The 144,179-nt window shown below is 39.6% G+C and overlaps 1 protein-coding gene, 1 long non-coding RNA gene and 1 pseudogene across 4 annotated transcripts; 2 read left to right on the top strand and 1 right to left on the bottom strand.

The window, feature by feature from the left end:
* Window positions 1-13,328: 13,328 nt before the first annotated feature.
* On the bottom strand, window positions 13,329-18,384 carry LOC148186862 (uncharacterized). Its single transcript, XR_015779216.1, has 3 exons — window positions 18,145-18,384; window positions 17,858-17,992; window positions 13,329-14,644 (listed from the first exon to the last, which is right to left on the bottom strand). It is a non-coding gene; the product is annotated as an uncharacterized LOC148186862 (long non-coding RNA).
* Window positions 18,385-34,812: 16,428 nt separating this feature from the next.
* On the top strand, window positions 34,813-47,304 carry LOC121955842 (uncharacterized; annotated as a pseudogene). The gene is made up of 26 exons (XR_015779175.1): window positions 34,813-35,008; window positions 35,236-35,275; window positions 35,404-35,437; window positions 35,550-35,607; window positions 35,877-36,065; window positions 36,747-36,850; window positions 36,968-37,144; window positions 37,621-37,724; window positions 37,845-38,022; window positions 38,499-38,602; window positions 38,719-38,896; window positions 39,371-39,474; window positions 39,592-39,769; window positions 40,254-40,357; window positions 40,478-40,655; window positions 41,132-41,235; window positions 41,353-41,530; window positions 42,005-42,108; window positions 42,226-42,403; window positions 42,880-42,983; window positions 43,102-43,277; window positions 43,751-43,854; window positions 43,975-44,152; window positions 44,629-44,732; window positions 44,850-45,025; window positions 46,352-47,304. The product of XR_015779175.1 is annotated as an uncharacterized LOC121955842 (transcript).
* A 21,147-nt stretch (window positions 47,305-68,451) lies between these two features.
* LOC121955375 (glutamate receptor ionotropic, kainate 2-like) lies at window positions 68,452-143,607 on the top strand. Of its 2 annotated transcripts, none has more exons than XM_042503307.2 (16): window positions 68,452-69,040; window positions 91,845-92,012; window positions 93,831-94,094; window positions 96,554-96,735; window positions 100,884-100,937; window positions 102,386-102,559; window positions 121,864-122,007; window positions 122,807-122,914; window positions 123,062-123,175; window positions 123,300-123,506; window positions 125,286-125,509; window positions 129,973-130,091; window positions 131,455-131,672; window positions 133,168-133,393; window positions 136,720-136,970; window positions 140,186-143,607. In XM_042503307.2, exons 1-16 carry the CDS (start codon window positions 68,917-68,919, stop codon window positions 140,348-140,350), a joined length of 2,742 nt encoding a protein of 913 aa, XP_042359241.1. In that variant the 5' UTR covers window positions 68,452-68,916; the 3' UTR covers window positions 140,351-143,607. The 2 variants fall into 2 exon arrangements, with proteins under 2 accessions (XP_042359241.1, XP_042359242.1); XM_042503308.2 differs by having other exon boundaries at window positions 68,453-69,040; window positions 93,831-94,088.
* The last annotated feature ends 572 nt before the right edge of the window (window positions 143,608-144,179 follow it).

Below are 144,179 nucleotides of genomic sequence, written 5' to 3'. Positions count from 1 at the left end.
AGGCTTTGGGACATCTCATTCGCATTGGGAACGGTCTGGAAGATGCTTTACTAGATGGATTTATATGTTGCCTGCGCTGCTTTGCAGTGATTGAATGTCTGTGTGCATGTGTTGAGCTGACTCTGTGTGGATCTGTCAGGGGACTCATAAGGCAGGTTTGAATTAGGCATGAGATAGGAGGAGGGCGTTTGTGTGTCTGTGTGTGTGTGTGTGTGTGACTGAAAGTTCTTTATGGTGAAAGAGCGTGTAAATAGTGACCGGAGACAGATGTGGTCTCATCCCTGAAAGGCTGAGGATAAAAAATTATCGGGACAAGACCTCGGGATCAGGGCAAAGCGGGACATTTCTCAGGATAACATACTTCCAGCTAGTAGAGAGGAAGTAAAACATGTAAACGGTGCAAACACATAGAGTCCTCTGTCTCTGTATCATGGCAATACTGGCTGATAATATCCAGTTGCACAAAGTGAAATCAAATCTGGGAAAAGTTAACGCAGTCTTTTTCATCTGCGCAGCTCACAGCTTTACTTAAGAGGTTAGCTTGAGCTCTAAACACCATAAAGCCTATAAAACATGAGCTGGAGAGTTGTGAGAGACATAAAAGCAGTTCCTTTTAATGTTATATTGATTTACAAAATGCAAGTTAAAACACCTCCCAGTCATGGGTCATTACTTTCAACCCCTAACGAATTGCACTGGGTGCTGAACTGGAGCCAGTGCACATGAGTCACTGGGCGTTTTTAGATTCACATGCACAGGTTTTGGGTGTCCTGATGTCTAGACAGTAGCAGCCAGAGAGTGGAAACTTGAACTGAAGAAAGATGTTGTACATTAGAAAAGCAACAGTATCTTGTTAAGAGCTTGTGAAGAAGTACTGTCAATCAGGCAGCACATTGGAACTAAATCGATTATAATCTTAAAGTGATATTTCTTTTTTGTTTAAACATTATGTAGTTGGGTTTTTTTTAAGTTATGACTGTGGGAAGAGATTTTGATTATATGGCTTGTAGCCCCTGAAGTGTGTATTCACTGATGTCATCCAAACATTTTTACATGCTCATATTGATTAGCACAATTAGAACAATTAGGCAAAATTACTGTCTTCGTTTTGACCTCACACCACAGTGTTGTGACAACAGGGACAACGGCAGGGGGAAATTACAGCAATTAATTTGTTTCACTCGGTTCATGTTTTGATGGTGTTAATGGCAGAGAGACAAGCAAAATGTTGCTGCTGAGATATGCTGAACAGGGATTTTTTGTTTAGTTTTGTTTACTGACATCAATGCAATATATTCTTAAAGATAAAACATATACGGACTTTGTCAGGAATAGAATGATGAAGTTATTTCCAATCTTGTCCCGGGTGTTTGCACAGTCCAGCAACCTTTATCAAGCCAGAGTCTGGCATTTAGTGTATGACTTTATTATTATTTTATAAAGAACAACAATGAAAATTGAATCACACGAACAAACAAATTGTTTTTGAGAAAGCAGACCAGATTAAGAGTATGAGACACCAAAAAAGTCCAATATCATTAAAAAAAAAGTTGTGAAATAAGTTGAAGCTGAAATGATTGCTGCAGAACAATATAGATTATTTAAACAAATAACGATGACTATTACTATTTAACTGTTATTACTTGCAATTAGATTGCAATATGCTCTTCTCCATTTTCCTTAAACAATTATACACAACAGCGATAACTAAGAATAGGCTACATAATATATACAGTTTATACACATATGCATACATATACGTTCTGCATACACATGTATGCATATACACACAATAAAATATAAAAGTAAAAGAAAAGCCCCATCCCTACCCTTCTGCCAGAATGCCGATTTTAGGTCACAGAAGTAAAATAATGAGTTACAGGTGCCCAAACATTGTAAAAAAACATATGTAAGCTTGTCCATAAAAGTGTATTTTTTATTATTTCTAAGTGGAGCGTGTTTTTGAAATCACAACATCTTTGCAGAGGGGACTTCTTCTTCCACTGCATGACGATCCTCAGACCTTCCAGGGAATAATAACGATGGGCTTGCTTCTAGCTGAATTTTATTTGTGTTAGTATTTTTAGTATTTTTAGTTTGAAAATCTTGATCCAGAAGGTTATTTGCTCTGACATTGAAACACCAGAGTCATGTCTGATATGAAAAATAGTTTTTCCTATACATGTTTGTAATAACATTTTTAAATGCAGAAATTGTAAAACACTTTTTTGAAAGATTTCACAGAAAGTGACCCTTTAAATTGGTCGTACCAACGAGGACAGTGAATTCATGCATGGTGGGTTTTTTTTTCAATTTAGCTGTCTGATTCCAATAGTTTTAAACCTAATTTATGCAAATTTCACAACTTTAAGGGTAATGAAGATGAATGGATAGAGGATTCAGCCTTTCTCTACCAGACTTTTATTCTTTGCAAAACATAGAGAGCTTTAAGACCTGCTGTTAGACATTTTGGGAAATAAAGTGTACTGAAAATATAACTGAAAAGTTAATTTAAAAACTAAATCAAATAAGACTAATCCAGATGATAAACATATTGGGGCTGGGGTGTTGGGATGCTGCTTGGAAGGATTATGAATATAAAAATATTGGTTTCAGCCTTCGAGGTAGTAAGAGTAATTGTAGTAGTAATGATATTTGCGAAACACCATTAAGGGCACAATTCTTATCCTAAATCATTTGAAAAACAAACTTACCCCTCACTGAGTTTTAAACCTCACATCAGGCAGACTAAACATGGAGCCCATACCCAAGCATGCAAGATGCAGCAGCAAATATGGCTCCCATTTACATACATTTAATTCACCTACTGGTAAATGCTTCCACATGAGACTTCAACCGTGTAGGAAAGTTATGTTCTGCATCATCAGCTATTATTATTTCTTTAGAGGCTCACAAGCATACACACACATGCTGTTTTTCAGACTTTTTACAACCAACAACAGCAGTAGAAACAGCAGCAAGTCTTTTTTTTCCAAATCTCATGCAAATGTTTGCAGTAACACCCCTTCACGCTTTGTTTTGCTGCCGTAACACAGCATTTACATTTCATGAGCTTTTCCGTCCCTCAGCATTGACCTGTCACCGGGTTGATTTACTGGACCAGTCATTTCCATGCAGGCCAGTGGCTCAAACGCTCTCCCTGCTGCAGATGAATATTTACATGGCAGTTAACAGGTGGCGAGTAGTTTAATGGTGGTAATTGCTTCATGGCACGTGTAGCAGGAGAGGAGGTGTAAGACTCGTGTTGCTTGGGGCTGTCCCACTTCTGTGATGATGCATCCCAGGGGATATATCTGCATGTGTTTATGTGTGTGTGTGTGTGTGTGTGTGTGTGTGTGTTTATGTGTGTCCGCATGTGCGCGCACCATGTGTTATACATTCAAAGGTGACATATAAGCTTATATACCAAGAAAGAAAACAGCACTGTGTACCATGATATGATTAAATAGTGTATTTTACCTTACATTCATCATATCTAAATATGTTAGAGAATTTCTCTTTACCAGTAATGTTGGTTAATTTTAACACAATTTTATAGGTGTATGTATAATGACTATTTTCTATTACTGTGCTGATGTTAAAAAGAAAATAATCCCTGGTGCTTTCAGAAGCACTCAAGACCCTTAAAAAAATTGTGCTCTTTTTTGTGTTTATGGCTTTTTTTCTTTTTTAGTGTGTATTTAATTGTAGCTTTTTTGTTGTTGCTGTTTTTACCTTTATTTTTAACTAATTAATTAATTAATTTTTCACTGTTCTATCTCTTATAATTACCTGTCTTCTCTCTGCTTTGTTTTTACATCTTTTTGAACATGTTTATGCTTCAAAAACACTTCACTTTATCACCTATCTCTTTAAGCTCCCCCCTCCTGAAAAAGCCTGGTCTGCTTTGATTTGCCAGCTGGGTCCTCCATATCTCTGTGTCTCTATACTATCATTGCAGCAAGGAAATACTGTAACTGTAGTAGAGAATCGCAGCACTTTCTACAATGAAAAGTCACCAATAAAAGCAGAAATATGGGAGAAATTTACAGCACCTGCAACTGAGTTTATATGTTTCCCTGACATTAGCATGTAGCTACATTTAGCAGTGTTGACTATGTAATATAAACACTTGAAGTGGCATGCCTGGAGCACACGACCAGATAAAGGAATCCAACAATTAAACACTGTATATAAGACTCCATATACCGAAATGCATAATATGTCCTCTGTAATTTTACCTCAATTTAGTCTTGCTCCTTATTGTTTGGCTTTCTGTTGTTAAATTGACTTTGAGATTTTCTCCTGCTTTGTCAAAGCAGTTTTTTCTAAACTCTGTTTTCAAAGGTGCGAGGCTTTAACTAAAAGAAGGATTTTTTTTAAATCATCATCATATACACGAAGAAAATCTAATCACCTGGCTCATATATAAGGAACTATTTCTACATATTCTGGTTTATTTAAGTGTGCAAATTTGAAAACAAGCAAAAGATCAACACATATCGTCTGTTTCCCACATTTAAGAAGATAGAGATATACCTTTTCTAGATCTGTTATTTCACACCAGCTTCATTTTTTTCTCTTCAGTGAAGGGAGATTAGGTTTTATTGTCTGTCTGACAGCCATGCAAATGTTAAAGCACTGGAATGTTCCACAAACTGGAGCAGATGGACACGACAAGCCCCGACCTTTCACTCTCAAGGAACATGACATCACCACATATGGTTGCGGTGATTGATCTGTCGTTAGGGAGTGGTGGCTGGCCGAGTGCACAGAATGGGGAAGGGATATGCATAGAGCAGATTCAAAGTGCCGGCGTAATGTTTTCCATGGCAAAACTCATACAATCACAAGGACGAATGTGTCGCTATCCAAGGCCAGAGTGTTTTTTAATTGGTGAATCTTAGAAAAAGCGAAACCTAGATGGCTGACTTATTTAGGCCAAGTTGCATTTTTTTTCCTTATATATTAGTCTCATTCTCATTCTACTCAAATGAAATGCATCCATATTTTACATGTACTTTTCTTTTTCAAATGTTACCTTCCTTAGAGAAAACATTGTACTCACCACCGTTATGTCCCTTTGCATAACACTTTTCAGGAGCAAAATAAATCAGAGCAAACATGCATTTCATATATGTATATGAAACTTTAAGGACAGAGCATACCGCTAAAATGAATTGGTATTATAAAAAGAAGAAGAAGGAAAAAAAAAGATCTTCCTCCAATCCAGAATTTAAAATAGAGCAGAGACTGTCAATCTGCTGTGTGTTTATATAGATTACCTACAGATGTATTGATAATGATGACAGATGGAAATACTGCGGTTAGCACCATTCAGCAGCAGAAACATGAGTATTATTCACCGGTTGGTGGAAAGTCCAGCATGCAGCTAAGGTGATTTATCTGAAAGCCAAACATTGCAACTCTGTTACCAGAAGCTAAAAAAGATGCAAATAAAACAAAGAAAAAGAGAGAGAGATGATGTTGGAGAGAAACGCAGTAGGATGGATATGTAGCTCCAGACACAGAACAGAAGCTGGGAGCTTGTCTTGTCCTGCTGTGCATCTGGCAGATTGCTATGGAGCCTGTCATTGCAGCCAGCAGGGTGTCCAGCCACTACATGGCATTCAGCAGGGGAGCTGAATAAATCACTGGAACACACACAGTCCAGCTTACAATTCGCCTGACAAAGCCAAGACTGCCCTCTAGTCACACCTGTACTTTGTACAGCTATAAAAACCAACATTATCCTGACAGCTAAAGTAGCACAGTTTATTTAATTGATTTTACACAAAGGTGTGCAAACTGTGAGACCCCCAGAAACAAATTTAAAAAACCTGAACTGTCAGCCTAGAAAGAAGAATCAGTAGATTGTCAATTGGAAAAAAAGAACACTTTAGCATCCCTTCACACACTTTTATACAGAAACTGCTAAATGCATGTTCATGTTTGCCACTACCATGTTGCTCAACAGGGATGAACCGGAGGTGTAATTTGGGGTACTAAAGGAAAAGTCCAGCATGGTCCCTCTGAATCCCCCCTCACACTTTTCAATACATTTTCTATAAATGACTTGTAAAAATAAGCAAATTCTGGATTGAACATGGCCTTCAGCTTTGTATTTAACTATCGACTCATGTATGAAAGTTTTCTGTTTGCTGTCATTTCAACTAAAGGTTTGAAAATATTTTGTATTTCGTCACCTAACATAACAAAGATTTATTAATCCAACATTTGATCTTCACCTCAATGAACCTTTGTTTTTTCTGTATTTATCACATGATCCAATTTTTTAAGAAAATCCACGATTAAAAGGCAGTGGCAGATCTTCCAGTTGACATAGTCAGCCACCTTGGGCCCCTCTGCGAGGTTTTCTTTTCTTTTCTTTTTTTTCTAACATTCAAAAAGATTTAAAAAAGGAAAATGATCCAAAGAGCTAATGCTCAATTGACCATCTGTAGCAGGAATACCACCTCTGGCAATGCTGTTCACTTAAATGCATGGTTCTTTATTTGTGTTGATATCTCATTAGCCCCTGCTGTAGTTTGTAATAAACACAATAAATATAACAGATAATATTAAAATAAAAAAAGGGGTGGTGGGCAGGGGAAGCTCACTTTGGGTGCCAAATGTGTTGGTCTGACACTGCTAAAAGTACTATGACTGTAGTATTGTCGAGATAAATTACCTTAGATATCAGGGTAAGATTCTTTTCAACATTTTAAGCTTTTGACACTGCATCATAAACATTCAAACCATCTCTCTGTGTAATAGTTAAATAATAGCTGCAAACATAATATTTATGTCCTTTGGCACAGCATTTTTACATCCAGAACAACTGACCTGTGAAACAGCGTTGTTCCAGCTCATAAAGAATAAACTGTCCTTTAGATCGAGTTTCACAAACGTCCTTCAGGGTGAGCTGACATTAACGCCACTACAATGCATGTAACAATATGTATAAGAAAATTAGAGATAATTAAAGCATTACTAAATTTTCTGCTGATTTTTTAATTTAATGTGTTAATAGCTATTACACCCAGCATTGTGCAACTCATCATAATGGTGGCGAGCAATAAATCCAAATCTTTAAAGCATTTCTTTAGACTTCATACTGTCCTTACCAGACAGTTTCTTCTGCTTTCATGCAAGTAAACCTTTTAAAATCAGTCATTCATATATTTATAAGTACAAGTTAAATATCAGATGGAATTGATCAGTTGATTTATGTAAATGTCAACTATTTTACCCTTTCGTTTTGAGATATGACAAATATGGCATGGCTGTGGATGTATTCTGAACGTGCTGCAGACTTAGATTCTGTATGACAGATCGTATCACAGTAAGTTATCAACTACAAAACTAACTCAACATCCCACTGAGATAACAAATGCTACGTGTACAAAAACAGTAAACCAGCTGGAGGGAAAAGGAACTGTGTGGTCCCAAGTTCACATGCTCCATTTCATAGACGGGCTTAGAGGGCACAGAGATGTCAGTGTCACCTCGTTTTATCCTGGAATGCAACGAGGAAAAGCATGAAAGCCCTGCAATTGGGCCAGAAAATAATAGACTGTGCTCCTGGAAAGAGTGGCTCATTGGTTTGGATTGAGGAATGGCATGTATTTACATGAGACACCCACACAGGCCTCCATAATCAATCTTCCAATCTCTCAGGGTGCAGACTCAGCCAAGAATCAGTGTGCGGGATGGAAGTCATGGTAAACAGCATGAGTCTGTGCCAGCAGTCTATTTAAAACCTTTATTTATCCACAGAACTGCAAATCTTTTCCTGCAGTGTCATACTAAACATTAAAGTTATGCACACGCTGGCATTTAGGGATTTATGTTTGCCATCTTACCCACAGTCAGATGACAAAATTTCCATCCGTCCACAAAGATAAAATTCACAGGTTCTTGGTGTGTTTAGCCCTTTTGAAAGTAGAAAAGCATACAAAACTATCTTATTTGTATGTTTTATCTGGTTTCAATGATATGTCCAACAGGGTTTACTTTACAGTTAAAGGGACAGTTCAACCCCCAAGTCAAAAATATTGATTATTCCTCTGTTTTGGTGTGAGTATTGGAGACATCGGCCTTAGCTCGTATATCATGGAACTAAATGGCACTCGGCTCGTGGTGCTCAAAGTACCAAAAAATACTTTTGAAATATTCAACAGTAATGTCTCTTTCCAGAAATCCTGATCTGGCTACTCAAGATAATCCACAGACCTTGTTGTGAGCAGTTTCATTTTGGAACTATTGTGTTAAATAATGTTAATAACATCGGAGACTATTTCTTGGCACACTAACACCTTTATGCTAAGCCAGAAGACCAGCTGCTGGCTATAGCTTCATATTTGTGTTATCATCTCTGCTGAGCGTAAACCTGAAGGGGATCAAGCTTTTGGTCGCGTATATGCGCGTATGTGTATCTGTCTGTCTGCAGCTAACTCAACTACTGGACCAATCAGCCTAACATTTTGTGTTCACATTTATGACTTTTTATTCAAGGACCATTTTTAGTTGCAGTGATTCACAGTTATTGAAAAACCTTTTTTTATTGACTGTTTATACCATCATTTACTCCTGACTCCCAATTCCTCATAACCGGCTGGTAAGAGGTGCAAGTTTTCCCGACCCTCCCTCTACACTTTTCTAGTCTTAGCAAGTAAGGTGGCTCACAACGTATTGACCTATAACAATATCCACCTCCCAAAGAAATAAACACTGTAGCTACTGAACATAAATTATGACGACATGCATATTTATCAGCTGCTTGATTTTGATTTTATAACTCAGCATGTAGCAGCAAATATGATTAAGTTGAGTAGGCGTTGAGTGATTGCTTCAATGGACAAAACAATTTCAACACAGATGAAAAAGACAAATAAAAATACTTGTGACTAGAAATGAAGCTTCTTGTCCATACTCTACTTTTCTTTATCTTTCACAAGAAGTGTAATGACATGTTCTGTCATCTCATGAAACCTGTATAATTTGTCCATTATGGAAATACTAGCGGACTCCGGAGGATGTGCCCACAGATTCAGTGACATCTTGAAATAATCCAAAGGCATATTGAGAGATATAACTGTGAGGAAAAAAAACAGCCTGCCTCATCTCTCATCTCCAGCTCTCTAAAAGGCCAATGTAAATATCTCTATAAATAACACCACCAGTGAAAAAATAACACCGCTGTGGAGGCACAATGTCAAACAACAGCTAACTACAATGCATTTCTTCAATATTCTCCAAGCTAGACCACATTTCACTCTGAAGCACACATCTAATGAGAGAGGCTGATGTTAACTGTGGAGGACAACACAATAACAAAGTCATCACAGAGTGAAGACCTGGAAAAAAAGACAAGGATTAAAGGATGGAGGATACGTATGAGAAGTAGAGATGCAAGTGGTCATTTAAAATGACCAGTCATGAACACCGTTAGGGTGAATGATTCCTCTGGTGCAATTACTCTCAGTGTGACTCACCAGAGCTTGGCTTTGCCGGTGCAATAATGGGCGACATGAGGAAAACATGAGTGTTCATGTGTGAAAAGTGAATGTTTTCCTTCCACATAACGGAGACAGATGGGTGAGAAAGTGGAACAGGTCGATGGTGTTGCTAATAATTGTTAATTGCTTGGTTTTCTAAAAGCAGTTTCATTTTCCAACCCATACACCAGAATGAATGTTCGCATTGGACATTTCTGCAAACCATGGATATATTGCATTCGTGTATTTGATATGTAGTGGATATGTTGAATTTTTATGTTTCAGTGTGTTTCAGTTTCTCCTGCTGATGAGAAACTCTTTACATTAGTTTAACTATGTCATATGTATAAAATGTGCAAATATAACATATCCGTGATTGCAGGGACATACAATGCCACCATTGTATTGTTGTGACTGTGCTGCATTTTCTCTACAATTTTTGGTGTCTCTGTCTTCACCGCTTCCTCTTTCTGTCTGTCTTTCCCCCGTTTTCCTCATGCCTTCTTCCTCCTTCCCCTTAACTTCAATCTAATCTCAAATCCCCTAATCTCAAAGCCAAAGCAATAGATCTGCTAGTTGATACGGGGAGCTGCATGCCAAACAGTCCCACCCAGATTTATGACTTGGCACAATCAGTAGCGCTGGCAGACTACTACCTGTTGCCCAATACATCTGCTGTCCAAATCCTTCCTTTCCCTTTCACAGTTGGCCAAACAGCATTGGCAAATACATGTACAGTTTGTTTTGGCCTGTAGGTGGCAGATAGTTGACAGTATGTGAGCCCCAGTGAATTTAAATAACCTGCATGGATATGTGGAAGTGTGACTGAAAGATTTGTTGTTCTGGTATGCTAATTTAGTATTTCATCCCAGTAAAAACTCATAATCAGTGTAGTGGAAAAGAAACTGGTTACTGGTTCTGTTGTCAGAATGTGTACATTAAGAAGCAAAACACTCTTCAGTTTACACCCGAATAAGAGTGAGGTTCTTAAAATTTTATTATTGCTTATATTAGAGCTATGTTTGCAGGACAGGCAAAAATAATGCAGTGATTACTGTATTATTTTTGTGAAGAAAATTGCTGGCCCTCATCATTTCAGTCGCAACTCGATGTCTCTGTGCTTTCCAAACCTGTAACAAATAAATAGGTTTAGACACAAAAACAACTTGGTTAGGTTAAGGAAAAAAACGTGCATTGTATTAAATGGCTGTGAAGCTGAGGGGACTTCAATCAATCACCTGACTTTCATCTTTGCTCCCTTCTTACTATCTATGGCTATGACATGTGGTATTTGAGGGCATTTTCTATAGGGACTGATGGTGTGGTTCCTCTTTGGAGGACATTATCTGAATCATGGCTAGTTATCAAAATTAAATACTTTTTTGGTACTTAAAATATGCAGTGCCGATTGTTTTCACAATATCAGTTCCTTTGAATTAAAAAATGTAATGCTGGGTCAGACTCTCAGCCTTTTAACTGCGTCTTTGTGTTTTCAGACAAAAATAAATACTCATGCATTTTAGAAGTTTGGCATATTCATGACATAAAAAAAGAGGTTTATTAACATTCATATCCCATATCTCAAAGTAAGGTATTCCGCACACTTTCAGTCGAATGTATTATCTTTTGAATGTTTAACTCTCTGATGTGCTGAAGCAACAAAAACTGTTATAGCTATAAAAAACACTGTTATAGCTATAAAAAACACATAACTAGTTATCAAAGTTATCAAATACATTTAGTGCAGTAAAAAGTACAATGTTTGCTTCCAAAATATAATGAAGTAGAAGTGTAAAGTTGCAACCATGAAAAAACTCAAGTACAATAAATCATACTTAAGTACAGAAAATTACTTTCCACCACTGAAAAAAAAATAATGAAATCCTCATTGGAATTCAACAATTCACATTCAGTGGTGTAAATTAGACAATTGTAAAATCTTTGTAAAAATTGTAAAAATCTTTATATTTATATAGTCACAGAGCAAAATAAAATACAACAGAACCTTACTCTACATTTTCATCTGACTTTCTGTAACTGTGTTTACATTGCACATAAGCAACAGCTTGTTTTTAGTTTGAGCTTAAGAATATAATAGTTAAATTGTACTTTTTCTCTGTGCCTTGGCAGTTTTATGAGCTTTACAGCTATGCCTTATTTCACATGGTTTACACAAGGAAGTGATTATTGCTCACTGGCTGACACAGAAAAGTCCAGCTCATGAATATAAATAAATGCAACCCACTCACTAAACTTTTCCAGCCATTAAAAACATATCTTCCTCTGTGTTTTCTGTATTTCTGTTTATGAGTAATTTTAATATTTTGTGATAAGTGAGTGCAATTTAATTATTCTCAAAGACATTCATGTTTTAATTTTAAGGAGAATAAACACCATACACTTTCTAAACACTCACTTAATGTTGCTGTGATACTTTGCTATTCCACTGGCCACTAAAGCTAAATGACTGAATCCAGTTTTGCCTCCATCCTTAAGTTTGTTAAATGTCATATCCATTACATTTTTAAGTTTACTCAAATGAAAAAAAAAAACAAACCACAACACTTTCTCAATTTGTGAAAGACTCATTTGTGTACTTCATTTTTACCGCCCCTCCTGTTCTGGTTCCAGATGGACCTCAGCCAGCCGAGAAAGGTGTTCGCTACAAACCCAGCTGTGTAAATTGTTAATTTTGAATCAGTAAACACAAACCTGAGTTGTCCGCTGAGGCAAATATGATAATTGTTTGCGGATTATGGAGATCTGGCTGGCAACTCGGCAGAGGCTGTGAGTAAACGGGAAGAAAGCTCAGCTCAAACAAATGCACTTACTCAGCCAATGGAGCAGTATAAAGCTTATGGCACACACAGGCGTGATCCACGGGGGAATATCCAGCATGTGGGCCGGAGAGCGTCTGCTGGGAGGGTTGGTTCAATCATTAAGACACCCGTGAACATCTAAAAATAACTGGATTCTGTGCAGACCCTTACAGCTAAAAACAATTTTAAAGCATGTGGTAAAACATAATCCATGTCAGGCAGTTTTTCCTCAGATACTGACAGGACTAATCAAAGACAGACTGAGAAAATTGCAGTTGGAGTTGTGTGGAAAAATGTCGTGGTGTGTGAAGATTTGTAGTTGCTTTTATTTAGGAGAAAGTTGTAAACAATATAGATATTCTGTGGGAAATGATTATTCAAGTGCAACAATATGTACTTGACAGTGAAGTTTAGCACACACAGTATAGAGCAGTTAGCTGTCTGACGTTTGACTATCTTTACCATTGTTTATGTCCACATTGATGTGGTTGTAGTGCTAAAACAGAAATAAATTGGAGCTCCAAATGTGCATTTGACATTCAAAGATAATTCAAAGTAAAAGAAATAATTCAACATTTTTGGAAATACTTGAGAGCTAGATCAATACCAGTCTCATGTGTATACAGTAAATTTTAAGGCCCAGACACACCAAACTGACATCAAAAAAGTAGTGGCGCTGAAGGTCAACTGTTGTATCACCTCATGTCGCCTGTGTCTCAGAAAGTTGCATCTGAACACACTGCAAAGACTACAGCCAAAAGCCATAACTCTGCATACCAGCAGGTGGCGTTTGTCTGTATTTGTCATTTAAAAAGGGAAACCAGAAGACGCTAGTTAGCCAGTTAATACCTTAACAACACAACCCAATCCTGAAAGAACAAAAGATATTTATTGTGTGCTACCAAACAATAACACAATTGCAATCTGTTTTTGGTAAAGTGCTCAAAAGCTAAAAACAATATGTTAACAAGTTTGTTTCTGATCTTACGTCCTCTTTAGTTTAGCCTTATGTTCGGTCTTCTCACTTTTTTTTCTCTTCTCTTGCACTGATCTGAACTGCCTGTCAGAGAAATTCCTCTGTTGGCTCTGCAACTAATTCAACATGTCAAATCCACCAAAATACAGGTGACAAACTTCAATTAGTGCCAACAGTGTGTGACATGAAGTGTCACAGTTCAAACAAATTCTACCTGTCAATGCTGGTGGACCTCTAAAGCTTACTAATTCACATATAGTATCTTGTTTGTTTAATTAGCTAAAAAACACAACAACAAAAAAAAACCCTGAACATTAAAAAGGTGTTGTTTTTGAAGGATTTATTTATCTTAGAGCCGCGATGTGGCATTTTTGCAAAAGTTTTTGAATGGATTCAACAAAATAGAAATAATCAGTTAGTAAAACCTTGTTCCCAACATCCCAAAAACTCACTAACACCTACGAATGTCTGGCTTTTGTTTTAATGGGAAAGGTTACAATCAGCCTTCACTCTCAGGGAAAATGACTTTGCAGTTGTCACAGGTATTTATCAGCTCCAAGTCCGATCAGCTTTGGTCGGCAGTGATGAAAATATGACAACCGGGTGACGGCACTACTTTTAGTCCCTTTGGCAGCTTGATGCAATGACATGCTGCCACAAAATACCATCCATCTCTGTTGAGGCAGCTCTCATATGAATTTTTTCCAGCCCATTTGTAACGTCAAACATCACACACCAGAGAAATGAACAGACATGCATACTGGTCTACCGCAGAGATGTTTGCGTGACTCTGGTCTACTGGTAGTGGGAAATCCGTCTATTACCTATTTGGGTTTTTCCATTCACCATACAAACATGAGAATGGTATTGATCTTAAAATCTTATTTTCAGCAAGAAAGCTAACATGCGTATTTCCCAAAATGTAGAACTGGTGCATAAAATGTTTTTGTAAAATTGCCTTTATTTAATGTATGTCAGCACTGAGAGATGGGAGACGGAGAGAGAAAGAAAGAGCCAATGACGTGCAGTTGCCAAGTGGAATTTGCAAGGTCACAGTTACATTGTGCATCCAATAGGACACCCTTACTGTGCTGTGGGAGAAGAAACTCTGTGGTGAATGAACTTTGAGAAACATTAGAAGAATTGTTTTCTGTACACGCTTACAATAGACTGTCTGACTTTGCACAACCCAAAGCCCCAGCTGGATCGCAAGTTAACACTTTGTAAATATAATGTCAGTTAAGTTTTGGCTTCTCATCCACAATCCTGAAGGATCCAACCATGTTTGGCATCATGCAGCTGGTTAGTAGAGACTGGAGCAGGGATGGTTACTTCCCAGTGACATCAGCCTGCACAAAACAAGAATCCAATTTCATTAAAAAGCACCACAGGGAAAAGAGAACCAACACAGAAAGCAACAGTCTGTGATTGGCTTAAACTTCGTCAGTTTAAGCATGACTGACATCTTCCAATACAGCATGTACTGACCTTTAAAGTGGCTGCCATGAATAGCTGCTCTTTAAAGAATAATTGTCTATCTGATCCTTTTCTTTTCAAGAATGGTGATAATTCTGTTCAGTGGTGAGACAATCTAATCTCTCCACCACTGGGGCCACAGATCCCAGCAAACCTTTGGATCAAAGCCTACCAGGGACTCCTCAACATGGTGTCCCTTGATCGCCTTTTCTATCACAAAAACAAAATGCCCCCAAAGAGTGTGTGAACTGCCCACTCTGGGAGAAATGTTAAAGAGACTTTAATGCATTGAACGGCGTAAGTAGAGTTGCTCGACACTTGTCTTTGACACACAGCCGCTGTCGCTGTCTCCCCTCTGTGTGTGTGAGGCAATGGTCTTCAAGGATGGGTGGTCCGTCTAGGGCTGAAATCGGACGTGTGCGTAGGGGTGTGTGAGCTCCCTTTGTGTCAGGGGAGAGGGGTCTTTGTTCTCTTAACCAGGGAGGTGGGACCAACAGATTAAGCCTTTAGAAGTGCAACCGACCACCATGAGGGCATGCCACAAGGGAGAATGTGTTTGCATTTTGGTGTATATGTGTGTGTGTGTGTGTGTGTGTGTGTGTGTGTGTGTACATCTGTGCGTGTTTATATGTCTGTGTGCATGTATTGTATGTGTTTGTATGCATGTGCAGTGTGTGTTGTAGAATATGTGCACAAGTAGTAAAAGAAAAAAAAAGGAAAATAAAAAGAATCCAACAGAGAGAAAGAGAGAAAAAGTCAGCGTGGACATTTGTACCAATTTGCATGTGAATTAGCATGAGTTAGTGAGAATCTGATGCAGGTCAGCGGGTCAATAGTTCTTATCCATCTGTCCTTCTGATGGCATGCCTCCCAGGTCAGTTTGATTCCTCTGTGAGGGAGCTAATCTCACCCCAGTGCTCAGTGAGCCTCTACAGCGTCCTCTGATCTGCTCCTTCAAACCCCTCTGCTACACACTAACACACACACACACACACACACACACACACACACACACACAACAAAATGGTCCTGAGCTGAATGGAGGAGGGAGTCACACACACAAACAGATGGAAAGTTAAGATACTAGTTGTATGTAGTATTCAAATTATTTACCTTAAAAGCTCCAAAATAAAATATGTTCATTTCTCTTAAATTAGGTGCAAACAATAGTTCTTATGTGTTTGCAATCATGTGACTACACTGATGCATGAAATTCAGATAGAGGGCCTGAAGTGAGATATCCGTATGCTGTGTGAACTGGACAGAGAGAGACATGATTATAAAGTGTTGGATGAACCTGCAGGCAGCAGGTATTGTCAGAAAAATGAAACTCATGTTGGCTGTGATCCATGTAAAACAAAACATTTTTTTCCCACAACTTGAATTTTTTGTCTGGTGTGGACACAATCATCGTTACATATTACCTTGTCCTCCAGATATCTTAACATTGGGCTTCTAAAGTTACACAGCGAGCCCATGAAAGTGCACAAGAGTCTAGTGCATTAGAAATATTATTTGCGTGGTTGGGCCCATGACTAAAACGTCTGCGGCCTTGTTTTTGGCAGGGTGGGTGAGTACAATTGTCTTTTATATTTCAACTCTGTTGCATGGATGCACCGTTGTCAGGCTAATGTTAGCTAACTTTAGCTACATTTTTTCTGGTGAAGCATCTTTAAAAATCTAGGTCGTGGCTAAAAAGTGTAAGAAGTTGTCACAGCATGTTGTAATTGCATCCAACTTGAGGCATATTCAACACAACTCCTAAACATTAATGTTTTTGTTGTTTTTAATTAGTTGACTCCAGTTCTACAGACTGAAGACGGAGGTTTTTGATCCTAATCTGCAGCTGTTTTCTTTTACTTCCCCTAAATCCTACCATTTTGGGGACTTTAAGTGCTCTTTTTTTCACAATTTGATTGATTGGAACAACAGACTATAAAATAATGGATGTAAATACCGTGATGCCCCACACTGTTTTGTGTACTCCTGTTTTGGTGCCTTGAGTTTGGCATTTTGGCTGTCACCATTTTAGTTTTTTGGAGCCACAAGTGACCATGTTTGTGTGAGAAGATGGCGCTTTGGGGGAGCGAAGGGTGGATCTGACATAAAAGCAGAGGGCACAATTGGCAGACAACATGTGACTCAAAAATCACCCCTGTACAGTTAAAAAAAAGTGTTGCAAATAGCTATAGAGACCAAAACATTTTTTGTGCCACGCTGTAAACATGTTTATTTCTGCTGTAAAGTTGGGCATTTTAACATGGGGTCTATGGGAATTTAATGACTTTTGGAGTCAGCCTCAAGTGACCATTAGAGGAACTGCAGTTTTTGGCACTTTGGCATTGGCTTCCTTTTTCAGTCGTGAAGGGTGCTGCTTGATTGGAACAACTGGAATCATCCTAAATTATAGACATTTGTGCAATGTTGGTTGTCTTTGCCTCCAGTTACCTGCCCTCCATTTAAACAGTCTACCAGTATGACATCATATGTGAAGAGGCTATGAGTAGATGTTAATATTTCTATAATAATATTTTTGTTCAAGCATCATGTGGGCAAACGCCACCTGATAAGGACCCTTAAAATACTGTTATAAAGCTGTCAGTGACAGTCAAGCATCCCTAACTGTTGTCTGAATTTCCTCTCACTCCCGCTGTCCTGTGTGGTGCATTTTGTCTTTATAGACACCAAGCAGGTTACAACATATGCAAGGAATTATTTTTAAATACTGTTTGACCCATGTCTGCAGAGAGCAAAGCTTTGGGGAATAGGACAAGTACACCATCTGTGGTGTAGTCCTTCATCAGTCCTCTATCTCATGAAACAGCCTGACCTCCTCCTCCTCCTCCTCCTCCTCCTCCTCTCTAGCTCTTGTTCCCCCTCTCTCTCGTTCTTCAGATTTCTCCCTTCCCTGTGTTCCTCCGTCTGTCATGGCGGCTGTCTGAACAAACAAACACACGAGGGTCCACGGCGAGCCAGACGGCGTGATGTGGGATTGTTTGCTTTGGTTGCTCCCGTGCGGGAGAAAGTTTTCTTAAGAGGCACACAGAGGTCTGGAGCTCAACTGAGACCACAAAACAAATATTTACCCTCCTGCCTCCAGCGCCGGGGCCCTTTCCTCTCTTCCTTGGACAAGGAACAAGAGAATGGATCCACTTTCGGTTCCGAAGAGAGGAAGAGATGCGGTCCACAGTTACAGGGAGGCCTGACTCTCAGTTTATGGGCTGCAATGGGTTTTTGAGATGATCAATTGATGCAGTTAATCCTGAACTCAATGTGAAACAATTGTACAGCAAATCTTGTGGTTACGCGTTTTCTCGACTCTAAAATACAGAACAACAGGGCTGTAATATATATTTTTTTTACAGTCTCTAACCTCTTTCACCCAGTGATCCCCCCCGACAACCTTGCCAGTCCTGCCATGCTCTCACTCTCCTGTTTAGAGTCTCTACTCCTTTCATGCCTTCCTGGTATGATCAAACAGAAATCTACAGATATCACTGTCCCTCCAATTCAGCCATTAGGCTCAGCCTCCATCTGAATTTAAAGTGTTTCTCCCAGCGCTCCCCTGCCTATAAATATGCACATGTTTGACTGCGGGGTCAGCAAGGACGACAGGAACTGGGCAGAAATGCCTACTTCCTGGAGGAGATGGGCGCAGCAGGGGGGCTCTACCAATCATGCGTCAGCACAGAGACATTCTCGGATGCACGCCGTCACACATCAGAGATGAACAATAAAGCGGGTAGGTGAGCGAGAGGGCGCTCACAGGAAGTGGATGATTTCACTTGTTGAGGTGTGAGGCCTGCGATGGACAGATATGCAGGTGTTAATATCCTGCAGAAGGGAAGTAGTTGTACGCTTTACTGACCTCCACTGAGCAGGGGGGTTGTCCCCAGCGTGGGCGCAGAATTCTTAATGCCTAGTTCTTCTTCAGACTACGCTGAGCGGCTGGAGACAATACTGGAGCAGTATTATCTATTTTTTAGTGGAACTATGAAAATATATTTTTTAGCTTCATATATATTAACAGATATACATAGCATATAACAAAAGCTATGGAAACACTGCTTTGTTTATGCTTAAGACAAAGTACACGAGGCTCAGAAAACAGCAAGATCACCTGTAGAACTATAGCGCCCTCTTGTGCTACATAATGGTTAATCACTTGGACAGGATATTTTAAGCAGCTTTGGCACACCAAGGAGAGAAATTACTTTTAGGGAGAAGTTATATTTTCATTTCACCATTTTAACATGATTCATCATTTGCATCTCTTTGTAAACCAAGAATTTATGAACAATGTTTGTGTTTGTCTTGCCTCTGATGTACAGTAAGGTGTATCCCTCCGTCTATCCAACATCCACACTTCATTGATCCTTGCATCTGAAACCTTCTTCACAACCATCATCCTTTATGATATTATTTTTCTGTTCTCATTGATACTTTTCTTTTTTTTTTTACCTTGGCTGCTCTCACAAAATTAAGACTTTATATTCATTTCTGATTAAGAATGACTCAGTACCACCAGTTCCCCGTCTATGCTCTCCTCAAAGCCACCAGATCTCATTGAGAAAAAAAGTCATTTTAACTTACTGTATATGGGAACTGTTTGTCTCCCGCTGCTTCAATCAGTCTTTAGACAACAGTTATTGTAAAAAAGGCAAAGTCTCTGTGGCCTCTCTCACAGTGCCTAATCATGCTGTGTGCATGCTCACTATGTATGCCCACTCTGGACATGCCCCCCAGCACAACAGTGAGAGCAGCAGAGGACTGTTAACTTCAACTTCACAGAGCAGAGGGATATTGGACATTTTGTTGACTTTTCATGGTTTGCATCCATAGAAAATCATAAGTTCAATGTGCTTTTAAGATATGTTACACAGTTAAGTGTTTGCTCTCTAATTATGTTACAATTGCGTATTTTTTCCTAATTAGTCTGTTGTTACAGAACCACACACATACACACAAACACATACACATGCACACACACGGACAAATTGGGCTTCTTCTGATAAAGTCTGAAAATCAAGAACTGGACTCTGCCTTTTTTCATCCTACTCATCTGACCACTGATAGTGTCCTGACCTGACACCCTGAGACAATTGCTACCACACAGCCAGATACATACTTTCACAGTTATTTTGTTATTGTGTGACTGTGGTGAATCCAAACTCACCCTTTTTAAACACCAAAGTCACACAATAATACAAACTAACTAACTGATTGTTGAATGTTAAATCACTGCTTTTCTCAATGGAGAAGATCGCTTTCTGAATTAAGTCATAAAAGTACTCTCAATATGGCACTTAAACTGATATTGTTTTTTTAAGGTGGCTTAAATTGGTTCTGTTGTTGACCCCACCACAGCAGTACATTACTTAGCATCTATGTTGGTCTCCAGTCTGCTTCTCCAAACTGGGGCCGTGCCAGCTGACATCTACTGTTTGTAAAATACTGTCTTTGGATAAGTACCCCATCCTGACTTAAAAAATTTCAACTATCCCTTCAAACAACTAAGCTAATAATAACATCTTTATATAGATGCATTTAGCGTAACCTAGCCATCTGTTAAACATCAAGCTCAAACTGTAAAAACAAAAACTTGACTCTCCCAAAGAATAAAATACATAATACACGACTCAACTATGAAATACTGCTACTTCTTTTCATCATTTTTTTTTTTCACATAGAGCTTTTAGCAGCGTTTTTGATGGTTTAAAACTGGGGTGGGGAACCTCCGGCCTCCGGGCCGTGTACTGAACACGAGAACATTTGATCCGGTCCACCACGCAATTCTAAAAATACATATAAAAACTCAGGAGAAAAATGTCGACAGCATTAGTTTTCTCAGATAACTGACTGCTATGCATGTCCGAGTCAGGTTCAGGGTCAGTGAATACAACACGTGAGGTTACGTGAGGTTACGTGCGGTTACGTGCCATCGCGCGATAACATCGGGATTGATTGACAAGAAAAGGAAGGTGGATGCAGGATGCCGCGTTTTCCAGGAGAAATTTAGAAATTTTTATTTATTTGTCGAAGCAAAAGGCAAGACACTTTAACTAGTTTGTGGCGCCGGCAGTGATGAAAAAGACCAAACTTGAGCGTCATTACAGCTGGAAACAAAGTGGACGAGTTTACAGGACAAATACTTTTGGATAAAATGAACGGTCTTCGTCGGAGTTGGGGTGTCCAACAATCAGCTTTCTGAAGACCGCAGACTGACAGAGACAGTGTCAGGAGGACAAGTTTTGTGGTGAGTGAATTAATAGCTAAAAAGCTGAAACCTCGTGCAATGGAGTTTAATTTACCTGTAATAACCGTGAAACCGTGATAACTGGTTTTTCATAAATCTATAATCGTTGCATCATATGTGTTCATAAATTTAGTGTGGCCCTCAGAGGACTACATAAAAAAATGAAATGGCCCTTGATAGGAAAAAGGTTCCCTACCGCTGGTTTAAAACCATTCTAACATTAACAATGAAATATAAAGTGCAACTTTGTGCAGAAGTTTGAATCTGAATATGTAGAATAACAAAGGAATTAAAATTCTCGTGTAATATACTGAATATAACTCAGCATTCAATGTAGCACATAGATCAGAACTTCAAATGCAACATAAAATAATAGCATCTCTAATATAAAATGTACAATAGAGCACAGTATAGTTGACATGGCGTCTTGAGGTGCACAGAACTGAAGCTCTGGGCAAATATTACACCTGATGCCAAGTTAGCTCAATTGAAAACAATATTTAGGGGGAGGCAAGCTCTACTAACTGTGCTGTTCAGGTGACGTGCTGCTCATCTGTAGTTCCATATCTTTTCACAGCATGTTACAAAAAGTTTAGTTTAGCGTTTAAGTAATGATTAAGGCTACTTGATCATATAGTATCCTATTTTCTTGGATCTGGGATTATCTATTATTTCTGCCACTATAACACTAACACCAATACTGATGCGGAGTATTTGAGATTAACCATTTAATCTCTTAACCAAATTGTAGGAAGATTGTTTTTGTTTCTTACAATTTTCAAAAGTAATCCAGTCAGAGCAGTCCACTCATAGAAAGTTTGTGTTTTAACTTTTATAAAACTGGCTGCTGTTTGGAATTATATCCTAAATGTTCAAAATACAGTGAAGCACAATAGCTTTAAGCTGTGGCAGAGGTACTGCACAGTTCATTTACATGCAGTAACCAGAGCTGGATTCCTCAGGCACCAGAGGGGCATTTTTTTTCTAGGGTGGTATTCGTCCTTCAACTGCCGATCCAGGGTTCATCGAGCCCTGCTGATTTGTCCTTCGACAAGATCAGGGAAGCTGTTCTGTAATTAATCCTGACCTCTGGTCACCCTGGAGGGTGGCAGACAAGATGAAACTTCCCTACTGGGATCAATAAAGTACCTTGAGGAAAAAGAGCAAAGTACTGTACAGCAGCTAATAACTGTTTCGTCCACTAGGTGTCAGCTCAGTTTTACTGTAGAACTGCAGAGACTACAGCCGGAGTAATGAAATTACTGCTTAAGAGCTAAAAAAGAATAAATACTCTGCTTTAAGTCCAGTGTAATGCTGCACTGTTAGAGGTGTTTGGTAATTACATAGAATGACGCATCCACTGATTTTTTTATTTTGTGTTTAGTTTTATTTATTTTTTTTTATCTTTCTCTCTTTGCTTTCCTTGCCTGTAGTTACTGTTTGTCTCGTGGCTCACCGTCTTTCTTAAGAGCTTCTAACTGTTTGATTCCACAATGCAATAATCAGCCAAATTAAAAACATTAGAGACAAAAGTCACGCACAGTAATATTGTTTTTTTCTGAAGGACCTAATTATACAGATCAGCATGTTTGTGTTTATATAAATGTGTTTATCAGATGCAGTTGCCTATATTTAGAAGCTCTGCAGGTAGCAATCAGCAGCAAAACAATTTCAGTTTCTTCTAATCAGTAACCATTTTCATTTAATGGACAGGTAATCAGTACAGACAACACTTAACAACAACTGATTATAAACACTGCCTATCACCCAGTAGTCTCACAATCTCCTCTCAGCGTAATTAACATGAATTATGGATAAAATGCCAGCGTTAGAATATTACAGAATCAATATTATGGGGTGTGATATGAGCAAGACGGAGGGAGAGAGAGAGGATACACGTGATGATAGTTATCTGTGTCTAATAAGTGAACAGGCGGTGTCATCATTTTTCATCAGAGCTCTGTCATATGTTCCTGTCATCATGAGAGTGTCAAGCACGGTCGAGGTTTTATAATGAAAAATGACACATGATGTAGTTGATGCGTGTTATAATTAATTTTTTTTTTTAAAGAAATCCACATTTTAAACTTCAACAAGCACATTCTCATCCATAATTAAAGAAAACTGTCCCCATTTAATTCGTGTTTCCTGTTGTCGTGCGCCAGACGTCTGAGCATTCTGTCAAAGACTTCCCCCATTTCCCTCGGAGTCAGTGCCCGTCAGACCGTTTTTAGGCAAAGAGGCCGCTAAGGAAGGGCTGTCAGCGGATATGGATGCTTCCAGAGCTCATTAAAGGGCTGTCTGCGGCATGCCAGGCTCTAGGAGACAGAGCCGGAGATAGAAAGCAACATCATAAAGGAATTCCATCCATCATGTTCCTCCATGACATTAATATCTGTCACACACCTCTGACAATGCAATACTGCACCCCTGGAGTGAGACATCTTTCTATCAGAGAGTTGCAACGCAAGCCGAGAGGGATACTCGAGTGCGTGTGTTCATGTGCATGTGTCCCTGTGTACTTACACATTTGTTTGAAGGAGAGAGGGAGGGTTTATGGATGTATTACTTCCCCTGCCTTGTTTCTATTCTAAAACATTGACTGTGATATTGCTGCCAGTGTATGTGCTTTTTCCCACCAGAATAGCTTCAGTAGTATGCTGCACAAAGGCAGAGCTTTCAACACACAAAACACTTCAGGCTGTTGTACCAAATCTGGAATTTGGAGCACCACTGCGGGATGTTTACAATGAAATGATTCATAATGCGCAATATCGGGGTGGAGCAGCAAAATTAAGGTGAAAGGATACTACTCAGCACGTCATGGATTTAAAACGAGAGTCCTCGCTGTAGGACGTCCCATGTCTTCACTGAGCTCTACGTGATGAGGCAGAAATGTCCTTAAAATATTATTTTGTAAATTTCTTCATAACTGACTCTCACTTGACTCCCAGAGGACAGATTCACTTCTGCGTGACTTTCCAGCTCTGCCAGCTCTGCCTCTGCCTTGCAGGGATTCTGTGTTGGGGACAAATCAGCAGCAGAAGCTTGAACTGGATGAAGTTTTGTTTTGTTGTTTACTTTGCCACCCTGCAACACAATAGAATAGAACATGCAATTTAGTAGCATTTCAGCCATGGTGACAGAAGTAATTCATTCCTTTATTTAAAGTAACCCTTTGACCTAAGAGTGTGTTTTTCTTTGCTTTATATCCCCTTAAATGTCTAACTTTGACTTTACTGACTTGTAGGTTAACTGTGCAAAGTTTACTAGAGAGGGGTTTTCACATTCCTTTACTGAAGGGGGTGATGTCTGTGCAATTCCCTAAAATTTGAGACTCAAACTTAAACCAAGCAGCTAGATCAGATGTGCCAGTAATATAAAAGCCAGTCATTGTCTAATACAGGAAACACACGTCTGCGGGGAATCAGACTTCTGTTACTCCTCCTTACCTTTTTTTATTGTTTGTTTTGATATGGAATTTGCCTCAAATTTGCCTCAAGCACATTGAAATTTTTTTTACTTTTGCAGCAGATCTCGATCATCCATTATGCACTGTGCCATAGAGAGTAAGCATTAAAATGAATTAGCTAAGAGACTTATGAATGTAATATAGCTCTAGCCTATTTCTTAATACAAAGTTTGATCTTTAGCTAGCTAACAATGGTAGCATGCTAGCTGTGTAACATATAAAGTGTATGCATAGTGGATCATGGGTCTTTAAAAAAATATATTGTAAAACTAGCTACGCAGCTGACAGGCCAACTTCCTTAGTTATGTGTCGCCATGCAGTGTCCTTTTTTTGTCTCTGTAATGCTCTGTGTTCGTGATCTGTGTTCATTGTATCATAAAAAACACTCAAAATGAACATTTCTGCAACTTTTGTGGTGATAATAATACTACTACTAATAATAATAACATTATTTATATTGTGCCTTTAAAATCAATAGTTTACAAAAGTGCTTTGACAGACAAAGTAAAGACAATAATAAAATAAACATCAACAAACATGCCAAACACAGAAAGGTCTAAAATAGTCAAGCTAAGAGGCAAAAACAAAATGTGAATACAAAAGGTCAACAAGATTAAAGCAAATAAAAGGAATAAAAAAGATAAAGCAGGCAGATCATAAACGGCAGTTAAAGTAATGAATTAATCAATTTAAAAAAAACAATAAAAGAAAATAAAAATAATATAACAAGATGTTTTGGTTTCACTATTAGGGAGCTCTCCTGTCGTCTATCTTTACAGTCCATGGGCTGAAACACATAGGCCTTGTCTGAATCCCACCAATGTCATCTGTAACGCTAACATTGTTCACTGCTCTTTCATCAGTCAACGTTGCACTAGCAGGACTGGAAAAAAAAGAGGAAAAGCTAAACTTTTTTTTTAACTATTATGTGTGAAAACCATGCTAAACAAATTTTAATTATTAGCATGTTTTTTATTTTTTTTTACATACTTTAAGATGTGTCCAGGGACTTAAAGTAAATGTTATGTATAAATACTCAATAACAAGTGAAAGTCATGCACTCATAGTTTTACTTACGTCTAGCATCAGGTCGATAAATTAAACATCGAGTGTGGGTAAACAAATTGCTTGTGAAAGCCGTTCTGCTTTTTGGCAGTGGTATCTTTTGTATCTGAGCCCAGCATCTTACCCTTTTTTCACTCCTCTGGTAATACTCCCCCCGATGAAATCAACCACTGAGGAATTCAAGTCATATTCACATTATGGGATTATTAGAGCCTTTATTCGTCTTGTGCCAAACATCAAGTCTCCAATTGAACCTTTGCTGTCTATCTCGCTCTCTCCCTGGATCATAACCAGACTCAGCAGTTTTGGCCTGAATAATCAGTCAATAAAACTGTAGATCAAGCTGGTGTGGATGGCTTTTCAATTGCGCTCTGGTTAACCCCAGGCAGATCCATTTGCTATAAAGATAGAGCTGCAGGGACATTGAGTTGTGATCATCACTAAGCATTCTGCATCTTTTGCTCTTATTTCTGTGCTGTGTGTTGCCTGCTGCATCAATTCCCAGGATCCATTTTTTTTGCAAATCCTTTTCAGACACGTCTATAGCGTCAGCATCTCGTTAAAGGATGTTTTGACAGAAATTGATTGAATGTCTGTTGCAGGGACTGAGCTTGGAGCTTTTTAGTTAACTTTTTAAGGGTATATTTTGTGAACATCTCCTTCTCTCTGTTCCTCTGTCTCTCTCTCTGTCTCTTACCCCCCCCCATTATCTCCTCAGATTGCTGCAGCAGCATAGCGCTGACTGACTCTGACAGGACTCTCCTTGGACCTCTCCTCCAGGCCATTTGTCAGCAGGCAAGCCCCGCACAACAGAGTACAGATTGGCAGTTGGCTGTAACGTTGTTCAACGTGAACGGGCATAGGCACCGTAGGGGCTAGAGAATGAGAAATAATACAGAGCCGAGCTGAGTAAACATGATCCTCCAGCGAAATGAATCAGTTCATAGCACTTCCTTGACAACAGAAGCCTGTCGGGTATAAATGAAAACACATGCATAAATATTCTCCCTGGTTAATATTTAATCAGTTATACCCGCCCTGCATCTACAAGAAACACCAAATGTGATGAACCAGCATCCATCTGAACGATGACCATATGTTGTTCCACATTTGTTGTTCACTGTGAGAGGCACAGCTTGTTTTCTACAAGTCTGTTCTTCCAAGGTGATTAATCATAATTTCAGACACAACACTCAAGTGCAAAAAAAAGCACCTTAATTCTCCCGAGTGTTGTTTTGTTTGCTGTTCAGCACCCTTGAATCTCCTGCAGCAAAAGGGTTTCATTTAACACCCGTTCTGCAGCAGGATACTTAAATCGCAGCTGGTGTAAAAGCATGGGTGACGAGTGTTTTTATAGATGAGAATGGAGATATGTGGTTCTAATTAGACCACTGGCTATCTCAGCGGACCTCCTGTCACTGCCTGGGCCCAAACTCTCGCTTTAATTACTCACAGAAAAAAGAGGATGTCAAGTGAAAATAGTAAGTGGGCTCCGTGTAAGATATGCTGGATGATTTCTGCTGTGGTGCAGCAGAGATTCAGACTACAGCACTGGGAGGGATTCTTTAGACATGCAATCCATCACAGATGACTGAACGCTACTTTGAAATAATAATTATGGGAGTAGCAAGAAAATTACAGAATTTAGTCATGAGTTATTTTTATTTCATTTCATTATTTCTATTTTTAGCAGTGCTAGTGCCATGGCATCTACAACGTTGGTCAGGCTGTCGGTTAAGTCGAACACTTTTGTCCTGACTGAAATATCTCAGCTATTGAATGGATGACAACTTGTACAGACATTCATGTTCCCCATGTTTTAGCCTGAATCTTAATGATTTTGTGATTCCCTGACTTTTCCTCTTGCGCCACCATGAGGTTGACGTTTGTAGTTTTGAGTAAAATTTCTCAGCAGCTTAGGAATTGATGTTTGGTACACACCCTTATGTCCCCCTCATAGACTGTTTAAATAATGGACATAGTCACTGTGACGTCACTCAGTGGTTTGTGGACTGCCGGTTTGAAGCCTCAAGTTCAGCATTTTTTCCGTTTCCATCTTGATTTTTTGGAGCCAGTATTTGGACAAGAGTGTCGCTCTGTGGAGGAGCGAAGGGTTAATCTGACTCATAGACTGTAGTGATGCCCCTCAGACAGCCTGTCACTCAAAGCAGCCACACCCTTAATTATGCATAACATTAAGCCTTAATAAAATGCAAACGGATCTACATGGCACAATGTATTTAACGCCCTGCTATAGCAACGCCGTCCATGATGCTGCCTGTGTCAAAAGGTACATTATTACGACCTCCTACACTGCCGTTCGTTGTTTTGTGAAACTTTTGACACTGCCCTCCAGGTGCAAAAATATACAAATAGAGTCCACACACTAGATGATGCTCCCATGCACATTTACCTTTAAATGTACCTCCACATGTGTGACGTTAGGGGCCCAAGCCCTTCTTCAGACATGAAAAAGTGCAGAGATACACTGCATAAGTGGACAGGTCACCTCACAGGTCGTGTGAGTCTAAAAACTAAATATGCCTACAAATAAATGTGTGACATACTTTATACATGAGTGTCAAGAAATAAAATAAAACAAAAAAAATACATAAATGTAAAGAAAGTATGTATAATGCTATTACTAAAGATATACTGATGATACTAAAATAGATAAATAAAATAAAATATTTGTATATTTTTGCATCTATTTTGGTTTTGTCCAGCACCTAGTATATATCTGCTTTTGTATGTGCGCGCTGCTAGAGCTTTTTCTACACTGCCCCCTAGTGCCATCTGTTGGCTGTCTCTATGCCAACAAAAAAGACACATGGAAGTATGTGGGCAGTGACATTTGAAACGTCATCAACATGTTAACATTGTCATTGTGAACATGTTAGCAGCATCCCACCATTAACATGTAGCTCAAAGCGGAAACTTAAAACCATGTCTTCAGACTTAATCTACCTTTTAATCATTTTTATGACAAGCGTGCGCACTCTTTCTTGAGAATTTTTACTTTTTTTATGATAAGTTGCTGGTATGCATGTTCTGGCAGTAATATAAAAGAAATCAGATGTCATCACAGTGTTGCACAGCTCCATGTGGATATGCTGCTGCACCAGCCTGTCTTGGAAAACTAGTGTGGAGATTTTCCAGGCTGACAGCTGATGGGCTGACAAGTGAAACCTTGTACTCTGACACACCTGTGGCACATAACGATTACCCACAAGCCCTGGAATCGTAAATGAGAGCGAGAGGCACATATACTCCTCCACACAGGGGGAAACCAGAAAGAAAGAAAACAGGGGAGAAACAGATAAACTGACACAAAGTTGATGTTTTCTCAGGGAAGAAGCAGCAAAAAAAAAGAAAAAGAAAAAAAGCCCAAGACAACACTGCATTCTTCGGCTTGTTGGTGGGTTGCACACCTTCTCGGTTGCCATAGTAACAGCCGTCCCCACGGAGAAGGGTTCCGGCTCAATCCCGGAGGCCAATGTTTGATTGAATGGTTGTCAGGATGTAAGACGAATGATGACGTAGAAGAGCCCTTCTGACAGCCACGCTTCACACAGAGGCACAGTTAAAAGCAATAAAAGGTTTGTGTGTGTGTGTGTGTGTGTGTGTGTGTGTGTACAGCATGTATTGAAGGGCGGGTCACCATGGGGTCTCGAAGCATTTTTGCTGGTCTGAGAAAAATATCAATGAGTCTTCAGTCTTTAACTCCTCATCCTGGAAGTACAACACATGCATATTTTATGGCATGAATTCTCTTGGAATTAGTGTATGCATCAAATAAAAAATCCATGTCGCCCCATGTACTAGATATTTACTGCAGCACCAATTTGCATGTGCAGCAGACACAGTAACATCTTTTTAACAATAATATGCAAAGGTTCACCAAATTCCCTTCTCTAAACTGAAAAAAAGGGATTGCTGTCATTTCAGGTAACAGTCTGCATCATTCTCCTGTTTCTTGCCAACTTCTTGTTCGCACACACTCATAAGCAATACACATAAATACGCACCAAGATATCCTAACTGAACATTTTGTGCAAGTGGAACATGTGCCAGGCACAGAGAGCTGCATTTAAAAGGCACATTATCAAAATCTGTGTTTCATAAGTGCTGTCTGTCTGCCTTTATGCGACATGAAGTTCATTTCCGGTGATAATTAAAGCCTTTCCACATTTTCATCTTCTTACCTCTACTTTGCATAATTATCCGCAGGCTACTTTCTACATCATGGAATTTGAACAGCTGGATACTGAAGACAAAGCTATACTTTCAAAGGATATAATGCAGAGAAAATAGACTTGGGTTCAGGGCCATCATTACTGGCACGTCTTAACAAATTACCCTATAGGCACATATGGAATTTAATTATGCCACTTTGACCGTTTGCTTAAAAAAAAATTAGCTGATTATAACATTTACACTCTCAAGCCAACATAATGTCAATACAACATGCTGTTTTCTCCTCTTTTTGTTATGAGGTCATTACGATTCTGGCTAACATCCAGGAACACCAACAATTACATGCAAAATCAACCAACAAAACGGTCCAAACCAACAGATATTCCCCCCATCTCCAATATTCCATTTGTTCTATCAGTAAGTGACCGGGAGCAGCAGCCCAATTGCATGAGTGGTTCGCTAATGCTATGGTTAAGTTTATGACCTCCTAAACAGCCTGTTTCATTAGAGTTGAGTGTTGCGCATTGAAAGGTTACATGCAGCAGTCATCCTATAGTGGTCTTAATGCTTTGTGAGTGCACGAGGAACATTTCAGCTGTGAGACATTATAAATAGCCTTGTACCTTCCTGCTGCCTTTAGCACTAAAAAGACCTGAGATATTCAGTAAATACAGAGGTATGATGTGCATTTCAGTGTGTGCTTTTAGTTCCATTTTGACAGGAAACTGCGTTAGTTTTAGGCCTCTGCAGAAATTTGTCAAAGCGTGGCCAAGGTTTATAAATTTCTAAGTGTTTAGTCCAGGTTTATTGGTTGAAGATGGATAAAGCAGGATAGCTTACTTATATATTTAATGGTTACAATCTAATACCTTAAATATCCCCAATATTTCATGTTGCATGCGCTATTGTAACCAAAATTAAAAATGGAAGTTTTTTTGTCTGTTGTTCCTGGTGGTATCTTATCAATGCAGATAGAGTAAGGTTTTATTTGTCCAGGTTTTTAAATATTTACGATTTATGTCCTTATAATAGAGTTGAATCGAATTTGCAGTGAATACAGCATTGACAATTTACAATGAAAGCATCTATCAATATTTCTATGTCAAAAATGGATCATTGGGCTACTGATAAGTGAAATATGTTGCTTGTTGTGATGAACCTACATTGAATTGTCACCCAACTTTGCAGTCCAAAGGTCACGGATCACGGAGCCAACGTGATTGCATTCCTACTGTTCATATTTTATGCTGGGGCAGTCACAATACATTACAAAAGGCCAGCCTTTTGCAATGTATCCTGACACAGGGGGGTTGCCTGTAGGTTAAGGCAAGCAGCAACCTAAGGCTGATAAATGAAGCCAATGTTGAGCTGCCAGAAGCTGCAGTTTATCAGATGGATACTTAAAGCTTGCTTCAAACACAATAAATCCCATGTTAATCCCATGTCCCTGTATCCCATCTTAAAATGCTCAACTTGCAGAAGTTAATATGTTTATACAGCCTGGTACAAACGTGTTTTGGTCTCTACAGCTAATTTGAACACTTAAGACAACCGTACCATATTTTTTGTAACTCAAACCTTTACATTTTATCAATGTCCAAAGTTACGCATATTTAAGGACGGGGCTGCTCGAATGACAAGCTGTCTGCGAGGCGTTGCTGCTGTCTGTGAGTCCACCCCTTGCTCCTCCATAGCTTCAACATCTTGTCCAAATGTAGTCGGCTCTTGCTCCAGAAATCCAACATGGCCACTGCTGAAATGCTGAACCCAAGGCTTCAAAGTGGCAGTCCGCAAACCAATGGGTGACGTTACATTAGCAGTGTCCATTATTTTTTACAGACTATGGGTTTAGGCAACAGAACTTCTTGTTTGAGGTTAGGAAAAGATTGTGGTCTACATGAGTTACTTAAGTCAAGGTATGTGACTAATGACTGATGTGATGAAATAGCTCAATGTTACATGGACACATTGCTCCTGGGTGGAAGTCCTGTGCTTGTTGGACCCATCCATCTCCCCTCCAAACTGCAGTGAACTTTCTCACTTAATTTATAGATAGATAGATAGATAGATAGATACATAGATAGATAGATAGATACATAGATAGATACATAGATAGCTAGATACAGGCACAACAGTTATCTAATGCAATGTCTGTCTATAGAAGAGCCTTTAAAATAAAGTATCTGGTACTTTATTTTGTTGACCTTATAGGAACCACTGTACGACTTGCTGGTATACTCGCATTCATAGAAAAGAAACATAAAGATACAAAACATAAAGAAGTCATATGCATGAATATATACATATACAATGCATAAACATACATACCTGTCTACCTAGCCCCTGCCCCTACTCATTATTGATTGGCTTTAAAAAAAATCCTTTTAATTTCATAATGTTGAGTTCAATGGGCAGCACATTCCATATGTTAGCTCCCTTTATGAAAAACGCTGTCTGGCCAAAGGGGATCTTCCAGTCAATACAATACAGTTTCCTGGAGTCGCAATCCCAGTGGTACATCCAAAGGCCTGTAACAGTCACACCATGTCGCAGAGAGATTGAAAAACCTGGTCATGCAAACACGTTGGGATAACTTTGGTGTTTGGGTTACAATATAGTTCTTATTCAAAACTTTTTGGTTTCCAGGATGTGACAGTGGTGTGGTCTCATTTGCCCTTTGTCCAGTATTTTTCGTGCACGATTAAATAACCTCTCTAGGGGATAAATAAGTCATGAACAGTCATTATACTATGTCCATTACTCTGTCTAATTACATTGTAAGTTGTTTAAAGCTCACTGTTTTACATACAGACAGTAAAAGGTGCATGTGTGTGCATCGTAAATGTTTTGTTTACCAGCAACTTTAACTTGTTTGTCCTCTGTTAAAACACGCCTTGTGTAAATTGAAGTTCTGCGTGACAATGCCATCTGACTGTGACAGAGTTTGTATAAAGTATGTGATAAGCTCTTTCACTGGCAGAGACTTTGTGCATCTGTTTTTTTTAATAAAAGTAATCAGTTGCATAAACATGCACTAGTAGAGAGACATAAAGGAATAAAAAAAGTTAGATTATTCCAAACTAAGTTTTATACTGAATGTAATCAGGATCAAGAGGCAGATTCTTAATTGTCAGTACACTTATACAAATCGGTGTTGATCTCCACATCCTAACAGATTACTCCACTTTATGAGCACTACACAGAATAATAACGAATGTGGCGGGCATTAGGTGCATGCCTCTTTGATGTTATGAGATGAATGTAGTCAGTTGGTCAGTGGAAAGCTCCCACAAAGATAGAGTTTGTGCGTGTATTTGTGATGCTGCTCTAAAATGTGTGTTTTCTCAGAGCTCCATATGTGTAAACGGGGCTAATGGTCAACAGAAAGTCTGCAGTCAGCTCCTTCACTACAGGAGGATGGAGACACCAATGATTTCCATGGAGACAGAGAAAGAGAGAGAGATACATACACACACAAACTGGAGGTGTGTGGGGGTAGAGAGAAAGAGGGAGGTGTGTGTACGTTGGGAGGGGGGGATGATAAATGAGTCTACACCATGCTGTCATTTGTACTTTGGCATCCAGTCCAAAGCACAATTTAGTGTAAAATATTACGCTGGCCTCTTCAGATGACAAAGTTTAATGCTGATGTATGAATAGACAGAGACTATTCCCAGCTGCTATTGAACAGAGGGAGGTAGCTATTCTTCTCAAAGGGCAATTAATTAGTGTACACACAACCAGTGCAGAGGATGGACACTGAAAAGGGGCAGCAATACACTGGTGTTGTGTGTGTAACAGCCAAATACCGACGAGTCAATGTCGTTGATTAGAAACACCTGAGAGGGAGCAGGAACCAAAAGAGGCTCTATCTGTTTGAAAACAGATGAAACGTAGCATTTTGACACAGTGCATCGTAAATTTCGAGACATTTACATATGAAGAGGTAGTCAGTTTAAATGGCCCTTGTCCCACAGACAGCTCTGAGATCTCTACAATATTTAAAGTGTTGCATAATTTAGCAAGCACAATTTCGTTTTGTTGTTTTCAACTTCTTTCCAAGAGAAATCACCTGTTATGTTTTTCAATTGTTTTAAAGGGGTTAGCCACATTCTTCACAGTATAAGAAGTATCCAACTTATTCAATAACTAATTCAATACGTTATGTATACACATTATGCATAGCATAAATTTAGATTAAATAAAATGAGTGTTAACTTCATTTACAGTGCAAAGTTCACTCAAAGTTCACATGGTTTTGATCACACTCCTTGAGGGAAAACTCTTGGGGAAAAGTCCAGATTCCACCACCCTAACCTGCCTCCTTGCAAGACCATTCAGAACTGCTTCATTTATTACACCGGTCAACACACTGACCACGTGATTGCAGCCTTTCAGCATTCGTGGGATATGTATGTATTTGGGTGCATTACTTTTTGTAGGAAAATGTACAGTTTAAGAGAACAGCCTGCAAACAAACATCATTTCAGGGAGAAAGAGTTTTATTCTTAAATGTATTATTGATTAAAAGACTGCATTTAGTGTGAAATGGGGTCACTCATACATGCAAACCTACTAAGAATTATCGCCTGACTCTGCAATTTCCCTCAGAGCCTTTTAGCATCTTCTAGCATCATTGATTTGGTTTTACAGCCGGCAGTTGTACTGATTTGGTTCACTCTTACAGCTCTCATAGTGTCATTTCTCGCAGCATCAGCGAGCTGTTTTCTGTAAAAAAGATTTAAAACCTACATGTGCGGGGCACAACCTGCCTTACTGAGAGAAACTGATTTTGTGATTGAATGTGTCAAAAATTCTGTCTGAAAATTTGTTGTTGTTTTTTTTGTCTCTGAAATGTAATGAATTAGAGGTAGAAACTTCTATAAAAGAAAATAAAGTGCAAGTAAATTGTATTTGTATTTGCATTTGTCTGTGTGAAACACAGCTTGATTAAAGTGACCACAGAAGAATGGTGGAGGTGCACACCTTATCTGCAAACATTTTTTTCCTCATTCAGCCCTTTCAAATGTTATAATTATTATGCTAACAACTCAAGTTGGTTTTTTTTATAAGGCAAATATTTTCTTTGGGTGAGGTCTGCAACATGAATCCAGTAAGTGTGACTGTTTTCAGGTGTCAGTATTTTAATATCTTCCAAACTGCATTTAAGTGGACGGACAAGAGAGAGGCTCATTCAGGCACACAGAGGATCAGGAAACTATACTTTTCAACTCAGAGGTCCTATGGGTGAGTCTCTTTTGTTTTTGCAGAGAAATGTAACATATTATCTATTCTGAACTTAATTTATAGAATTTCATGTAATTTCTTATAATCTAACAATGTTATTTTGATGTGGCACATTTGTAAATTTATGTTATAAAATTGAAAGATGTGTTAAATAAAAAAGTAAATCATTCAAATATTGTCCATGTACATTTCTGTGAATGTTATAATTTCCTTGACTTTCCCCGCAGTCTCGCAAGTCCCTCGCTGTCTGCAATCATGATCAAACTGGTAATATATGACTTTGTATTATACTGTCATTTCCTTTCATATAGAATTGCAAGTTCTGTATGTTATTGATGTCATATTCTGTGGTTATAATTTTTTAACTTTTTTTTATTTTCTATTTTCTCCAAAAGATCAGTGTTGCTATTGTTGCAGGATTGTTTTTTGGTAGGTTCATCTCAACAACAGCATGATGATACATACAATTTTGGCTACTTTTGAATCAGAAATGTGCACAGATACAGGAAAGGCTCAACATTTTTCTAATTTCCTTTGCCAGAAAGCGACGAGCATTTCGTTGGTGTGTCTAACACAGTGGGACCAACTTATGAAAAACAGTAAGACCCTTTACTCAAGTCTAATAATATTACACTTATGCACCATTTTGCACTATGTGTGAAAAATACAAAACCTTGTTAGTTAAGACTTTGCAAGTTTATGACTATTACATGAAGTTGGCAAACTGAATGACACAATAAACTGAGTTCTGTAACACCTATACTTAAGGCGTTAAGCAGATCACAAATTTTGTTTTTACATTAACATTTCATTCGTCTTTGTACCTTTTTAATGACAAATCACAACAACTTGCAAACTCATTTCACAGTAAATACCTTGGTCCAGGATGCTGGACAGACTGGTTTGACAGAGATGACCCCTCTGGAAATGGAGACTGGGAAGACCTCTCCAATCTTCGCAAAGAGAACCCAGGAAAGATCTGCTCAAACCCACTAACTATTGAGGCCAGAACTCTATTAGGGTTCAGTGCAGCTGCAGTTGGGGATGTGATTTATAAGTAAGTACTGAATTAGTTTTGGTGGTGTTCAAATTAAAATTCTGACCTGAGAATGACGCTAGCTTTAAAGCCAGGGGATCACCAAAGTGGTTACCCCACATCCTGAGCGGCCCATGAATGTCCGAGCCAAATTTCATGACAATCATGCAATAGCTGTAGAGACTTTTCACTTGAAGCAACAAATGTCAAGATGACAGTGGCACAAGAGGAAAAGCCAGGGGACCACCAGGATTTTCAGTACGAAATTTAATGAAAACCCATCCAATACTTTTGGTATATTGGGATATTTCATTATACAAGAAGCACAATTACATTGTTACATAGGAAAACAGATGTTAAAGGGTTGAGAGAATGTAGTGAGGGAAAAGGCTGCTTGACAACAAGGTAATATGCTCCGTATAATGTCTACTTAGACTGATTTCTTTGGGGTAGGCTTTCTTTTAAGTGGCAAAAATATGTTTTGCTGAAAACCCTCATTGCCAGCAATGCATTGCTGAGTTTTTTGGGAGCAAATCCCATTTGCTTCTGCAAACAGTAGTGCTGACCACCATCTACTCTGTGGAAAACACTGACGATAGGCAAATACCTTACGAAGCCTATCTTCAAGAAAGCCAAACTATGACTGCAAAGTGATGCAAATTTGATTATTACAAAGTGCCACTCTGTGTATGTTTTTGTTAGGATTGACACAACTTCAGGATTCATCTGCAGGAACCAGGACCAATGCATGAAGAATAGGTGTAAAGATTATGAAGTTCGTTTCAGTTGTCCTGCCACCTTCTGTGGTGTGTCTGCTTACATTTTTTCATTTTTTTGACATTTGAACAATCACAAAATATGCAATTCCAGGAAAATTTAAAAAGCCTTTATGCTAACTTATTTCAAATTAAAAAAATACCTAGATCCAGGATGCTGGACAGCCTGGTTTGACAGAGACAATCCCTCTGGAAGTGGAGACTGGGAAGACCTCTCCAGTCTTATAGCGAGAACCCGGGAAAGATTTGCTCTCAACCGCTTGGTATCGAAGCCAGAACTCTATCTGGTGTCGTTGCAGCTGCAACAGGGGATGTCATTCATAAGTAAGTAGTGAATTATATTCGCAGGTGATTAAAATTAAAATTTGACCTGATGATGACACTTGATTGATGGTCAGGAGATCAACAAAGTTTACACAACTTTCTGAGAGGAGCATGACTTTCTGAACCACATTTCATTTTGATCCATTTGATTGCCATAGAAACATTGCACTCACAATTACAATTGTCTGCTTGCTGAAGGCGCTACTTAAAAAGCCAGGGGACTACCTAAGTAAAATAATAATTTAACCTCTGCTGATCAGGACTGACTGTACAAAATTCTTTAGCAGTCCATCCAGTATTTACAGAGATGTTTCAGTCTGTTCTAAAGTGTTAAACTGACCAACCAACAGAAAGACTGACGTATTGATATTGCCATCCTTGGTCCCAAGCCCCTAGCTTGGCCAAAAAATGCCAACATTTAAGTGGATGCATCCATAAAATTATGTTACGTCCCAGTCTGTGTTTCTATTTGACAGGAGTGACACAACTTCAGGATTCGTATGCAGAAACAAGGACCAATATAAGAACAAGCTGTGCAATGATTATCGAGTTCGTTTCAGCTGCCCTTCCTCTTTCTGTGGTGTGTGTTCTTAGATTTTTTTTTTAGTTTTTTTGACATTTAAACATTCGCAAAATATGCAATTCCAGGAAAATTTCAAAAGCCTTTATGCTAACTTATTTCAAATTAAAAAATACCTAGATCCAGGATGCTGGACAGCCTGGTTTGACAGAGACGATCCCTCTGGAGCTGGAGACTGGGAAGACCTCTCCAGTCTTCGCAACGAGAACCCGGGAAAGATTTGCTCTCAACCGCTTGGTATCGAAGCCAGAACTCTATCTGGTGTCATTGCAGCTGCAACAGGGGATGTCATTCATAAGTAAGTAGTGAATTATATTTGCAGGGGAGAAAAAATAAATTTTGACCTGATGATGACACTTGATTGATGGTCAGGAGATCAACAAAGTTTACACAACATTCTGAGAGGAGCATGACTTTCTGAACCACATTTCATTTTGATCCATTTGATTGCCATAGAAACATTGCACTCACAATTACAATCGTCTGCTTGCTGAAGGCGCTACTTAAAAAGCCAGGGGACTACCTAAGCAAAATAATAATTTAACCTCTGCTGATTAGGACTGACTGTACAAAATTCTTTAGCAGTCCATCCAGTATTTACGGAGATGTTTCAGTCTGTTCTAAAGTGGTAAACTGACCAACCAACAGAAAGACTGACATATTGATATTGCCATCCTTGGTCCCAAGCCCCTAGCTTGGCCAAAAAATGCCAACATTTAAGTGGATGCATCCATAAAATTATGTTACGTCCCAGTCTGTGTTTCTATTTGACAGGAGTGACACAACTTCAGGATTCGTATGCAGAAACAAGGACCAATATAAGAACAAGCTGTGCAATGATTATCGAGTTCGTTTCAGCTGCCCTTCCTCTTTCTGTGGTGTGTGTTCTTAGATTTTTTTAGTTTTTTGACATTTAAACATTCGCAAAATATGCAATTCCAGGAAAATTTCAAAAGCCTTTATGCTAACTTATTTCAAATTAAAAAATACCTAGATCCAGGATGCTGGACAGCCTGGTTTGACAGAGACGATCCCTCTGGAGCTGGAGACTGGGAAGACCTCTCCAGTCTTCGCAACGAGAACCCGGGAAAGATTTGCTCTCAACCGCTTGGTATCGAAGCCAGAACTCTATCTGGTGTCGTTGCAGCTGCAACAGGGGATGTCATTCATAAGTAAGTAGTGAATTATATTCGCAGGTGATTAAAATTAAAATTTGACCCGATGATGACACTTGATTAATGGTCAGGGGATCACCGACAGTGCTACACTACATTCTGAGCTGGGCTGCGATTATCCGAACCAAATTTCAAGACTATCCTTTTGATAGCTGTAGAGACACTTCAGTTGATACAAAAATGTCAAGTTGCTGGGGTGATACCAAAAAAGCCAGGGGACCACCTAAGTTAGGAGATTCATCCTCTGGAGATCAGGAATGTCTGTGCAAAATTCCATGGCAAAAAGTTCAAATTTTTGGGAAAAAATTCAGTCTGTTCCAAAATGGTGAGCTGACCAACCAACAGAGGGATTTACAGATTTACATTGCCATCCTTAGAGCAAAACCCCTACCTTGGACAGAAAAAGGTGACATTTAAGTGGATGCATCCATAAAATTATGTTACGTCCCAGTCTGTGTTTCTATTTGACAGGAGTGACACAACTTCAGGATTCGTATGCAGAAACAAGGACCAATATAAGAACAAGCTGTGCAATGATTATCGAGTTCGTTTCAGCTGCCCTTCCTCTTTCTGTGGTGTGTGTTCTTAGATTTTTTCTTTTTTTTTGACATTTAAACAATTGCAAAATATGCAATTCCAGGAAAATTTCAAAAGGCTTCATGCTAACTTATTTCAAATTAAAAAATACCTAGATCCAGGATGCTGGACAGCCTGGTTTGACAGAGACAATCCCTCTGGAGCTGGAGACTGGGAAGACCTCTCCAGTCTTCGCAACGAGAACCCGGGAAAGATTTGCTCTCAACCGCTTGGTATTGAAGCCAGAACTCTATCTGGTGTCATTGCAGCTGCAACAGGGGATGTCATTCATAAGTAAGTAGTGAATTATATTTGCAGGGGAGAAAATTTAAATTATGAGCTGATGTTGACACTTCATTAATGGTCATTAGATCACCAACAGTGCTACACTACATTCTGTGGTGGGCTTTGATTGTGTGAACCAACATTTCAAGACTATCCTTTTGATAGCTGTAGAGACACTTCAGTTGATACAAAAATGTCAAGTTGCTGGGGTGATACCAAAAAAGCCAGGGGACCACCTAAGCAAAATAATAATTCATCCTCTGGAGATCAGGAATGTCTGTGCAAAATTCCATGGCAAAAGTCCATCCAGTATTTTGGGAAAAAATGTTTCAGTCTGTTCCAAAATGGTGAGCTGACCAACCAACAGAGGGATTTACAGATTTACATTGCCATCCTTAGAGCGAAACCCCTACCTTGGACAGAAAAAGGTGACATTTAAGTGGATGCATCCATAAAATTATGTTACGTCCCAGTCTGTGTTTCTTTTTGACAGGAGTGACACAACTTCAGGATTCGTATGCAGAAACAAGGACCAATATAAGAACAAGCTGTGCAATGATTATCGAGTTCGTTTCAGCTGCCCTTCCTCTTTCTGTGGTGTGTGTTCTTAGATTTTTTTTTTAGTTTTTTTGACATTTAAACATTCGCAAAATATGCAATTCCAGGAAAATTTCAAAAGCCTTCATGCTAACTTATTTCAAATTAAAAAATACCTAGATCCAGGATGCTGGACAGCCTGGTTTGACAGAGACGATCCCTCTGGAGCTGGAGACTGGGAAGACCTCTCCAGTCTTCGCAACGAGAACCCGGGAAAGATTTGCTCTCAACCGCTTGGTATTGAAGCCAGAACTCTATCTGGTGTCATTGCAGCTGCAACAGGGGATGTCATTCATAAGTAAGTAGTGAATTATATTTGCAGGGGAGAAAAAATAAATTTTGACCTGATGATGACACTTGATTGATGGTCAGGAGATCAACAAAGTTTACACAACATTCTGAGAGGAGCATGACTTTCTGAACCACATTTCATTTTGATCCATTTGATTGCCATAGAAACATTGCACTCACAATTACAATTGTCTGCTTGCTGAAGGCGCTACTTGAAAAGCCAGGGGACTACCTAAGTAAAATAATAATTTAACCTCTGCTGATCAGGACTGACTGTACAAAATTCTTTAGCAGTCCATCCAGTATTTACAGAGATGTTTCAGTCTGTTCTAAAGTGTTAAACTGACCAACCAACAGAAAGACTGACATATTGATATTGCCATCCTTGGTCCCAAGCCCCTAGCTTGGCCAAAAAATGCCAACATTTAAGTGGATGCATCCATAAAATTATGTTACGTCCCAGTCTGTGTTTCTTTTTGACAGGAGTGACACAACTTCAGGATTCGTATGCAGAAACAAGGACCAATATAAGAACAAGCTGTGCAATGATTATCGAGTTCGTTTCAGCTGCCCTTCCTCTTTCTGTGGTGTGTGTTCTTAGATTTTTTCTTTTTTTTTGACATTTAAACAATCGCAAAATATGCAATTCCAGGAAAATTTCAAAAGGCTTAATGCTAATTTATTTCAAATTAAAAAATACCTAGATCCAGGATGCTGGACAGCCTGGTTTGACAGAGACGATCCCTCTGGAAGTGGAGACTGGGAAGACCTCTCCAGTCTTCGCAACGAGAACCCGGGAAAGATTTGCTCTCAACCGCTTGGTATCGAAGCCAGAACTCTATCTGGTGTCATTGCAGCTGCAACAGGGGATGTCATTCATAAGTAAGTAGTGAATTATATTTGCAGGGGAGAAAATTTAAATTATGAGCTGATGTTGACACTTCATTAATGGTCATTAGATCACCAACAGTGCTACACTACATTCTGTGGTGGGCTTTGATTGTGTGAACCAACATTTCAAGACTATCCTTTTGATAGCTGTAGAGACACTTCAGTTGATACAAAAATGTCAAGTTGCTGGGGTGATACCAAAAAAGCCAGGGACCACCTAAGTTAGGAGATTCATCCTCTGGAGATCAGGAATGTCTGTGCAAAATTCCATGGCAAAAAGTTCAAATTTTTGGGAAAAAATTCAGTCTGTTCCAAAATGGTGAGCTGACCAACCAACAGAGGGATTTACAGATTTACATTGCCATCCTTAGAGCAAAACCCCTACCTTGGACAGAAAAAGGTGACATTTAAGTGGATGCATCCATAAAATTATGTTACGTCCCAGTCTGTGTTTCTATTTGACAGGAGTGACACAACTTCAGGATTCGTATGCAGAAACAAGGACCAATATAAGAACAAGCTGTGCAATGATTATCGAGTTCGTTTCAGCTGCCCTTCCTCTTTCTGTGGTGCGTGTTCTTAGATTTTTTTAGTTTTTTTGACATTTAAACAATCGCAAAATATGCAATTCCAGGAAAATTTCAAAAGCCTTCATGCTAACTTATTTCAAATTAAAAAATACCTAGATCCAGGATGCTGGACAGCCTGGTTTGACAGAGACGATCCCTCTGGAAGTGGAGACTGGGAAGACCTCGCCAGTCTTCGCAACGAGAACCCGGGAAAGATTTGCTCTCAACCGCTTGGTATCGAAGCCAGAACTCTATCTGGTGTCATTGCAGCTGCAACAGGGGATGTCATTCATAAGTAAGTAGTGAATTATATTTGCAGGGGAGAAAAAATAAATTTTGACCTGATGATGACACTTGATTGATGGTCAGGAGATCAACAAAGTTTACACAACATTCTGAGAGGAGCATGACTTTCTGAACCACATTTCATTTTGATCCATTTGATTGCCATAGAAACATTGCACTCACAATTACAATCGTCTGCTTGCTGAAGGCGCTACTTAAAAAGCCAGGGGACTACCTAAGCAAAATAATAATTTAACCTCTGCTGATTAGGACTGACTGTACAAAATTCTTTAGCAGTCCATCCAGTATTTACAGAGATGTTTCAGTCTGTTCTAAAGTGTTAAACTGACCAACCAACAGAAAGACTGACATATTGATATTGCCATCCTTGGTCCCAAGCCCCTAGCTTGGCCAAAAAATGCCAACATTTAAGTGGATGCATCCATAAAATTATGTTACGTCCCAGTCTGTGTTTCTATTTGACAGGAGTGACACAACTTCAGGATTCGTATGCAGAAACAAGGACCAATATAAGAACAAGCTGTGCAATGATTATCGAGTTCGTTTCAGCTGCCCTTCCTCTTTCTGTGGTGCGTGTTCTTAGATTTTTTTCATTTTTTTTAACATTTAAACATTCGCAAAATATGCAATTCCAGGAAAATTTCAAAAGGCTTCATGCTAACTTATTTCAAATTAAAAAATACCTAGATCCAGGATGCTGGACAGCCTGGTTTGACAGAGACGATCCCTCTGGAGCTGGAGACTGGGAAGACCTCTCCAGTCTTATAGCGAGAACCAGGAAAGATTTGCTCTCAACCGCTTGGTATCGAAGCCAGAACTCTATCTGGTGTCGTTGCAGCTGCAACAGGGGATGTCATTCATAAGTAAGTAGTGAATTATATTCGCAGGTGATTAAAATTAAAATTTGACCCGATGATGACACTTGATTAATGGTCAGGGGATCACCGACAGTGCTACACTACATTCTGAGCTGGGCTGCGATTATCCGAACCAAATTTCAAGACTGTCCATTTGATAGCCGAGAGACACTTCAGTTGATACAAAAATGTCAAGTTGCTGGGGTGATACCAAAAAAGCCAGGGGACCACCTAAGTTAGGAGATTCATCCTCTGGAGATCAGGAATGTCTGTGCAAAATGCCATGGCAAAAAATTCAAATTTTTGGGAAAAAATTCAGTCCGTTCCAAAATGGTGAGCTGACCAACCAACAGAGGGATTTACAGATTTACATTGCCATCCTTAGAGCGAAACCCCTACCTTGGACAGAAAAAGGTGACATTTAAGTGGATGCATCCATAAAATTATGTTATGTCCCAGTCTGTGTTTCTTTTTGACAGGAGTGACACAACTTCAGGATTCGTATGCAGAAACAAGGACCAATATAAGAACAAGCTGTGCAATGATTATCGAGTTCGTTTCAGCTGCCCTTCCTCTTTCTGTGGTGCGTGTTCTTAGATTTTTTTTTTAGTTTTTTTGACATTTAAACAATCGCAAAATATGCAATTCCAGGAAAATTTCAAAAGGCTTCATGCTAACTTATTTCAAATTAAAAAATACCTAGATCCAGGATGCTGGACAGCCTGGTTTGACAGAGACGATCCCTCTGGAAGTGGAGACTGGGAAGACCTCTCCAGTCTTCGCAACGAGAACCCGGGAAAGATTTGCTCTCAACCGCTTGGTATCGAAGCCAGGACTCTATCTGGTGTCATTGCAGCTGCAACAGGGGATGTCATTCATAAGTAAGTAGTGAATTATATTCGCAGGTGATTAAAATTAAAATTTGACCTGATGATGACACTTGATTGATGGTCAGGAGATCAACAAAGTTTACACAACTTTCTGAGAGGAGCATGACTTTCTGAACCACATTTCATTTTGATCCATTTGATTGCCATAGAAACATTGCACTCACAATTACAATTGTCTGCTTGCTGAAGGCGCTACTTGAAAAGACAGGGGACTACCTAAGTAAAATAATAATTTAACCTCTGCTGATCAGGACTGACTGTACAAAATTCTTTAGCAGTCCATCCAGTATTTACGGAGATGTTTCAGTCTGTTCTAAAGTGTTAAACTGACCAACCAACAGAAAGACTGACATATTGATATTGCCATCCTTGGTCCCAAGCCCCTAGCTTGGCCAAAAAATGCCAACATTTAAGTGGATGCATCCATAAAATTATGTTACGTCCCAGTCTGTGTTTCTTTTTGACAGGAGTGACACAACTTCAGGATTCGTATGCAGAAACAAGGACCAATATAAGAACAAGCTGTGCAATGATTATCGAGTTCGTTTCAGCTGCCCTTCCTCTTTCTGTGGTGTGTGTTCTTAGATTTTTTTCATTTTTTTGACATTTAAACAATCGCAAAATATGCAATTCCAGGAAAATTTCAAAAGGCTTCATGCTAACTTATTTCAAATTAAAAAATACCTAGATCCAGGATGCTGGACAGCCTGGTTTGACAGAGACGATCCCTCTGGAAGTGGAGACTGGGAAGACCTCGCCAGTCTTATAGCGAGAACCAGGAAAGATTTGCTCTCAACCGCTTGGTATCGAAGCCAGAACTCTATCTGGTGTCATTGCAGCTGCAACAGGGGATGTCATTCATAAGTAAGTAGTGAATTATATTTGCTGGGGAGAAAAAATAAATTTTGACCCGATGATGACACTTGATTAATGGTCAGGGGATCACCGACAGCGCTACACTACATTCTGAGCTGGGCTGCGATTATCCGAACCAAATTTCAAGACCGTTCATTTGATAGCCGAGAGACACTTCAGTTGATACAAAAATGTCAAGTTGCTGGGGTGATACCAAAAAAGCCAGGGGACCACCTAAGTTAGGAGATTTATCCTCTGGAGATCAGGAATGTCTGTGCAAAATTCCATGGCAAAAAATTCAAATTTTTGGGAAAAAATTCAGTCTGTTCCAAAATGGTGAGCTGACCAACCAACAGAGGGATTTACAGATTTACATTGCCATCCTTAGAGCGAAACCCCTACCTTGGACAGAAAAAGGTGACATTTAAGTGGATGCATCCATAAAATTATGTTATGTCCCAGTCTGTGTTTCTTTTTGACAGGAGTGACACAACTTCAGGATTTGTATGCAGAAACAAGGACCAATATAAGAACAAGCTGTGCAATGATTATCAAGTTCGTTTCAGCTGCCCTTCCTCTTTCTGTGGTGTGTGTTCTTAGATTTTTTTCATTTTTTTGACATTTAAACAATCGCAAAATATGCAATTCCAGGAAAATTTCAAAAGGCTTCATGCTAACTTATTTCAAATTAAAAAATACCTAGATCCAGGATGCTGGACAGCCTGGTTTGACAGAGACGATCCCTCTGGAAGTGGAGACTGGGAAGACCTCTCCAGTCTTCGCAACGAGAACCCGGGAAAGATTTGCTCTCAACCGCTTGGTATTGAAGCCAGAACTCTATCTGGTGTCATTGCAGCTGCAACAGGGGATGTCATTCATAAGTAAGTAGTGAATTATATTTGCAGGGGAGAAAATTTAAATTATGAGCTGATGTTGACACTTGATTAATAGTCATTAGATCACCAACAGTGCTACACTACATTCTGTGGTGGGCTTTGATTGTGTGAACCAAAATTTCAAGACTATCCTTTTGATAGCTGTAGAGACACTTCAGTTGATACAAAAATGATAAATTGCTGGGCTGATACTGGAAAAGCCAGGGGACCAACTTTGTTATTTCACCTAAGAGATGTCATCCTCTGGACATCAGGAATGAGAGTACAAAATTTCTTGGCATCCCATTCAAATTTTTGGGAAAAATTTCAGTCTATTCCAAAATGGTGAGGGATTGACACATTTACACTGCTTTCCTTGGCTCAACGCCCCTAGCCTTGAAAGAAAAAGGCATCATTTAAGAGGATGCATTTAGTGATTTCCCCTCTGCTTCCATTTTAGGAGTGACACAACGGTAGGATTTGTCTGCAGAAACCAAGACCAATTCAAGAACAAGTTGTGCAATGATTATCGAGTTCGTTTCAGCTGCCCTTCTTCTTTCTGTGTCTAGAGTAGTTCCTTCGTGATTATTTTCATGTGCAGAATTAAGATGATTACGCAAAGTGGATTTCCTTTTCTCTTTCATGGTTTGTTTGCATTGGGTTCATTCAAAACATCCCTAAAATTTTTGCAGGTGATGTGTATACAAAGCTTGGTTTGAATGCCCATGTGGCGTTTAAGCCTTGTCTCCACAGCAAACATAAGAATGACAAGGCAAAACAACATTCAAATTTTTTATCACAGATCTTTTTCACATTTTTACTTGCAGTTCATGTTACACACGGGTATCATTCATTTTAATGTTACGATGGCTTGATTATTTCATGCCCACCAGCCGTGGCAGTGTGACAGTGCAAGCGAGCAAGTGTGATGCCATCTTAAGCAACTAAATGGAATTCATCCATAGTTAACTGTAGCATTTACACATACACTTTTCCTAACATTATATGTCAAAATATCTCCTGTATTAAAAGACCTTTTCTGCACTTATCAATCTGTTTTTACTTTCTAGTAATTCTGAATCATAATGTTGTATTGGGAATTAATCAACAATAACCAGCAAATCTCTTTTGTTTCTGTACTTGTAACAACTCTGCCCAGTTTATTGGGATCTTATTCATGAGCTTACATTCTTACTTGAAGTTATGATTTGGCAGTGGTGTGACTTGATATGATATACATGTAGTTGGAAGTCTGGATAGCATTTAAACTGCAATGTGGGAATGTCAATGGGTATATGTCAGAGAATCTGATTGTTATATTGTGCACCATTACACAAAGTTATATCAGAAGCAGTTGGTTTTGGTTTGTCCCTTCTTTTTTCATCCTATAAATTAGCCTGATTAAGGAAAATTGTTTTTTTAGAGTAGCTTTATTGCCCTTATAATCTCTCTCTCTTCTCTGACCTTTATCCCATCTCTTTCACCTTTCTTTTAAAGTTTAATATTGATAATTATTAATTAATATTTGAGTTTACACCCATACAAGATACCTCAAATATACACGCATATGCGCATAGACGCTTGGTTGTAAATTATTGTGGGACACTACATGGGCAGGTCATGCTCAATGTTTGAAAGTAGAAGTCAGAGAGATCTCTGCAAAACCAGTTTGGTTTAATTTCTCACACATACTGAGTCTAGATGTACCCAGGCTTCAAAATGTTCTGTTACTATGAGACAAATTATCCACCTTACATAACCACAACACCTAAACACTTTCTAAAATAACCGTAATGCTGGTACAGGTGCTATGCACTAATTCCTATCAGCCACTTGCACCTGAATCATCCTTTTATAATTTCAGAGATAGCATGACAGTTGCCTTTAACAGGAAGAGGCAGCCACATTTTTGCCTGGATTATAGCATTCGCTGCTGCAGCTGTGCAGTTTCAGCTGTCACCCGCCGTTCTGTAAAGGACAAGAAGGTAAATGCTCCAGTTGTGTGTAGGATTTAAAATGATATATTGGTAGATGTGGAATATAATGTTATAACTTAGTTTTCTTTCTTGTGGTTAGTCAGCCTCAGGAAAAAAGTCCTGAACAATGAACACTGAAGGATTTTGGAAGAAGTTTCAGCTGGTTTTAAACAGTCTAAAGCCCCCTTTTTAAATTAATTACTTCATTGCAGCTGCAATTAAAAAGTATGCACTTTTTCATGGAGTACACGCACAATGGGGACATACTACTTTGTCTTAACATTATAGCTTGAACTTTGAACCTCTTGCTCATATGTTCATTGCAGTCCATTGGGTTAATTAACATATATTAATTTATTATTTATACACGCTTACATGTTTTTGCTGGTTTGGAATATGATCTGGTCGAGCTCGCAACACATGTTCTATGTCATATTGACCCGCTTAGCTCTTTTTCGGTGAAGAGGTTTAAATGCTGCAATCAGAGGATTGTATACCAACATGTATACATCCCTTTGTGACTGCATTTGTCTGCAAGAAACAGGTATGCAAATAAGTTTTAAAGTGACCACAGAAGAATGGTGGACTGCACATCTTATCTGCAACGATTGTCTTCCTAATCAGTCATTTTACATGTTAAAACCATTGTGCTCACGTAACATTTAAAATATTTTGAATGGGGCATTGTTTTTTTTTTTGAGTGAGATCTCCAACATGATTCCAGCAAGCATGTCTGTTTTCATGTGTCAGAATCTTCCAGAGTTGTATTTAAGTGGACAGACAGGAGAGAAGCCCATTTAGCCACACAGAGGTTCAGGCTTCTATACTGTTCAACTGAAAGGTCCTGAGGGTGAGTCGCCTTTGTTTTTGCAGAGAACGGTAACACAATGTCTCTTCTGAACTTAATTTATATCATGCATTTATTTCTATTTCTAAATCCAAACAACTTTCCCTACAGTTTTGAAGATTCGGCTGTATCCACAATTAGGATCTAAGTCGTAATGTATGACTTTGTATTATATTTTCTTAGTTTTCCTTTATACATTTATGAGTTCTGTATGTTTACTATGTCAAATTCTATGATTGTAACCATTTTTATTTTTTATTGTCTCTAATAGTTAAGTGTCACCATTATTGCAGGATTTTTTGGTAGGTTCATCTCGGTAACTGATGATAATATGTACATTTTTGACACATACATTGTAACAATATCTAAACTTTTTTGATGACCTTTTGCAGAAAGCAATTAGCAGTTTGCTAGTGTGTCTATGGCAGTTCCCATCCTTCCAGTGAATGGTCCTGCTCTCGATCGGTGAACAGGTGAACTGGTGAGAACTTGATACCACAAAGATCTCTACTGTGCAGACTCTGGCTCTAAATGACATCGCCGGAGCAAGATGGTATTTGCCCTATCCAAGATATTTTGGCTTGGTTTTTGTTGAATCACAGAAAGCAGAGATGCATCGTGACACACTGATATTAAGCAGGTAAAATGTTCACAATGTTACCCATCTTAGTTTAGCATGTTAGCATGCTTAAATGTGCTAATAAGCACTAAACACAAAATACAGCTTAGGCTGATGGGTATGCCATCAGCTTTGGAGGTGTTTAAATGTAGGTGAAAAAAAGTCAGGGGATCGTGGATCGATTCTTCCTCTGGGGACCAGGAATGTCTGTTCATTTCATAGCAGTCATGGATGAACTACTGATGTTACTACATGTTCATTTCAGCTGCCACCCCACTTTCTGTGGTGGAGGAGGTACTGTACGAGCACATTCATGTGCAGTGTGTTAATACAGAGTGGATTTATCCTTCTCTTTCAGTGTTCATGTGCACAAGCATTCATTTAGAATGGTGCTTTGCCTCCACAGTTTACCACCAGCCACCCAGTCTCTCCTTTTATTGCTCTCTGCAGTGTGCTGGACCAAATGGTATGACTGGGACAATCCCAGTGGAACATGGGACCGGGAGCTTTTGAGCAACCGGAGGGCAGAAACCCCAGGTCAGATCTGTGACCACCTTCTGTACGTTGAGGCTGTTACAACTGACACAATGACCCCAGCCATCACCACAGGGGAGATCTTCTTGATGTAAGTTGCCTTGCAGGGAAATTATTTAAAAGTTTGCATGTACTAATTTGCCCAACAACCCAACAATAAATCAATACTTTTGACCATTAAAAACTCTTTCCCAAAGTTTCCAAATCACCAAGATGTACTGCCTGGAGCTACTACTGCTTAAACAGTGAATCGAAACTTTGTAGATGCACATTTACATTAGATTAGATGAAATTTTAATGAGCCCCACGAGGAAACTGGGTAATAGGCACATAATGTCTGAGGTTTTTGCTGAGTTTTTCTTTATTCTTGTGCTTTGTTTGAGAAAACATAGTCTTTGTGGTCTGAGGAGAGAGAAGAACAAATAATTCAATTGTTGTTATTCATTATTTAGGATTGTTTATTTTAATTGGAAATCTGAGATATTTAACAAGGAGTTACATCTTACATGAAGAACTACATGATGATAGAGAGGCTGATTACAGATTTAATTTTTATTTGTCCTAGCAACAGTACTCTAGATCAATTCTTGCAGTTAATTTATGGTTTTAGCAATGAAGCTGCTCATTGTTAAGTTTGCTTTTAATATGTTATTGCATTAAATATCATACTGACTCACTAACTGTTTGGAATCACTTTGCAGCTTCAATCTAACTGAGGGATTTGTTTGCCGCAAAACTTACCAGAAATCTGGCATGTGCCATGACTACAAAGTTCGTTTTGGATGCCCATGCAAAAACTAAGACTTGATTCTAAAGCAAACACAAGGGGGATAAAAAGAGGCAATGTTCAAATTTTTTTTTATCACTTAAATTTTTGTCTGATCTTCTTTCCTTAAAATATACATATATATATATATTCTTACTGTGTTTAATGAAAGAAGTAGTGTATGACAGGCCTTTTTCACAGCAAACATTTTGACTTGTATGAAAAGCAAAGGTGTTTCTAGCAGCAATAACAATGGCTCTATTCAAGTATCCCAGTGAGTCATGACAATGTGACTCAGCCAGCATGCCCGATACCAGGACCATGACGCGTAAGCAGTTAAATATGGCCATAATTGTATTTGCGCCGTGCCAAAGTGTCTCCTGTGAAAATGGCCCATTATGTGCTTTATAAGTCTTTCCTGATTATGATCTTTTATTGTAGGAAATTAATCAACTGTAAACGGCAATAACACTGCTAATAAACAACAAATCCCTTGTGTCATTACTCATAACGCCTCTCCACAGTTTATTAAGATCGTACTCATGTGCTCACAGTTTTACATCAAGTTGTGATTTGATGTGAGGGATGCAGACTCATATGTTTTCAACAGATGGTGGAAACTGATATATGGAGAGCTGGAGGTGAGGGATATCATTTAAACAGCAATGGGCGAATGTTAAAAAAAAAATCAGCCAGCTCAGTTATGACAGATGCAATTTGTTTTGGTTTGAATTTTTTTCTTTCTCGATCTGTAACTTCCTTTCTATTTAAAGAAGTAATAGTTTGTGTTTCAGCGCAGATTTTCAGTGACAGGCAGACTGATTCTTTTCGTAGCATCGGTTCCTTCGATTTGGTACTGTCACAGTCTGCTCTGCCTCTCTCCTGCTGCTTTTTTCCACTTACTGCAACCCCGCCTCTCTCTCCACCGGGCCACTCCCCCTCATCAGCCTCATCACCTCCACCTGGTGCTCCCAGCTGCTCTTCATTTCAAATCAAGCCAGAATTTAAGCAGCCTCACTCCACTCACTCATTGCCAGATTGTCTTCACACCAATGCCTGACCTTCCAGCACTCACTCTCGGACTGTTTTCCTGGTTTTGACTCGGCTCACCTACCGGATACATTCACCTGCCAGACCGTCTTGAAACTCTGAACTATCACCTGTGAACGTGAGCTCACCCCAGTCTCTCAATGAACTCTCCCCATTTGCGACAATTTTACTGGGGTGTACGTTTATATTACTCACCAGTTCAGATTTTTTTAAGGCCTGAAGTTGCGCTTTATTGAAGACATGGCTGCTTTGAGTGGCAGGCTGTGTGCCGACAGTGTCCTGAGCTTCTCAGTCAGACCCACCCCTTACTCCTCCACTGTGCCAGTCTTTTGCTGTATTCATGTGGTGTCGGTATAATCTGAAAAATGAGTTTCCAATCATATTTAATGGCTCTTTATACCTGTTTCCTTTCCTCTGTAATATCAACGTGTTGTTGAAATGCTTTGTGCAATGAAATAACACATCGTCTTTGTAACGTCCATGTTGTTTCCACATTACAACCTCATTAAGCTCATTAACACACTGAAGATGCAAGGATGACCATCCGAGGAGTGCATGAATGCACTATCGGCTTTGGCCAGTGGAGGCCTAGACTTGAGTCTGATTTGATTACTTCTTGTACACTTATCATCGCATGTGCTATAACAGAGTATTGTGGAAATGCTGACACATCATATTTTGCAAAAAGTATCAAAATTTGAAAGGTCTGATAAATTCATATGAATCAACTCAAAGGAACTGATACTGTAAAAGAATCGCTCTGCTCATTATAGAACGCAGTATCTATGATAACATGGAGTTGGCAACAAGGAAAAGTTAGGGATTCATTAGCACCCGAACATTGGACAGGCTGACCCAGTAGATGCCAGAGAGTAAAAGGATTCATTCAAAAATATTTGTTCATTCATTTTCGCCCATCACTACAGCTTTGGTGTCCCCACAGCCCCTTCTCTCTTCTCTTCTCTTCTTTTCTCTTCATTTTTCCCTCAAAGTCAAATCCTCCTGATGTGAGCCTCCACCCACACAAGTTCCCTTGAATGTACACACTTATGCACACAGACACAAACATACACTAACACACGCACGCAGTGAGGGGAGCAGGGAGATACAAGGTGATTTCTGCTACATCAACACTGTCAACATTTCCTCAGGAGATAAGCACTTGTGATAGGTGCTGAACAGAAACTCTGCAGTGCATCATACAGAATGTAAAATGAGGGGAGAAAACTTTTCCCACTGTCTGCTGTGGGGAAACCTTATGTTCTTTGGGTGTTTTGCTAATGCTTGCATGTTTGCACTGCATCAGTAATTCTGCCCTCATATATTTTGGTGGCATTAGGTTCAAGTTGGGTTGGGCCAGTGTGAAAATTTTTCAAAGCAGTTTGATATTAAGCCAAACACCAGACCAGACTGGGACATAATGAAACCGTGTCCCAACAGAGAGCAAGTGTCTAATTATCATATAGCATTGCATAACATCAGAGGTCTGCGTCCACACTGAATACATTAAATATGCACCTCTGTTATGTCATGTAAACAAACCACATCACAAAAGCTATAAGCACCTTCCTACATTTGTAACATTAACTTTTAAATCAGAAAATACATGTTTTATATTGTGATGTATACAAGAAGTTATATACAGTATAGCCACAAGCAGGTTATGTTAGCTTTGCTTGTTTTAAGTGATGGCCATTTGCCTCTTCAGAAGCTTTCAGCTTCCTGCAGATCTCCCTCCAGCCACCTGACACTTTTTTGTAGGTTTTTGTAGTGAAAAACATGAGGTTTTTGTTTGAATAATTCCTCATTTCAACTTCATGAATCAACCGGTCCTCTTTCACTACAGTGCTTTCAAAGTGAGCTGCAAATATAATCGAAACATAGTACTGTACAATGATTAATCTCATAGCAGCCTCTGCAGCCAGTAAGGACAACTCTTTCATTGGCTTCAAATACCAAATGCAGTTTTAGACTGTCTCTGCCACGTTTCCTCACGTCAACCCAAAAAGTAAACAAAAGCAGAGATACAGCATGCGCTCCTCCCTTATGCTGAAGTTGATCTCCGACACCGGCCACCTCAGCTCTGCAGTAAATTAAACACGACCTGTATGACACTACTTGCTCCATTAGTAAATGTACAAATATGATATCATATTAATCACACTGTCATATTGCTTATCACTAATGAAATTTGAGTTAGATTTAGTGCTGTGACTTAGGCTTATTTGAAATTGCCAGAATGTGACATAAGGACAAATATAGGTTGAGCCAGTTTCCATAAATCAAACCAGTTTAAGCTTGTACACCGGACTGAACTGGCAAAACCAGAAATTGACCCAATTCTAGCTTTGAGTTTCTGTCGCCCAGTAGGACCGTATTGTAGTAGGCAAAAAGAAAAAGACAGAGAAGATGATTGAAAAACTGCATGCAATCTGGGGAACTTACCCTCTACACTTTTTTATGATAAACTGTGAAGTAAAATGAAATCTGCACGACTGAAGTTCAACCAAAGTGTTGAAGCTTCAGAGCATTATGGTATTCCATTCTCTTCCATTAATCTCCCAATATTCCAAGGCTGTGACGGCCTATTTATAGACCAGGGGATGATTAAGTGGTGAAGCGCTGTGCCACACAGGGAACCAAGCTCATTTTCTTTTACCCGTCCTCTCTCTTCTTTACTCATTCTCTACCTACTTCTCTTTCTTTTCCTCCCTCTGCGACTTTATCTTCTTTCTCACTATCTACTCGCTCTTCCTCTCCGTCGTCCTCTTTTTCATGAGCGTGCACGCAGTATATTATACACCAACATCCTTTCACATAGTTTAGTTGCCAGTGAAATTATGTTAGACTCAAGGGGGTATGGATAAGTCCTTCATTTACATTTTTTCCTCTATTAAGCATTTGACAAAAGGGTTTATGGAAGTGTTAATTGTTATGAGGCAATGTGAGGAAGAGTGACAGTCTTAACAAGATGGGATAAATCCCCGTCTAGCATGTTTTGCTAAGACTGAGGGGTGCCATTAGATGGAAATGCAGGAGTACAATATGCACAGAGCGATCCTTCTTATACCTGCTATTGCAATGTGTCCTTGAGTAGAAGTAGAGCAATGCACAGGGAAAAGGGTTAAGCTCATTTTCATGTGTACAGACGTGATTAATGGGGAAGAGGGAAGGAGGAGAGCAGAAGAAAGTGGAGGAGAGGACTGACCTCGCCCAGCTCAAGACCGGCCTCGTTTCATCACCTCCAGAACAGTGAGGGGCATAAATGAGATCAAACCCTTCTTTATGTTTCCACGCTGACGCTCTATCTGCTGGTCCACATCCAGATTTTTCCCTGGGTTTTACAGAGGCTTAGGTGGCAACATTTTACTGCAGGGTGGATTTTGTACAGGGCTTACTGTAGATGCTGAGGACCTTTGTAACAAGTATTTGTCTATTAAAACCACTCTAAGGATTTGTGCATGGAAGAGAAACCACTGAAAGTAATTCAGAGGACTTGAATATATTAAAATTACCATTTTGTCTGCCAGAAAAAGCAGAAAGGTGTCTGCATATAATTGTGAGTGGGACGTTTAGATTTCCATACTGAGAGTTTATGCAACCATTTATCTCTTATGCAATGAATTTGATTGTTTGCATGAGCAAAAGAGATGTCTGTCTTTCTGTCACTAAGTATACAAGTTTGGGGTACAAAGTAGCTAAATAAATGTATTGCGACAGAACACATCTCATATGTCCTTAATCTCTCACAGTTCTTTGCAAGCACCAAACAACTGGTGCTTGAAAGATTTGTCACACTATTTAGTATTTTCTGTTTATCTGTCCAATATATTTTTGTACCACTGCAGTCTTGGCAACTCATGAAAACACTTGAGCTGCAGAAGGCACAGTCCGTGTACCTTGAGTTATTTTTAATAAATCCCCAGCCAGGCAGCTTGATAATTCTCAAATCCATGCGTCAAATGCCATTTAATCTAAAGACACAAATTTATCACATTTATGATGGTATAAATTTGATTCATGCTGAATTATGTGTAAATGAATAGCTCAACCTCCATCACTGCACTCTGTGGGTAGTGAAACAGCAACTTTAAATCCCTCTTACCAAAGCAATATGAGCCTGAAAAGCTATTAGAGCATGACTCCTGAGAGATGAACAAGACAAAAGTGTTATGCCTGTACCTTTCCGGAAGGTGAGAACAATACCAGGCTATTTTCACTCTGACAAGCCATATTAGTCGTGCCAGCTTTTGCCTGCCGGCAACTCCTGTGTGATAGCTGTCTGGGACATTTTGTTTCCAGTCACAGTAGCTGATCCCTTGATTGAAAACATTGAATGCTGAAAGGGTGTTATCCCTGTTTGGAGTTTCTGATCCTGGATGTCTGCGGCGGCTGCTGGGCCCTCTCATCCCCTGCTGCAACAGTTGATCCCTGGATCTGTGTGGAAACAAAGTGGATTGCATTACTCCGATGGAAGCCTGAAAAGGTCAAACATGTGTGCCTGCTGTAACCCCTTCCTTTAGAAGACTTTTTCAGGTGTGTAACTGTTTCCATGCTTCAATTCATATGTGACACCACAGGTTTTATATGACATGTTGATTTATTGTCAGAGGCGGGGGATTTGAGTCACATGACTTGAATCGAATCAGACTTGGCCTTGAGACCTGCTTGACTAGCAATGACAAAATATTCAAATTTACCTTCAAATTCATGACTGGAGACTTTACTAGCATTTGAGGCAGATGACTCAAAGGGACTTTTTAAAAATTAGATATTTGCATTTGCATTTAGAGTACTGCAGGTATGACATTTTTCTGTAGGACAGTGCAGAAGTTAGCATCACCCTGGATCTCTCATCATAATATCGCATAGGATTTTTCCATTAGATTTTGGATCATGGCAGAAAATAAGCTCTGTGGTAAACAAACATTTATGATACTTACATGTTTTGATTAGAAGGTAATCATTGCAAATGAACACCACTTAAAGGATTTTTGAAGCGGAAATACAATAAGCATAAGTTACAGCATGTAACACCACTGTTACATGACTTAACATCCCTACAACCAGTCAGTGAAGTCGTATTTGGCATGATGATGCTCTGTAGTCTCATTTAGCCAAATGTATGTATTTTATGTCGTGGAACAAAACGTGAAAGTCTTTAAAGCTTAGCTTGTGTTACGACTTTGAGATGCAAGGACTGGTAGTGCTAAAATGCTAACTCATTTCCTGAGCATTGACTTGACTTCTTGCTTGACTAATATCACAGTGACTCGACTTAACTTGCTTTATTCTCACCACAGTAAGTAACTTGAGACTTGCTTGTGACTTGCACATGTGTGACCGACTCCCACCTCTGGTTATTATGTTGGTGGCAGGTTTTTTCCATGTCTCTGCTGTCAGCGGTCTGTAAAATGTTGAGAAGTAGATCAATCCCTAATGAGTTCCTAATGGGCACCACGAGAGCCCATTACGGCAACAAAGCCCCAGATGTACGGAAACCAACTGTGCATGTCCTCTCTTTATTTACACTTCCACGTCTGGCTTGGAAAGGCCCCTCTTTTGCTGTTTTTCATGGACACCAAGGATGAAGATGTCTTTTCAGAAAGAAAAGTTTGTTGGAGGCTTCCCTGTATCACAATGTAAAGTCTTGTGAGCTTCTCTCTTATTCTCCACTCTCTTTCTCTGCAGGCAGACCCTTGGCACCGAGTAGTCCAATGGGGAAAGTCACTTTTTGCAAGCACTGCCAAGATTTCTATTTGATGGCCAAAATATGTAGGCAGACAGATGCGTCTGTCCACATTCTGTCTATTCCTCCTCTTTCAAACTTTCTCTCTGGGGTCTCTATCAGTCTCTCCCTCGCTCTCACTCTCTCTCTCTCTCTCTCTTTCTCTCTCTCTCTCCCTCTCTCTCACACACACACACGCTCACACACACACAGTGGGCTGTTTCCTCATCGTTCACACTGAGAAATGCCCTGTAAGGACGGCCTTATCCTGCAAACCAGACTCTGCTGGATGCTCTGTAATAACAACTCCAGCCGTCCACCATCCAATCAGCCTGGCTCTCTGCTGTGTATGTATGTATATGTGTGTGGGTGTGTGTGGGTGTGTGTGGGTGTGTGTGTATGTGCTGTTGTGGGTCTGTGAATATGTATGATTTTGTTCCTAAGATCTGAAACCACAAAGAACAGAAAGCGTTTATTTTCTCAACAAGAACAAAGACATAACGCGTACAAATAAAGAAAAAAAAGGGGAAGATGTTTATTTATTTAGACTTATTTGTGATTAGAGTTTATTATTAGAAAATCCTCAGCATCTTTCATTTCTCTTATAAATAATGCTGTTGATGTTGACATATCTATTCCGAGAACCATAACTTAAGTGGAAAAAATAAAATTTATAATAAATGAGCGCTTGGAACATGACAGGACAGACAGAAGAGGATTATGCAGCTGGAGAAGTTTGAGAAGTTTCTATGGACATTCTGACTTCTTTACTCCAGAAAACTGGGTCAGCTTTCCTATCCAATATCAAATGCTGCAAGTCCAAACCGACAACAGCTACCACAACATTTTCAGACCCACCTCTAGGTGTTTTTTCTTAAAATGTTGGACTTTGATAGAGTATTTCTTTGCTGTAGCATTCAAGGTACAGATATGTTATAATAAAGGAACCAAGGGTAATCATTTTAAAACACTCAGTCTGATTTAGTTTTTGCAAACAGATATGGGCCTTATAGGACTCTAAAGCATAATTTTATATTAGTAACCTTGTTCATTCTTGTCTGAAATTGCGATGCTATCATCTAAAACTAATTAAAAACTATGGATCCAGAGAGTGAAGTAGATTTAATTTAAGATATATAGTGTAAAATCTGAACAGGAGCCAATCTGAAGGCCTCTAAAACCCATGGTCTATGCACCCACACCGATGTGGCTAATAACGGTAACAGTGGCTCAGTTCCATTAAAGTTCAGTGTGTAGGATTTAGGAGGATATTTTGGCAGAATGGAATATGATATAAGCATATTTTCTTAAGTTTATAATCACCTAAAAATTAGAATTCTGTTTTTGTTTCATTAGAATGAGCCATTTTTATCTACATTGGGTTCAGGGGCCTCGTCCACAGAGATTGCCATGTTGCACAGTCATGTTTTTACAGTAGCCCAGATTGGTTAAACCAAAAACTAGCTCTTGACAGGGCCATTTGCATCTTTGCTTCATCCACTATAGCTCTGTGATAAAAGCGTATGATAAAAATCAAAAATATTTTTAACATAAAACTGCTTTATTTGGTGTTTTTCTGGTTTTATCAGGGCTGTTTGTTTTGGAGTGGAAGAAACCTCTTTGGATAATTCAGCTCCCAAAAAAGCCTTCTAAATATCTGGATCGTAAGTTACTAGAGAAAAAAGGTGAGCACACATAAGCAGGTGCTGGGCTAGCAGCCCATCTCTGATGACCCAGAACACTGATTTGTAATGTGAGACTATTTTATTCAGTGTTTTCACCAGTTTAAATCACCCGGTCAGTTTGTTTTGGAGAAGAAAAGGCGTCTGCAGACAATTTGGTAAACCCTCCTGAACAATAAACACTGAGAGATTCTAATTGGGAGAAGTTTTAGCAGGATGCAATCTGCAGTCTTTCCCGCAAAAGTGCCACTTAATTCCCCCTGAATCTTACACACCGTTTCTTTAAGTGTAAGTTAAATAAGCAATGCAGGGAATCAGCGGGCACAATTCCTGGGCCCTGACTAGAACTGCTTATTTAAATTGAATGCAGTTGTTATTAATGCTGGCTGTTTAAACCCTGAGAAAGATTCTTATTTTTCTCAGACTCTCGCTGCTTTCTGTAGCGGATATGCAGACTTGCTCTGTTTCTGTCCATGGTGCTAAATAGAGCTCCTGCACTATCAAACAAGTAAAAAGTACATTTTTAAATAAAGGTTGCAGAACACTTCATTACAACAAGATCACATTTGACTAATGGCACAATAACTTTATTCATATCTTTATTTATATCATCTAATCTTTACACCTGTACTTTTCTTGCTATGACATGTCAAAATGTGTCCCATGAAGTAGGTCTGTATTGGTATCATTACTGATGTAGGCTTCACACATCCAAGAGGGCGGAGAGGTCACAGTCGTCAAAGCAATCACCAGTATTGATTTTGATTATCAGGATACGCTGCAATACAGATGTACTGGACTACACCACAATGAACAAAGACACCAAATATACAAATTTTAAAAACAATGCCTGCAAAATATTTCTCAGAATTTGAAGCCAAGCAGAGTGGATTGTAATGGACTAACAGTGTAACAGTTTACCCTCTGCTGCTGTGTGTTTTATTTTAGTTTTTTTAAATTGAAAATCTGTAAATAAGGGTAAAAAACAAACAAACAAACAAACAACAACATACCCAATGCCTGACTCAAATGACTATACATAACTGCTCATGGAAAACAAATGAGACACACATAACTCTGTCATAAAGTCATTTAAAGTATCTTTCTTTCATCTTTTTGAAAGTATATGTACTTTGCTTGAGTTTTTCTATTTCTCTCAACTTTCACTTTTACTTCCCTGAATTTGCTAAATTCCCTAAATAATAATAAATAAATAATAAATAAAAACTAATAAATTACTTTTATTCCACTACATTTACCCTAAGCATCTTAGTCAGACACACCTACTACAAAATAGGGTAGGAAGGGATGGACAAATTAATAAGGGAATGTGGGGGAAAGAAAAGACTAGATTTTGTTCTTTAAATCCTTTAACTGTAGAAAAGAAAAGACCGCGTTTTTCTTTGAGTGTAATGTGTGTTTTATTTTTAAGGTGTATTTGTCACGCAGAAATAAACCTCATAAATCCTTCTGTTTCCTTTTTAAATTAACATTTACCTAATATTTTAAATTATTTTCGATACTTACAGCACAGTAAATATCAGTCTTTTACTCAAGCACTTTTCTAACAGGTGACATTAACTCCTAGCAAAGCCATTGGGTAAATAAAAAATAATTTTAAAAATATCTGTAGCCTACTTTTACACAAGTATGGCTTTCTAGGACTTCATGCTGTTAGTGTAACCAAATTGTTTACACATCCAAAACAGGTAACAACTGCCCCGCCTACAAGATTGGTCACGCGTTTGAATCAGCCAATCCGTGATTAGTATTTGTCTTCCTGCTCAATACTTTCAAAACTCAAATCGCACTCTGGAGCTAAATTCACGAGGAGGATCTTGGTGAGCAGGCTATGATTTCCCAGTTATGACGACTGGTCCATTCACATTTTGACAGGGACATCAACTGGGATTTAAGACGTCACAATACGTAGCATGACGTGTATTGGTTCGGCGGAAATGGAGCTGGGTTCAAAAACATTAGCTAGCGTCAGCTGACAAGTGAAGCGTAAATATGGCTTCAAACAGCATTAGACTCTATATAGATATCTCCAGCAGCAGACTGCGGAGGAGTTTCGGTGTGTGCATGTAAGGTAAGCTGAATTCACACTTTTGGTGAACGAAGAAAGTTTTTCTGTGCTGTATTTTTGCGTTGCGTTGTCGATGTTGTAATTGTGATATTCATCAGAGAGTAACTGTAGACAATCATATTGACCAGACTGTTTGCCTGCAGTACATTATATTGGCATACTGTGTTTTTTGTACGAATTCCAACTTGAATGTAGCAGTTGTGCGAGTAATATGAGTCTCTTTGCACGTTGCACGATAGGTTACTTTCCCATAATGCTTCAGGGGGCTTTAGTGAGACTGCAGAATAAAATCCTGTAGTACACATAGCCAATATCATTTTTGATACCCATCTTTTTTTTGGCATCCAAAACATTTTCTGGACTCTGGAGGAACAGAAGAAATGATTGACACCTAAATTATTATATCCTAAATCCAATATGGAGCATGATTTGATTGAACAGTGATTCACTCACAAATACAGGAAGTTTTAATTTTCTTTATTTCCCACCATGGCAGGGTACAACAGTACAAAGTTCTTTTACCTAACTTAGTAAATGCAGAAATACTCTTTACAAGTGAAGTCCTGCATTCAAATTTTTACTTATGTAAAAGTACAAAAGTATTAGCACCAAAATATTCTCAAAGTACTGTAAGCAAAAACACTAGGCTAATAATGCAGAATTTGGCCCATTTCAAAATATATACTACAGAATTAGACTATAATTTTTGATGGATCAGTTGGTTTACAACTTGAATGTTGTAGTTTGTAAAGGTGGAGCTAATCTTAATTACTTTATATACTGGTTGGCTGCTTAATCTATATGAGTGCACAATAATTTATTAACTGATTATAATCCCAATCTTTAAAGTAACTAGTAAATAGAGCTATCAGAGAAATGTAGTTGAGTAAAAAGTACAATATTTGTCTTTAAGATGGAGTGGAGAAGAAGTATAAAGTAGCAGAAATTCTAAGATAAGATCATCTTTTATTCGTTCCACAGTGAGGAAATTTGCAGCATCACAGCACAAAGGGGATAGTGCAAATAGGAAGCATCAGTAAAAAGCAGTAAAAGACACAGTAATATAACAATTAAGCAGTAAAATAGTAAAATGGAATAAAGAAGGCAGGCTGGCTGGTTAATTCACAATACTGACCAATGGTAGTATAATACTCAAGTAAAGTTTAAGTACAGTACTTAAATAAATGTACATCTTGGGTTGGTAATTGCAATTTGGTCACTACAGTAATGATAACTACAGCAACACCAGAGAGATAACGTTTCAAGAGAGCTAGAGTTTACCACATTATTTTACCATTATGCGACTGACCAAGTTTCCATGCCATTTTTCAAAGTAATACCATAGTATACAGAAGTTACAGATGGCTGTCACAACAGTGTGCAGCTCCAGAAGTAAGTCTGCCTGACTGCAAGTGCTAGAGGGGGGGATTTGCGGGCATCTGTCAGCACTAACTGGAAGTGACAGTGTGCAGAGAGGTCCTAATTACTGTCTCACTTGACTAATTGTCGTCTCTGAAGAATGTATTCCCACTGAGGTCCCTGGGATCTCATTGACAGCACTTCTCAAGACATATAGGCCAGTGCTGACTGCGGCATGCTGTTATGTTCAAAGGCTTTCGCTGGAGCAAAGCCACAAGTGGGGAACGTAAATATATTGAACTCAAAATTGCCGACTTAAGTATAGTGTGGTGCATTTGCAAGGGATGAGTGCTGTTATGCCGTAGCCGGGAAAGGCAGCGGGTTTATACGTGTGAGTGCAAAAGGAGTAAGTGTGTGTTTTTGTAGGGCCCCTTCTTCAACTTGCCAAAATGTTAAGACATCCTTAGCCACAGTCATCCTGACATAATGGGCTGATGAAGTGAGACCATTGTCGGTTTTCTGGAGCCAACCATGTTAGAATAAACTTGTAGCGTTCAGAATAATGCAGTAGAGATGAGCCTTTAGTACAGGGCGAGTGAATTGAATGAATGTCTTCTCTTTCAGGGTCTTACCATTCAAAGTGCATCAGCTTCTCGTTTCCATGGTTTCCCTCCCTGTGCCAATGCTATCTTTCCACCAGTCTGCCTGTGCGAGAGAGTGAATGAGGGCGGGGGAGAGAGAGAGAAACAGAGAGAGAGAATGACAGAAGGCTTTTAGCAGTGGTTATCTCTCCTTTGCATAAAGTCCCCTTTGCATTACCCAGTGCATGAATGGCGTCTGAATAAACACACCAGCCAGCTCATGTGGAAGCCTCCCTGGGTTACAAGCAAGTGGGTGTGTTTAAAGTAATCTAATTTGTGGTCTCCTTCAAAAACGACATGGTTTGATCACAGATGAGAAAAAAAACGAATACATCTCCCAAATGGTATTTTCTTATTAGTCACAATGAGCTAAAGGAGCAAGAGTCATTTTAAAATCACAATAAGGTAGTGCCATTCACCTATTTTTAAACTGGTTTACACATGCAGTTATGTTATGCTGACTGGCTGACTGGGGAGCTAAAGTGTGTAAAACTAAACTACAACAAAAATCATCTACTTGTGTTCATATACTGAAAGAGGAGCATCATTAGATTTGTCCTCAAATGCCCTATGCTGAGGCACAGACAGACAATGCTGTTTAGATTTCTATTAGAAAATTAAGTCAGAAGCATTTGTGGCAGCCTTAATTCTATTTTGCAAATTGCATTTAGGTTGCATTGAGCTCAGGGGCTCCAGAGGGCTTTTCTTAGTGCAATACTTAAGTATGTGGCCAGAGGGCGCTGTGACTTTGAGAGGAAACCAACATGCTTGTCAGTTGATGTCTTCTCCCTGAGCTCAATAAGCATTCCTTTCATGCTGTGTGAAGCTCTGCTGACTTATACGGGAACCCTGAATTTCTCCATAATTATGCTAATGGTCCAGATGGTGGCATGATGAGTGCCATTCTCTTTGATATTCTCACACTGCAGATTGCTGGTGTGCAGACCCACGCAAACTGACACACGTTCAAAGTCAGTGTTCACACCACCTACTTGATCCCATGTAATTACTTTGTGTTGCCTTTAGCTGATACAAGCGCCCTCTTCACTGTTAAATGCATTTGCTGTTATTTGTGAATGGGGACTTGACAGATCCTGTAATGTATAATGGAGTAGCACTCCAATGGAAGAGGGAGTAGGTGTCAGTATCCTTTACTTATGCACACATTTACTCTAAATTTCACTACTCTGCAGTCTAATGAAGACACAGTACATGGGCAAATATAGCAGCAGATTATTGCTTCAAGAATATCTTTGTGACCTCAGAAGATAGAAATATACAAAGCCGTAGCTATGGAGTCAACACTGGGGGGGGGGGGCAAATCTGCTGGGGGTACAGCTGTACAGTATAATATATGAATATGCAATAAATAAACACTATTATGATCAATACTTCAACAGTCATATTCTAGATTTCACGTTTTAATACATTTTAAAGTAATAATATAGACTATTGTTTGACATTGGTGCTTTTAACAAAGAGAACCCGGGACAGGACTGCAACCAATACCCTTCATTATGCCCGCTTTGCTTTTATACAAAACGAAACAAAACAACGCTGACATCATACTGCCCCTTTTTGTGATTTCATGACACGGCAAAAGCAAGGCACGGCAAGGCAGCTTTATTTGTATATAGCAAATATATTCAAAGTGCTTTACAGAGCAATAAAGTATAAAACATAATAAAGGATAGAGATATACAATAGATACAAAAGGAAAAATTAATTCCTAAATGACTTACCAATTCTACATAAAAATCATTAAAAACGGGCGCACGTGCAGACAAGAGGTACTAGGATATGTATTGTGTTATGTGTACTCACTGCAATATATATGTATTGTGGTATATGATGTGATTAGTGATGTAACGATTCACTCAACTCACGATTCAATATGATTGATGGTACTGAATTTACAATACGATTTTCTCACTTTTTTTATACGAAATGAGAATACAGAAAAAATATGACAAAATAGTGCATTTTCTCTTCTTTTCTATGTCAGATTAAATAATCCCTTTTTATTTCTGAGATAGGGTATAAATGGAAAACACAAACTGCATCATCTGTTTCAATATTGCCTGTTGCGGAGTCTTTGCCTGGCGTTATTTATGTTGGCGTATTGTCTGTAGTCTCGGACATGACGTAGGATGTTGTAGTGACATGGCGTGTCGAGCAAGCGAAGTCAAAAGTAGATTACGCCTTCTGCTGTTCAAAAAGAGTATTGCGGCTCATTTTTCATTTCACCGATTTTAGTTTAGTGTAGTTTGTGTATGTGGTATATGTATTTAATTGTGTTTTCCATATTTATAATGTATTATGTTGTTTAAAGTCATTATTTTAATAACACTATAGGTCTGCATGTAAAAGCCCATCCAGGGACAGGAGTTGAAAATTAGCAATAGCTATAAACTCTGTGCAATACATCAGTCTCATACTCTGTATTGGAACTATGCTGTACTTATACTATGCAACATTTCCTGTTGCTGTTATTATTCTTTGAGTTAGCTGCTAACTGCTTCTTGCTGCTTTACAAATTTCTGGCTGTACGTTGTCAACACTTCGCTATTATTATCTCTACTACACAACTCCATCCTCCCATTCGCGGATTATACCTTCTGTACATAAAGAGGAGGCGAAACATAGGCGTGACATTCTTGAACATGCTGTGAAAAAGGGGCTACTGATTAAACCAACCCTTCAGCAGTTTAGCAATGGCTTCTGCTGGGGTACGGCAACACCACTTGGACAAACAACATTCAAAACTGCAGTACACTTAAATACTAGAAACTATGGTAATTATAAAGGCATTTTGTTTAATTTATTTATGTATATTATTACTTCTTCATCACAGTGCCCGTCATTCGTTTTTATCAATATATTTGGGGGGCCTTTTGGTATGTGACCCTCTCGAAATTATAGTTACTGCCTTCTAACACCAAGGTAACCCAGGAGATCTATTTAAATTCACTTCAAACCCATGCAGGAATATTGTAGTGACTTTATTTTGGCGCACACACCACACACACTTACACACACAGGCCAGCCATTCACACTTAAGTCACACAATGACGGTGTTCATCCAGGCTTTGGACTCTGGTGGTGCCGATCAAAGACCTCCTTTCACATCTCCGTTGGGATTAAATAGTCCTTCACCCTCTTGGGGTGGGGGTGCTACACTGTACCTATAGAGCTCCAGCTGGTGCACTGGCCCATGAAGAGCTTGCTCATTGGGGGCGGATGCTGATAAGGTGCATGTAGTGTTAAATCAATAGCATGTAGACCCACACAAGAGCTACAGATATCCATCCTCTCAGTGCCCTGCATTCTATAGGATACAGCCTCGTTTGAACTCGCTAATCAGATAGAAAAGCGATAGGTCTACTTAGAATCTCAAGAGATATTGCGTGTCTTCCCCCCCGTGAAATTTAACCAGCACTGGTGCCTTTGTGTGTGTGTGCCACACATACCTTCACATCGGAGGATGGCTCACACTCGAGAATAGTCTGTTGCTGGAAGGCTTTCAAGTCTAAAGTGGAGTTATTTGCATAGGTTAAATATTCGCGCCTTTCAGCAGCTTCTGTCGATATTACGGATTTGCTGTTCTGCCAATTTTAATTCCTTTCATCCCACTCCTCCCACATTTCTGGAATGATGGTGGAAATTGTTGAAAGGTTGTTGCTTGATATCCCATAAAAGAGAAAGGGAATTTGTGAATGACAGAACACTCAGTGGGCCTACATATCCTACCTGAGTATAAAGGAGGGAAAACAGTGCAATGATATCCTGCAGGCATGAGATTATATCTCGTGTGTGCAGAGCTTGGCCAGTTATTGTGTGCAACGCAGTGTTTTTATAGTTATTTCTGCATATGTCTGTATGGGAAGTTGTCTACTGAATTAGAGAAAAGCTTCCACATTCTGTAGTGTGGAAATTGGCTGATTGTTGGATTGCTGAACCCTGAGCAAGATCTTAATGTCTCTCAGCCTCTCAATGCTTTCTGTGGCTGATATGCAGGCTTGCTGGGTCTCTGTCCATGGTGCTGAATAGAGATCCTGGTCTAACAAACAAGGAAAAAAACATATTAGTAAACATGTGCAATTTTATTATAAGATGATCACATTTGACCAGTGTATAATAATTTTATTTTCATCATCTTGTACAAATATGCTTTGCTATTTTTTATTTGAAGTCAGGATTCTAACTGAAGTTAGTGTTGGTGTGCACTTCAAAGATTGCATCTTTGCTGACACATATCTAGATGCATGCAGGTTTGACAGCAAGTTATGCAGGTAACAGAGATACTACAACAGGAAAACTCAACTTGCTTTGCTTGGGGGCCACATTTGCAAAATTAAAGGAGTCCAGGGGCCAGTTGCAGCAGCCACATACATGTTTCTGGGATTTTAGGACGTTTCTAGGATTTTAAAGTATTTGTAGAACTGTGCTAAAGTCCTAGAGACATTTCTAGGATTTTAGCACAATTTTAGGACATTTTAGGATATTTCTAGGACTTTAGGACATTTCCAGATTATTAAGACATTTCTTGGATTTTAGGACGTTTCCAAGACTTTAGAATGTTTTGGGGATTTTACGACGTCTGTAGGACTTTAGGACATTTCAAGTGTTTTAGCAAAATTTTAGATTATTTTAGGCTTTTTCTAGGATTTTAGGACATTTCTTGGGTTTTAGGACGTCTCTAGGACTTTAGGATATTTCTAGGATTTTTGGATGTTTCTAGGACCCTAGGACGTTGCTTAGGACATTTCTAGGACCTTAGGATGTCTCTAGGATTTTCTCGGATTGTTTGACGTTTATATTTTAGGACGTTTCTAGAATTTTAGGATGTTTCTCGGGTTTTACGATATTAGGGGCTTAGCAAGGACCTCTGTCGGGGGGTGCAGGGATCCTCCACCGGCACTTTTTTTTAAAAAAACATAAACAAGCTCTATTTTGATGCTTTAAAAAAACCTTAAATTACTAAATGTACAAAAAAAAAACCAATTCATAGCGTGAATCACGTCATTTTTATTGTGAATTAGAAAATGGTTGGCATCCTATGGGGGGCCAAATTAGCCCGCGGGCCGTCAGTTGAGTATCACTGTACTACAGCCTGAAATAAAGTTTCCCCGCTTCTCTCTCCCCGTATTTCTCTGTCTCTTTCCCATCCACCCATCTCTGTCTTTTTCATCTCTCCTATCTTTATATCCATCTCCCTTTTCTCTCCCCTCTCCCTCGCTCTCTCTCCGTCTGTCTCTGGTGCGCGTTCACAACACTAACCTTGGCTCGACGTCAGAGCCTGTGCAGCAGTGCAGTATAATGGGAGCGTAAGCAACCCAGAGCGCCTCATAGGGGGCTGTATATCGCTGCTGTATCCTCTGCTCGGCGCTCTCTAGCACCTTTCCAACCCTCTCCAGTACCGTACCTACAGCCCATGCTCGGGCTCCCCCCTCCCCACTGGATCCGTACCCTTCGACATGGATGTCCCGCCGTCCCTCGACCCGGAGGATTGTTGTTTCTTGGCGCAGTGAAGGAGGAGAAGGAGAAGGGGAAGGGGAAGGAATCATGCCGGGACTGCTAATGGATTTAGGGAAAGCGCAAGTGACCATGCCGTGATCTTGCGCATCCAGGGCCGCCGTCACCCTGCCTTGCCCAACGAGCGTAGAAGAATTACGGGGGAATCGAACCCGCGCACCGGGGGGATTAAACCACTGTGCATTTTTTTAAAAACAACATGAAGATTACCTCCCATCATCTGATGATAAGCAGTCTCGTTTTCAGGTCCAACCTCAGGCTGATCCCGCTTCTGCTGCTGTTTCTTGGTTACTCTCGCGGGATGCCACACGTTTTAAGATTTGGTAAGAATCTTGTTTGTTTATAATACGATATCCTGTGTAACCATGTCTGATCACGCGAACTGCATATGTGAATGTGGACAATGAATGAAATCACGGGATGCAAAAGCAGATGTATCGAGGCATTTCTGTCTCACTCTTGCCTCGCTTTAGTTGGCAAAACAATTTGACCTGTGAAGAATCATATCTGTTAATGAGCAGTTTACACTTTAAATCTCATTTGTAACAGTATTTCGAAGGCTTTTCGCTGAGTACATCACACCATGACGGATGAATGGTGTTTTGCACGAGCCTGGAAATCAATCTTACAGTAACTTTGAAAATCCACTGTTAGAGAAGGAGCACTCCTATGCAACAGTTCACGGATCTGAACAGCTGATGAAACTCATCACCACCAGACTTACATCTATCCGGTATCCTCACGCACTCCACACGCATCTCCACGGCCTTTTAAACTGCTGACACCCCAACATGTCCTCTGCGGTAGATGTTTACATGTAAACGTTACACGCGGGGTGCGGATCAGTCACTCTGATCTGTCACAAGGGCCGATCGATACATATGCCGGGTAGTACTTTTCACCCTTAAATCCACCGAACTGCTATTCACCGGGAATCCCTGTGGTTTTTATAACATTATTGGCATCGATGAAACTAATAGTTCCGGTTTTCAGTGATGTTTGGCTGAGTCACGTTGGAAGCCACAGAAATGTAAAATTAAAATACAGAAACAGTAATCTGATTTGTGTTTCTTATTAGTCTAAAAATTGATAGATCCTCTTCCTTTTAGGAACTGTAATATCGCCTGGTGGAAGAACATATCCTAATTAATGTTGATTATTATAGTAGTTCTTCAACAGTTGCCACTACGGCGCATTGTCGCCGATTCATAACTTCAAAACTGCCTTTATCCCTGCTCTGAAATCACTAAATCACGGCCCCTTGAGGTTTCGTGTGTTGCCTAATTAGATCCGTCTCTCTATTTTTTTATTTTTTTATTTTACCGCTTTCTGTTGAATGTAGGCTACAGAGAACATCTTTGGAGTGACAGGGGAGCCCCCCCTGACAGCGGATGTCATCAAGTGTTGACAACACATCCTTACAATCCCCCAATTCCCCCGAGGGTCCTGTTTAAGAGTCAGGCCGCGTCCGCAAGAGCCGCCGCTATGGCAACGGGATGTGCTTGTCTTCCTGCTGCATCCTCAGCTCCGATGAGCGATTTCCCGTCTCGCACGTTGTCTGACAGTCGCCCGGCGTCTATTCAGTAATCCTTGGGGGACGGCAAAAAGTCCCTGCATAACAGTATTTGACACGAAAGTTTCCAAGCCGGCAAATGATGACTAAATTCCCCGGGAGAAACTGTGGGGGAATAATTGATAAGATACACCTTGGAGGGAATTTTTATGGTAATTTGATAATGTCAAATACTATAAGATTAGATGTGGAGTTGCCTCGCCATGGCTCATACCCAATATGCCGTCTACTGACACGATCTGCAAGGCATCCGGCATCAGTGGCACGACACATAACCACAAGAGATAAGAGGTGATTCATGTCACTGAAATCTTTTGCTCTGAGGTGAAGCCTGATTTTGCTGGTGTTCTGGTGGCAGTGCTGCGGCCGGGAACGCGGCTAGAAACGGCTGGTTGCTGTCCGTGGTCCTGAACCGGCGGCCAAACAAGCCGCTGATCCATCTGCCTGTTCAGCACCACGGATAGCGACCCTGGCAGCGCGGCTTGCTGCCTGTTGCTGCACAAAAAGCTCAATGCTGATGTTTTTTTAATAGACTCTTCTGTAAAAGCTTAAGTCTGAAGGTTTTTTTGTACAGCATTATCTCTGTCAGTCAAGTAGCAGCCACGTTTCATCTTTCTGTTGTAAGATGGCTCCATTTCGTGTTGTGTAATTCATTCTCTTTAGAAACGATGATATCTGTCTGTGTTTTCTTGTTAAAGAGCCGAGTTTCCGAAAGAGAAAGATAGACGACGATAGACTTGTGTGTGGGTGATTTTATCACACAAAAGAAAATGTATGTCAGTGTGTGTGAGAGAGGAGAAATACAAAAATGCCTTGAGAGACAATTGGAGCCTATTGGTCCTTTTCCCCATGCATTTCCTGTCCTGCAGGATGTGCTTGCTCAGCAGAAAATCCCAGCTGCTCCTGCAGGAGGCTGGCTAAATGAGGAGGTCAGCTCCCTTGGGTCTGTCTGTTCCCTTCCTGCCCCAAGTTCCATTCTGCCTAGACAGACGGCTCACATTGTACAACTACTGTTCTCCTGTCAGGCTGAGACCTTTACATGTGCACATACACACACACACACACACACACACTGTAACACCAAAGCATAGTCAGCCCTTTGTATTCACAGCATCCACGGCCCCACAACGTAGAGCGACAAGTGTCAGAGAATAAAACAAAAACAGAAGTGTTCTGGCCACCAGCTGCAGGCAAATATGCTGAGCTAATTTCCACCCAGACATGAATTATTGTGTTCAGTGTTCCTCATTTATAAATCTTACAGGTAATTCATTCACTTAGATACTGAAATAGGCCCGGTGCAGCCCTTACAAAGCGTAATAAGACACGCTTGAGATAAGATTCTCTATTTATAACAAGTTTATGCTTGCCTTTTGGGAGCAATGAAAGACACTTTGAAGCGGCTGATACTGAGAAGGGTCTCCGAGAACAAAACGTTTTTTTCAATTGCCACTTTGGTTTTCTCTCCACATCCACCCATTCATTGTAGGCTACAGAAAAAGCTGTAAAATGTCCACTTAAAATGAAATGTAACAGCTTAGCAGCATGGCATGAAAAACTGAACATGGTTTTGATGGTTTTGAAGGTGGAAATTCAGGGTTGCATTAATCAATAGTGCAGGGGTGTTCGACATTTTTTAGGTCAAGGGTCCCTTAGCTGAAAGAGAGACGGAGCAGACACCCCTACTGTTTAAAATTAAGTGTCATATTAAACTATGCCTACAATAATGTGTATGGCGGCTTGGATTACCATGTATAAACATACCCTTTATGATGCATAGCCTACAATACTAAGATATTAAAATAATAATTTTGGGCAGATTCATATATTTATGTCATGTTTGTTTCTTAGGTGGAGGATATATATTATAGAGTCTCTTGGTCCAAAAGAATAAAATTATTTATTTTGGCTCACAAGAATGGCGATACACGAGGAATAATAATACACACAATTGGCCAAGATGTTTAAATAGTGCAAAAATGTTAGTTATAGGGTTGCTGTGGTATGTAAACTGATGTCATACAGAGAAATGTAGCTGGAAGAGGAATCTCAACTTTATTTGAGCTATTTTCAAAAGGGAGTCTATTTACACATACTTTAATTTTTAAAAGATGGTTTCAAGACTCAGTTACAGTAATAAAACATTTGTTCAAATAAAAACATTTTTATTCATTTAGAATAATTGTAAATGATAATAATAATAATAATTCTGTATTGCCATGATATTGTGACACCGCAACATTTTCTGAGATGGTTATCATACAGTGAAATCTCATACTATTGCAAACCTGGATAGCTAACTAGTTTGTCTTGCTGTTATGTCCAGGTGCCGCACAGTGATTTAGCATTAGATATCTAACATGATTGCACAAGGATTCATAGGTACCAGTTGGTCTATCATCAACATTGTGTACTGTAAATCAGTGGTTCTTAACTAGTAGGTTGTGGGTCCATTCTGAATGGCTTGCATTGCCTTTTGAATGTGTCGAGTTTATTGAAAAAAAACCCCAAAACACTTTAATTTTAAGTACTGTGAATTTCTGGCGCAGAGCTTTTATTTTGAAGTGCCATTTCTGTTTACTCTCACAATTTGTCTTATTTCTTTGTGTCCTAAGCCGACATGTTGTTTACATTTTATGAAATAAAATTGAAGATATGTTAATATATTAGATAATAAATATTATATATGTTAATATATTAAATGTGTGGATATTAAATGTAATGCTACCGACCGGCTGGACCTGATGGGAACCACTGCTGTAAATTATTTTATAAAATACATTTAAAAATTAAAATACTTTTTTTTTTAGATGAAAAACACAATTTATCTTTGATATTCATTTTAATGTGTGTTTTAAGACAGATTTGAATGTTTGTGGATAAAACAAATCGAAACATGACTCAAACAATAATTTTGCGACGCCCCTCCTGTACCTCAGAGGACCCCCTAGGGGTTCCAGACCTTGTTTTGAAAACCCACGGTCTATAGCATTATGTGTCAGCTAACTGGCAGACTAGAATAAAAGGAGCTTGTTTTACATTCTTCGATGGAAATAGCGCTATATGTCCATGATCTTATTCAGCTGTCCCTGTAACAAATACTCAGTTAGGTAGCAATGAGTCATCACATTCCATCAAAGCTGATCGAGTTTTACTTAAATATGTGTTTCCATTTCATTAAACACCTCCAGGAGAAGTTAAACAGAAAGAAAAATCAACAACGAAATTGAGATAATGTTTAAACTCTGATGACCATAGTTGGTCTGCGGCTGTGAGGTTGAGTGATAACATTATCACCGCCATCTTCAAGCCGCATTTGCAGACGCAGTATGTCCCTGGGCTGTCAACTGCTGCTGAAAGCACTGTTGACTCAGAGATGCTCATTTTGTGTGTTTATTTCCTGGTTATGTTTATATTTTCCCAAAACAGATATGTCTGGGAATATTTATGACTAAAACACAACATTGTTTTTCATTTTGGAAAGGAAATCAAGTCATTTTTTTCTCAGTCCTCTGGCAACAGAGGACTGAGAAAGCTCTGGTGAAAGCTCTGTTTATCTAACTGCTTCCACAATGCACTGCCAGGATAAAGGTCCCTTATTGCATTTCTAATATTTAACACTCTTCAGTCCCTCAACTGTGTCATGGTGGCGAAATTACAAGGTTGTCAAGAACAAGCAAGGGCAGAGGGAACAAATTCAAGGGGAGTTTATTGTTAATTGACTTTATTTGCTTTTGCTTTTCCGCCAGCGCCGAATTATCAGCACAGAGTTTAGTTTGGGATTGCAGGAATTAAGGATAACACCCTGTGCCCTGGCCCACTGCCAGCACGTTCGCAGCAAACACATTTAAATAGGCACAAAGCTGCTTAAAATATTCATGTGTCACTTGGCTGCGCTATAGCTTATAGAAATATGAAACTATCTCCTCTCTACTGGCAAATGATTTCCACGGTTTAAAAATACCCACCGTGGGTTTCAAGAACAAAAAAGGGAGATCTGCCTTCCATTAGCATGCAGCACCACACATGGGCTTGAAGCGGGGAACTATCGAGATGGATTTCTTAAACATGTTTACATTCCTGAGACTTTGAAGGTCTTGCTGTCATGCCTCAGTTACAAAAGGCTCAATGGTGATTAATTCAGGGTACAGATTTCTTGGCATTTTGAAATGGAAAATATCTGTGAGGTATGAAATTAGTTTTCCTGTTGTGCTTAGCATTTAGTCCATTTTTTGAGATTTTCCAGCCGCTTCGGAAAAGATTATTTGCACGGAGGAGGCTTTAGATGATTGACCTTGTTTGCTTAGTTCTAGTACAACTGCCACATCTGACATGTTGTCTATTTTTAAAAATCAAATACATTTTGAGTCCTATGTTCTGCTTCCTTTTGGATGGCTTTAGTCCTTATTATTATTCACAGTCTATCACGCCCTGTCATTGCCACTCTGGCATATCCCTGCGTATTGGAAGGGTTAGAGGTTATATGTGCAATTGTTCTGTGAAACTGTCCCTCAAGATGAGCCCTGCAGTGTGTCTTACTGCCTGCTTGTCAGGCTTAGAGCTGGCTGAAGGTCAGATCTGAAAAAGCTCCCAAGGAATATTTTTTTTGCATTTTTTAAAACACGTGCCGAGCTGTCCTTCTTGCAATCCCACCGTGGGAAATGGAAGGAAATTTGAAGTCAATGAGAGGTGTAAAGAAAAGCAAGTGTGTTTGTTAAGAGAGGGAAAAAAGTGAGAGAAAGAGAGAGGGAGTCTGTGTAAAGTGTGAGCGAGAACAGAAAAACAGTGAGTGTTGAGGCCAGCAGATACAAAGTAAAGATAGATTAGTTTGCCTCTGAGCAGTCCACTCTCAGCCCACTCTCAGTTGTGGTCTTTTATTACTGTTTTCTGATGGCTTCTGTGAAGAGAGACAGAAAGGACAGGAGAGTGTGTTGTGGAAATATAGTGGGAGGCCAGGAGTCATGTACTGCAGCTCTGAATAAATGTCAGCAGTGTAGTATCAGAGAGCCAGGACTACAGATATACATGAAAAAGCTTTTGCAGGAAAGAGAAACGGTAAAAAACACAAATATCTTTGTAGTTCCTCGGGGAACCAAACCAAAAATTTATTTTTATTAGGATCTCATACATTTATTGTCTTATTACATAGTTGGCTGTCTCCACTTCCAGTAGACTGCAAAGTGGTGGGAATCAATAAAAATCAATATGTTTGTATTGCTAAGAGGAATAATGAAAAAAAAGGAAGAATCTGGCAGCGCTGCAAGAAACCAGTGCCAAGTCCCGGATGGCCCCCTCCTGTGTGTATCCATCACAGGTTACCATCTGTGAGAATGCAAACACGTAAACTATAAAAAAAACCAAATGTGTACTATGAGAAGAATGTGTAGGTTTAGATTAATAATGCATGTGACTTTGAATTAATGACGACCTTAGGGACGTAGCAGGCGTATATGGTTATGACATAGACATTATCACACTTATATCACAGATTTGACATGTTCCAAACTCAGTCCGTCATTTACTCTCTGCGTGATATCCATTCTGAACTGGCTCTGCTGAAAGTGGAGTGATATATATATGTGCCTTGTTGCAATATCGTGCCACACTTTGCGTCATGTGTGGGAGTAACATGTGAAACTTCACTGGAGCTTAACCGTTGTAATTAACTATTAAGTGTTTGCATAATGGAGGGAAACAAACATGGCTTGTATTATAGAAGCTGGTAATGATTGGGAGCCAGAGTTAATGTTTACTGTCTATTTATTCTAATTATTAATACATGAAGGAAGCCATTTGTTGGATGTGTTTATTTCTAGAGCGCTCATATGTGTGATTGTTTCCATGCGGTTGATGTATAGATTTGAAACTGTCTTAACGCGTCCAGTAAACAGGAGCAGTTTGAATTCCAAGCACACTGGCCGAGTAAAGGTATTCAGAGGTGCATAAATGAAAGCACCGACATCCAAACTACACGGGATCCAGAAGTCAATCGATTACAGAAAGCCCTCCTGCGTTGGCTATGATGCGAGGCAGCGATCAGGTTAGGATGTGGTGATTCACCTTCATCTCCAGCCAGCTGAATGAGGAATAAGAGGAGGAGGAGGGCGGGCGAGTTGACTGAAAGAGAGAAAGCAAGAACCCGGGCTCCCATTGACAGCACAGTCGGTCGGATGTATGAACATTTCTCTGTGTGAACCAAGGACAGAGGGGGAAATGGGCTCTGTGGGAGGACGTATTGAGGCAGGCTTACCTAAAATCATGTTCTTTGAATCAGCATGACACTCTATTGTCCACAATCCACCAGGGCTATGCAAACGACTCCCCCTGCCACGTTGAATTTCATTTTTTTCCCCATCCTTTTTTTTCCCTCTTGCTCGCAGGAATTTTAAGTGTTTGTGTAGCTTTCTCTAAATCGCTCCTCCAATCTCTTTGTTTTGAAGGTGTTTGTGAAAGGAAGGGTGAGAGGAGAGGAGAATAAGCACAGGAGAGAAAGCATTTGTGACAGCTAATGGAAATGGGCCAGAGCAGAGCACGAAAGCCTTTAGTTGAAGAATTAAAACAAATTTTGGTAAACAAGCTGTTATGCTAAACTAACTACATTAGTTGGCTGCAGGAGCTCTCGTCGGGGTTCTGCTGGTAGTCGCCCACGCGCGAAACGACGCACATTTGTTTGATATGACCCACCGATCCCTTATCAGCACACAAAGCATTACTGCGGACTGTACAGCTTGGATTGACTTCTCATCATTTCACAATCAGTTTTTTTAAGATTTTGAAGAGACATAATGAAGCCCATCGCCTCTGTTTCCCTCACACAGCTACCGATAAGATGTGCCCGGCCGTTGCTTTTTGAACATGACAAAAGACAGTGAATTTCCTGCCTAGCAGGGTGTGAATGAATGTGAGAAATTGTGAAATAAAACAGCAGACTGCAGATCAGAAGAGAGATTAGAACAGGACTCTTGATTTCCTACCAGCTCTTTTTACATTCAACGTCAATAGATCTTTTCCTATTTATTGAGGTAAAAATGCATATTTGAGGAACTTTGGTAAGCCTCTGGCTGTTTTCCCTCTCTAAAGTCAGCACGCAGGTCTTTTTGATTTCTTTCTCTCCCTGCTACTATGCAATTGCCTTTGTGTGTTTGTAGAACGGGCGAGAAAAATCGACACACCTTTGCGGCGAAGTGGAGCTTATTGACTTGTACCTGTAGCTCTGATTATCAGCTAGCGTGTGTACAGCGGTGGCTGATGGGAGGCTGATGAACCCAAAGCAAGAGCTGACATTTTCCTGCCCTGTGGCTGAAGGAGAGGAGGGGGAGGATGCAGGTGTCCGTTCAGGTCTAATGGGCCATCCATTCAGTCGTTTAATTGAGTGTCTTTTATCTGCCTCCAGTGACCTCTTTTATTCTCCATTTCTCCCTCTTCGTTTCCTTCGCTCATCTGTTTTTTTGTCATGCCCCTCCCTCTCTCCCTCTGTTTCTGTCTCCGAACTCTCCTCTGTTTGGTAGCACGCTCTGCCATCTGCGTATGTCCTGCAGCTCACTCTGACTTTAGACATCACGGCCATCACCTGTTGTTTTCTAAACACATCTGACGGGCTGAGAAGGAGGAGAACCCTCAGCATCGAATCAATATACAAAATCCCAAAAAAAAATAGAGCCCATTTTCTCTCCCCCTTTTCTCCATTTTTCCTTCCTTTGTCCTCCGCTGCCCTTCTCTCCGTGTCGTCTTTCTCTCCCTTTGGCTCTCAGCTTGTCTCCTGGTCCTTCCCCTCTACTTTGTTCTTTTCACTATCATCAAGCCTCGCTTCCCCTCTTCCCCTGGTCTCACTGTCCTTGCGCACAAAGGCACGAATCCTCACATGACATCCACATTCCAAACCTCTATTTCCTATTGTACCTTTTGAATTTCAAAGCAAAGAATACCTTTTTTCAGACTCAGGTTTCCATTGAACTTGCCCCCAATCCTGGAATAAAACACTGTGTTATAGCTTTTATCACCATGGCTTACTTTATCTACACAATACTCATTTGTCTCAAGGCTTAAATGGTCTTTTCAAGACAGAAATGGCTTTGATGAGACAATATACTGTAGATATCATACGGATTAACAAGAACTCCAGTTTAAATGCACTGCAAACCACTTGCAACGAATCAAAGTGAGATTGCATTTAAATTTGTGTGTTATTGTGTGAACTGCTTTATATATTCATACTTGACATCATATTTTTATGGGATATTAGAGTCAGTGTTTACCAGCTTCTATGTCATTACCTATCTGCAAATAATAACCACCTGCTGTGCAAGTATTTATAAATTCATGAAGATTAAAATTATTATAATCAGATTACTGGACTCCTGTAAAACGTCCCTTTCTCTCCCTCTCTGTCTTGCTCCATCACCCTACGAAAACTCAGCTGAGAGCATTAAAGAGCCGGCTCCTGAATTAATTCTTGACCTTTGGCTCTGATGGAAGATAACATCTGCCCTTCTACAAGAAGGAAAGTCTAATTTTACAGCCATTTTGTGCAAAATTACAATGGAAAGAGTGTAATACAGGGCCGTTTTGATGAGCAGGAGAACAGTGAGAATGGGAATGAGAGCGGTGAGGGGGAGCAAAGAGGACGATCGAGTCTAGTGTAATTTGCTGTGACCTAATTGCAACGTATAAATTGAACTTCTTTTCAGCTCTGTTCCAAAGTCGGCTGCATATGATACATGTTAAATGCATGAGAGATGTAACTTTATCCTCTTATCACCAGTGGTGCTTTCAGAAGTTTTTCATAGGGGTCACCACATCGAGCCACTGAAAATCTTGGGGTGTTGCATTAAATCAAAAGCTATGACTGAAATTCAGGAATTCAATTATGCTGTTGAAGTGTATGGTGTAGTTGAAATCTATAAATATGGAGAGTTAAAGAATCACATCTCAATATACTTTGGTTTCTTCTAACAGATAATGATACTAATTGTTTGATGCACGTAGACTTATATATGTACAGTTAATATTTGAGTTCCACAACAATCTAGCATTTAGCTGGTTAGTTATCCTTTTCCTTAATAAGACAGATATACAGCTTTCATTTGAAGGAAGACATTGATTGTATGGAATAAAACATTTACTGGGAACAAGCCCTCTCAAGTTAAGGGAGAACTTGTGGGCACTCATAGCACCTATTTTCATTTAAACATCTTGAGGTCAGGATTTGAGGGACCTCTTTGAACATGACCAGTTGTTCCCTTGCAAAATTTAGCCTAATTTTGGAGCATTATATTAGCTCCCTTCCTAACAAGCTGTGTAACATAATTGGTACCAATGGATGTGTTAGGGTTAAGTTATGCCTAACGTTAGGTACGATATGACATAGGTGGCGCATTCTGCACATACTCTGCATTTGTATTTGTGCATGTTTTCTGAAAGCTTACAAATTAGGACAAAATGGAACCATACCACCAGAGATCATGAGGGCAGTGTAGCATAGTTCAAGCCAGATACAACTGTAGGAATTGACAAAGAAATTAAAAAAAAATTGGAACAGGACAAATTGGTGATTCTCTGTCTACAGTTCTGTCAATTCTCTGTCTACATGTCGCATTGTATCTAAATAGCCCCACAGACCACTGTTGTCTACAGCCCTACCTCTGGTAAAAGGTGCATTATTAGGGATGCACTATATTGGATTTTTTTGACGATACATAACAACCTAATTGCCCGATAACAGATACCAAGATTGATTTAATTTTAGTGATCGTCGAGTCTTTTCTGTAGTGGAGTTAACATCATATTATACTCTTATCATGATGACCCACCAGCAAATTGAGACATAAAATACAGTGCTTTTCAATATATGAAATATTTATTCATTGTGCAAAATTAGAAAAATACTAAAATGTTTTGAACATCTTCACTTTGTCAATAATAATAATAATAATGATAATAATAAATAGTGGTTTATGATATCAGCAGAAATTGGCCAGTTCCAATATTTAGTTTTAAAGCCAATATCTGCCAACATAGATTATGTGCAAATATAATAGTGCATCCCTATACATGACCTCCTTCATTGTTGCCTTGTTTGTTGTTGCCTGAAAATTTTTACCCCGCCCACTGATGCCATCTATTGGCTGTATCTATGCCATCCTAAAGAGTTCATGGAGGTTTGAGGACAGTAACGTTAACAACGTTAAAACTAAAATATCTATTTCCATAGCAAATAGAGATTATAGATGAGCCTTCAGGTTGTCTTGTTTTGTGGTTTTCGCGTGAGTGGGCCAGCAGTCATATCAGAGGTCCATGCCCCCCTCGCCTTTGGGGCACCACTGTCTAACGCACAACAGTATGAGACTCTTCTGGCAAGTATGCCAAGAGACAGTTGGAAATCCCGCTGCTTCACATTCAGATAGTTTGTTTGAAGACTCAAAGATAACTGTTAGTCAAGTTCTCATCTATATTTATTTTGGAGAGCGATACAGCTTCAGGGTAGGAGTATCCAGGGACACTCGAGACACTCAGTCCATCCTGCCTCGTACTCTTCAGCTGCAACGCCATAAATGAATAATAATGCGTTTTTTTATCACGATAGGGACAGTGATAGCAAACCAGAGATGCACATGCACAGTCACAACGAGGCTGGACTCCCGCCTCTCTTAGCCTGCAGTGGATAATTAGCATCTCTCACACGTGCTTAGGCTTGATTAAAACTCAGTTTACAGTGAGCAGTGCTGTGAGGTCGCCATCTGTCACCTGCCGAGGCCACCATGAGATGTACTCTAATCAGTGGGAGTGAGGAAGGCAGTGTGTGTGTGTGTGTGTGTGTGTGTGTGTGTGTGTGTGTGTGTGTGTGTGTGTGTGTGTGTGCGTGCGTGCGTGCGTGTGTGTGCGTGTGGCCGTTTGATAAAGGAGAGAAAAATTATGGAGCATAGAAAGAAAAATGGCAGAGACAGGTGAGGCATGAAGCATCGGGAAGCATTCTGTTCAATAACTGGTCCCCCACACTCCCCATGGCCTGTATATTAGAGCCAAATCACATATTTTCTGTGTTGGCAGGAAAAAAGCTCCTGACTGCAGTTTTGGGATTTGTGTTATTTACTTGAACTTTATAACCTTGTGACGGCAGTTTTGGGAATACTAGTGTTTATACTTGGAAGTCAGATACGAAGTGTGAGAGCTCTAAGGCTCATAAAAACTACAGTGTGTGAAAGTCACTGTATTTTTCCCAAAATGCATGTGCATCAGGCAAACAATATTTGTTTTCACTAAAACACTTTCATGCCACAGCTGCAATAAACAGGACATCATAACTGCATTGTTTACATACCATTTCCTGTTTGTTTAAATCTGGCTTTCATCGTAATACACTGAATATTTCATGTTATACCCTGGAATATTTGGACAGGTGGGGAGGATGCATTCAAAAATCTAACAAACTCTCAGCTTTCTGTCAGATTATACAGTGGGAAAGAGATTTCCAAAGTGGCCCACAGAGAAACAACATAAAGACATTTGTGTTTGCTCGCAAAGAGTGAAAATATTTATTGAAGCTTGACTGCTCTTTCTCAGGCGGCACTGAATGCTGCCCGAGGAAGAGCTCAAAACGCCTTGCCACCTTTCTGCATGTTACGTTACAGTCTGTCTTCTGCTCTGTGCGCTTCTGTTGATTTGTGTGCATCTGAAGCTTTATTAGATATTTTAACTCTTTGCAAGCAAGGATCTTACAGTTTCCTTTAGGTTGTGACTCTATGCCTAAAAAATGGTTGGTAGTGAGTGACAGAAAGTATGTGATTTGTACTGAATGAGCTCTGCATATTTCACCTTCACAAATAAGTAAGAGTGATGGTTTAGTTCAGTAATTATTGTATTTTCAATGTACAAAAACTAAAACATTTCCATTTTAAACAAAAGAGAAAATGTGAGTGATAGCAGCATTTTTGAAAAACAAATAATTAACCTGTATTTATTGAACTCTGTGATCTTTGCTTGCAATGTAGTTTGCTTGAGTATGAAAGGAATCAAGCCAAAATGGCAACTCATTAATTGATTGAATAAATGTGTTGGCAATTATTTAACAATCTAAGTCATTTTATAATGATTATATGAAAGTAAACTGAATATATTTCACTTTTGCACTGTTGGTCATGAAAAAAAACCTCAAAAAGGAAAAAAAAACAATTTCAAGATGTCACCTTGGTCATCAAAGAGCATTCCCTGATATTTTACAGAAATGAAGTCATTTTCAAATGCAACCCTAAATGAAAGTATTCATGTTCGTTTTAGAATATTGCTTGATATAAATTTATATAAAGGACAATCATAATATTTTACAAAATATTTACAAAAACAATTTACAAAGAACCAAGCATCAATGTCCAAGACTGAAAAATGAAGTCAATGCAGAAGTGCCAAAACTGCAGTTCACTGAATGCCCACTTGAGGCTTGCTACAATTTAGAGTAAATTCTCATAGACCCCATGTTAAAATGTCCACCTTTACAGCAGAAATAAACATGTTTACAAACTGGTACAAGAAACATTTTTGGCCTCTACAGCTATTTTCAACATAAATGAGAACTTTATGGTTGGTGATTTTTTTTTTTTAAATGATCTACCTGTTGACATTTTATTAAGGCCCAACATTATGGATATTCAGGGGTGGGGCTGACTGCTTGACTGCAAAGCGTCACTGTCTATGAGTCAGATCCACATTCCCAGATGGTGACAGCCGAAGTGCCAAACTCAAGGCTTCAAAACAGCAGTCCACAAACCAATTGGTAATGGTTGCTACGTTGATTATACAGTCTATGTGTGGAACTAATAATTTGTGCACATCAGATAATTAGAAATGTAAAATAAGACACTTAAGTATATCAGTATGCAGTTCCTTAACTCTCATATTGACATAGTTTCAAATATTAACAGCATAATCGAATTCCTTAATTTCAGTTATGGCTTTTGGTTTTGTGTGCCACCCCAAGTTTTTCAGTCGCCCCATCTGGACACCTCGTTTGAAAAATTCAGGGAGAGCCACTGTCTCTGTGTACATGTGGAAAAAAGCTTCAGCCTCTGAATGTGTTTGTACTGACACAACAAAACACATCTCCCGGCCTCTCACTGTGTTTCTATGTTTGTCTAAGCAGGCAACCGAAACTCTACAACCGAAACATTCCTCTAAACTGTGCACACACGTAGCTGGATAGACAGACGATGGTATGGTATATTTCAGCAAAAATAGTATATTTCAGTATAAGACATCATTATAATAAAGTCTAGTTGTGACCATATGTTTCCGTGAGTAGCTTCTTTAATCTCCAGAACAGGCTGTTATTTCTGTATAGTGTGTGTTTGATGATACTAGAGAACTACCAGCATTTGACTCTAGCTGCACTCCTATGTTTCTTTAAGGAGCTCGTCTCATCTCAAGAGCAGGCACATATTTCTGTGTGTGTGTGCATCTGCGTATGCCTGTGTGCTTGCAGGCGAGCGTGCACACTTAGTGCTCATACATCTTATTTTCACAGTGGTAAGTATTTCTTTTCAGTTGCATTCGCAATTTTAGAGCAGTGGAGAGGTTGGAAACTGCGAGCAGACAGAAGTCATTTGGGACTTCAGCAATTCAAGGCCTGTGGAAGTGTACTCACAGTTTGGCACAATTAGTACCAAAAGGGGTCCCTGCTTGACAAATTAGCACACAAAATGTCAGCCGGTAGTTTAGCACATCCACAATGAGCCCTTGCAAATTAGCACATATTTTGAGGAGGGAGCTGGCACATTATTATGAATAGAGAGAGCCTGGCAAATTAGCACATCTGTTGCCAGCGCTCAGAATTAATACATGTTATATGATCACTCGTTTCCTACTTGGAGCTGGGTCAGGGATGAGGGTGGTGGCACACATTTCTAATTGAAGGCTGTGTGTGTGCTCATTACAAGAGATTGATGAAATTGACCTTTTGGCAATGGTAGAGCTAATTATTATTAGTGTAAGTGAACTAAGGTATCTCTGAATGCCGCAGGCGTGCGCTTTAAATTCTCACATCAGTCACATTTTCTCCCAGACCCAGTTGTTTCTTACCTGACAGGGTTGTTTAGGCTCAATCTTAGTGGAGTGCGTGATCGTTTGTTTGTGGGTGTTCACACGACTATGTTGGAGTGTGTGAGTCAGCCTGAGGCTTAGCGTCGAGCAGTGGCAGGTGACAGTCCGGTCCAGTGTCAAGAGGCTTTAGGGTGACAGGAGTGTTTCTATCCTGGAGGAATAAAACACACAACAAGACAAACAAGTCAGATAACAACGGCTTAACTGTTGTTCACATAAGCTGCTTTCAAATGGCTTCGTGTTTCATATCTCTAACAGAGTGATTTGTTAAGTTATTGTTTGATTGCTGACTCGCTGAATTGACTTTTTATGCGAGTTTTCAACTATTTGCAGATCCTTTTTAAAGTTTTCACAGGTCGCTCATTGTGGTATACAGCACATTCGCCTATTCGGCTCCTCTATTCTTTTCTGATGATAGTATTTTACTGCTATTGATTTTACTCTTATTTCTTTAATTTGATTTAAGCTCAAGTTTGGCAACTTAACAAGTTCACTAGACTCAAGCAAGATCTCTATCACGTAGAAAAAGCACCTCTATTAAACATGTTTACTGCTTTCCTTATCTCGCTCTTACAACACCAAGGCTCTGTAGATATTATCTCTTTGCCAAGACCAGAGAAGATGTAGCCAGTCAAATAATACTCTGTTAAATATCACCTCTGCTACTAATAGTATTAAAGCAGCATATGTAGAATAGAATACACATCGTCAGTCCTCTTAACATTGTATATGGGGACTCTTTTTCCGTTGAAGGTCACATATTATGCTCATTTTCAGGTTCATACTTCTTTTTTTGTGCCTTAAATAGAACATGTTTACATGCTGTATTGTTCAAAAAACGCCCCCCTTTCTGCAAAAAGCCCAGTCTGCTGTGATTGGTCAGTGTTTCCAGATCTGCTGCACCATCACTGCAGCTGGGTAATGACTGTAATGGCACTGTAGTGCCACTTTATATAGTATACTTGTGACTTGTGACTAGAGGTCCTAACGGCTGGTTTAGAGGCACACATTGTGAATACGTATTATGTGCTTTGCTCTGTAGATTGAGCATTTTAAAACTTTAACAGTATTTATATAGCACCTATACTTGCTTTGTAATAAAAGATGACATCTAACTTTTTACATTGGGGACCTTTAAAGTAGCTTTCTGATGAATTTCATACAGATTGCAATCATGGTGGTTTGTTTGTGTGATATCATAGCACAAGTGGCGAGCATCCTGCGCAGTTGTTGTATCCTATGCCCTGGTCAGATTTCTGGGGATTTTCAGCGTGAGAGAAAATTGGCCCTTGTGCAGCGTAGGAAGGTCAGTCTACCGCAAGGGGAGCTTCAGATTAATGACCAGGGGCGATGGCTCTCTGCAGGCCTTCATGCATCACGTCCCATTCACCGCCAAACATGTCAAGGGGCGCTCCCATAGGGAATTTCGGGGGATATTTACGGAGTGTTTCCATCACTTTGCCTCTTGCTTACTGGCTCCTACTAATACTCACTGGCTACGAGACAAAGAGACAGAAACAGGCTGGAGGTTTTTGGGGTGTGGTGGGTGGAGGTCTTAGAGCCTAAGTGAATGACTTCGTGTTCATACCTGGGCCACTTGCCCTAGCGACAGGGTTGCTCTCCGGTTGCCATGGCAGCCACCCCACAGCCCACCACTATCCTGCAGCTGCGCTGCTGGTCATTAGTCACAGAGACAGGCCGTCCGCACTATCACAACGCCCTTCCTCCACCAATCAGCCGCTCAGATTCCAAAACTGCAGATGCTTCTCAGCCATAGCATAGATGCATGAGTCGCCATGGCAACATATCTGACTCCCATCTCCCAGTGTACAAGAGCGTCCTTGAGTAGAGAGGGCTAATTGTATTTTCATTCATGGTTTAGTAAGTAACCCTTTTAATAGTAAATACATTCTCCGTGCTAGTATTTAGAGCGCACGGCAGAAATATGGAGTCAGTTTTAATCTTGGTTGAAAGCAGCATGTGAGAAGTAGAAAAATGATTTTGATCACATGTACAAGTATTTCAAGGATTGTACATATTGTTTGTGATGTATTAATGATTTCTATTTCCAGAAACTCATTTCAAATTGAACAGAAATAAAGTCAATGACCACTGGAGAGCACTTTACAATGTTCAATCCAAAATGTGCTTGATTAAATGTGGAAGAAAAACAACATTAAAATGAGTGAAATTTACATAGAAGAGCCCTCCACCTCCCCTTTCCATTTCCACTTTCTGCTCAGGCTCTCTCTCTCTCTCTCACACATACATACGCACACACACACACACACACACACACACACACACACACACACACAGACACTCCTGCTTTCTCGTCAGGGTGATTATCCAGCTCATAACTCACTCAGAGTTTTCATTTGCACTATAATTCACACCAGTCCCAATGATGGTGGCACCATAATTCACACACACACTGATTATCTCAGCCGTAACTCACACACCTGCAATCACACTGACCACAGCACCAAGTGGTGGAGGATTATGGGTAGACAGATGATACAAGACCAAATGTTGTTAGACTTTAAGCGAGCTAAATATGCATTATACCCTATGCACAATGTGTGCATGCATTTTCCAAAATGCTGAAATTCCGGTTTGAGAAGAAATCTTTTTGTGACAGTTTATAAGGGCATAGGTCTCATTTCAACATTAAGGCAGACACATATGAAACAAAGGGTTTGGAGGTTCTCCACCAGAAATTTTAAAGCCACAAACACTTAATATCCTGCATTCTGGTGAATTTTTATGCTGTGTCTGCATCAGTTACCGATGTAAAACAGTGTTAATATCTCAACTGTTTGGTGGAGCACATTTTGAATCACTATATCTTAATGAAAAATCTGTCGAATTTAATTCAGCCTGATTGAGCCATCTCTATCATTTGGTTTATGTATATTATGCTAAAAACAAAAAAAAAATCAACTACATGTCGCTGTGTCTTTAAATAGTATGCCTTTTCACTTTGCCTCCTGCAGTGTTTTATTCATTATAATGTTATGATTTAATGATCATCAAGACCTGAGTTCTAAATTTTGTTCTTTTCATATATTGCATGGCTGAAATGACAATAAAGAATCCTTGAATCCTTGAAATTAGAAACAAAAAACGCCACGTTAGACATAAGGGAGAGATTAAGCTGAGATTTATGTAACTTGATACCAAAAATAAATGAAATAAAAGCTCTACCAAACGCTTGATTTGTCCCTTTATGGTAAAGGCAGTAAGAGCTAAACTGATGTATTTCAATGTAATCTTCTGATCAGAAGTTGTTGTTAAATGATAGATTTAATGTCATCATATTTACAAAAAACAACTATTCAACCAAATGGTTGAATGGTCCTTTTTAGATAGTTATGTAAAGGTAATAAATGTAATATTTTAATAATATAAGCAATAACATTTAGTAATGATAAAATTATTCATAAAATTTAATATTTTAATGAAATAAAAAAGGATGAATATTCACTGTTGTAAATCCACATATTTAATGTTATTTCATTTTATAGTTGATGAAAAAAAATCTATTGGTATGAATTTTCACCATTTCTGAGATATTTTCAAAGTGATGTAATGTTATATCTAGAAATAAATACATGGAAATAATACTACTAATTCCATGGTAAAAAAACAAACAACTGACTTATAAATAGATATACTAACATATGACCACGTGCATGATGTGTTATTTTGATTTTTTGTTGGGTTTTTATTGTTTGTTTTTTACAAACACCATGGCGTGACATTTCAACGGTTTGGTAAAGGCCTATATTTAAAAAAACTATGAGATCTGTTAAAAACAAATACAAAAAACTGATATTTTTTATTATTGCCCCAAGGAAATACAAAATGCAAGACAAAAAAAAATCCATAGCTTTTTTCTTAGTGAGGACATTAAAGGGTTATTTTACTGTTTTTATTCAGGGGTGCAAATGCACCTACTCTAAATAACTAAAATCTACACCGATTCATTCTCACGTAACATGCTACTTTCCAAGGAGCAGTACATCAAACAGTAACTCTTTCATTGTGTTTGATGTAAATCTCCTCAAAAATATTAAATGTAACCCTGTGTGGACTTGATTTAATGTTCCTGCTCTTCTGTGTTCTCAGAGGTATATGATTAGTTTTAAACCAGCATGTCCGAGCCATACAGTGTGCCAAAGAAATTCGATGAGCGTAACTTAATACCCTTATGCTCATTTTCAAACTCGTTGAACAGGCCAGTGGAGCTCGGTCTGCTTCCTCAGGGCAAGAGTGAAATAATTATCTATTAGGTCAGACTGACATGATTCCAATCATCTTTAATGGTGATTCTCGGGTATTCGTTCTTTTGTAGATTGATGTGCAATTTCAGTGAAATGAAATGCCATGAATAGCAGCACATCACTTTAGTGTATAGCAGGAGGACTGCATGTGAAAACCTCATTATTAACACTCAATGACAGTGAAGCACAAGAAATGTAATAAAGTGCCTTTGTTTGGAGCACAAGATTCTTGTGTTTTAGTTGAATTACTCTCATCTTAGAGGTCAGTCTCTTTTTTCTCTTTTTACCTTCTTCAATTCTCTATAGTGTATAAAAGAAAATGTTGTAACATAAAATAAGGAATCACAGCATATGGGTGTACTGTCCTGACAGTGATAAAGCTCAAGTTAATGACATCTTCTTTGCCCTCCTGCACTCCTTTTCTATCACTCCCCACCATGGCCAGATGCTATTTATAGCTGCTTTGTCTCTAACTGTACAGCTCTCACTCTGTCTCTACTAAAAAAATGCGTCACTCTCTCTGTCTTTTTCTCTTTCAGCTTCACTTTTTCCTGCGCTCGCCGTAATTGAATCGATAAACAGGCTTTAAACTTTTTTTCAGTTTGGATTTCGTCAAACCAAGCTCTCTGTCCTCCGAGAGGATGGGAGCCGTGGATGGACTACTGAACTCTGCTCTTGACTCCGGGAGTTTTTCTCAGAGCTTCTCTCACAACCCCCTTTCATCTCCTCCCATCCCCCCTTCATCCATTCTCTTTTAAGTTTGATTTCTGTAAAGCTTTCTCAGGATTTAGTACATCCTCAAAGGTGTGCCCACTTTCGTTACGTGGGTTCACCTTTTTTTATCAATATGTTTATTTTTAAAGTTGAAAGTAGTTGCTCGACTCTACAGTTGTTTCTGCTGTTTGACATAGAAGAATTCTCTTTGAAACTGTAATATGGTACATATTCCGCATATTGCACCACCTCTAACATGACTTCACCTCTTTCTAATGATGGATGTGCAAAAATACTATCATCATTCTCGCTGACCCCATTTACGCCTGAAATTAAAGAGATACTTTGCCGATTTTCAACAAGCTCTGTACCATAATAATGTGGGTAGTATGTGTGAATGAAAAATGGTCTTACCAGCTCCCTGATCTCCCTGCTCATCTCTCAGCTTAAATTTGCTGAAGGATGCATTTCACAGCGGAGCTTTGCTGGTTGCAGGGCTGTTGCTCAAATTACAGATTGTACTCCACTGTTTGGCTGTAATACGAGAATCTGTGAACAGGAAGTGGGCATTATACTGTTATCTGTATTGTAAGAGGCTGAAAAAAAAATAGATCAAATGGTTAATCTAAGCAGTGCTGATAAAATATGAGCCGAGATTCCGTTGCCGCTGCACTGCCTAAAATGTTTTAGTGCATATTTTTTGCAAGTTTTCATGCACCGTTTTAATTGGAATTGGAGACTGTTTGTTATGGGCTGGCTTTTTTGTTTCCTGTGTTGAAAGCCAGAAATACCTCACACACCTTCATGAGCATTTATTGGTCTGGTGCAGTGCATTCTGGTAGTTGTAGGGTTTCTACCCCTTGAGCCAAAGCAGATGCCACAGTTCTTTTGCTCTATTTTCTCTGGCCAGGTAGCTTCAATTCCAATAGTATTTTTTTTTTTTTATCTTTTTACTGTATTAACAGTCTTTCCATCAGTCAAATACTTACTTAAGTATGTCCTGTTGAGCAGCAGATTTATCAATTAATTTATTAGTTGTCAAGTATTAAATTAATCGCAAACTAATTTGATAATCAAGAATTGGTTGAGTTCTGTTTAACTCTTTTAATGTGATTTTCTGTTTTTTTAACTGCTCTATGATAGTAAACTGAATATCTTTTGATTGTGGGAAAAACAAAACATTTGAGGACATGGGCCACTCCTCAGCAGATTAACCAGCAGTGAAAATAATCATTAGTTGCAACTCTGATGTCCTGGCTTGTAGATTGGTTTGATCTAATTAAAAAAAAAATCTTAACAACATAGTAATTTCATCGTAACTGTACCATGTCCATGCATGTTGGCATCAAATTCATGCAAGCATTTTTGCTTACTATCAAATGCATGCAGGTAAAATATGTCTCGACATAATCTTGATATGAGACACATTTGTAGCGGGTCAGTTCAAACATTGTCTTCCTTTGTTTTTAGATTCTGAACCACACTGAAGGACCATCTGGAGTTTTAATCGTTTTTGTTTAGCTCAAAGTAATTGACAAGTCTGAAGGGAGCTGTTTTAAGTTGACAACACCTTCCTTTGCGATGGTAATTATATTGTCTGGCGCGTGTGGCATGGTGAAACAGCGTGCATTGTTTATTTTTGTGTTGAGGCTTTTACTTTGACAATTAATGAGCGTCGCGAGGTGTGATTCACATATATCCAAAAGGTAACAAGATTTCTCAGGCAGGCACAGCGTGAAACTCACATCAGAACACGCTCCCATTAAAAAATCAACCAAAGTAACAGTCAAATAGGATGCAGAGATAATCATTTGAACTTCTGAGTCGATTTGTTTTTAATGAGTGTAATTAAAAGCTTCCTGATGTTTTATCTTAATTTCTGATTTGATTGGCGTTCTCCTTCACTCCGCCTGTCTCTGTTCTTGCCTCTCTCTCTGTCACACTTAAAATATCTTCCTGATTCCTCCCATGACTCTTTCTCTCCTTTCCTCTACCTTTTTTTTGTCTTTTTGCCCTCATTTTTCTGCTCCCTGCGCTCATCTTCTCTTTTTTTCTTTTCCTCTCCTTTCATTTGAGAATCGCTGAAATCGATGGGACAAAGTGGAAGAGTGAACCTTTCTGTCAAGGCTGAGCGAGAGAGTCAAAGAAGGGCACTCACCCCTGAACTCACCTCCCAATGTAACTAATTGCCTATAATTATGCCGACAACCGCCACAGAATGCAAATCACATGAGATCCGGACGCCTAATACACACTGTAAATCAGCTTCTGACTGAGCTGTATAAAGCATCAAAAACAATTGCATCAGTGTTGAAAATGATGGCACTGCTGGAGCTGTAATTGCCTGCATATCGATAATTTACTTGAATGTTAGTTGTGTGGAAGGAATCTATTGCAATTACAGGAGAAGGAAGTGGCTACTCAGAGGTCTTGTTCTCAGCTGTTTGTTTTCTTCTTGACCCCCAGGAGGAATATTTGAATCCATTGAGAGCGGACCCTCCGGAGCAGAGGAACTAGCCTTTAAATTTGCCTTGAACACAATCAACAGGAACCGCACATTGCTCCCCAACACCACGCTGACCTATGACATCCAGAGAATAAACATCTTTGACAGCTTTGAGGCCTCCAGGAAAGGTGAGTCAGCACATATGGAAAGGACATTTATCAGAACCTCACCATGAGTGCTTGTTTTGTAGTTCTTTGTCATTTTATAGTTCACTCCTCCTATGTAGTTTGTTTGTTGTCTAGCAACCCAGTCGCTAGAAAAAAATGTTTGCATTGTATGTTTCTGCAAATCACCGATGCATTTAATTTAATGTATTTTATCTATGAAGACAACAAACATTGATCAACAACACATAAATGTCGGCAGCCGGCAGGCTAATTTTCAACTGTAGTCCTTTGGCAAGATATTTTGAAACCTGTAAAATGATGAAATTCACATAACAATAGCAGCATGACACCTTTAAGACAACAACAGCAACAACAAACAGGACCTCCCAAGACAGAACACAAGCCATGCAAAGCAACAAGTAACAATAGAACAATAGTACAAAACAATTTAAGCACAAATAGCCATGCACGCAACATGAAGCAACAACATATAGCTTTTCAGCACATAAAGTCATGAATTCAGCATGAAGCACACTTTGGCGCACCATGCATAACATGCAGACATGCAGAGCAGCAATAGCAACAAGAAACGGCAATAGACAGAAGCAGAGATAAAATACATGTCATTAAGTAGACCCTTAATAAAATGTTAAAAGATGCATGTGTACTTTATTATGAAGCCAATATGTTTAAACTTAGTGTTTCTTAACAACGTTATGGTTAGGTTTAGGTGCAAAAAACACCTGAATGAGATGATGTTTGGCTAAAAATGAACAAACAAAAGCCGCTGGAAAAGCAGGAACGGGTCGTGGTAAATCATCCATGTTCAGTGGCTCAAACACCTTGTTTCAGTGCCACAGATAACTGTGGAATCGATGCAACTGGTGTTGTTTGTGGTCTCAAACAGTTGTCTAATGCTTGGCAGCTGTCTTACCTGGGTGTGTGTCATGCTGTTCATGACACTTTTCACTCCGCCTCCCGAAGACATAATAAACTCATTGACTACGTCACTTTAGAACCTTTGATTCTGTGCTATATATAAAACTTACAAATGTCATCTGTTGTTTGCAGAGACATACAACGCCAACATTTTCTTCTGGCAACAGGGCTGTGTCTAGATCTGCTCAGTTGTAATTACATGTCAGAAATTAAGAAATGCACGGTTTGACATCTGTCTCCCATGTATTTAAATGTGTATTGTGAACAGTTATTTTTTATCAGAAATGTAGTAAAAATCACTAAAAGGACAACAACTCTCAATACAAGGAGGATAAATCAATCCAAATTTTAGTTACAGCATGTTTCTGCAAACCAATTTTAAATGTTTGCTATTGACTGTTTGGTGTAACAACTCGTAGATTGTGTGAATTGAACATTAACCACCAAAGATTGGAGACAAACACAAGAAAATCAATTCCAACCATCATGGGCTGTGTCTAAAACCACTCTCTATTTACTACATAAAGAACTGTCCAATTTTTTATTTGAGTGCGAAATCTATGCACTGTACTTAAATTGATTACAGCAGGCTACTACTTGTACAAAGCCCTTTTTTAAAGTCGTCAAAACCTGCATGAGTACATCAATGTTTTCCTTGCTAGCAGTCTTCCTCTGTTGTTCCTTTGCTGGTGCATCACCACACATTACAGTCACCTGTTAAAAAAGTGCAATAGTGTCGCTGCGCAATCAGTCAGGTTGTAACCATAAAAAAGGCAACTATTCTTGTCACTTATTGTTTGTTTTAGGTGATATAGATGGGCAAAAAATGAACACCAATAAAATTAAGAAACTGAACTTTAAAAGCTCATTTATTGCTTCTCCTGCTTGTCACCCCACCAGCATGTGATCAGCTTTCCCTCGGGGTGGCGGCCATTTTTGGCCCCTCACACAGCTCGTCGGCCAACGCAGTGCAATCCATCTGCAATGCTCTGGGAGTGCCCCACATTCAGACCAAGTGGAAGCATCAAGTATCCGACAACAGAGACTCGTACTATGTCAGCCTGTACCCCGACTTCTCCTCCCTCAGTAGAGCCATCCTCGACCTGGTGCACTTCTTCAAGTGGAGAACAGTCACTGTCGTGTACGACGACAGCACAGGTACAGGTACAGTGGGTGTCTGTCTTCATCTTCCAGTGGCGCTTCTGTTTTGCATGCCAAGCGTGACAGAGTTTAAAACCTGTGGCCTTTATACTGTCCAAAAAAAAAAAAAAAAAACAGTAGGTACCAGGTGAAGTGCAAAAAAGCAGCACTGCTGCTCAGAGTTCAGTGAGTGCTTTGTAACCTGTCAAGTTAATTCAGAAATCAATAGCTTACTGTTCTGCCTCAGTCCTGCAGGTGCTGCCCATGTCAGTCTTCCAGGAGAGTGAGCAGAAGCACAGAAAAAAAAAGAGAACCACATTACCCAGAATGACCCAGTGTCTCTTCAGATTAATGCAATGCAGATTTGTAGTATGTGGGGGCTGACAAGAGACGTTAATAACACACAGAGACACTTGATCTCTGAGGGTGGCTATCAAATGTGTCTGTGAGCCATTTCGTCAATCCCTGTGACTTTGTGGAGAGGCTCGTAATATGCATTTTAAAAGACTAGTCATATTTTCGCCGGAGTGCAGTGATATTTTTCATGAGGTAAAGTGTAATCACTCAAAAGAAGATAACAATATTCAAATGCTCATTCGCAATTTATGAGCTATTTGGCGTGACGTGGTTGACAGCTTAATGCAGGTAAATTAGACAGAGTTGAGCAGAGTTGAGAGGAGGTTTAAATTTTCGACAGGTTGTATAATGAATTCACTCCTTACTCTGAGCTAAATGAATATTGTCTTGTAGTTGACATCCTAAATTGTGCAGCTTAATAGAAATTTAAACCTTTTCTGTTCCTTTTTAACAACTAAGTGTGGTAGTTTTACTGCTGTTTTGCTTCCTCCAGCATCCCCACTGTCACATCTGTTGCATACATATCAGGAAATAGCCAATCCTGCAGCATGTGCGCTAACCTCGGACTATGACTCGTCCCACTTGCCACATTATTCTGACTCATCTCCTTGACCTCTCTTCACTTCCCGCCTCGCAGCTCAGTACGTTAACACCCTCGTTCTCCAGCAAACTGCCCCAGTGAGATGCCAAAAAGGTGACCTCTCGCCTCTCTCTCTGTCAGATAGGAGCGGCTCGGACATCCTCTGTGGAGGATTTCTGCTGTAACACACCTGACGCCCCTGAAAAGTGTGACAGCTGCATAGCCGCGTTGCTTCCCCCCACCGCTCCCACCTGGTCCCAGGCTGTAATCACACAGCTTCATGCTCCAGGGCCCCGCGCTGCTGATTGGAGCCTATCTGACGGCTGGCAGGAAAAACTATCGGAGGGGATAAAATATTCACACACAGCCGTTAGAAGATCCAGGGGGAAAGTCTGAAGGCATTAGCCAGAGCTCGCAAACATCTACACTGACAGTGTTTCCCAAACGTTGAGCTCCCTTGACAGATCCTTTTTTTTCTTGCTTAACACCTCCCAAAGTGTCGGTACGAACAAAAACAGGGAGACGCAGACGTGCCCCAGAGTCGGGATCTATTGGGATTACCTGGGGAAAGCTCTAGGTGGTTCAGTATTCCTCCCTACAATGGTACCTTTCACAACAAGACCTGCATGTTCCTATTTCACACCAATCTTTCTATAGGCCTCAGGGAGACCCAGCCCCACTCACAGTAAGACCATTAAACTGCTCACACAGCACTTCATTTCAAAATAAAAAATAGGCTGAGCTATCTTAAAGTGGTTCCACGAAAAAAAAAAATCCTATCTCTCTCCAGTTCCCTCTCAAACTATCCTCGCTGCTCCATCCATTTTTATACCCATGACAAGTAATCATCTCTCCCATCAATCCAGCCTCTTTCATCCCTGCACTCTGAAGTTCTTTACTGGGGGAGAAACTCATTGTAATCTCATCGCAGTATCTCCCGGAGAGCTTTCTACCTGAGTGTGTGGCCGAGAAATGAAAGGTGAAGATTGTAGCTCAATATGTGACGGTGGCATCAGGCTCCCTAGGGGCAAGTACAAGCTGGGCAAACAGAGCCACTCTCTCATCAGAGCACATCTGAAGTGTGTGTGAGGGCCAGGATAGACCGCAGCTTTCCATCAGGATCAAATTGAACCTATTCCATGCTGCTGTATGGTATCATGGAAGACGAGAGCGAATCAGCGTTTTGGAGGCTTCTGTGGGATTGGAAGTTTCTGTAGGAGGGTGCAGATCGAGGCTCTTTCCATTTTGTGCTTTTGGAATAAAAGAGTGCAATGTGCTGGGTTGGTGTTAAATTCTCTTGATAGGTCTGTAGCACTGTGTTTGCTTGCCAAGCATGAGTAGGAGGATCAATAGACTGTGGATTAGGAAGGCATGCATATGAGCCTTTTTCTGCTGAGAAAACCTGAATCCAGTTGTGTTTTTTTTTCTTTTTTTTGTGGCCTCCTCAGCTTCCGAGATACTTCAAAATGGCAGAAGATCAAACACAGCATGTAGCTGGATCTTTAAAATTCCTTTTTCACGCTATATGTGTCCTCTTTGTCTGCAGGTCTCATTCGACTGCAGGAGCTGATCAAGGCACCGTCACGATACAACATTCGTTTGAAGATCCGACAGCTGCCCACAGAGACCAAGGATGCCAAGCCACTTCTGAAGGAGATGAAGAAGGCAAAGGAGTTCCATGTCATCTTTGATTGTGGACATGAGATGGCTGCCTGGATCCTAAAACAGGTATGAACCCAGCAAACTGAGCCATGATAGTTCATTACATTCACTGCAAAAAGCAAACCTGGGGGTGTGCGCTCCAAAGAGATTAATATTAGGTAAATTAGAAAAACGAATAGTTTACTTAATTAGTTATATTCATTAATAGTGATTTGAATAAATTATAAAATCTAGTTTTATAAAAGTTGATTAACTAATTGGTACCTATTCTGGTAATTAAATAGGCGTCGTAATTTTGCTTGTTTTGTTTTTCAAGAGAGATTTTGATGCTTTTTTTTGTCATACATGTAAATGAACTGAATAATTTTGGATTTTGTGACCAGTGGTTGGAAAAAAATGTACCATTTGCATACATCACCAGGGGTTGAGGAAAATTACACAGGGCACTTTGCACTATTTTCTGAAATTTCATCAACAAAATGATTAATCGAGATAAGGGTGTATTAATCATTAATTAAACAATCATTAGTTGCAGCCCTGTTATCTACATCTGTACAAATAACCATGGAGGAAGTGAAACCCTTGATCAGAATATGTGCTCTTATGACTCTTACTCACATTGGGCTCATTACTTTAGTTCATTAAATAGTCCCTCAAGGGCCCCTGGGGGCTTTACCCTGGTTGAGAACCTCTGTGCCAGAGCAAAAACAATGTCAAAGTTATTCTGGAGTACGTGATTAGCTAAGTACGGTGACTGGGGACAGCACCACATGACAAAAGACGGGTCAAAACTTATAAAACAGTATTTCACCCAGGGGTGGAGCCCGTGTGTGACGCAGGATGGGTGTTGTGTGCCTTATGCATGTTCTCGTATGCTTGCATTGTGTTGTACCTTTACTTTTTGGATAAGCAAGCAAAACCAGAACTAAAAATCTTTATTTAATTAATCTTTGCCTTAACCCTAAGATTAAACCAGCAAAAGGCCTCCCGCCTTACTGTAACTTTTTTTTGTAACTTTTCAATTTTTTGTCATCATAGATTTACAAAGCCACAGTTCGATTTTTGCTCCTTGACTGTCTACAGTGTACAGTGACTGTAGACTTCCCTGCGGATTTTCAAATGACTTTTACCAACTGATAATGATTTCTCAAATTGACCATCATTATCTTACACTAAAAAATATGTACAACTAAACAGTACTAAAATATACATTTTGATGGACTAAATTATGTTCAACCACAAAAATCTTCTCATTTTGCCAGGGCCTGTATCCTGCTATCAATCTTGTATCTTGCATCAATAGATGCCCATGTATTTCCATGTGAGACCAAAAACACAAATCATAGTAAAACATGAAATATTCTGTATTCTTTCATAATTGACATTCATCCAAAAAAAAAAAAAGATCTCATATTGGATGCTTGTATTATTCAGGCTAATTTTCCAAGCTTTAAGAATAAAACTATCCCATACTTTGGCACTCACTCCAACTTCTCATTTTCATCAAATCAAAACCATTTTTGATTTGATTAATTTTATTTTTTTTCTTCTGCATTCATATAAAGGTGCAAACACATTATCATATAAAGTATTAACCTTCACTCAGAGCCGGGCTGAGATGGTCACATTGGAGAAGTTTACCTTTTGGGCTTTTTAGCAGGAGAAATTTCTCTCAGCAGCTTGAGACAGTCATGGAGCTTTCACTGCTAAGTCTGGCAAAACCATCTGGGTCAAATACCAAGTTTTTAGGGAGTCCTAAAAATGGCAGTATTGAATGTGTCATAATGAAAAATGACATCATGTAATTAAAAAAAAAAAACTTTTGAAAAGGGACACTTCGAAATAACAATATCCACAATTAAATGAGATTGCTATCCAATAAGATTATTATCGAAACGAATAATGTAACATATATTTGAATGTTTTTTTTTTCATTTGGACATTTTTATTGTATTAATTTTGAGAACAACATATCATACTATTCACTTTAAGTCCACTTTTGTAAGGTGTAAGAGCAGTTAAAAGAACAATTCTCTACATTTGTGAAAAAGCTGAGTGATTTTGTCATCGCACTACCTGATTTAAATTGGAATTATCTGCAATCCCAAAACGTACGTAATTTCCCCTTACACAAACATACTTCATTTATTATGCATATGCACTAAAACAATACGCTCCCACAGTATGTGTTCCCTTTATTACTCGCTCTCTCTCTCTTTAAGCGCTAATGCAAATGATTTTACTTTCTGCTCTGTGCATCTTTAATCTCTTCGCAGAATATTAGATCTCTACTACTGACCCGTCATTATAGAAGCTCTCTATTGCACAATAAAGGTTTTTTAATTAGAAAGTCTAATTCTGCTCACAGGCATGTTAAACTCATTTTACAGAGACACATTATTTATGAGAATGGTGGGGGTTCTTATTGAACTGAAGTCCTCTCAGGAGCATATTGCGCTTCTCGAAATCTCTGTACACCTGTGTGTCTATGGGAAGCAACAAAAAATATTATTTATTTATAGTGAGTAATACTTGGTAGGCAAAATAAAACATGTACTGAATGTCGACAGCTCAATTCAGTGCCTCTTTAAACACTCTTCTAAAGATTTAAAAGGATTATAGAGTTAGGAATGTACATTTTTGTCCAATAACAGCAGTGCTTTCTTTTATTTTTTATGGCCTCTAGTGTAGTAGTAGTAGTAATAATAATAATTAATAATAATAATAATAATAATAATAATGATAATGATAATAATAACAGTTAATATTATTTTTATACAATTGTGTCATTGGAAAAAAAAAATCAAACATAGACATAACATAATTATCCAACCAAAAAATAAAACACAAGACTTTCAAATGTAGAAACATAAGCAAAATATATCTTGACACATAAGCTAAATACATAATATAGTTTTTGAAATATGCTCTTTGCAAAGGAGTTGTGAAGGTTTCATCATTCATTCCTTTGGCACCACTGCATGTTTTCGCATGGTTTTGCACCACACGTAGTGTAGCGTAATCATGGTATTTATGAGCATACAACATGATGACATAGAAGACAGAAGCCTAAATTTTCTGCAGCCTAAAATGAATGTTCTAGCTAATTTATTTTTTTTAATCAATATTTATATACAGGATTGTGCAAACAACAATCTCCCACAGCTATTATGAGGAAATACTGGTATAATCACAGCAAATTACCACATTTGCACACTATAAAGTATAGGTAACATAAGGTAATGGTATGATGAAGGCAGAAGCCTTAGTTCTCTGCTGCAAAAAGAATGAATGTTCTAGCTATTATGGTTTTTATTTTAAATAAAATCAAGTTTATTTATGTAGCATGTTAAAAACAACTGAAATAATGGCCATGGTGCTCTCTAAATTAAAGTGAATGGTGCACAAACAATAGTTAAAATTTACATAGGCACAATAAACATAATAAATGGTTGTAGAAATTACAAAGCAATATTATATGCACACAAATCTAAAACTGAATAAAGCTGAAAGAAATAATTACAGATAGAAATATTATAAAATGTTAGAACTACAAAGAGCAACCAAAGGCCACCGAGAACATGTTTATCTTAAGCTTTGTCTTAAACATGCCACTGAGGGGGAAGGTTTGATCGACAGCAGAAGGCTATTTCATCGCTTTAGCGCAGCCGCTGCAAAGACGCATTTACCCACTAGCCTTGATCTTTGGACAGTTAAAAGACGTTATTCTAAAGATCTAAAAAGCCTAAATTTTTAGCAGGAGCAAATAAGTCCAGCGATGTATGTGGGTGGCAGCCCATGTATGGCTTTGAAAACAAATAAAAGAACCTTAAAATTTATCCCAGATTTGATAAGTAGCCAGTAAAGGGATGCGAGCACCAGTATAATACTGTCTCTATTAGATCATTTTAAACAGGATGATGCAAATAAGTATCTCCCTCAGCCATCCATGCAAGTCCATTTTTAAAGGGTTAATCAATCATCAATCCCACCTGACCCCCCAAATTAATGGTCTGAGACACACGACTGGTTTCCTTCATTATAACCTTTTTTAATCTCAGTTGCTTCCCTTGCAAGCAAGGTTATGTCAGAGTGACTATAAAAGGTAATAAAAGCTAAATAAAGAATTCAACTTAAATGAATAGAGTAATAAGCTCATTAAGCTATTAATCTTTGATTTTTAGTTACTACTCAATGTTCTTTTCTCCCTGTAGGCGCTGGCCATGGGTATGATGACAGAGTACTACCATTATATTTTTACTACCCTGGTGAGTACGCTGGCACTTCTTTTTTTATCCTCACAAAATGCAATTATATACAATGTTGTTGTTTTTTGCACAGCAGTATCTACTTCAAAATGTGTGTGTTTTCTTTTCCTGGGCTCCTTGCAGTGCTTGTTGCGAGGCAGAAAAAAAACCAAACATCCGTTTGTCTGAGTGTCTGAAAGCAGTTTTTCTTCTCTAAGAATAAAATTAAATATGACTCAACCAGGAGCTAGTCAAAGGAAAAACATGCCATTATTTTCCTTTTGTGTGAAGCATTTTGAACCGGAATTACAACCTGAATTTGTGCTGATAGAAATAGACGTTGTTGAAAAGCTTTGTCATTGTCACGTAGCTGATTATTAATACACTCTTTGCATTTTAAAGTATCACTTGCAAAGTTTAACACCAGTTTATCTTCTGAATTCTGCACCAACCTTTTCACCCTGTGTGGCTGTCCACAACCCTGAGAGTAGGAAACAAAAGCAGCTGGATATATTTTATTCCGACTCTGGCAGCGATTGAAGTTCTCCAAACTTCTTTGATCTAGCCACTACAAAGATTGCTCGCTACGCTGCAGATGAACAGCAGCACATCTTCGCTGAGCCCAGAGAACAGAAGACTGAAAGCTCAGATAATAGCCCTGAGCAGATGAGACTGTCACCCATTTGGTCCATTACAGCTAACAAACAAATGGCATGCTGTGTTGTTTTCGAGCACAATTGGAAAGTCTAAAGGGAAAGGTTGCAGAAAACTGACCTAAAAAAGACATTCACCAGTGCACTGGACATGTAACTATCCCTTGTGCATCCACATAAGAACCTGGCTAGATGAAAGGGGAGTGAGTGACAGCAGGTATGTCATTGGGAAAGGAAAGAGAATAGTGATTATAGGCCTCTGTCAGTGGCATGCTGCTGCTTGTCGGGGTGGAAACATGCCTACTTTTAACATCAGCCAGTGTTTGGCCGGTTGGAGGCCACTGCGCCGGCCAAAGCTGCTGTATACTGGTAGCGAGCCATCCGTGCTGCTTTCGGAATAGGACAGCAAACATTGACCGTGGCACCCCCATTCTGCGTCCATCACCTGCTGTTGCTCTGTCAACTGTGTTGTTGCATCCCAAAGACATCTGCCTGGTGAGATGCCAGACATGCTGTATGCAGGACGATTGGGTTGTCCTTTCACTTCCACATGATAGATGGCAGTCCACCAAAAGCCTGCCTGTAACCTTGAGAGCCTTGCCTTCATCAAGGCTGCTGCCTCAGCAGGAGATAAAATAACTCCCTGAAAATACCTTCAACTGCACTCTTCTGCTGTCACTTGCTAAAGCCGCCACTCAAAGGACTCCTCCTCATTACTGAGTACAGATGAGAGATGTGCAGTCTAAAGTCACGCAAACAAACAAACATGAGTAATTATTTGTAAAACTCAAATACATCCAGTGTCTTTGTGTGCAGGACCTTTTTGCCCTCGACATGGAGCCGTACCGTTATAGTGGAGTCAACATGACTGGGTTCCGCATCCTCAATACAGAAAACTCTCAGGTGTCGTCAATCATCGAGAAGTGGTCAATGGAGCGGCTACAAGCCCCACCCAAACCGGATTCAGGCCTGCTAGATGGATTCATGACGGTAGGCTTGAACCTTTTAATGCTGCTAGCGTAATGCAACTGTTTATGCTGCGTGTGCAGAAACATGCTTATAGCTGCATTTCATTCTGAATGACCAAATAACCAAATTAATCCAAAGCCATATGAAATGTAACTGCACCTTTGGGGGGGTTTTGCTGCAGGCACTTGCATGTATATAAAATTATCTTTATGATGCAAGGTGACTGTTGATAAATGTATACTATGCAGGATTTTCCTAAGAAAAAAATGTATAGACTCACACGGAAGTAATCCCTCTCAATCATCACTTGTGACCCTCTTAAAGTGTGTGGCGGTGTATTTTTCTGCAGTGACTCTGTCCTCTGCCTGTATTTTCTTATTCTTTTTTTTCTGCTTCTTGCTTTTCTGTGTTTGGTATGTTTATGTGCGTGTACCCCACAGCACTAAGATGAGGTTGGGGCATAAATGAAAAAGTAGCAGCAAACCCAGGGCTGAAAAGTGATGGCAATACTGAAGTGCTAAAAACTGCAGTTCCTTGAACATCCAAAACAGAGTTAATCACCGCGTTAAAATGCCTAACTTCTCAGCAGAAATAAAGAGACAAAGCAACAAAAAAACCCTACAAATATAGCAAGGCGAAACGCCAAACGAAATTGACTCTGGGGTTGGTTTTTACTTTCACTTTTGCTTGAGTGTGTCTACAAACAGTAACTGGCAATCCTGCAAAGTAAACCTTTAAAATCAAATATCTGGTCGAAAATGCAAAATGCACGACATTTTCGGTGGGAATAAATGAGCACCAGTTGTCAATCACAGTTCCGTGGTGCAGGGCTCCTGGGGTGGGCACGGGAGCAGCATGAACGCCCTCTGCATGGTGCTTTCGGGCCGGTGCTCCTGGGTCTAAATGCCCAGTAATGAGGCAGTGTGAATGGTAATAGCCGTTTATCTGCCCTCCTGCCTCTCACAACTCTCCTCTGGGAGCGTGGCCAAAATATGACAATCTGTCAGTGTTCATGCAGAGAGAGGGAACAAATTGGATGGAAATTATGGCCTTGGTTTTTTAGGATGGCATCCAAAAAATCATGGTATAAGGTGATTTGAAAGTGAAAAAGGGAATGGAGCTCGTCATGGACGTTCAAGGTCCCTCTCTGGGTCTGGGTGTCGTTGTAAACAGTGAGTTTACTCCCCACTGCAACACCTCCCTCGCAGACAAACACCTTTTTTCCTGCTTTCTGCCAGCCTTACTTTATTTTTGCCAGACATAAGATCTGGTATCAGGAATCTGTGTAATGAAAGATGTGTTTTTTCATCAAAGACTGAAGGATAAAGGGTGCTTCACTGAACAGTTACGGCCTTAATTCACACACGGGGACAGTATTTTACTTATCAGAGGACGGGTGTGGCTTTGTGTTTTTTTTCATTTGTTTTTTTAAATCTTGACCCTTCCTGGAGCTCCAGATATTTTTTTTGAGCCTCCGCAAGTGACTGGGGAAAATGAATGATTCTCCTGTCACCATAAATAACCATATTTTAGTATAATCACACCAAATGTAGGCATTTAGCAAATGCAACTAGCAAACAGCACGTAGGGAGTTAGCACCAAAGCAAACAACTAATTTCTAAAGCAAAATGCAAATCCTCCTTAAAAATCGCATTATTATACAAGCTGTCTGTGCATTTCAGCAGAATACGTGCATGACAGACACACGCAAAACCAACAAAATTAAAGAAGCCTACACATCACACACACACACACGCACGCACACACACAGTCTCAAGTTGAACAGTTAAAAGTTGAAAAACAAAACCCCAAAGTTAAAAACAAGAACAGAAGTGCAGAATTTTCTGTTCTTCTTTTTTTATTTTTTGGCTGCATCTGCTTAGTGCACATGGCTTCTTCTTGGTGATATTTTAAATTACACACCGAATTAAGTAATTTTGATGTAATATCACTAATTTAAGCTAAGATTTGATTTAATTTCTTGATGGAAATGTTTATTGCATATATAATAATATCTGCCAGAAAATTAAACCACCTGCAGGCTTTGAGGTTCTAAGGGTATTTCAGGTATAAAATATGACTGTGTTAGACTTAGGGCATACATTTGCAGAAATTGTACATAATATTCTGAAACATGTTCTTAAATATGTCTGTGTTTTCATGACCTTAGAATGAAGTGTTTACATCTATACACAGAGAAGGTCTTCCTAAAGTAGCCCAGATCAGACAAACCAAATAGTGGTTCTAGATAGATAGATAAATAGATAGTACATTTAATTTATTAATTTTTTGCTTGTGTGTTGGCCACTGTACTTCTCCTACATGCTTGGCAGGCGGGAGAAGTTTCAGTTCTTCAGCCTCACCAATGGATGCCAATAAGTCCTACACACTGGACCTTTAAAGTTTGATGACCTTCCCCAAAGCCAAACTCTCTTCCCTGTGATTAGAAAGTTGTTTGAAGTGCCTTCCCCTAGTTTGCACCACCCCCTCCCCTCTTGTAAGTAAGAGCCCCTTAAATATGATGGAAAAATTAAAACAGGCTCTCACTTTGAAAAAACCAATGTTATTCCTTTCTTTCCTAATAATTTCCAATATACTACAGTTTACTATAATCCCTACCAGAAACTTACTGCTGTAAATATAGGCAAGTCATATTTTGTTTCCCTCAAATCACGGTAAGTGTATCCTATTTCTCATATGGCACTGGATTGCGCTGAAAAACAAGCAAAGCAGTTGTATGCAAAAAGATTAATGAAACACACAAAGAGGTTAAATCACTTGAATTTTTTCCCTTCTCCACCGGAAATTAATGGATATTAGTGGCGAATGTTGGATTGATTCATTAGCATTGCATGAATCATTTTGTCAGATCCTATACCACATATTGACATTTCTTCCTGGACTAGAACCACTGTTAAATAATGAATAATGCGTCCAAAGACTCATGCAAGCTTGATAAAGTACTTCATTAGAGTGCTCTATTTATAAATCCCGGCCCTGATGTATTTTATTCTTTAGAGTGTTTCGCCCTAAGAGGATTCCTTATAATGCGTCAATGAAGAAACAGCCAGCATGAATATAAAAACGTTGTCATTTTAATGGTATAATAAAGGCATAATGGAGAAACAGTTCTGCTGGTGATTTTGAAAAATAGCCCCGCACCTACGTTATAAACGTATGGGTTGGAATAATATTTGGTTTCTCTGCAGCTCAAAGGTGTTTAATTAATTTGTGGATCTGCCTGACATTTATGCTACTCTGCTCTGGGCTGAGAAGCCACCTTGAAGGGTATCATCAAATTAAACTGTGCTGCAGCAGCCAGTGTGTGACCTTCCACCCCCGACCCTCCCTACAGCCTTTTATTCCCCCCCCCCTCTCATACCTTGTTCTCATTTTCTGCCGCACAGAAGCCTTGCTGGGCTCTGGGCTTGTTTGTGCTTGGTGACCAGGCAACAGTTGTGTAGTGATGGTTACCAGGACAACGCCGTCCGTGTCACCTTGTGATTTTATGAAGGATTGATTGACTGAGATGGGAGGAGGGGAGGGGGAGGTGACTGGGGAAGGTGTGATGGCGGCGGCAGTGAGGAGGGGAGTTGATGAGGATGAGGAGAATGGGCAGAAAAGATGGGGGCGGGGTGGGCTTACAAGCGTCGAGAGGTGCATGCGATGTTTTATCACGCCACTAGGCTCGCATTAATGCGGGGTAGTGTATAATCACAGTGACACTCGGAGCCTTGGGTGAGGCCGAGTGTTGTCTCGGGGAAGGGTGCATAATGAGAAGTCCCTCCTCGGCCCGGGCAGGCTCACAGCCACAAACACACTCGGCCCCTGCCTCTTAACTCTGTTTGTCAGAGGTATCTCTGACGTGGAGGGCTGCATAATAAGAGCAGGGTATGCTAATTAGTCCAGTTCATTTGTGTGTGGATGCGCAAGTGTGTATGATCTCGCCTGTTTGTGTCGACTCTTTAACCATATCCCCAGAGAAATTTGGAGCTCAAATTGTTGTAGCCCTCAATTTCCATGTGAATTAACATCAGTTAGAGATCCACAACATGTTTTAATTACAAAGATAGATAGATAGATACATAGATAGATAGATAGATACTATTTTGTCCCATCTGTGTATAATTATCGCCTGCAGCTAATGAGATATTTGGTTTTAATGCTTCATTGTAATTTGCATTCTTTTAAATGCCCATTCACTGAGCTAAGTATATACTTGGATTCAATTGTAGAAAAGAAGACAAAAACAGTTTCCCAGTTGCACGCCTCAGTAATGCTTTAGGGCCAGCTATTTTAACATCTGCATCATTTCGTTTATGTCTACATTTCGTTGAGCTATAATTACCACAACAGAGGGCGGGTTGTTCTCTAGTGTCATCAGTGCAATTCTGGTGTAATAGCTCATAATAATGGCTCTCTTATTAATAGAGAGCAGTTGTTTGGGTAATATGTATAATATGATGGGGCTGCTGCCACAGCTGCTCGCATGGGACAGTGTAAAAAGCATGTTAGCATAATAGGCTAAATACTGAAAACCCGACAAACACATGGAGATACTTAATGGAATACTTCACCCCATACATATTTATGTATATATCAATAATTTCCCCCGTGTTTTGTTGAATTTGTGACATAAAAGTTTATTTTTCTTGCATGAGAAAATTCTTTATAAATCAAAGTCATAGAAATATGCGTATAATAAGATTCATTTCCAAAATCCAGCGCAACTTGTGCAGCTGTCCAAGTCTCATCTATCTAGTTATATGGTCAGTACTTCCCAAAATCATGCATTTTATAAGTTAAAACTAAACTAAATGTGAAACCTATGCTCTCTTCAAAGCCAGACTCCATTGACAAAAACAGTAATTTTACATCTCTGAACATGGGAGTTGTTGGTCTCCCGCTGCCTCAATTGGTAATTTGCTTGTTTCAATATGCAACTTCAGTAAATCCAAACTAACCCTTTAAAACACAAGAGTCATAAACTACACTAATTAACTGATTGAAGTAGCAGTAGACCAGCACCTCCCATGTTTTCCCTGGTAAAAATACTGTATTGTCAATGGAGTCTGGCTTTTAGAGGTATAGATAAGTTTCCCTTTTTGTACAGTTACCCTTCACAAAGGTTTGGAAAGTATTGAGCGTACAACTGGGTAAGTGAGACTTGGATTATACTGCATGAGTTGTGTAAGAGTTTGTAAACTGATTATTTGATACAGTTAAACATGGACCCCCATGAGTTTAACTCATCAGTACTTTTCTCCAATGATTTCTTCACAAAGTCAACATAACACACAGTGAGCAGCTAATGTACTAATGTTCATTTGCTGAGTGAAGTATCCCTTTAAGATAATGATGAACTAGTAAAGAAAATCTGCAAATGTGACTTTTTTTTTCATTTCCAGCAGAAGCTATTGCTGAGATATCCTTGAGCAAAACACTTCAAATCAGTACTAGAACATGCATGCTCAGCAAGCTATTTCCAGGGTAGTGTATAGTAAATAATTGCTAATGACAATGATTTGAAAAAACAACAACAAAAAAACACAGCACTTGTCCCCAACACAGAAAAGTAAATTACCTTTTTTTCCCCCTGAAATTGCTGTCCAGTCATAAAAACACAGTTTGACTGCAATAATACACAAGAAAATCGAGTTCGCTGACATACATTTGATGAAACAGAGAAGAGAGAGACAGATACATAGTGACGCCCAAGTGGAAATATAGTATATATTCCATTCTTAAATGGTTACCATTCTTAAGAATTCCATTATATACTGCTGTTTATCACCAGCAGTTTTTCAGCAAGAGCTATTCAGTGTATTTGCATTATGTAAGTGCCTCCCTATACACTCGTTAATATCAGTCTGCCTTCCCCTCATGGGATACGAAGTGCACACACACAAGGGATTGACAGGAAAAGATGCATGCATGTGCCGGGTCCCATTTTACCATATTTGCAACAGGCAAGCTGCGATTTGCAACAAGAAACCATTTCCTCTCCTGTTAATTCTGACACATTTCACTCATCATAACAAACCCCATACCTGTGACATGTGCCTGAGCATCTGGGTTTATATGCAATTGGATGACAGTCATTTGTGACACATGATGCTGCCCCAATTTTGAATCTGCATGGAAGCTGTACTTGCCAATCACTTTTGTGAAACAAGCAAAAAATCTGGATCATGAGTGCATATATATAACCTTCTGGAACCTGAGCAAATTGACCAGGGATCAGCTTTATTTCTGTTATTTGTCTTTGCATATTTTCCCTTTTAATGTAATAATTTTTTGAGGTCATTGTTTTTGTCACACCTTACTAATATCTTGCAATTTGTGGGATATTTCTTTCCAAGTTGCTCATTGCCTTTTGTTTTTAGAAAGAAAATCAAACCAATTTGCTCAGGCTTCAAAGGTTTATATGCTTGTGATAGGTGCCTGGAAAACTGCAAAAGAAAACTCATGTCGATCCGGGTTTCAAGGAGTTAATTTCTTCTTAGAATCCTCCCAGCCATAGGTGTAGATTTAGGAATTAATCTAGGGGACACATCCCCCTCAATATTTACAACATGTACATTTGTCCCCCAACGCCCCACACAACAGCTGAGATGGGACCAGTATTATTGAATTTCACTCGCCAGCGCCGACATTAAACACCAGATCAATAGAGACTTAATTATATCAACAGATTTTAATGGAAAATTTTAACTTGTAAGGGTGGTGATTAATATTAGAATTAAAGATTTTGTCTCAAAAAGTCTTGCTTATTGAGAACTACAATATGTACAATTTCTTCTTGGGTATACTGCGTACAGACGAAGCGCAGCTGGGAGGGAGCACGGTTGCAGAGAAATGTACAGGGGGATGGACAGACAGGAAGAGACAGAGGGAGAGAACAGGTACCTCACTGCATTAACAAGCACTGCTGGGAGTAGAGTAGGAGCCACCCACACAGTGTGAGCCGGATAGAGGAATCTGCTAGATAGCAACTCTTGTTAGAAGATGCGTTACCATGCATGTTTATAACCGAGTGTGTGCTTGTATTGTAATGTAAAGTGCGAAGTACATTCTGTAAGATGTCTGATGCAGTTCTCCTCTGAGGGCGAGGACTTGGCTCAGGACTGTTGTTGGGTATAGCACATGGCTGCCGGGAATCTGACAATGGAAAGAGAATTTACTGACACACGCATCCCTCTCCCATGCGAGCTTCATTCATACGGCATTTCAACCAAAAGAGGGTCCTCAGTGAGGATGTTGAGCCAAATTTGGAGCTCCCCTGTCAATATGATATTGAGTAGGACACACTCTGTCATCTTGCCTGATATGAAGAATCACTGCACAAATAAACTCCACAGGAAATTAGATCCAGTATTTGGGGATTCATATTATTTGCTCTCAAGTGAGTTTTCACCCTGCAGCTTAAACAAGTTTTACAATAGATTGGAAGTGCTTACAAAAAATATACACATAGTACAGTGCAGCAGATTTTGTTTGGTTCAGCGCCCAACTGACACATCAGCACAAAGGCCATTATCGGTCAGTTTTATCTCCTCACAGACATATTAATATCAATATATATGTTAACTGATTAGTAACAAGGGTTTGAAGAGCATTCATTTTGGAAAACCTTTTTTTTGTAATTCTAAAATATTCCACTCGGTACATATCTCAGTACATAAATATCTTGCAGTTTATTAATAACAAAATTTAAGGGGTTCTTTATCAAAATAGTTTGTAATGTGTATAGCTTAAAAAAAATCTGTTTTACAGTAAAAATAGTAGACTATAGAATATATATAAAAACATATATATAATATTAAATTATTAAATATTATCAAAATATGCAGAATATAAAATACAATAGAATATTTTATTTTAAGTATAAAAATATAAATAATAAACATAAATCCTATGTAAATGTATTTACATATACATATATAGTATAAATTTACTATAATAGTATAAACTTTGAACAGATGGAATGAACCTTAATTGTACATATGGATGGATAGATCTATAGATAGATAGATATGCTGTAAATTGGGTTTATTGCACCCTACTCTGTTAGATTGATAACACACATATCATTTGCAGCTACATAGAGCAGCACGATGCTTTGATGTTGTATTTGATACACAGAGCTACAGTAACAGACTGCACTCCACACAGGTTCACAGGTTGGTTGCGTCCATTACAGCAATGTGATCTCCCTCCCTCTGATCCCAGTTGGCAGAGGAGAGAGCCTTTTAAAGACAGCAACTGTGGAGAGCAGACACTCGATGCCCTGTGCCGGGCACCACCAGCTGGGCTTGGCGCAGCATCAACATTATTAGCACCAATGCTCCCTTGGTCCATAGAAGCCTTTTGTGAGCAAAAACAGGCAGCGGGAGAGAGATGGAGAGGCGGAATCTAAAAAGAGAGATTTATTATATTGTTTTTTTCTTTGATTTTGCTCCCTGTTACCCTGTTATCTTACTTTGTTCTCTAATGTCTAATGTCTTTGTATGTGAATAATGTAAACTAAAAAGAAGCATAAAAAGGGAATTCAGTTCAATACAAATATTTTAAAACAAACACAACACCACCCAACAGATTACCTAATAATATCATTCAAATTGTTAAAGCTTTCTTACACTGAAAATTTCGGAAACTGTATAGCTGATGAAGTGAGGGGAGGAAAAACCTATGGTGTTGGCTCCTACTAGCTTTTTTAGCTGAACGTGGCTGGAGGCTGATTAAATATGAGGAAAGGCCATCATGTTAAACAGCCACTTAATCAGATGTAGGTTAGGCAGCGTGGTGCTAATTAGGGTGGACTCTGAAGTGGACAGTGCTGCCAACAGCATGCTGTTGCCTGAAGGGTCTGGTGGGACACCACTGCTCAGAGCATTTACAACCTCTTTTGTCAGACTTTATAAAATAGTTTTTTTACATACAGTATCATATTTGAACTCTCTCTTCTGCAGTTACTTACAATGAGACCCGTGGTCTCCCTCTCTCCATTTATAGCCATGCTAGCGGCATGCCTCTAGGGGTCGCAATGTGGGTCCGTCAGTGCTTTACTGCTTTGGTATATTTAATATCTCTACAACTATTGGATGGTTTTACATTCAAATTTTGCACACATAGTTATGGTCTGCAGAGGAGATATCCCACTGACTTGGGTGATCAAAGCCCTTACAGGAACGTGGCCTGGCTCTGAAGCCAGTTTTATATTGTGGCCAAACATGGAATTACAATCCAAAATGTGATGCCATGGGGCCCAAAAAACATTTCCCCATAGACTTAAATTGTGAATGTGTTAATTGGTGTATATGTTTATTAAACACCATGTGGTGCAACTAGGAAAACACCTTCAGTGATGAACCCAGTGTCATAGGTTGTTTTGGGTCTTTTATCATAAAACACTCTCACCTATGCAACCCAGCCAGGGATGATCAGTCTCTGTCCCTGCTTTTTCAACAGCATTGATGATGTTTTTGGTGTTTCTTCTGGCCTGCAACCCTCTGACTCCAAGGAGGCTGAGTGTGCGATGCAGAGACTTCCCTGCAGAGCCACTACAGCCAACCTCGGTGGGCTCCTGCACTCTGCATATGGTCCATATGGTCTTCCCAGGGGACAAAGAGCTCTATTATAACCACATACTTGGAAATGTCCGATGTACAGTACAAATCTGACTTGAGTGATGTCCTCACAATAAGGAGAATGAGAATGAGGGAACTTCAGCTGCTTCCCTAAGTCGACCTCGAGCTGCCAGTCACCAGCTGAGGCTAGCAGCCTGGTTGAAGCCCCGGGCTCTGGGTGCCATCTTTCTGCAGCTCTGACAAAGGCAATGTTGTGCCGAGTGTGGAGCTGATGTTTGCTCAGCTGAATACCAGTGCACATGGTGGCAGCTTCAGCATGTGGTGTACCTATACCTCCCCTTTCCTAGGGTTTTTTGGCAGCAGCTCAGTGTCCTCCAAGGAACCTCTTCCCTGGCACAGTGAGCATGCAGGGGTGTTGGCTAGACCCCAGCAGTGCAGGTCGGATGGGCTTGTGAGAACGTCATACACTTCTTGGATCAGGAACTTGGGTTTAGCTTGTTCTGACTTCCAAAGTTCTGCCCATGTGATCTTACGGGCAAATGTATGGTCCCAATTAATCCAGGCTCCCTACCTGTGCATAGCCAGTGTCCTGGTTCTGCATTCTTCCACCTCTGCCCACATCTTGCCCTGGATCAGCTGGTGTTTCTCCCTCCACCCTGGACCTGTCGTAGTGAGGAGCTGTGAGGTTGCCAATCCCAGCTCACCCAATAACAACTAGGACGCTGTGTCTCAGTCTTGCATCCGACTGATCAATATTTTTTTTAATGTCACAACCCCCGCAAAATTGTTGTACTATGGGGATAGATCCGTTCAGTTCGATAACATTTTGAAAGTCTACAAGAGCCACACAATTAAATAAATTTTGTCTTCCTTTAAGGTAGCAAAATGCTGAACCAGAAGTTAGGTGCTTGGCCTCACAATAGGGATGATCTGGATAATATCATGCTGTGGAATTCAAACTTGGCTCTATGCGCCACAGAGTAACTTAGGTATGACCGAGGCTCTGCCTCCAGTGCTGTATCCACTTCTCTTTATACAACCCATGTGATCCAATGGCTTTTCTCCATTGTAACCATGAGGTTGACATTTGTAGATGTGAATGAAATTGAACTGATTATGTGAATTCATATCTCCATCAGGATGACTTGCAATAACCTTAATTTTTAATCTAGCAGGAGTTCATTTTTTAATCTCCCTAATATTATGGTTTAGGACCAAATACAAATCACATTCCCATCAGCCTTAGTTGTAGCCTACTCTGTGTTAAGTTATTGTTAGCGTATACTAGTATAACAACGTGCTAAACTAAAATGATAAATATAAATATTTGATACATCAAACGACACAACATGTTTGTTCGATCAACAAAAATATATATCTTTTAATGTCTTACAATCTTTTAATTGTGCATTAGGCTAATACACTGCATAAAACAATATACTAATTACCCAAGGTTTAGCCCTCCATGTTTATGTGTACAGAAAGAAAAAAATCAGAATTGAATTTATGTAATGATCACTAATTTGACTTAGAAGCCTTCTTTTTAAAATTGTTTAAAATTTTGCAAAACAGTCAACAGTGTTTAAACACAATTAAATTAAAACCAGCAGACTATTCTCAGGAGTTGATTACGTTAATACTATTTACCATAAGCATATTGTATTTACACTGATAAAATAACAAATACATATAATAACAAATCATTTTTATTGAGGGGCTGGCTTTTAAATGTTAAACGCCTTATCAGGAGCAGCCTGGTCACTTGTAGGGAGCCAGTGAGTCGTCTGCAGGACACATTCTAAAAATAACTGTTTCAAGCCAGCCGTCGCTCGCATTTCCATGGTCAAATCAGCTGATGCTACACCTATAGTTCTCTCATATACTGACAATAAATGTATTCAAACAGCCCAGAGTGAGTTGACAGAAAGAGCTAGCGATGGACTTGGTAAAGTTAGTAGAGGGATATATGTGTGACTGTTAGTTTTTAAAATAAAATGTTGACAAAGGATATATAACTGTAAAAATAAACTACATAAAAAAAGTTTGAGTCAGGGCTGCCTTACAATTTAAAGTAGACTGAATTTGAGAGTACAAGTTGTGGTAATTTTGTAATGACTCAACTTATCTTATTAAATTCAGTCAACTTAAAAATTTAAGGCAGCCCAGACTCTAACAATTTTATGTAAAAACACAAATTGTTTATTTTTACAGTGTTGGGGAAAAATACTGGCCCACAGGGAAAATTTCCGTAATTCCCGAAGGCTAGTCCGTACGTGCTATATGTGTGCTATATCCTAAATGAATATATTCTGCTGCTGTTGTTTTTGCTTTCATCCAAAATTGGACACATTTTTATGGGGAAAATCTGGTGCGCAAGAAAGAGATTCTGGCAGCAGCATCAGTGGTTTGTTTGGAGCAAACAGAACAGGGACTAGGTAGTTAGCATGAGCAGTCTGTGCATGTTTGAACTGCTTCCCCCATTTAGCTGTGTATACAAATTGTTTGTTTTCAACATTTGATAAAGTCACTAACTCCCTCTCCCCTTCTGACTTTTTTCCAAGTTCAAATACACCATTTATTGGCATTACAGGTGAGAAAACCTACAGTGATGAGGCAAATTATTCTTGAAACAGAAAGATCAGTTAGACATTGATAAAAGTACAGTGTAAGGTCAAAACGTAGTTTCTGTCTAGCATCTGTCAGTATCTGATAAGATAAGGTTTCTTTAGAAGCACCACATCAATACTGAATAAATGTATACAGACATGCATCAAATAGAGTTCAGCTCACTCTCTCCCCACTCCCACAAGACCCTTTCTTTTAAACAAAAAACTCTGCAGTGTAGTCCTTTATCCCCCCTTAAAGTACGCTTAAATCTACAATAAAACCATAAATGTGCTTTCACATAAATCCAGCACCATCAATGGATCCGTTGCCCAGGGGTCCTCGTCGGAAGGAGCCAGTCTTACTTCCCGGTGAAAAAAAAATAATTTAAAAAAAGAAAAGGCAACAAGGCTGCTCTGTTTCCTCAGCATGTGAAAATGCAATGTGAGAAAGGGATTAAACCTCCAACGCACACAAAAAAAGAGAGGAAAAATGACAGTGACGGCACTGGCAAAGCCCCCTGTATACCCACACTGTGAGCAACGCTCACGCACATCTCAGTGAAATACTGTAGAGAGCAACAACCGGGGAAGGCAGAGGGCGGACAGAAAGAAAGGCAAAAGAGATGAAAAGGGAGGAAGAGATGGAAGTAAAGGGAGGAGGGACTGGGCCAGAACATCGGCGTCCAGAAAGAAAGAGACGAAGAGAGACAGAGTGAAAAAGTTGCGGACAGAGAGAGAGATGGCACTATGCTGAGCTGCAGTCACCCGAGGGCTTTTTGCCCACCAAAATGATCTGACACTGCCTGCTTTCCCTTCTCTGCTACAAGGCCTGAAACAGCCATAATATGCCCATAAATCACATATGTCACATTTCAGTGTTTTTCCAACCCTTGTCTTTTTTTTTTTTTTTTTTTTGTCCTGGAAGTGAGAGTTTGCAGAATTCTCAATGCACTGACAGTTTCATCGCCGAGGGTAGCACACAAATGCCAGAAATACATGGTTACATCTTACATGAGAATTCAATTACTACACTGTAAAGAAACAAAACATGGCCTAATAATATAGGGATTGGGAATTGTGGCATCACCATCTTAGGAGGATAAACATTTATGATGCTTACACATTTTGTTCAGCAATGTAATCTTCACAAATGAACACTACTTTTCAGATTTTTCAAGCCTAAATGCAACTGCCAGTAGTGAAAAGCTAACAATAGGCAATAAAAAAAATTGTGCTACAGTAGCACAACTTAATGTTGCCTCCACAATGAGGCTGTAATGCCGTGTCTGGTGCGGTTTGGCGTGCTAACATTTTGTAGTCTCATAAACTCAGGTAAACCGTAGATCTTATTTCAGGCATCAATCCAAAATCCATCAAATAAACTCTAAGACTCTAGAATCTAAGACGAGGGAACTGGGAGTGCTGAAATGCTCACTCACTAGGACTAAGTCACGGGGCACTTTATTGAGACATTTTTGAGGCATCAGTCATATTTGTAAACTGTAAGCTTCTTAGATTATAAAGAGTTAAATGAGAAGATCGTACCATACCATAATCAGAAAAGGCAGCTTAATTTGAGCCAGGATACATTAGCTTAATAGCTTAGCATAAAGACTGGAAACATGGGGAAACTGCAAACCTGGCTCTGTCCAGAGATATCAAACCCTTTATACCACAACCACTAAAACTCACTTATTCACTTGTTATATCTTGGTGGTTTAATCCAAATACAAGAGTGTGTAAAAGACAAGTTGACCGGCACATAACCAACCATAATGTGTCAGGGTTTTTTTCACAAAGTCTCTGCACAAAGTCAGGCTAGCTGTTTCCAGCTGTTATGCTTAGCTTAGCCAGGCTGCTGCTAGCTCCAGATTAAATTTAAAAAAATATGAGAGGTTTCAATATTGTCATCTAAGTCTCGACAAGAAAGCAAATAAGTGTGTTTTACAAAATCCTCATGATAACTGATATGACTAGAAAAGTAATGGAGCCTCATCCACTGTCAGGGAGTCCACTTTTGCGGTTATCTCACCAACTAGCTGCTCTTTAAGAAGCCTTATACCTTGCTGAATTTAAATGTATCTCTAATTAATCACATGCATTTCACACCAGTGTCCATCCTCCTCATGAGAATTTCATCTTGGCTGATAAAACAAACTTAGTATCTCACTCAGTGGGTGGGCGAGGGAGATTAGGGTTTCTTGATTAAAGAAGAAATCATGATGTCGTATTTTTTAACAGAAAACTCTACTTGACTAGTCAGGATTTAATTGCTAAACATAATAAAGTTTAGAAGTGCAGCAATGTATCTGACAGCAAAATTTGTGACTCAAACGTTTGCACCGACTGTGCAGCGAAGCAGCACGAATACATATAAACTATGGAATGAAATGAATAATTACCTCCTTCTTCCATCAAATCATCAAACCCCATGGGTCTGTCTGTGATCTGAGGGCAGAGTGACTTCGGCTCCGAGAAAACAATGAGCTTCTCTCTCTCCCGCTGACACTGTGACTCTGATGCTGATGGCAATGCTGCCGGTGTGTGTGTGTACGTATTAGCGTGTCTGAGTGCATGTCTGTAATTGTGTATGTGTGTGTGTGTGTGGGTGTGTGTGTGGGTGTGTGTGTTGCTCTGCGCCTGGCAGCTGCAGCCCAGTGATGCATGGTGAATAACAGGTCAGTGCTAATCTCATTAGGGCTAATCAGATGTATATGATATGTATAAACAGTGGAGTTCTACTGTACACAAGCAGCCGAAATGCACGTCCATCACCAGAGAGGTAGCAGCGGGTGTGTTTGGAGGGATGTGGGGAGAGGACGACTGATTGAGATGAGGTGGGAAGAGAAAGAGATGTCGTTTTTTAGGGTGCAGCATTATCAGAGGAATTATGGAATTATGCACAGGTGGAGAGCTGGTGTGAATACTGATGTGGTGAAAAGGAATATATTTGTGTAAACAGACACACACAAACACACACACACACACACACACACACACACACTAGCAGCTAGTTCAGTCAAGTTTGTAGTTCACCTGTTCTAAATGAGGAAACTGCATGCAACTACGACAAATGAGGCATGCCTCTGGGAAGCTTGAGGTTTGTCACTATGTCTGATTGTGTTTTTTTGTGTGCAGCACACACACATCTTGCTAATTGGTTCCTGCATGTGCGTGTTAATATTTGTATGTCCCTCACGTGTCACGTTTATGAGAGAGGAAACATGCAAAGATGAACTAAGACATCAAGGGCTGTAAAAGGAAGATGTAAGGCGTAGGGGGAAAAAAAGTGAGTCATTAAATGTGGGAAAAGGGCATCTGAGCTGGTACTTTTACTGAAGCACAGGGAGACTGTGTGATTTCAGATGTGGGTGTTTTAGAGAGAACGAGAGATGCGAGGAAGACAAGGCAACAAAGGTTTTGGGCATCTTGTTTGAAAGCCTTTCCCCTCTCTGTCTGAGTGTCCCTGGGGTTCCAGATTGGTTTCACTTAAAGCACTTAAAACACCCCGCAGGACCCATGCTTGGCTCTGAAATAAATATCAAGATCGCTCTTGGATTGTTTTTAAATTGAATGCAATCTGCCAGAGCTGGGAGCCATCATTTCACTTTTCCCCCCACCCCTCTTGATCTCTCCTTCTTCCACTTGATGCCAGCCTCTCTTTGTTTCCATCACAAAAGGGTTTTCAGGAATTGTTCTGCTCCAAAGGCAAACAGGAAAAAGATCTTTGCCACATAAATCATCCAAGCCAGACAATATTTGATATATCACAGCAATCAAAAGTTAAAAGATGGAGGAAACATTTCCAGGAATGGTTGTTAAGTCGGAGGAGAGGCTAATAGAATGACATAAATCATTCAAAACAAAGATGCTGATGGGGAATTCGGCGCAGTATTTTGGCCTCAGTGCGAACACAGCAGCACACACAACTGTGTTTACACTGTAAAACAACCAATAAAGTCCTGTTCTCAAACAGGCTGATACGTCTTGAAGCCAAAATCGATTTTTATGTTACAATAAACAAATTCTCAGTCTCTAATGTTGCCCAAATGAAAAACTCTTAACACTGCTGCTGAGAACCGTGCATATAATGTTATCACTCTATAAAATTATTCTTGTAGCATGCTCTATAGCTTTTTGAAAATCTTCATTTGGAAATGGGATACTGCTCATATGCAGTATATGATTCATCATAAAGTAGTCCAAGGCTGTATGATATATATTGGGACACACACACACCTCCCAGTATTTAATTACGGCAATGTTTAATTTCTAGAATCAAAGTAAATGAAATAAATAAATAATACTAATACTGGTAATATTACTAATTCCATGGTAACAAATTGACACATGTTGGTATACTACATATACTACATATTACAAGCATTGTATCAGTACATGGTTTGTAATTTTGTTTTTGTTTTCTTTCTGTTTTACAAATACCGTGAAATACCTGTAGTTTAAGAAACAAACAAACAAAAAGTAATGTCTGTAAAAAAAAACAAAAAAAAAAAAACATTTATTTTTGTCATAATTGCCCCAAGGAAATAAATAAAATGCCAATATATTTTTCCCAGGCAACAATGCACCATTGTCCCAATTAGTCATCAACAAATGGAATAATATTAATAAAAAGACTATAAAAATTTTACTTATTATCAACACTGGTTCTAGTATGTGTGTTTTGTCCAAGTGGTGTCCAGCAGAAGCTGTTGCTCGACTGTCGTTGGTACAATCACTGTCAAACACTGTACTGCCTCTCTAATGCATTTCTTTCAAATGTATTAAATGTGGAAAAACAGAATGTAATATGAGCATTAAAGTATCTATCATTTATGTTGCGCTGCCTGTGTAACTCATGAAGACAAAAGTAGCTTTTATTTTTGCATATTCCCATAGTATACTACATAGTTATACTTACTTTTGATTAATAATATCACAGTAAAATGAGGAAATGCATGTAATTCTGGATTCATATATATTGGCCACAAAAAGTAAATAAAAATAAAATGAGAAATTCTAGTGTTTTCTGGGGGGTTGTGAGGGGGCCTCCCAGCAGATTTAATGCCCCCCAATATTGACTCCATGTCTACAGTCCTGAAGAAATCTCTGTCTTTTACAAAATTCTTGAACTATCAGCTTTCAGTCAAACATCAAGATTGTGCTGAAATATTGCAGCTTGATTTTAATATTCGTGCATTAGTCAGTAAGAAAAAAGTTGTCCGATTTCTTTTCCCAGGAGTGTTTTTTTCACAGAATATATTTATAGATATATAATAATTTACTGGAAAATTGCGTGCGCACGCTGCACTGCAGTTTAACCCAAATGAATAAAGAGTTTGTAGACAGAAGAACAGGAATACTGATTTGATTTTGGGAAGGGAAAAGTCAAGGTTGAGGAAGGTCAAAAGCAAAGTGAAGAGGTAGGCATTCAAAAAAAAGATTAGTAGTAGGCAGCACAGATTTTATTTGAATTGCATGAATTCAACCCTGTCCCAGTCAAACTAAAACCATTTCCAAAGTGAAAATGTTGAATAAATGAATTCAAAATGTATCATGTAGTTTAGAAGTGGACTGAAACTGAATGTGATTATTACAACTTTTCTCAAATCAGACTGAGCTGCGATAGAAAATACATCTCTAAAAGAAATATAATTAGCTTAGACGTCTTTGTACATAGTTGGTACAACAATAATTGGATGTTTTGACAAAACTGTCCTCGGACACTGTGTGTAGAACTCATCCCCAGTATTCAACAAAATAGATTAGCAAAATGACACATTTCCTAATCAGCATTTGCCATGAACACCACAACTCTACACACACACATCCACACACTGCCTGCACTGGGAGAGCAGATATGGCAGTAGCTGTCCCCTTTCCCAAGGAGGCAGCAGGGATAAAAGAGTGCAAAGACGGGTCTCCCATCCTCTGATCTGCTGCTGCCTTTGACATCAGCAGTCACCAAACTCCACAGCACAGGAGAACTGGGGGGCAAACTAAAAACTGACACTGCCGCAACCACTCCCTCCCCTCCTCCCTATCTTGAATTTTCTCTCTTCCTGCAGTTGGAAGTCAGATTTATTCCTTTAATTGACCTGCCACGATAAATATAGGTTGGAGGAATTGTGCATGTAGCATAATTTCTGCCCCTCCCAGACCCTTCCTTCTCCCACTTGGATGGCATGGATGCTCCACTGCGCCTATAGAGACAACATAGGGTACCAATATGAGCTGAACAGCGGCTCACTGGTCTCCTGCTGTGCGCCTAGCTGTGCCAAAGCCCCGCTCATTCACTCTGACAGCCGGCGCATCCACATAGACCCTATAGCTGCAGATACTTTGTGGTCTCACAGTCATTTTTCATTCTCCCTCGCAGGTTGGTCATCCAGGACTTGTCAAATAAGATCACCACAGTGTATTTGAGCCTTTGTGGGACCATGGAAAGAGGATCGGAGCTAAGCTTTAATGTGTTGACCTGGGTAAATGTCGAGTGCCTCAAACTGTGAGGACAGACGGCGTGAAAGGAATTTGTGTGTGCCAGGCAGAAAAGTAAAGATAAACCTCAGCATCTTGCAGTCAGTGTGGGAATTTTTTGCTTGAGCATTTTTTCCCTTTGATGACTTATTTCTGTGGTTATTTGGATGGCTATCAGATGAGCTTTTCAATGCAGTTCAGCCTGTATCCCAGCTGTGATTTGTGCCGTGTACTTAGCATGTTACACCAAGTCAGAGTTGTCCCGTATGCACTGGTGCCTGTTCTGCGTTCCCTCTCTCTAGAGAACAGGCACACCCATCAGGAACCATTAGTCTTCACAGTGACAGGCCGGCCTTCCAGTGAGAGACTCTCCCTGGCGGAGCTTTCTCATTGCCTCAGACAGTGGTCGGGTATTTTTACTAACAGGCTGAGACACCGTGCCATTTGTGCGGGGCATTTACTGCTTGGCATTACTCCTAATTTATGTTCTCTTGTCCCGACCAAAAGAGTAAAGCAAGTCACCCGAGACTTCACACGGTTTCTTGAGCTCCTCCGCAGGTGAACAAATGGGACGGATTAAAGGTCATGTGGACAGATGTATTGGCAGGTGTTATAAAAATGTCTAATGATATTACCTCCCTGTCTTCCGCAGACGGATGCAGCACTGATGTACGACGCCGTGCATGTGGTGGCGGTGGCGGTGCAGCAATCGCAGCAGATCACGGTCAGCTCTCTGCAGTGTAATCGCCACAAGCCGTGGCGCTTCGGGGGGCGTTTCATCAGCCTCATCAAAGAGGTACAGGGCCGTCATGGGTATCAATGCACAGCCTGTGTTGACCTCTGACCTGTGGAATCTGCTGAACACCAAAGCTTGGGCGTGTTATTGATCAGCGAGATCACATATTTGCATGCATTTCCTTTTTACGGCACTGACTGAACTGAGTTTTGAATTTTTGTGTTTCTCTTGTAGAAAATTGTGATTATGATAAAACCTACAATAACATATCAAGTTTATTGCTTAATGTTAATAATCCTCTTTATGATAACATAATCTAAATAATCACTGCATGTTTTTTTTATGATTTTTCACTCCCTGTCTCCCACTTTCTCTCCGTGCATATCTCCGCCCGTGTTTATATCAAAGCCTCAGTGTGTCTCCTTAACTGTAGTCGGGGTCAGCCATTTGCTTTGTTCTACAAAGCTCTTTCATTCTGTGGATGGTATCATTGCAGGTAATTTTCAGAACGAGCCATTGTAGTAGCTGCCGCTTCCTCCCCCTCCTGTGTCTGCTATCACTCTCCATGCCCGTCTGTTCCTCCAATGGCTTTGAAGTGAAACTTCAAGCACAATGAACCACATGCATAATGAACTCTTACCTGTCAAACCTGCTTCTATTCTGGCTGCTTTATTGTCTCTTGTTATGTTGTTGAGATAGACAGTGAGGGGAGAGCCAGACAAAAATTCATAATTGGGACAGAAAAAAGTTTTGCAGTTAGCACTAAGATTGATATTGTTGAGAAAGATGATACCTTAAGGTTAATGGAAGGACTGTGCCGAGGAGTTTAGTTTATTATGCTGTGTGCTTCCGCCTGCAGGCCCACTGGGACGGTTTGACAGGACGTGTTCTCTTCAACAAGACCAATGGACTGAGGACAGATTTCGACCTGGATGTCATCAGTCTGAAGGAGGACGGGCTGGAAAAGGTGTGTCACATATTGGTGTAGTTGATGATGTGTCATGTCTTGTGTCTTAAAGGAATAAAAGGAAGTGAGGGTTCGGGTGCTTCAAAGCATTATTTCTCCTATCAGTAGACGAGGTGATATAAACCAGACATTAAATTGTTTCAACAGATTGGAACATGGGATCCTCCCAGCGGTCTGAATATGACAGAGTCTCACAAAAGCAAGACGTCCAACATCACCGACTCTCTGGCTAACAAATCCCTGCGTGTATCCACCATACTGGTAGACACAGACAAATGAAAACACAAGCAGCACAAACACATTGTCAAGAAATACACACAGCAAACCAACAGCTGGATTTCTGACACTGAACTCACTTTTACACAAACTTATTTTCCTCTCACAGGAGGAGCCATATGTGATGTTTAAGAAGTCGGACAAGCCTCTGTATGGAAATGACCGTTTCGAGGGCTACTGTATTGACCTCCTGAGGGAGCTCTCTGGGATCCTGGGCTTCCGCTATGAGGTGCGATTAGTGGAAGATGGGAAGTACGGCGCACTGGATGAGAGCTCAGGCCAATGGAACGGCATGGTGCGAGAGCTAATGGACCATGTGAGTCAACACCAGGGTAGCACATAGTAAGATGGAGAAAAATGCAACAAAAAAGTTCTGAAAATTCTATATAATGTCAGACTAAAGAAACTTTTATTTCCTTTCATGGGCTTGATTAAAAACATTCCAGGAAAACTGGAAGTTTGTTTACTTATTTATTTTTAATTTGATCTTTTTTAATCTTTATGTGCTTAATGACGAAGAGTTTGATTTCATTACATGCTAAAAAATCCATTTTAAACTATATTAATGTAATTTCAAGAATTAAAAGCAAAGAAATTGCTATAAATCTTTGATATTATCAGACATTTCCTACATTTTCCAGACACTTTTTTACTTTATAGTTATAGTTATTTACTTAAAACAACCAATAATACAGTACTCATGGCTGAGGTATTTAGGTGATGGATTGCTTGAATTCATTCTCATTTTGCTACAGTATTCCACCACTGAATGGTAGTTTGTTAGTTAGCATGAATAGCAGAAAATGTTAGGAGCACCGAATCACTTAAACGCAGTCTTGAAAATCTTAAAGGGACAGATCACCCCAAAATAAAAAGTACATGGTTTTCCACTTACCTGGAGTGCTATTTATGAATCCAGTGTTGATATGAGTTGCAGAGTGTTGGAGATATCGGCAGTAGAGATGTCTGCCTAATGTCCAATATAATGGAACTAGATGGCACTCAACTCAAAGCGCCAAAAAAATACAATTGAAAAACTCAACAGTAATGTCTGTTTCCAGAAATCATGACTCAGTTACTCAAGATAATCCACAGAGCTTGTTGTTAGCAGTTTCATTTAGGAACTTTTTTCTCCCTACTGAACAACCACATAATGTATCACAGCGCAGAGGGAAACGTGCATCCACCCATCGACGAGAGGTTCATGCTCATGACACCATGAGATGTAAACATTAATGGCGTCCTCCTCAGCTGACCCAAGCACCCAGTAAGAGCGCCACGTTGTGATGCAAATTTGACATAGTGGCCAAAAGTGGAATTACACCTTCGGGTCCATCATGTGATGTCCACTGGCCCAGAATGACTTTGCCCCATTGACTGATATCGGGAAAGGAACTAAAAATTTTGATCATCCAAAACCCCTGTGAAACAACTCATTTCGCCATCTAGATTTGAGTCATCCAGTTTGATAACATTTGGAAAATCTAAAAGATTAATTTTTTTTAGACCGCCATTCAAGATAGTAAGGCGCTAAACCAGAAGTCAGTTGCTCTGCTGGTGGAAGTGACCTGCTTGGTAAATAGTGCTACAGTTTAATGAGGAAAATATGTATTTTTAATTTAGATGTGAACTTTCCCTTTAAGCAGACAATCTGACAAAGGCACAAAAAGGTAAAACTGGCACTTTGGCACTACTGTTTGATAAATAACTTGTTTCTTGGAGGGGCTATGCAAACACAACTCTCAAGCACCAAAGCAGGGTAATCTTCAATTTGAGACTACACAGGGATAATTTGTTACAGATTAATCTAATCCCAAAATTATTGCCTCAGTGACTCACCTTTGTCGTCACATAAGAGGGATCAGACATGTAACCTGTAATTTCCAGAAAATGTCAGCCTCCTACCCGCTAATCCATCTGAACTAATGACCCCTGTTATTTTCTCTCCTTTGTCACGGCTCTTCCCCCTTTCCTGTACATATTGACCAGAACAGCTGTTGACAGAAATCAGATGTTAATTCGATTGGTTGTTTTTTATTGGTCGACTCAAACACCTACCCCCTACCCCTTTTCAATCCCTATTATCTCATCTTAGAAAGCAGACCTGGCAGTGGCTCCTCTGGCCATCACCTACGTCAGGGAGAAGGTCATCGACTTCTCAAAGCCCTTCATGACGCTGGGGATAAGTATCCTGTACCGCAAGCCCAACGGCACCAACCCCGGGGTCTTCTCCTTCCTCAACCCCCTCTCGCCAGATATCTGGATGTATATTCTGCTGGCTTGCTTGGGTGTCAGTTGTGTGCTGTTTGTCATAGCCAGGTAACATATTAATCCCCCTGCCTCCTTTCCCTTCCTTCCTCCTTCCCTCCTTCCTTCCTCCCTACCTGTTTGCCTGCTTTCACTAACACACAGCAGTTGCTCCCTCTGGGCCTGAAGAGGGGAATTTATTCACTGAAAATCATCAAGCTGTGACTGGTAGCAAACGCACTCCTGCAAGAAGCAGTCCATGCCTCTTTATTCTTAAATGGTTCAGTGATGTAGATACAGTCCACAACAAAAGAGTATTAAATCTAAATACATTACTTTAAAGGACCATACCAGTGTTTTTACGTTCGCTTATGCTTTGCACAACGAGAACCATTTTCCAGAGCATACAATAGCTTTTAGATTCTATATTTTTGTCTGAGCTGGATTACTATCCTTAAAGGAACAGTGGGTAGGATATAGTGGCATCTAACAGTGAGAGTTGCGGATTACAGATGAAACTTCTCCTGTGTGCTTCTGCCTTCGGTGTTCATTGTTCAGGAGGTTATGAAGCCAAATTGTTCGCACTCTCCAACACTAAAAAAGGCCACTTGATTAAACTGGTAAAAGCACCAAAACAGCAGTCTCATGTTATAAATCAGTGTTTCTTTGATTTATTTTGCTGGTTGGCTTGTTGCAGATGGGCTGTTAGTCCAGCACCTGCTAATGTGAGATCACCTTTTTTTTTCTTTGATAACTTAAAATCATGGGCGTTCAGGAGGTTTTTACAAGGAGGTGAATTATCTGCAGAGGTTTCTTCCTCTCCAAAATAAACAGACCCGATGATTTAAAACGGTGAAAACTCTGAATAAAGTAGTTTCATGTTAAAAAATCTGTGTTTTTCTAGTGCTGTTCCAGCGATGAAGGCTGATGCGAAATGCAGTTAGCGATATCTAGAGCCAGTGTTTGGTTTTTCCATACAACATCACAGACTCTGTAGAAACGTGGTGGTACAAAATGGAAATCTCTGGGATGAGAGCCTGCTCCCTCATCCAAAGGCAACAAAAACATTATTGTTAGGTGATTGTACTCTAAGAAAAATCTAGTATGTTAAATTCCATTTCTTCCCATATATCCCCCTGAGTCTGACACACTGGACCTTTAAAGCACAACTGAGAGTGTAAACTATTTTATAAAAAGGTGTAGCAGTTGCTAAACATAACTTTCTAGCAGCACATTTTCAAAACAATCCATTGTTTTAGCTCTATTATCATGCATTGATAAAGTAGCTTTGATGAAAAGTAATAAAAAGGGTAAAATGTTTACTTGGACTTTATTACCTATTGCGCCCTACAGTAAATGAACTAAAACAAGAAAAACACTGGTATGGTCATTAAAATCAGCTGACTCCTCACACTATTTCAGGCAAATTTGCGCAAGCATCAGCAACTGTAAAACCAGCTACCCGTTATATATCTCTTAATCTGCTGTAAGAAATGTACAAGTACAATGCTGACATTGTACAAGCACAATTCTTACAAATATCTTGATGAACCCACCCCCCTAAAACCCCCGATGCATGACGGATGTAGGAAGATGTGTGTTAACCCCAGGGCTCCTCTTCTTCCGCTTCCATCCCAAGAGGTTTGGGTTTAATGCACATTTCATCAAATGTTACCGGCACAATGATCACATGAGAGGAATGCAGCAACTGTCACCTAAGTTAGTTCAGAATATGCAAATTATACCCGTAGCCCTTGTCTCCACGGTTGGTCAGGGTAAGTGATTAGCATGCAATTATATTGATATTCTTCTGGTTGTAATGAAATGGCCTCGGTACTTTTATTAAATTATAAATGTTCTTGTCTGCGTGCATGCATTGTGCTCAGGATTTTTTTGCACACCATGGCGATAAATAGTGCTTGTACTCACACTATGTGACGAAAAATATTCAGCAAAGTTTAAAATCTGAAGTACAGTGTTTTCTTCTTCAGTCCGCTGAGCCAGTTCTCTCATAATTGTAGTATTGATTCCAAGGCCACCCATTGATTGGTCAATCCCCCAAATGCAGAGTATATTATTTTCTTTAATCGCCTGCAAATAGAGTGAGTGCAGTGAGCTTATGAAGTCCCGGTTTTGCACAATAAAACACTAAACACCTCAATCTCACCGGGGATTTAAGTCTTTGAACTGCTTCCCACACACATGCACACACACACATACACACATACACACATACATACACACACACACAGTTTTTTCTGACTAAATGAGCTATCTCATTTCAAGCTCCAGAGAAATACATTTCACTCAGTGGTTCCTTCCAGCTCTGTGTGTGGTTGAATTGATTCCTCTCTTTATTAACAAAAGAAATGATATTTTTTCAGATCGCAAAACCTTTTCCGGTGTAAAAAATGTCCACCTGCCAAGAAGAATGGATGATTTAAATTGCATTATAAAATGTTTACATGTAATTACAGGATGTGGCAGTTTTGCACTCCCAAGTCCTGGATGCCTATGATTTGAACACCCCCAACACAGCCTCTTCATTTGGCCTGAGAGAAGAAAGGCAGCAGATCTATAATGCCGGCCAGAGTAATTGAATCCAGCTGACAGTTAATGGAAGGGAGCGTGTTGTGTTATTGTGGCCGGGGACGGACGAAGGAGAAGAGGCACAGGAGAGAGGGGTGGGGGGGATCTTTTTAGAATTCTGTGTGCAAATCGACATGTCCCTCGTGCTTGGTGTGAGGAGGTGACCTTACGTCCGCATGTTCCACATCCCCTTCTTCCTGGTGATCGGTGTGCAGAACACGGCCCGCAGGAATACGGGCCGGCTGCAGGCAAAGGTCATACAGAGGAGCCATCGGGCCTGGTGCATACAGAATACACATGTAGACGCTTAGAGGGACAAACGCAATCCAATCAAGTGTGTGCATTATAGGTTTAAACAGATTTACACTACCTCACCTATGGCCCACAGCAGATGATACCCACAATTGGCCTCAGGCTGCAGCCCAGCGTTCTATGTAACGTCTGTAAACGGCAACATAAATAAATCATCAGAGAAAATATTTGCATTTGCTCAATCAAATCCATCTCAAAGTCAAATACACAGTTGCAACCACAGACAAACGCACACCCACACAGCTATAAAGGCACATGCGCAAACATTATAGCGCCAGAGGCTTGATACACATAAAACCCCTACACGAATACATGCGAGTGCACACACTGCATTCTGCACGGCAAGGCCATTGTGCCGTTTCACTTGCCTGTGGTTCCAAGGAGACCGAGCTCATTGACATTCCAGCAAATCAGACATGCTGATGGGGTTGACAGGAAGAATTATAGTGTGTCATCAAAACCATGTCCACGTAGATGAATCTCAACACAAAAATGTTACCGCGTTCACGACGCTTGTAAAATAAGGCTGTTAATTAGGTTGCTGCAGCAACAAAGAGAGATCAAATGACAGATCTGTATGGGGATCTACAGCACTCATGCCATCTCTGTGGGAAATTACGCCGCCATAAAACTACCGTCATCTAACATTTGGTTTGGTAATGTGAAGTGCTGCTCTGTGTCTTGTAAATATACACGGTATATTTATATAAGTTCTTGTGCATCTCTTAAAGCTGCAGCTGACAAATGGTATCACATTCCATCCGATGCAGTCTGAACTTTTAAGACTCAGGCTTATTAACATGCGGCATGTTGGGGGGGGGGCTAAACAGCCTTACCTGATGGGGCCTTCAACTATGCATAAGCAATGTTCACGCCATCACCCACTTCAGCACAAACTCAATCAGTTCCTGATGCTTAACACTAACCCAATCACCCTGCGCTAATGCCATGCCACTTTTGCTTAGGATAATAAATGAGAAATGTCCACAACTGACCTGAAGACACTGACAATCAGCCAAGGAAGGTAGCGGGAGGCTGGAGGGGTAAAAAAGGGAGGTGCATAGGGGAGGCGAGGTAATCGGGGGGGAAATGAGGTGTAGGTTATTGGGTGGGAATTGTGCAGAATAGGAAAAAGAGATGAAGGTGTGAGGAGAGCAGCTAGGGGATGGAAGACAAGAGACAGCTCTTGGGAAACCAGAAAAAAGTCCTATGTTTGGATTGTATGGAGGGTTTGGCATCGGCAGAGTAACAGTGATTGCAGTTACTCGGGTAACACATAACGGCTCCAGAGTCAGTGAATCCAAATGAGCTCCAAAGATCATCTCGCACTGGGACATTATCACCAGTGACAGTGTTATTCCAGCCTATTGATCTGTTCTCACAATAAACTGATGGCATTTGAATATGCCAATAAGTTGATCTCAGTGAAAGCCACAATGATTTGCTTTGGTCTCTGCAGAAGCTCAGACCCTGAGGCCACAACACAGGATCCCCACACATTCACACTCCCTTTGTTCCTGCTCACAATGTTTTAAAATTTATGTTTTATGTGCCGTTTAATCTGTGGCAGGGAACACACTGTTCTTTGCTTTGTGCTGACATATCTGTCTCTTTGCTCTCTCTCCCTTTTGTAGGTTTAGCCCTTACGAGTGGTACAACCCGCATCCATGCAACCCAGACTCTGATGTAGTGGAAAACAATTTTACGCTGCTCAATAGTTTCTGGTTTGGAGTTGGGGCTCTCATGCAGCAAGGTAGTTGCCTCAGCCTGTGGCTGCTGTTGCTCTGTGGAGCTGGAGCTCTCTGTATCCCACTGTCTCTGAGGGTTGGGGTTGTTTTGTCCAAGCCTGCGGCAACAGAGAGAGAGACCTCTGGGGGTCCACAGCCAGGAAGACAGAGCTTAGAGTAAATGTGCATGTAATGTTTTTTTAATTAAGTTAATTTAGCTCATAGGAACATAGAATATATAGGAGACGTGTATGAGAGGGATAGATTTAAATACCACTAGTAAAATGAAATTACCATTGTTTTAAAACCCTCAATTAGAGTTTACAATTTGAATACATTTAAATTAATGTTTTCATCAACAGCAGCTCATATAGCGTGACCACTGAGAATTATTCAAATTATATACAGTCTGTTAATATGCAGTTTATCATAGTAATGATAATACCCAGTGTCCTCTCCTCTTGCCCTTGGCCCGTCAGCACCCAGAGATCAGTGGGGTGTGGAGACAGGATGTGAGGTTACCTTGGGTACATGACTCTCTGGCCCAAACAGCCTGTCACTTCTCCACACTGTCCCGAACGATCAATAGTGAATGTATTTGATTTGATATGATTGATTTATGCAAACAACCTTGTTCTCTGTAGACATTTTTTAAATACTGTCTTTCTGTGTTTCCTGGATTATTTAAAACACTCACTTAAACTTGAGACAAGATTATTTCAGTTGTTTGAAATTCAACAATCATCTTGTTTAGAGAGCTCTCTTAAGTGATTTCTGCTTGAAGCGAGCAGTGATATCCACGAGCTGAAAACTTGAAGAGAGCTTTTGAAACAAGTTTTTAAAGGAACTAATCTTATTTGGTTTTCTACATTTTAACCCTTTGAAACCTGAGAAAAATAGTCTGATTTCTTTCAAAAATATGCGAAGAATGCAAAAAGAAATTACTCCAAAATTAGTAAGAAATTAGCTAAAAAAAAAAAAGTAAATAAAAGAAATGAAAGAAAAATAGACAGTCAGATAACATTTATAAAGCAAAAAAGTCTTAGAAAAGGCTGTAAAAAATTCGGAAAATTCTGTAACACAATTTTAAATATGCAATAAAGTTTTTTACTTCCATTTTTCCTTTTCCCCCAGACATTTTCCCCAGGTTTTTATTTAATCTATATATTCTAATTTCTTATAATTTGTAGATCACTTCATTTTTTCCATGTTTTTTTTTTTTAGAAAAAATTGCTCAGGTTTCAAATGGTTAATTGATTTTGAAAGGCATCTGAAAGCAGCATAAGCAAAGTGTTGTCGGGGTTAAAATGAACTTTTACACAAGATTAGATGCTAAGATGAATGCATTTTGCTGTGTGACATTCACTTCTGCCACCTCACTCACACCAGGCTCAGAGCTCATGCCCAAGGCCCTGTCGACTCGAATAGTGGGAGGCATCTGGTGGTTCTTCACCCTCATCATCATTTCGTCATATACAGCCAACTTGGCTGCCTTCCTCACTGTGGAGAGGATGGAGTCGCCCATAGACTCAGCTGACGACCTGGCCAAGCAAACTAAAATCCTGTACGGGGTGGTAGAGGACGGCGCCACCATGACCTTCTTCAAGGTAGCTGGCTCCGTCGGGGTGTTTCTAGAGTGGCTTTATGAGAAATCTTACTTTCTCAGTTATTAAAGTAATAATCCTTGAGATTTCAGATACGGGTGGAAACAACTAGTGTTTTTACTACTTAAGCTAACACTCTTTTAGCAACTGCTTTGTCCTAAATGCAGCACAAGACCAACTGTTATATCTGTTTACTGTCCAGCCAAACAAATCAATGTTGTTTTAATAGAGAAGCAGTTTGAAATATTCAGGTAAATCAGCAGTACCTTAAAGGGACAGTTCATCCCAAATTCAACAACAGATGTTTTCCTCTTACCTGTTGTATTATTCAACAATCTAGATTGTTTTGGTGTGAGTGCCAGATGTTGGAGATATCAGGCATAAAGATTTCTACCTTAAATCCAGTATAATTTAAGTACATGGCACTTGGCTTGGGGTTGTCAAAGGACCAAAAAAAGACGTCTCATGAGTAGATGCACGCTTCCTTCTGTGTGGTGATGTTATTAGCGAGTTTGATTTGGTAGAAACAACATAGTTCTTACACAAAACTTGAGCAGTTTTGGTCTGGAGGGTCTGTGGATTATCGAGTAGCAGGGTCACAACTTCTGGAAAGAGACCTTGCTGTTGAGTTTTTCAAATCTTTTTTTTTTTTTTGGTACTTTGATCACCACAAGCCGAGTGCCATCTAGTTCCATTGTATTGGAGGGCAATATCTCCAACATTTAGCAACTCACACCAAAACAATTTAGATTGATAAATAGCACTTGAGGTGAGAGGAAAAATATGTCTTTTTGATTTTAGGGTGAACTGTCCATTTAAAACACCTCTGATATGGTGTTGGGAAAGTGAAGAGCAAGCATTGAGACTGTAATCACTAAGATACAATGAAAAACTTAGATGTTAGATTATATATAGATTATATAATCTTGTGTGCAAAGGACTCTGCCCTCTGCCTGTATTTTCTTATTTTCCTCTGCTTTTGTTGTGTTTGAGATGTTCCCAGGCACAGCATGCAGGTGAAGTCAGGGCTTGATAAAAAGCTAGCAACCAGGTGCTAGCACATGTAGCTATGAAAGTCTCACAAATATAACAAGACGAAATGCCAAGCAGACAGAGCTGGGGTTGGCTTTTATTTTCACTGCAAAATGTTTTACACACAGTTGTAAACATATCCTGCACATTGCACTTTAACCAATGAAAACTTTTATATAAAAACATATTTTACAAAAACAAAACCATTGCCAACCCTAAATAGTATTAAAAAGGGTTGATTTGACAGAACTCTTAATTTGACACCTACACCTTTTACTATTTTTTGTCAGAAATATAAAACTCTTTTCTTTCTTTAGTTAGTTTGTTAACTGCATTTTTACATGACGTTAAACAAAAAGCCTGCATGATATTAAAAAATACTCACTGAAAATTTCTCGTAGCAGCAGAATTTATTCAGATTACAGCAACAAACCTCTTTGCGCCTCTATTTTCTGTTCCTTTATAGAAAACAAAAATCTCCACCTACGACAAGATGTGGGAGTTCATGAACAGCAGGAGGCAATCTGTGATGGTCAAGAACGTAGAGGAGGGCATCCAGCGCGTCCTGACCTCCGACTATGCCTTCCTCATGGAGTCCACCACCATCGAGTTTGTCACCCAACGCAACTGCAACCTCACACAGGTCGGAGGCCTCATAGACTCCAAAGCCTATGGAGTGGGGACACCTATGGGTAAATGACCTCAAACCTCTATAAGAAGCATCTGTGCTGCCTGATGTGTTTATAAAAAGCATTTGAAAAGCTTTAGGTCAGAGAGAGATACTGCAGATACTATGCAACAGATAAAGGTATATAGCGCTGATGATTAATAAGCTCCAAGAACGAAAAGGTTGACCTTTATTGATGGGGTCACGGGTATAATGTTTCAACGGCACGAGGTGTAAAAGGTTTATCTTAATGAAAAGCGAATGGCTGAAGAGGTTGAATTTATGGATAAGGTTAAAATGTGCCTGGGGCTCGAGAAACAGGAGCCGTCCGAGCACTGCCTTGGCAAGTGTTGTTTTTTTTTCTAGCCATAATGATTTTCTTACAGGATTATTTACAGAGTAGGAAAGCAAGCATGTGTTCAACAATATTTTTAATGGTGTGTTTTCGCCTACTTTGCAGTCGCATAAGGCGGTGAGTGCAAGACAGTGAAACAATCACGGAAAGCAACCAAAAAGTCAATTTAGTGCAATTCCCTGTGACTTACTTGACACCGTCTGAATTGTGTTGGAGCATTAAACCACAACAACAAAACACTTCAGAGAGTATAAAACAAGCACTTAGAAGTTTTCATATCTGCTTATTTGACACAGCCTCTGTCAAAAAAAAAAAAATTGTACATTTTAAAGCACCATTACCCTGTGATGAGTCAGAACCATTCCCCATTTCCTGTATTGTGGTTGTTGCATATAAAGCAGTCTTCGTCAGGGTTTATAAATGTGCGGCCTACAACCCTGACACTCTTGGGGACCTCAGCGTGAAGCTGCTTCCAAATCCTCATGTCATAGAGGTTAGCGTGGCCATGACGAGGCCACGGAGAGCACTGCAACCAGCTGTAATAGCCACATACATCATCACAGATATGAAGGCCATCAAAATATGGAGGATTAATTCTGGCCATCCACATCTGGACCTGGCTACTGCTGATGAATATGGGGCAGTTATGGATCTGCAGGGATGCCATGATTGCGGCGGCTGTAACAAAGCTGAGGTGATGTTGTGAGTTATAGTCCCACTGTGGCCCCATAAGTGCAGGAGTACTTACACTGATGCCCTTGAGATGGACACGGACCTAGAACGTGGATCCACTCTAATTCCACTCATGTGGTGATACAGTGCATCAAATATATGACTACAAAATATTCCCCTGAATTGCTTTAATTCAGCGATAAGTGGTTTAGTATTTTAATGCATAAAAAATAATGATTAAAAATGTCCGCTCTCAAAGTTATTACTTCCCTCTAACTCATTTCAATCTCTAATTCTGATGTTCATTGCTCAATATTTCAGGAATAAAGTTGATCACAGCCTCTAAAATGTTTCTTCTGTAATATAAGAGGTCTTGAGATAGTTAATTACTTCATTAATTCAAAGTGATTTCCTGCCAGAAGTCGTCTTGGAAGAATAGGAATGTTTTATTTCAGACGGCTGCTTTCTCCTTGTTCTTTTGTCTCCACACCATGAAGACCTCAACCTTCATGTCAACCTCCAGCCTATAACTTTTGCCCTGCTCAACGCTGTTTAGCATCCCATTCCCTGTGGGGCTGTTACAGCAATAAAACAGAGCAAGCCGTATAATAAGTCTTAACCTTTTAGTGCTTGACGCTTTTCACACGTCCTGTTCCCAAAACGCAAATGCGTCATCTACGGCTATCGACTTTAACTATGATCACATTAATACTTGAGGCCAGACAGTGTGGGAGTGATGGATGTCCTCTGGTGTTGCACATCTGTCAGGTAGTTGTGTATGCACAGTGTGTCAAGCACAGCGCTTTTCCATTTGCCCGAGCCCCGCTCTCCATATCCTCCTCTCTAAGGACCCATCCTATTAGCATTTATCCAAGGCCTGCTTTGTTAGGCCATCATTAATCATTTGAAATATGAGGGGAGCCAGAATCAGGGGACTCGGATACTTGATAGATTTCTCATCTTCAAATGAAGCAAGCATATGCTTTTCACATGCACATGCACGTGCACGTGCGCATAGCTGCACATATCTACTGTACATGCACAGAATGAATATGGATTGTCTCAAAGTGCGCATGTCACACATAAAAGCACACGTAGTCATAAGAACAGCACATGAACACTCACAAAAATGGACTATTTATGATAGAAGACGCTAATTCAAAAATCAGCAGCACTTTGTGTAATTTTTGTTTTTTATTAATGTCCTTTGTCAGTCTAAATACAGAGAGACGTGGGGATGAAAGGATGATGGATAGCAATAGATAAATGATAGATGAGACAGAGGGGGAATCAGCTAAAGGGGCTGACAGGCAAAACTGTATGAGAGCAGCAGACAAAGTAATACCACCTGCTACCTGGGGGCATATCTAGTTTATTTCCCCCCAGAGTTTTGGCACAAAATGTTCCATGTTGGAAAAACTGATTTCTATAAATGTTACATTTCTCATCTCTTTTAAGTCGCTCTGAATGAGCACATGAAATGGAAATGGAAATGTACAAGCAGGCTTCATTATGTATGAGTTCTGTAATCATATTAATACACTAACAAGCTTTTAAACCAGTTTATAAATGAAACATGAACATTGCTCTTTCCTGGCCTGGATTGGGCTGAGAGAGTGTGCGTTGCGCCCCAATCGGCCGCGTGTTGTGTCGCACATGCTGTGGATGGGAAAGGAACACGACCCCACTCGGGTACTCTGCAGCGATTACTCCTCCTTTGATCAAGCCAGCACCCGCTGAGCCTTAATGCCTTGTCGCTAATTCTGGCGCCTTCCCACTGTCTGTGGATTTGGGTTCTTTTACTCATCATGACATCGACATGCATAAAAACACACTAATAGAGCAACCATATCTCAGATACACACATTTAATCCCAAACACATATGCACCGTAATGTAGACTCCACTGGGCTCCTCTGCTTTTTTCTGTTTATGCGCACCATTTATGGTGTATGAAAGAGTGTGCAAACAGCAGCTAATTCGTCAGAATCAACAGCAGCTCCACTACACAAAGCCAAGTCTTTGTTGCCAACTCCCTGTGCATTATAATTCACACACTGCAGAGAGGAGTGAGAATTTTGGAATCAGTCTGTGAATATAGGGATTAGTGGGATTTGAAGGAGGACTTACAAAAAACTCCTTCTAAGCAGCCAACAATAACATGACAGGTTATATGATCACATGCAAGCCACAGCGTGTTTCATACTCCCACCACCGCTGGTTATATATACACATAAACTCAACAATAACTTTGCGAGGCATAATCAGGTTTAATCATATCCTGCTATTATCCATGCTCTCTAATCTCATATTGTCTCCTCGCAGGCTCGCCGTACAGAGACAAGATCACGATAGCCATTCTGCAGCTGCAGGAGGAAGGGAAGCTGCACATGATGAAGGAGAAGTGGTGGAGAGGGAACGGCTGTCCCGAGGAGGAGAGCAAAGAGGCCAGCGCTCTGGGCGTGCAGAACATTGGCGGGATCTTCATCGTGCTGGCTGCAGGACTGGTGCTGTCAGTGTTTGTGGCTGTAGGGGAGGTACTTTACAAGTCCAAGCAGAACGCCCAGCTGGAGAAGGTACCCAAGTCTTTTCTGATGCATGTTAAGAATTAAAGCTTTGGTCATGTATTCTTTGTCTTATAAAGATTTGTTGTTTCTATTTGGAATTGAACCATTTTTAAGGCAAACTAAAGTATACCTTTAACCAAACTATCAAATACAGTGCTACATATTGGATTGTATATTTGCAGTATGTTTTTAGTTTGCATATTTCTTCTTTTGCAGGTTTGGAAATGAGTTGGAGATCACATTTTTTTCAAGTGTGTCTTAAAATAATACTCACATGCCCATTTGTACATGAGACTTAGGTCGCTGTAATTGATCATCATGTCCATACAGGCCATAAAAACATCCCTTGAGCTGAAGCTAATACGAGCTGACATTTTAGCTGACCGAGTCAGCCAAGTCATGTGGGTATTTTACAAAGTTAGCCTCTTTAGCACAACATTCCTTTTTGTGTTTCAGATTGTGTTTCCTTGCTGAGCTGCAGTGGAGGGATAATATCGAAGTACTCTTGCATAGCCAGACCTTTCTTCATGTGTGTTAGTGTTGATGAGCCCATCTTAATTCTGCCCTTAGGAGAAACACATGCTCTTTAAACCAATCACAATTGTCTTGGGTGGTAGTAAGCCCAGGATGCAGCAGCGGTGCCTCTCCAAACCAGTGACTGGTTTTGGTGTAGAAGCAAGTACTGGTATTGAAATGGCTAAATCCCCTTAAAGAACAAGTTTTAGCATGTAAGTTTTTCAGCTCAGAAATTGTTGAAAAGGACTTTCACTCGAGAGACAGATGTTCGCCTTCCACTGTCAGCATTGATTTCTCTTAATAACAACAAAGCCGTGTATACCAGTATATGTAGAATTTTATGCTAGTGAAGCGTTATTGTTGATGTTTGTCACGTGATATACATTACATTATGCTAGTGACAGGTACTAGTTGAATACCAAACCGCTGTGTTTCTCAAAAACCTAACCACTTAGTTTTGGAGTAGAATTCAGGCTGTTTCATGACATTAAGGACGTGTTTCAAACTATTACTATAAAAAAGGTTGTTTTGGGCCCAGTCATATAAGTCATTTTGGAAGTCGGCAAGAGAGCATTTTGATTTGTCTAACTCGCATTAGTCTGCACTAAATTTTATAATGCATTAGATATTAAGATGAAGGAGTGTGGATTTTGTCCCCCATCTCTTAGTTTAAAATCACATCAGGATGGGTTCTCTGTATGGCCTGTATGGACTAGAAAAATAATTACAGCAACCAAAAACTGCATGCAAGTATAAGGTAGACTTGAAAAAATATGAAATGATCCTTTAATCCCAAATTTGTCTGAAAACAAACACACCGTGTATGCAGTATAGCATATTTGCAGCTTTTTCTTCCCCCCTCTGGTTATGTTTCTTTCTAGCAAGAGACTAAATATATTTCAGACTGCTCTATCTGCGCTCTATTTTAGCACTGAGAACACATGATTCATCACACAGCGTGGAGTATGTATTTTAGTGCTCTTTAAGTCATACATGTGATGTTTCCAGATAATTGCAAAAGTCTTTTTGATAGCGTGTTTTAATTATTTACATCTACAGAATTAGCACAGCGCAGCAGCGTGTTACTTTATTGCAACTGTAATTAGTTTCTGGCTTTTTTTTTACGGTCTGCATATGTTTCTGAGCACATCTCAGCTATCATTAATCAAGAGCCGCAAGACTGGGTCACAATATTCAGATAATTTGCAAATGCCACAATCTCTTGGCTGCCAAGGTGCTAGTAATTTACATGCAGACAACAAGCCGCTCCTTCTCTATTTTCTTTCCCTGCCAACCTCCTCCATCCTTACGTCACCAGCTTTTTTACCCCCTTCTTTTCTCCATCACTCTAATCCATCTCCCTCCTCATTGTTTCTTTTTCTCTCACCCCTTCCTACCCCTCTCTATTCCTGTAATCACTCTTTCCGAGTATACAAAATATCTCATTCATGTGCCAGACAAATATATGTAAAAATTGAGAGAAAAACAAAAATACCTGGTCTGGTGCATAAGCCACCTACAGATATCCATCTCACACACCTACGCACATACACAAACAGAAAAATAATAGCTTCATACATTACTGCTCTGCCTCCTCTTTCATATCTCCTCTCCTCCTACACCCTCTAAGAATTTGAATTAGATTTTGCATAATCAGAGAGTGAATGTATGGGAATTTGTCTTGGCAACGTTGATGCACAAGCATATTGACATTTTATAGGATTTCACACCACACAGATAATACAGGGACAACAGAGGCTCATATTATTGATGTTACGTAACATGCATCACTCTATGAGGGGGTGATTGATGTTGTAAAAGAATCCAATATTTTTGGATTTAATCTGCTGAAGTGGATATTTTGCCATTTGTTCAGTATCCTTACATTTTCTGCTTGCACACCAAAAAACTGAAAGTGTTGAATGTTACTTTGAGTTCTTGGCAGGGTGCAAAAGGTTTTGAAACAGCATTCAGACCTTTGTAAGACAGTAAAGCTGAAAAGGGGAAAATCCAGAACACATCAGTACTTTAAATGAACGCCTGATTTAAAAAAAAAAATACATGTTTAAAAATCAAACTAAGGGGTTGGACTGACTTTTACACTAGTCAGTGTTAAGACTTAACTTATTGAAAGAAGAAAAAAGCTGTCATTGATTGCTGCCACCTCTGTGTTACTTTACCTTATTACCTTACCTTACTTTCAGCTTGTTGATGATACTATTCAATAACATTCATTTAAAACCACTCATCAAATTATTCTCCATCCAAACCATGAGTCCAAAGATAGAGTGTGTTATATGCTGGGCATACAGAAAGGCACTTTGTAATTTGTGATTTTGGGCAACATAAATTAGACCATCTTGACATTGTTACACTGTATGGCCAAAACATGATTTTATGTACTTTTGGTCTTTAGGGTTTCTATGCAATCGTCAAACTAAAAACTGTTACGTTATATTTGCAGGTCATTAAGTAGAGGCTATGTTGAAACACTATGTTTCAACAATACTGTGGTGAATGTATAGTTAGGTTAATGCACAAAAATCCCAACTTGGTTATGGTTAGGAAAAGACCATATTTTGTGTTAAAATATGCAATTCTGGGAGCACTGGCCCTCTAGTTAAAAGCAACCTTTTCGTGCCACTTAGCTTTGAGTAAAGTGATGAACAGTAAGGTGCCAGCTTTAACTGTTGTGATTCTTTATGCAGCGATCATTCTGCAGCGCCATGATGGATGAGCTGCGTGTGTCTCTGAAGTGCCAACGCCGTCTCAAACAGAAGCCTCAGCCGCCCGTCATCGTTAAGACAGAGGAGGTCATTAACATGCACACTTTCAACGACAGGAGACTCCCAGGAAAGGAAACCATGGCATGAGCACTGAACATACCCGGAACATGCCCCTCGCTAAAAACCATAGAGGTGAGAAAATGGGGCTCAATTTAATTCTGACTTTAACCACAGACTGAGGCTAGCAGTCAAACCAGGACTCCTTTTGAACCCACTTGCTTATGTAGACAGATGTTTCCTGTGGAAATATAGATACCTGAGCAGTGTCACCTCACTGTGACGTTCACTTTTAGAAAGGAGCTGGAAAGGATGGACTTCAAAGTGTATAAATTGAAAAGAGATCCAAGCAGGTTTGGGTCAAAACATAAGTCCAGTCCGCAGTAGAAGTGGACTTTAACACATACGCATAACACATACACATGCACATGCACACGCGCACACACACACACACACACACACACACACGTACACACACGTACGTACGTACACACACTCTCATCTGACACACCTGTGCAGAAGGGAAAATTCTATTGTGACAGTAACACCAGATGTAGTTTTTCTGTTGATGTCAATGCCCTTTTGTCTTACCTCCATGTGTGTTTGACCCCATCAGTCCTTCCCATCAGTGGCTTGAGTTTCTTTCAAATGATTTAAACAAACACTAATCTCACACCAACAAAGGGAACGGTAGTCAGTGCCAAATGGTTTAATATACACCAATGTATAAAAGTGATGTTTAGTTTGGAATCATCTATGCTGACCTTGTCGAATACTCATCGTTTTCTTCTGTAATGCCTTTCTCGTGCCAAAGTTCTGCCATTTTAAAGAACTTTCTACCATGCCTATTATTATGTTCAAAGCCTCTACAAGCAATGTATACTGTCAAAGTCCTTATTCATGTCCATCATGACACACAGTCTGCAGTTTTCACTCTGTATCAGTTGTTGTTTAAAAATGCAGGATTTCTACAAAAATGTTTGTTTTTGTACAAGAACAAGAAGTTTTGTAGTACTTTGTATCATGGTAGCCCCTCCTGTGGACAAAATATGTAGCAGATAACAACTTAGCCCTCAAATTCTGTCAACTCGTGGCTATGGGGCTTCAAACTCTGCTGTGTAGGGTTCATTTCTCTCATCAATCAGAGATTCAGTCTTTTGTCTCAGTATCATGGGGCCAGCTGTACATACCGTCTGGGGACAATGGGGTGAAAACCGGAAACTTAGTGGTGCTCAAAGTAGGAGAAGGTGGTGACTCATTCTGGAAATTGGTACAGAGCTCTGTCATAGAAGACCTGCTGACAAAAAGTGTAGTTGAATATCTGTGGCTATGATGAGTCACTATGAGAGACAGTAAAACATGCAATTGTCGCTTGTTACCAGGCTACATTTTAGCTCTGCAGGCAATCAAGTTTTATGATGGGATCTTTGACTAGTATCAAGTCCTAAACATCTTTCTTAAGACATAAAAAGGTGAACTGCTGCACTTGAGGAAAAAATGTCACTTGATTCTAGAAAATTATTTAAATTAGTTGATTTTATTGATGACAGGAAGGATCATTTTACAGCACTGACAGATTCTGTTTTAGAAAATTTTACTTAATAATTACAAAAAACTCTTGATCTTTGCATTGTGGACAGTTAGTGAAAATTAGTAATTGACTGTGAAAAATACATTCTCAACACAAGGTACATTTACTAGCTCTCCCAGAGCTTTCGATCAAGTCGCATGATCTTCATAGGTGATGAAATTTGCTCAGTTGCTTTGTTAACTTCCGATTGTCTCTGACTGCATTTGTATGCACAAAATATTCTGTTTTTTGTTCTTATTCAGAAAAAGACAATATTCCTATAAAGCTGTTTACATGACTAATGAAAAAGTATATTTCCATTGTCATGCAGCCAAGCATTCTCAGGTTAAGGTGCTGTAACATGTGTTTTATAACATCAAAATACAAAAAAGGTGGAAAGGCTGATGCTTGTGCCAGAATTTTTTTTCCAAGTTTTCCACTGGTGGCAGACTTGTGAACACAAACCCTATATTTCAACCACCCTCTTATGAAGAACCAAATGATATCCAAGTCTTTCATAATGTTTAAAAGTAGATGTGTTTAATCTTCAGACTAGAAATGTTGGCTTTTCTTTTGGGTATGCATCTCTAGCACAGCTAGCACAGCTTGTGCACAGTTTGCGCACAACATATCCATCACAACACACAGAGCTGACCATAACTAGGCAAGAGGTCGTATGTTGCAAACTGCAGTAAAAACCAGTTGAGATGCATATTTTAAAGGCATCATATACATGTCCAAATATTGCTCCTAAAACCAGAATAATACCTGCATATCCCACATGTCTTAACTGGAAAAAGCTACATTCAGACTATCTGAACCATGTAAATTTCAGAGCATTGTCATATTCAGAACAACGTATACACTGTCAACTTTTCGAGCTGACATGGATGACAACTCCTTAAACTTTAACTTCATTAATTATGAAAAAGTAAATATCAACCATTGTCACCGGACAACTCTTATCTGCTGAGGAAGATCATATCATATGATCGAAAGCTCCAGAACAGCTATAAGTGGTGAGATTGTTTTCTTAACTTTGCAGGACTGACTTGTGAACCTCAGTGATGGGCGACCTGTGAATGTATGTAACAGTGCAATTGCAGTAAATGTGATCTGAGAATAATCAGCAGTTTTGAGGCACTTCCTGTATGTTACCAGAGTAAATGTCTCACCTTGGCTCGTTGCTTGACTCATGTTGGCTCAAGGGGGACTTTAGCAACCCAGGGGCGTGTTGTGGATGATAACCTGTGGGCGGGTCAGATCATTTGTCCACTCATTGTCTCCAGTTTAATGTCACCAAGTGACACAATCACATTTGGCCCCACGACACTTCTTGTCTGTTAATTCTGTCCCATGTTGTGAAATGACAAGCATACGTGGTAGGTTAATTCTTCACTGCCCCTGTCTTCTTACACTACTCAGTTAATTAAGGGATTTCAAAGGAAAAAAAAATACACAAGGGCCAATGCTAGTCATGACATCTCTGCTGTACATGAATGGATTTAGTCAATGACTTATTTAAGACAACTACTTATACACAATATGAGAATTGACTGGGAGGACATAATCCTGAAACTCGTTAGCGTTCTACCAGTGTTGCTTGTCATTTTCCACGCAGCTAATTCTAGTGCGAGCTGAAGTGATTGAATACCTGGAAACATGGATTAAAATGACTCCAAAGGCTTTGCTATCCTGTCAAACAAATACAAGCTCATGGAATTTGACACTGATGCAAGGTTTTACAAATAATGTCATTAAAAATGTCATAATTGTAGTCTTGCCTTTTGTCATTTAAACTTTTTCAAGTTCTTTTGGTAACAAATGAACTGCAGACAGGACATGTTTTGGTAACTCATTTTAATGATGCCATCAGGCATAATGATGAGCATTATGACTTGCAATATTCTGAAATGTCAGGCTCTTCTAATTGATGAAAAGAATACATTAGGTAATTGCTAAATTGTTAATCAAATCAAGATTGCAAGCATGTTGAGCAGCTATTCTTTTGCCTGGCTCACTGTACCATCTATCTACCTGGCCATCTGCCACGCTATGTATCACTCTCTGGCCACAGAGTTTTTGAAATACCCCTCTGAGATCCCAGAAATCCAGATGACCGTAAGAATATAGAATTCACAATGATGCACGGGAGACCGCACAGCCTGACAAAAAGGTCCTGAAAATGTTCCACTGTCACATCTATGTCTGCGGGGAAGGCAACGTACCGATAAAACACTGGATTCTCAAAACAATGGGAAGGATGGCGAGGACACAGATGTCCCAGGTTAGGGGGATTTATTCTCTCAAAATCAAAAAGAGCTTCAATTTACAGGAGCGTTCCCTTGT

This window comes from Plectropomus leopardus, chromosome 16 (assembly GCF_026936395.1).
Source record: "Plectropomus leopardus strain MGB_pleo_1.0 chromosome 16, ASM2693639v1, whole genome shotgun sequence".
NCBI classification, from domain to species: Eukaryota; Metazoa; Chordata; class Actinopteri; order Perciformes; family Serranidae; genus Plectropomus; species Plectropomus leopardus.
This window is presented reverse-complemented; position numbering and strand designations above follow the sequence as displayed.

Excerpts from the sequence above, each read along its gene's own strand:
- LOC121955375 (XM_042503307.2), top strand. The coding sequence starts at position 68,917 with ATGAAGATTACCTCCCATCATCTGATGATAAGCAGTCTCGTTTTCAGG. Across the intron at positions 96,736-100,883 it reads CTGCCTGGATCCTAAAACAG|GCGCTGGCCATGGGTATGAT; the intron begins GTATGAACCCAG and ends TTCTCCCTGTAG. Across the intron at positions 122,915-123,061 it reads AGGAGGACGGGCTGGAAAAG|ATTGGAACATGGGATCCTCC; the intron begins GTGTGTCACATA and ends TTGTTTCAACAG.